Raw genomic sequence first — 144,179 nt, 5'->3', positions numbered from 1 at the left:
TTATTTCTTTAAGCCTTTATTTCCCTCTTTCCTTCCCATGTATCTTCTTTGCCCTTGAGAAAAACTCATAAATATGTCTTTCTTCTTTTTCTTTTTTATAAAACTTTCTCCTGGAGAAGTGCTTGGAAGAATCTGTTTATTTACTGTCAGTTCTTCCCCTCCTTTGCTTTGTTCCTTTGGCCCTGAAAGTGAAGCAGCACAGGGCTTTTTTATTTTGTTTCTTCTTTTAATTTCCTTTCCTCTGCTTTCCCTTTGTTATATTCTATATTCAATCTTCAGAGATATTCACTTAAAATTTTCATCATCACAGTGACCACTTGACTTTATTCTCTGTAACTTTCAATAAGAAAGAGAGTTTGCCATTTTAAATGTTGATGTTTGTTTGTTTGTTTTGATTTTTAATATGAAACTCAAAATAGCCATTCTTTTTATTATTTGCTGTTACAATAGAAGGAGTTAGTAGCCTTTAATTAGTTTGAGAAACAGTTTTCAGCCTGAAAGATTTCTTTGACCTTCATCTGAGAAGCCCTAAATCCTCCATTGTTTGTAACAGGCTACAAAATTTGTCAGGGGGAAAAACCCTGGGTCAGAAAAGTGGCTTTTCTTTATCCTTTACATTTCTTTAGATGAGATGAGCTATAAGCCATTTAGACTAAATACAGACAGTCAAAAAGCATGAGGCTAAATTGATTCAGTCTTTGCAGGTTAGTCTAAGCTGCACAGACTGAACTGATAAATAAGTGAACAGACATTCACTATTGGTTCCAGAAATGCAGCCACATCCCTGCAGTGGCCCAGGCCAGAAGCTGGGGGGTGCTAGAGCATGCCTCCCTTCTTAACTGAGACAAATAGCTTAGGTCAAGTCTAGCCTGCCCACGCTGGAAGGAGGGGTGGGGGGTGTTACAGGAGAGGTGCAAAGCATCCTGGGATACTGGGGGACTGAGAGTTAACTTGAACCTGGAAGGGATCTGGAGCAGAAGTTCAATAAGCCAACTTAACCTAAATCACTTAAGTCTGATACTACATCCATCTTTGTTTATATTAAACGAGTTTCGGCCATTTTGAAAGCAGTTTATGTACGCTGAACTTCTGTTGTGGTACAGATTTGAACCAGTTTCCGATCACTTGTACTGATTTCTGTGTAATTTCTGACTCTAGCCTTAAATTCATGATTCTCATTTGCATTCTACAGGAAAATTACAGCAACCAACCAAAATCATAACTAAATGTAGACATTTAATGCTACCCATCAAGGCAGTTACAGAAAATTTTGCAGAGGGAATCTTTGGGAGCTGCTGCCGGAAACGTTGTAGTGGGAGCAGAGAGGGACGACCTGTGATATGCTAATGTCCTTCCAGAGCATTCCTCAGAGCTGTAACCAGGCCCGGACCTACAACACTACATGGAGCTGGAGCTCTTTCAGTTCATAGGGAATGAGTGCAAGAGAGCTGGGCTTGGCTCCCAAGCTCTGAAGATAGCAGCTAGAGCAGAAGATCCCATTTACTCCTTGGGAGCAAGGAGAAACACATTATCTTGAGGTTTTCCTTAACCTTTAACAAAGCCTGTTCCTCCACCTGAGAACTGCTATTCCTGCTGCCAGCTAATATTTGGGGTGTGCGAAGTGGGCCCTATTCGATTCAGATTCAGCCCAAATCAGGGACAGTGATTCAGTTTGTTGATTTGGATCACTGTCCCTGATTCAATTTGGCCAAATCTGAATCTGAAGATTTGATGCTGATTCAGAGAATCAGCGATTCGGACATAGACACAGCTTTAAAAGTTTTTTTCTACATACCTTGAGGTATCAGCACAGCTTGTGAATGCTGCAATGCTGGGGTGCATGGAGCGTCCTACAGAAGTGCAGGGGAGTCCTTCACGTGCTCAGTGGTGAACCCAGAAATGGACTGGAAGTGCTTCTGGTCCGGGTCTGCTGCCAAGCACACCGGGGAGCCCCCCGTGCTCCTGTGGGATACTCCATGCGCCCCAGTATTGCAACATGCATGAACCACCTTCTACCTTGAGGTATGTAGAAAAAACATTTAAAGCTGTGTCTGTGTCCAAATCACCGAATCTTTCCAAATCTCTCTGAATCGATTCAGAGGGTTCTGATTTGATTCAGAGAGATTAAAAGTCCCTCTGATTCCATTTGGATTCGGAGATTCAGCCACCAATTCAGGCCAAATCTCCACCGAATTGAATCAGGGACCGAAGCTTCCCACAGCCCTAGCTAATATGGTTAGCCTGATGCCTCCATCTTATGGTATGGGGACACAGTGCTTTTAAAGCTGCCATGTGCTGAGTCTAGGCTTGCTTGAATCATTACATGAAGAAATTAGCTGCCTTACTCCCTTAACTCTACCATTATCTCCCTGTCAGGATTTAAATAAACTTTTTGGAAAGTTTCAAGTCATATACAGTTTTAACAGTTAAAGTGGCAACTTGCACTTTTCTCTTTTTTTGCAAAAATATGACCGTTTACCATACTTGTTATCATGAAGCAGTAGTATTATAGTACTGAGTTATCTAAACAAAGTGTGCGGTTACTATAAAGAAACAATTTACAAGTGCTCTTATTATATTAAGAAAATGGAAAATGCATTTTGGGCTTTTTCCAAAGGACATATATTTTTTACACAAAATAATATTGGACTAGTCCTGAGCCTTTAACAATCTGAACCACAAAATAGTCTCCCTCCTATCAGAGATAATATAATCAGACTTGATAATTGGGGGAAAAATGTATAGCTACAGTTCCTAAATGCTAAGTTTGGGAACCCTTCTGAATTAACAAAATTACCTTCTTTCAGATAAATAATTTAGCCTTCTGTCAGTGTCGTTTCAGAATAAATTCCTCTGACTTAATAGTCCTTTATTTTAGACTAAAGTCATATGAAAGACTCCCATGGATCAGGCTCTTTTATGTAGTATTACCAGATTTGCCCATCACTCTTGGGTGTGCTCATTTAGTAGGGGATGTTTCTGGGGTCTCTTTAATTCTGTCCATGTGCTGCTTGTGTTACTTGTGTTTCTATATGGAGCTGTATTTCTCCCTTCTGCAAATCCTCACCCCCAATGGAGCTACCTTGCAGGACTCAGTTCCAATGGGGCTGGGTTCCTCCGACCACTGAATCAGTCAAACATATATACACACGTACACACAGTTTAGCAGGTCACGCCTGAGCCAGGCCGAGTTGCTCAACATTGACAGGCTAACACCCTCGTGTCTTAAACTCAGTTCATCAGGGCAACAATAAAATGCAGTCAGACACAAGCACATGGGTTAACAGAGCACATCTGAGTCAGGCCAGGTTATTCAGTATTGACAGGCTGACACCCTCATGTGTCCTGAACATCCTTTATTTCAGCAGGACAGTAATAAATGCAGTTAGACACACACACACACACATGCACATGCTAACAGTACATCTGAGCAGGCCAGGTCCGACCAGCACTTTCAGCTGATACCCTCATGTGCCTCAAAACTCAGCACATCCCAATCGCTCATCACAATCAAATAGTAACTCCCTTGATGAGCAGACCCCACTGTAGTTTGGGGCATTACAGGGATCTTTGGCTTAGGTAAAAGAAGTGTTGCTGCAGAGCAAATGGGGAGGTCAAGGGGAAGGAATAGTAAGTGAGGTTCAGAGAGAGAGTATAGCAACCAGCTTGACCATAAAACTTATTTAGTGCCAAGTATATGAATTTATGATGATACCAGTAGTAATAGCCACAGAAGAGAGACAAATAAAACAATTACAATATTACATAGTTTCAGTTAGGTATTTGGAGAAGTCTTGTTTGATCAGCAAAAGTCAGGTTTAGAAAGCTGTGCCTGGAGTAAGAAAGGAAAAGTCAGGTTCCTGGAGTCAGAGAGAAAGAGTTGGGGTTTCACCAGTCAGCGAAGCTTGAACCAGTCGAGGTTCCCAGCTGCTTGGTGGAGCTTGCAGACAGGTGAGCCCTCAGCACGATCAATGAAGGGATTCCAGGCAGAAAAGGAGTGGGGCTGGTGCAGCTTTGGATCCAAGCACCAGGACAGAAACTTGAGCTTGGGTAGGGGATTTTGTACAGAACTAACCATGGCTCAAGGGAGAACATTAGGGTTTTTTTCTGTGTAAAGACTGGCTCATGCTGGATAATAGGAACTGATCACTCCTGGCTACGGGTGGTATTACTTTGAGGGAGCTCACAATACAGACAGGCAGATTCAGTGTTTGCGGTACCAATAAAGGAGTCATTACTAGAATTGGTCTGATAAATGCTGAGCTGGATGTGTGCAGCTGTGGGTTGATTACCATTTGGAGCAGATATCCCCCATTATGCAGTGCTCCCCTGCTTCTCTGGACCCAGAATTCAATGCGGTCCTTGTCTTGGAATCTCTGTTCTCCATCCTGAATGCTAAAGAAGGTGCTTTCCTGTCCCATCTCCCATGTCAATGAGTTGCCATCTGGTTCTATCTCCGATGTAAATGAGACCAGGGGACTTGCTATCACCTTTGTCTGGAGGGGTTTAGGTGCATATTCCACTGAATCTTCATTGTCTTTTGTAAGTCCTTTCAGCAGAGGTGGGGTCCTTTGTGAGCCAGGCAGGCTGCGCAGTGTGCCAGGGTTCCCCCAGAGCACGGAGCTGAGAGGTGACAGCAGCAAGCCCCTTGCCCAGAGGTAATAACCGCTTTTGTTTCCCTTTGCTGCATTCTGAAACAAAGTCTGGGATATGAAGCCAGCTCAAAGCAGTGGAGGATTTACAAGTTAAAGAATGATTCTACTCTGTGAAGTCCTCTGAGGAAGCTGTTCAGATGGCAACTAAGAGTTTGTTGGCAAGAAGAAGGGTGAGACATGTGTGTTTTTCATTGCTCTCAATGGCTACTTGGAGAACAATATTTGTTCCTTCTCTAGGCATCCCTTGGATATTTGGCAGTGCTCCCTGCTTCATCCTAGTCTTCTCTGTCAAACTCACATCTGTCAGTTCTTCATTGCATTTTAGCTAGAGTTCCTTGAATTCCCTACTTACGTGGCCTCTTCACCAGCCACATCCAATCATTTACTCTAGCCTGCAGTTATGCTTTTACAGAGAATCCCAAATTCCTCAAAATACTCTGGTATATGTATCCTGCATTGGGTCATGAATTCTTTTTCAGGGGGAAAAACATTCTAATCTAATCTAATCTAATCTAATCTAATCTAATCTAATGTTTGTAACACTATCTGATGTGATAGGTAGGTTTGAGTGTTCAGAGTTTGCGTTTTCCTTCTTCTAATTCTTTCTTACTAGTTTTCTACCCCTTTCCTTGGAGTTTTCTTGCTCAAGAGCCCAAACACAATATCTTCCTGCCTTGTGCACTATCTCAGGCTCTCCCTGCTCACTCTAGCCAATCACACAAACCTTCCAGAACTTCCCACAATAATTTCTTCATTATTTTATGGCACTATTTTCTATCTACACACCTTAAAGTGCATTAGATGATATTTTTTTTTGCTTTGTTTATTTTTTTTTTCCAATAGAGAATGTTACGATTGTTTTGTCCTTTAAAACCAATCCATCTTTTGACAATAAATGTCCAGCGTTAAAGAGAAGAGGGTAAATACGAGAACAAATATTTACATTTGTTCTTGGAGGAAAATGTTGAAAATGGCAGGAAATGAAATTTATTTAAATGAGATATGGTTGAAATAATTAGCTAAATGACTTTTTTCTTCCCCTTAAATTTGACACTGATGTGAGTTACTGTTCCAAACTATTTTTTGTTTTTTTCCAAATGGAGCTAGACACAGAAGCATGGTATTACATTGTTATATGCTATACATCTCTGATTTAGTTAGTCTCTAAAGGTGCAAATCTACCTTGGCTTCTGTCTCACTACATTGTTACGTAGAGTAGTCAATACATTCCTTGGCCTGTTGATTACATGGAAAGCTTAGCCCTACTTCTGAGCTGCAAGTTCAACAGCCTGAGGATATTACCAAGGAACCAGATGGAAGACAGTTTTCCATGGCTGGCCATCTGGGCCCTGCAATAATACACTCTATTTTAAGCATTACTAAGGGAATTAACTATATGGCAAGAAGAAGGAGAAAAAAATATTGCCAAGCAGGGAAAAGATAAGGCATTATGTCTCATATTATGATAAGTTAAGCCACAGAGCCATCATTATTGGCATAGTTAACTGAATTAACTTTATAATGTAATTTTGCATTTATAGCACATTAAAAAGGGAAAGAGAAAATGATAACTTAAATTCGCATAGGGTTGGACCCAAATGCTAAAGAAATCCATGAGAGTCTTTCCCTCAAGTCCTGCAGGAACTAAATGGTACCTTTACAGGTGAAGGCAGAAATGCGAAGAGTACACTCCCTGATTACAGTGGGTATTTTGAATTTGTTTTTAGACTGTGGCTGTGTGTTTAATTGCATATATAAAAAGGCTGCAAAGATAAATGAAAAATAGAGCAGCCTGAGGGTGAGCCAGACCTGAATTCCTCTTAACTGAGGAAACCAAGAGATAAACTTCATGATCTGAGGCTGTCTATAGTGGCTAAACAAGAACTGGGATGCCTGCAGTCCCATAGTCTGGATCCAGCCTGAGGATCCAAATGAGATGAACACTCCTGAACCAGAATAACAAATCTATACATCCCTGACCTCAGAGCTCAGACTATGTCTAATTTGCTATCGGTAGAGTGACTCTGTAGCCATGATGGTCCAGAAATTATGCGAGACAAGATCTGAGAAAGGATGGCTTGCATTCAGAAAATTGCCTAACTTTATCCCAATTCTGCAGTTAGTCCAATAAAAGATATCACCGTCCCCGTTTCCCCCCTCTCCACCCCCCATCATTGTCTCTTCCATACATTTATATTGTGCATGCAGGTTTTAAAAAAATTGAACAATAATTTTTAAAGTCAAGAGTCATCAGTGTGCCCTTGTTGCCAAGATGGCTAATGGCATCCTGGGCTGCATTGAATGTTGCCAGCAGATCATGGGAAGTGATTATTCCCCTCTGTTCTGCACCTGTGAGGCCACATCTGGAGTATTGTGTTGTGTTTTGTCCCCTCCACATCACCCCATAGAAAGGATGTGGACAAGGTGGAGAGAATCCAGTGGAGGGCAATGAAAATGGTTACAGGGCTGGGGCACATGACTTATGAGGAGAGACTTAAGGGGCAGGGCCTATTTAGTCTGCAGAAGAGAAGACTGAGGGGGGATTTGATAGCAACCTTTAACTAGCTGAAGGGTGGTTCCAAAGAGGATGGAGCAATGATCTCCATGGTGGCAGATGACAGGATAATGAGAAATAGTTTCAAGTTATACCAAGGAAGGTTTAAGTTGGACATTAGGAAAAAAAACCCTTTTTCACTAGGAGGGTGGTGAAGCACTAGGATGGGTAACCCAGAGAGGTGGTGGAAGCTCCACCCTTGGAGGTTTTTAAGGCAAAGGCCTCAACAAAGCCCTAGCTGGAATGCTCTAGTCTCCAAATAATTACTCTTTAGGCATTTCTGCTTTACAGGCCTTCTCAAAGCAGTCATTAGTACCACAAGGAAGCCACTACAGCACCTTTGCAACTTCTGGCAAGCTGTGTGTCTTTTTTAGAGCAGTTTCACTAGCAGGGTGAACACTGGGAGGTGCCAGCTGTGAAAGTGGCCAGGACATCTGGTAGAAAGTGATACATATTGTTTCCTTGTGATAGAGGAAATGTTTTATTTCTTGTTGAGCTGATGTTAGCCTGTGCAGGCAGGAACATCATGGGCGAGCCATGATGGTAGGCGCCCTCATTGTTTTATTAACAGAACCTAAATTCTGACAGCAAAATGACATGGTGCGGACCATGACCGTGACCGGATTCACCACCAAACAGTGGGATCCCATACAAAGCTTCCAACATGACCATCATGGCCTCCTTTGCCATGTGACAGTTTTTTGGGTGGGGGTTTGCTTGCTTGTTGCAGCTTGACAGGGAAATAGTGAGCATAAAACAGACAGTAAATTCAACACCTCTCTAAACTACATACTTAGGAATAAACAACTGGCTTTAAAATTTGAATTTCCCTATTTTTCAATCTAACTAGTACTGTAGTATACTCCTATCATGTGAATATGTCAGATGTTCCTCCTGGGGAGATAGATTTCCTTGCAATGCTTTCAAGTTGGCACTGTATCTTGTATTACAACAGGGGCTCCCTATGCTTCTTTTTAGTCTGGCACTGTATGTTGGGTTTTTTTTACTACAGCCAGATGTTCACTAGCAAATAACACAGGTGGAAATACACATCAGATGACCATTCATGCTAATACTGAGTGTTTTATAGAAACTGCTTTGCCAAAAAAGTTGCACTGTCTTCATTAGAAATAATGGCTTTGACCGCAGGTGGAATGTCATAAAAACGCTGAGTTATTATTCAATAATGGTTTCATTAATGTTTATCACTGTTGTAAAAGAGGTTATATTGTTTTATTTGATTTTGAGACTGGCTCCCTATTATAGGAGCATACTATGGGATCTCCAGCCATTTTCCAGTGACTACCTACTTATATTCATTCTTGTTTACCCATGACCAGTAAAACACAACCCCCCCCAAATCTGCTTCAGTTTGTTCCGATTTTGTTGTGTCATCCACTACAGACAACTTCCTTTCTCTACCTTTCTATTTCACAACAAGACTAAGTACAGGCAGTTAAAAAGCCCAAGGCTGAATAGATTCAATCTTTACAGAGTAGTCTATGCTGTGTAGATTGAACTGATAAGCAAGTGAACAGACATTAACTTTTGATTCTAGAAATGCAGCCAGAGCACGCCTCTTTGCTCAGCTGGAGCAGACAGCTTCGGCCGAGGGTAACCTGCGCACCCTGGAAGGGAAGCGGGTTGGTAGGGGAGGTGCAAAGCATGCTCGGGGACCATGAGTTAACCTGAATCTGGGGCAGATGTTCAATTAACCAATGTAACCAAAATCAGTTAAGTCTGATACAACATTCATCCAAGTTTATCTTAAATTTGTTTCAGTCACTTTGAAAGTGTTTTATATGCGCTGAACTTCTGTCGTGTTGCAGATTTGAACTCGTTTCTCATCACTTTGATTGATTTATGTGTCATTTCTATCCCTAGCCCAAGGGTTCAAGAGATATCTTTAATTCTAGCTTATAGACCAATGCTCCCTCATTATTAAAGTAGTATGTAGTTGTCAGGATTGAGGCCCTGTTGTTCTAACCACTTTTTAAAAAGACCTTGTAAGAAATAGTCCCAGTTTCCAAGAGTTTACTGTCTACCCAGTCTGAACAATGCGCATGAGAGTGAGAGCGTACAAATATCTTTATATGGTAGATGGAGAACCGAGGAACAAAGATTTGTCCAAGATCATGCTGAAAGTCTTCAGTGCTGTACAACCTGGAAGTTGGCCCAGATACTGAATTCCTGAGTCCTTTTTCTGTCTCTGCTAAAGAACTGGGATTGAGGGGAAAAACTGCCTGAAGCGCAGCAGGAGACACGTTTGTTGCTGTATAGGAGGGATGGCTTTCTGTAAAAGCCCACGTGTAAAGTGTAAGTGAAGTGAGTTATGGGATGGATGAGAGAAGATGGAGAACTCGTGTAACTGAGCACCCCACTGACTCCCAGAAACACTGCTGCTTCTGATTCTTAAGAAAGCATTTTCTCCTACTGGGAGCCAGGTACTTATTGGAAGTTCCTGTAACTAAAGATTTATGATGTTCATTCTTTGAACTCCCACAGAGGGAAGAAGGAGGAATAATCTCCCTGTTGTATGATATTTTCTCTGGCTAACATCTAGAACAAAATCTACATCAAGCTATGGTCTCTTTAACATGCCTCACTAAGCTGCTGGGGAAGACAATTGGTGAAATAATGAGTTTCTGTTCCCTAGTGGAGCGCACCTATGGGGACTGGAAACCACGGTAGATCACAAAGATAAAAGGAGACATGTCCCTGTAGGCAGAGGGAGAAATCTCCACAGCTGCATGCTGCAGCATTTGCTCAAAACTTCTGAGGTCTAAGAGCATGGAAGGTATTTGACCTCTGCAGAGCTCTCAAATATTAAAATATTAAAAATATTAATATATTAATATATTATATCAAATATTAAAATATGTGAAGTTTGTGTACAGGTAATCCATTACAAGTGTTTAAACTGTTGATTTAAAAACAAAAAACTCCATGAATAAATAAATCGGTTTGTGATTGTGTATACAGGTGCTCCTCATGTAACGTCATCCCGGTTAACATTGTTTCATTATGACATCGCTGATCTATTAGAGAACATATTTGTTTAAAGTCGTGCAACTTTTGGTTATAGCATTGTTTGGCTGCTGCCTGCTAGTAGGTAACTATTGTGACATAATTGGATTCGCTTAACGTCGTTTTGCTTAAAGTTGCATTTTTCAAGGACATTTTAACTTGGAGAGGGTCCAGAGAAGGGCAACTCGTATGGTCAAGGGCCTGCAGACCAAGCCCTATGAGGAGAGACTAGAGAAACTGGACCTTTTCAGCCTCCGCAAGAGAAGGTTGAGAGGCGACCTTGTGGCTGCCTTTAAATTCATCACGGGGGCACAGAAGGGAATTGGTGAGTATTTATTCACCAAGGCGCCCCCGGGGGTTACAAGAAACAATGGCCACAAGCTAGCAGAGAGCAGATTTAGATTGGACATTAGGAAGAACTTCTTCACAGTTCGAGTGGCCAAGGTCTGGAACGGGCTCCCAAGGGAGGTGGTGCTCTCCCCTACCCTGGGGGTCTTCAAGAGGAGGTTAGATGAGTATCTAGCTGGGGTCATCTAGACCCAGCACTCTTTCCTGCTTATGCAGGGGGTCAGACTCGATGATCTATTGAGGTCCCTTCCGACCCTAACATCTATGAATCTATGACATAACTATGAGATTAAGTGAGGAGTAGCTGTATCTCTGAATTAAAGGCACATGGAGCTAGGGTAGAGGCAGAAGGAATCAACTATTAAGAAACAGATACTTTAGGTTCTTTTGAGGAACTTTAACCCCTTGTTATAAACCCATTTAAACATGGAAGGAGGATCTGGATGTATGCCTGGATCAACTGCACTGAGCTGTCAAGCGGCACCAGGGATGGCATTTCCACTTCAAGTATTTGTTGGTCTTTATCATGTCTCATTACCATACCACAAATCATTAGGAGTTTAATTATTAAAAACAGGCTTCAGTACAGAGGCAAAAATGAGTACTAGATTAAAATGTCAGTAAAAGTCCCAACCAACATACATATTTTTTTAAAGAAAAGGTGGGCAATAAATATTTTTTTTGAGATAAGAGGGAACACAATTTGAGAAGAACAACAGATTGAATTGTAGAAATCTTATGAAAATATGGCCTCAATTCTGGGTGCTGGGTTCTTTGGTAATTCTAGTTGCTTAAGGCTTACTTTACTCTCTTATACAAGTATGTCTGTGCAAAGGGCTGCTCATAATTTCACTGCTTGGGCATTGTCACAGAAGGAATTTTAAGGATTATCTAACAAATTACCTTTCCACCCACTGACCAAGCTGCACTGGCCAAAATATTGTAGAGGGTGGAACTAACACTCAGTCTACTTCTTCTTACCTATCTACATCACAGTGAGAAGTACTGATTGAAAATCCCGCAGTGATGTAAAGAGCTGCATCAGGATACAAAGGTAGGTCTTTACTTTCTCTTTATGCGTCTCATTAGCCCTGATCATGCCCTAAATGATTCAGGTAAATTACAAGCTCGTTAATGGACCTTTCTTGAGCTTGAATGGGCAGTGTTTCTAGAGACGTGTGTGTGTATACAGACACGCATGCACACACATTACTTTCCAAGAATCTGGAGAAATGGCTGCTGAACACTTGACACTAAAGTGATATAAGCCCTGCATTAGATCAGCTTCAGCTGAGTATATAATATGCTGTATTTGGAAGGTGGCTGCTCAGCGAGGTAAACTCAATTTGTTCAGCTGGTCCTTTTTCAGCAGTAGGAAATGGCACGATATATTTAATCATCATTAAATGGTCGAAGATTTGAATCTGGTCATAAAGTTACATCTAGAGAAATTAAGTTGCTGACTGTATGGGTGCTTCTGATTGTCTTATCATAGTCCCACTCTGTCCGTGAAAGATGTGGAAAGCGATAGGCTTTAAAAAGCGGAAGGGTTTAAAAAACAGAATTTACAGTAATTTGAGTTTACAAGCTTAACGCCTACATAGATCTTTAGTTTGCTACATGGAGTGTAGATTTAGCGCTCTTCTGCTCAGTGAAAATGTATTGCCAATAAAGAAAAAAAAAATAAAAGCAGTAATGCTACATCAAAAGGTTGTCCAGATTTAACTTGACAATGTACATAATGTGATTATACATATTCAGTACCTAGAGAGAGGCTTGAAATATGGTACTGGCTCTGAAAATCCCTGAAAATTGTGGGTGGCTTAAAATCAGTGAAGTTATTCATGGCCTCAAAAGCTTGGAGTGGGCTACTTCCAGTTTTGTAGTGCTGCAACTTCAAATCATTATTCTAATCTATGCTTTGGTTTAGGCCCATCTATAACATTTAGGTTTATAATATGTCTTTCTTTCAATATAATATGAAATACTATGCTAATCTAACAATAATTCCATAGCTCTTTCTCATTGCAAGATATAACCAACTATTAGGGTCTTATGGTTTTAATCATTGTAACAATTTGAAAATTAAAACAGAAAACTGTACTTATTCAAATACTCAGGCTATTTTACTATAAATCTATCAGTGAATTATCTATACAGTTGACTCCCACTCAAAATTGCTAATATATTAAAGTGGGAAGTCTCCTTAATAGCTTTCAACTTGGTATTGTTGGGGGTATGTACCATAATTAGATGAAATTGTATATGAAGATATTGCTTGCATGTAAAATACAAGTATTTGGTGAGTTTATAAAACTTTTGTCTTTGAAGGAGATTATAGGGTAAATTACAGAGAGTTTATCTGGTTTAATATTTGGCGTCTTGGGATTTTATAGCTGGGTGGACATTGCGCAAAACAGCACCGTTTTGTTTCAACTTCCATTTCACCGTTTCAATGGGACAGTGTTTTGTTTTGAGTTTTGGTTCATTTTGAAAGCACTGTTCCGTTTCGTTTCATTGAAACTGTTTTGCTGTTTCAATGCTGTTTCGCCCGGGGGCTGTAATGGGGAAGCACAAAACTGTCTACAACGTTGTCATTTGTTGGCAGATTTGGATGAAAACAGCAGTAATGGTAGCCTCATCTGAGAGAATGAAGCCTGCTAAGTTTCAAGGAGATAGGTGCAGGGGTTCCTGGGAAACTGCACCTCAATATCCTGAAAACAAAATTCATGTCACTTGTAGGTGTGAAGGCACAGGGGGGTGAAAGCTGCAGGGATGGTAGCCCCTGATGAGGCTGCAAAGCCTGCCAGCTTTCAAGAAGATAGGTACAGGGGTTTCTGGGAAACTGCACCTCAAGCTGCTGACAAGCAAAACTCATGATGTGTAACTGTGTGTGTGTGTGTGTTAAGGCGTGCCCTCACTGGAGCTGGAGCCTCTACATGACACAGTAGTGTGCCCCAATAGGGTCTCCTCCTCACCTACAGCCTCAGTCTGGTCCACCACTTTAAATGACAACAGGTAATAAAATACCTTGGTGAGCACCACAGTAGCAGCAGCAGCAGCTCAGGCAGCCAAACTGTGACAGAGCCTTTCTTTCCTCTCCTGTGTGTGTTAAGGCATACCCTCACCATGTCCTTCCCTCTTCCCCCTCCCTCTCCTTACTTTCTGTTTCCCTGCAGACAAGCCCAACTTCAGCTTCGAAACTCAAAATGTTTTGAAACTTTCAAAATGTTTCGACTGCCCTCGTTCCATTGCAAGGCTGTTTCGAAGCCCTTCATTTTGTTTAGATTTCACTGTTTCAAGCTCAAAGTGAGCCAAAACAGCGTTGAAATGAAGCAGCCTGTGAAATTTTGCACAGCCCTACTGGACATCTGCCCTCACAAGCATTTTACTACATTTCAAATTAAATAGAAGTTAAAAAAGTAAAATGATATATGAATAAATGTGAAAGGTGTATTCCAAATGTTAACATGAATAACATAATTACAAGTCAAAGCAGCAAGTTGTGTTAAAGCAAAGAGTGCATTAAAACAATATATTAAATCTGGGCCAGAGTTTCTGGTTTGGGTCTGGACTGTAAGCCACAGTTGCATTTTCTTCCTCTTTTGGTTTGCTTGTCCACCAGAATAAACTAGAACTTCCTTAGGGTTATGCTTATATACAATACCCATATATTAGTCATATTGTAGTAATACATCACCAGAGTCCACAACACCCAGGGTAGCATACGGTAGGATAGTGTGCTGTGATGCTACAAAACCTAAGACGTCTTGTATGCTGAGTAACATTCACCATGTGTAGGCTCCACCCCCTTTAAAGGTCTCTTTATGTTGCTGAACCAGAGTCTGTCCCTTTGGCATCATTTTGTTCTTTTTGCCGTCTTTTTTCTGAATCTCCTATTTTATACCATTTTCTTCTCCTGTTTCTTTTCTCTTATGTCTCCTTTTTCACCTTTTGCCCCAGTGTGGATGATGAGATGCCTTGAACATGGATGCCTTTAAGAAAAATATAGAGCATATACTTACCATTTATACCTAGACAAATTGCTTAACGTAAGGTAGGACATACTATAAAATCGCTATACAGAAAACAGTGGCACTATTACTGTGTTTTGATGAGAATGGTTCACCTGCTGATGACATCAAAAACGTGGGCTGTTTCATGCATGCAATTTTAGCTAAATGAGATTTCAAAGATTCTTTTTAAGCATATATCATAAAATAGCCTTCTTTTAGCACATTTACTCTTTGTTCTTTTTTTCGTCTACCACCAAGTTTAAAATGCTGATGAGGTGGTAATGCCAATATATTGGACTCCTGGAGAAGCAGACTTTGAAGGAACGTGAAATGAGTAAAGAGAAAGTTGGCTGAAATTCAGTAATACATGGGAAATCAGGAGGGAAAAGAAGTAATATTTCAGAGATGGATGGAAAGGCCACAATGACATTTCGTGCCAGGAAGAAAAAGATTCAGGACCAGATTATGCATCCCTAATTATTATTGGTAAGCTTATATCACATATGCGAGTACTGTCATTCACTGTAGTGGGGGTGTTGAAATGTAGATTCCTTAATGATTAAGACAAGATTCTCTAGCTGCAGGTGTTGCAGACTCATATTCTCCATAATTTGGCACAGAGGTGGACCAATAACACAAATAGTGGGTTGCATTAAATTATACACTTTGTATATAGGAGTAAGAATTTACCAACAGAAATAAGAGCTCTGCAACTAGGTGGTAAAACCGTAGCATGTTTGAGACTGAAGACAAGACTGATATGTTTGGGACTAGAGGTAGCTGCTTTATATAAAGTAGAATGGCTTGTATATCACAGAATTGGCAACACAGAATATTTAAGACACAAAGATACCATTTAATCTACATCTCACAAAATAATCTTTTTAATGCAGGTTTTGCTTCTATTTCATTTGCTTGGGTCTTTAAAGCCCTAAGTGGTAAGAGTACTGCCATTTTCCTTTCAGATACTCATCCACAGCCTAATAGGACAAGTGAAACTGAAAAGAAAAATATAGCCAGGGTCCACTAGAATTTGAGTTAACTGCCTGCTTAGAGGGGTGAGAACAGACATCTTAAAATCTTTGGATCGGTGGGGAAAATTGACTTGTTGAGTGTGACTCTGATACCTGTGACTCTATTATGCATATTGTGTAAAGAGCAAAAGAGACAACACACCTTGCACCAGATGCAAGTATCTGGTACCTAGTGTCTTCCCATTGCTGTATTCTCTCCCCCACTCACCAGAGTAAAACTTCTGATGTGAGAATATGTTAGGAATCTCACATTGCCTTTGGATATCAACAGTGGGACTTACGCTACAGTAATAAATCACTTACAGGTTTCCTGATCAATCAATGTGTCCCTTCATGTAGGGTTGTTGTTCTACTTTGTCTCTAACATTTAGGGCTCAGGAAACTAATGCATGTGGAGGACATTTTAAAATAGAGAAGCACAAAGCATGGCACGCAACTAGGAAAGCTGTAAAAAAAAGTGATGGAAGTGAAAACAAACAATAAACGGATGATGAAGCATCTGGGTAAAGAATTTTCAAATTCATACATACACAGTAGAGGACAAAATGAACACAAGTTTATATTAAAAACTAAGGGTCTATATAGATATTACATTTATATCGCTAGAATTGGGTTCTGCCCAGTCGAAACACCAGAGGTGCAAGTGTTCATAGAGTTTGTCTGGTCTAAAAATGGTGCATGTGGTGGAAATTTAAACCTGATTTGACAAGGGTTAATTCTAGTCCCATAAGGGTTAAACTATTGTAACCAATTCTTGTATGGTTCCCCTATTGCTTGCTTAAAGTTCCCCTGCTGTCTTCTGGCAGACAAGGATCTTAGGATAGATATTATTAGACCCTGACTCCATGCGGTGCCCAACGACTAAGAAGATGATGATCCAATTGCTCATGGATCTTGTTACTTATTAGCCAGAGCAAGCAGGGAGTAAACGCTATTTGCACACATTGCTCACAACAGCTTTATTCAGAATGGAGACAGCTTCAGACAAGCTCCCTCACAGACACGCAGCCTGTGAAACTAGGGGAGCAGCAGTGAACATTAGTTCTTTTCACATTTTATACACCTTGGTTCATACTTATTAACATTCACTTCACCTCTGTCCCTCCTTCCATTCCACCCATTTCTCCTTCCATCTCAAGCTCTGCCTCTGTTTACTGTTTACTTCATTAGCATAGTATTGCCTATGCATTTCATTCATTTACATGCCTCTCTGCTAAGAGCAAATGTCTAAGACTTTGACCCTGTCTTCTCCTGATCAGTTGTGGTTTCTTGCTGGTTCTTTCTGGTTCTTTGCTGATTTCAGCACCATCTCCAAGGTCTTGCTTTTGCTTTATTTCCTGATGATAGCTGGTGGGCTGCATCTTGCTCTTCTTATACAGTAAACTTACAACTCTATGACCTTGTTAGAAAACTGCTTGCCTAAGCATTTGCAAAGTTACTTTTAATATATCATCCTGCCTTGTGACCAGCAGCTTTTGCTGAGACACACATAAAACCTTTATTCCGCTGCAAGTCTAGTGCCAACCAAGATCCAAATGTGGTCACCCTAACACTCCCTCAAACAATTAGTATAGGCAGCAAAAGAGAAACCTAGCTGATTCTCCAGAAGTCATCACTCTCTCTGCACAATACACCTCTTGGGCCTGGCAAGGTAAATGATGCTTTTGTGTTGCTTGGACAGAGGACTGACCTTTTTGCCTATTATTAGCAATGGGTGAGAGAGTGCTTAGGCTACTTGCTTTCTAGTCTGGGGCTGAGCCAGGCACTGGGACGATGATACCAGAGGGGTACTTTGTGCTTTTTCATTAACATGGATATGCAACTGAACATTAACTGGATGCTTGGTGCTATTGTAGCACTACTAGTGCTTCTCCATTCTGTACACGTTTGGATAAGTGTCAAGGGTTAGAATCTTTTTTTTTTTTTTTTAACTCGCCATGGAAACCAGGTTTGCTGTTTGCACACATACAGCCTGTTCTGGGCAACTTAGGGCCTCTATAGGACACACTAGGAAATCTGGTGGTCACACCAGATGTCAAAGCTAACTTATTTAACAACTTCTTTGCCTCCATTTTTCTGATCAGGGACCAGGTCATCCCCCACATCATGATCCCTGATGGTCCCAGGGGAGGCACAGTCAGGCCCAGGGTCGGAGTGGACCTAGTCAGGGACATCCTGCTGGGACTGAACGCATCTAAATCAGCAGGTCCTGACTATCTCCACTCCAGAGTGCTGAGAGAATTAGCAGAGGTCATTGCGGGTCCCTGGCACAGCTTTATGAGCACTCGTGGTGCTCTGGCGATGTGCCAGAGGACTGGAAGAGGGCCAATGTGGTCCCCATTTTCAAAAAAGGAAGGAAGGAGGACCCAGGAAACTATAGGCCTGTTAGTCTTACTGTTAGTCTTACTGTTAGTCGGTCCTGGGAAAGCTCTTCGAGAAAATTATCCAGGAGCACATTTGCGAGTGACCAGCAGGAAAGTGTATGCTTAGGGGTAGCCAACATGGGTTCATCAGAGGCAGGTCCTGTCAGACTAGCCCGGTGGCCTTCTGTGATCAGGTCACAAAATCCTTGGATGCAGGCGTCGTGGTGGATGTAGTCTTTGTGGCCTTTGACACTGTCTCTCACCCCATCCTCATTAAAAAATTAGGTGACTGTGGTGTCGATCTCTATACGGTCAGATGGGTCACCATTTGGCTGGAGGGCCATACCCAGAGAGTGGTGGTGGACGGGTCATTTTTGACCTGGAGGGATGTGGGCAATGGGGTTCGGCAGGGCTCAGTCCTCGGGCCTGCACTGTTCAACATCTTTATCAGTGACTTGGACGAGGGGGTGAATAGCACCCTGTTCAAATTCACAGATGACACTAAGATGTAGGGGGAGGTGGACATGTTAGAGGGGAGGGACAAGCTGCAATCAGATCTGGACAGGTTACAGAGGTGGGCAGCTGAGAATAGGATGGATTTCAACACTGACAAGTGCAAGGTACTGCATCTGGGGAGGAAGAACCAGCAGCATACCTACAGGCTGGGGAACTCCCCTCTCACCAGCACAGAGGCAGACAAGGATCTTGGGGTCATTATTGACGCAAAGATGAACATGGGCCGCTAATATGGGGACGCAGTCAGAAAGGCTAACCGCACCTTGTCATGCATCCACAGATGCATCACGAGCAGGTCCAAGGAGGTGATCCTCCCCCTCTATGCGACCTTGGTCAGGCCCCAGTTGGAGTACTGCATCCAGTTCTGTGCACTGTACTTCAGAAGGGATGTGGACAACATCGAGAGGGTCCAGAGGAAGGCCACTTGCATATTTAGGGGGCAGCAGGGCAGGTCCTATGAGGATAGGCGATTGGACCTGAACCTGTTCCACCTCCACAAGAGAAGGCCGAGAGGGGATCTTGTGGCCATCTATAAACTGGCCAAGGGAGACCAGCAGGCAATGAGAGAGTCCCTGTTTCCCCAAGCACTACCGGGAGTAACAAGGAACAACGGCCATACACTGACAGAGAGCAGATTCAGGTTAGATATCAGGAGGTACTACTTCACAGTCATGGCGGCTAAGATCTGGAGCCAACTTCCAAGGGAAGTGGTCCTCGCTCCTACCCTTGGGGTGTTTAAGAGGAGGCTGCATGGCCCCTGCGCAAGGATGACACGCAAATTCGTGAAGCGTTCCTGCCCATGGCAGGGGGTCAGACTTGATGATCTGTTCAGGTCCCTTCCGACCCTACCAACTATGAAACGATGAAGGTCCTAGTTTTCCTTAGGATGTTATCATTTTACTTTGTGTTTTTAATCTTTGCACACATTCTGGGAATTAATAAAATTTCATTACGTTACTATTTCCACTATACAAACTAAAATATATTAATTTTAATAATAGAACAAAAGCCAGGGAAAAAAAGGAAACAAAGGAATTACAATAAAACAAATAGTTCAGTAGCCTTTTTGAACTTTGGCATGGCTGAACTCTGCGAGTTTATCAAGAAGTTTTGCTTTACATTTTATAGTCCAGCATAGTTAACATCACAATCACTTATAATAATAGCATTTTAAAGACATAGTAAAACACAGTCATTACACTCAACGTAGTTAAGCTTGATTTTTTTCCTCTGTATTTAGAAAACTTCATGATGCTTCAGTGGTGGTTGTATCCTGTAAAACACAAGGACAAAAAGGGAGGGCCTTACCCCTCTAGGTTAATTTACTAATATACTGTGGCTGGCTTTGCTTGGCCTGTAGCCAGGCCGACACTTATTTAAAAATTTCCCCTCCTTGCATCTTGCACAGGCTGCTTTTACAGGAGTGGTCTTTTCTTGAAGCGGTGAGTGTTTATGCTACACATCTCTTTTCCTTGGCCTGCACCAAGGGTTTTTTCTGTCGGAATATGCTTCCCCTAGGTTTTTGTTAATGAAGGATAACTTACAAGGAGGTGGGAGCTAGTGTTTTAAGGCACTCTATTTGCCTCTGCCTATTCCCTAGGGTGGTTATCATGCAGTATTTTGCAGAGCCTACCCTACTACAGGTAGCTCTACTACCCTAACCACATCTAGGAGGGTGGCAGTTTCAGGTCATACCTAGGACTAAACTTTTTACTCTCTTGCTCTGGTTTTCTTTACTTTTTATGGGCACAGTCTCTGACTTCTGGGCTTCTTGCCCCCCCCCCCCCCCCTTTGGTTCAGTTGAGATTGCAGGTTCCCGGCTCTGGCAGCTCTAACAGTATTTTTTTCTTTTTGTGCCCCTTCTCTGGACTGCTAGATTACTTGGTCTTTTAGGGCTCTGCAGACTCTTATTAGATCTTTCTTTTTCTCTCTCTCTAGCAACTCTCTAGAATCTTAACACTTTTTCTAGGTTTTACTTAACTTGTAGTTTTCTTTTCTTTAACAGATCTTAACCATAACTTTTTCTGGGCTACAGGCTTCACAATCTGTTTTCATTAGCAGCTCCTTCTTGACTTACTGTCTGAAAACTCATTTATCTATTAAATCTCTCTTTTTTTACAGCTGTGCAGCTCAGCAAGCTTCACGTTAGGACTAAGAAAGTTCCCTTGAAAGACCGTGGGTGACAAATGACACACTACACACAATTCCTTTAAGAAAACTTTTCTCACCTTAAAAAGGAAACCTTCAAACTATGCCTCTGCAGAGAAAAACAAAGCATGCCTCTGACAAGCTCACTCCTCTTTCCTTGCTCAGAGTAACTTAAATTAATTCTGGGCACTGATTTCTCTTTACACAGTTATACCCCATTGTTTACTAAAACAAGCTGTTACATTCCTGTAACAATCTCTATCTCTTCTAGGCTCTTCACTGTTCCTGGAGAGGTGGGGTGGGAGGGAGAACCAAGTTTCCCTTCACTTCTAATCACAAATTCTCTGCCACTGCCTGAGCAGATGTCTAGTAACATACCTTGTCTCTTTCTGTGCTACCTCTGCTTCTATTTTCTGGTGCACACAGGATTCTAGGGTCTGTTTCACATTTATCTAACTGTCTTTGATCTCTCTGAAGCTGTACTACCTGTATAATACTTTGTCTTGCTATAACCTGCACTGTTAACTTACACTTTACAAACTTCACAGCAAACACATACTTGCTCTTGGCTTTTCTCTGCAGAAGACTATAACTCTTTTCCAAAGGACCTTAGAGTTAAAGGACCCTGCTCATTCACACAGCCTTTCTAGCAGAGAGATAACTTTCTTTGCTTTCTAGCTTCCTATTGGAAACATAACAGAAGGATCTTACTTAATTATAAGCGGACTACAGCATATACTCACATCCACTACTGTGTCTGACCTGGATAAACAAAGTTTTCTCATCAGCAGTAACAAACAACATCTCCTGCATAACACTTATAACTTCAGTTACTTCCTGTATAACTTTACCTTCTACAAGTTTTAGCTAACCCCTCTAAAACAGATTACTCTGAATCAACAAATTCTCTGATTGGTTAGGTTACTACTCTTGTGTCCTGGTGAAGTTGCCAGTTGTTGGATTGGATTTGAACCTAGCACTATACCTTTGTTCTGGATGGACACAACTCTCAGACTGGCTGCAACACTTGCCAGTTGATAATTGGTGAATGTATTGATACAGAGCAAGGACAAAAAAGCAACAATACAGATAATTAAACAATTTTATATCTACTAACTAAGCCCAGGGCTGTCATCAGAGTTAAGGTATATCTGACTAGAATTCAGACTTCACTCTGAGGCTCTCTCTCTTAGGTGTTACCAGTCTGAAGGTGAAATCTTGAACACGTCAAGCTAAAGCCTGGAGATCGGTTGCTTTACAGAAGGTCTGCTTCCATGTTTTCTCACTTAAAATTCCATCAACCCAACTCCGGGCTGTAGTCCAAGTCGGGCTAGACAGACTCTCCTGGGGTCCCAAACCCCAATTCTGTTTAACACAACTTAAAAAAACCCACTGAGGTCACCTTGACGCCACACACACAGGGGAAAAGCCTCTGAACCCACTGTCATGCTACTGGAGAAAGGTAAAAGATGGGGTATGATAGCTGAGGCAGCCTAGGAGAACTTAATACACCTCTAGGCCTTACCAAGGTATGATTGGGATGATCAGTCCCCTCCAAATCTGTGTCAAATCCTGCCAACTATGCCAAGATGTTAGACCCCAACTCCATGTGGCACCCAATGACTATGAAGACGATGATCCAATTGCTCATGGATCCTGTTACTCATTAGCCAGAGCAAGCAGGGAGCAAACGCTACTTGCACACATTGCTCACAACAGCTTTATTTAGAATGGAGACAGCTTTGGACGAGTTCCCTCACGGACACAAAGCCTGTGAAACCAGGAGAGCAGCAGTGAACAATAGTTCTTTTCACATTTTATACACCTTGATTTATACTCATTAATATTCGCTTCACCTCTGTCCTTCCTTCCACTCCACCCATTTTCCTCCCATCTCAAACTCTGCCTCTGTTTACTGTTTGTTTCATTCACATGGAATTGCCTATGCATTTCATTCATTTATATGCCTCTCTGATAAGAGCTCATGTCTAAGACTTTGACCCTGACTTCTCCCGGTCAGTTGTTGTTTCTTGCTGGTTATTTCTGGTTCTTTGCTGATTTCAGCATCATCTCCAAGGTCTTGCTTCTGCTTTATCTCCTGACGATAGCTGGTGGGATGCATCTTGTTCTCCTTACACGGTAAACTTACAACATTATGACATTGTTACAAAAATGTCTTGCCTAAGCATTTGCAAAGTTACTTTTAATATAACATCCTGCCTTGTGACCAGCAGCTTTTGCTGAGATACAGATAAAGCCTTTATTCACCTGCAAGTCCAGTGCCTCCCAAGATCCAAATGTGGTCACGCTAACATATATAATATGCTTTATTAGACCAACTAAATAGTTGAAAAAATATTCTTTGCAAACTTTTGGGCACAAGCCCTCTTCTTCAGGCATAGGGAAAGTATGTTGGTGTTTGTGTGCTTTCCTGGGTAGAACAGAAGGTAAAATGCAAAATGCAGGTCTGTGAAAATGCTAATGCTTGGCAGTAAGGTTCCAAGGGAATGGGAGACAATAGGTGAGAAAAGGTAATTGGTGGGGGGGAGGGATAGAAGGTGATAAAATGTAGCTGGTAAAATACAAATGGGCTACCTGGGGTTATCAGATGGCAGGCAGGTTATAATGTGCCATGAATCCAATGTCTATATTTAGTTCATGATTGTTTGTATCCAGTAGATTTGTAAAGTAAAGTTTATAGGCTCATCAACAAAATGTGTTTTGTAAATTCCCTTTGAGGATTAGAAATGAGAGATTGGAGAGAGAGCGGTTATCTTATGAGAACAGTACACCTACAGGTAACTGGGTATTGTTATCTTTGATAGATTTTTGGTGTGTGTTCATTCTGGTACACAGTTGTTTGGTTTCTTCTATGTATTTTCCATAAGGGCATTTAATGCACTGGGTGAGATGTATTACATTTCTGGAGGTGACAGGTTTTACGTTTTGTGTACTGGCAGGGTCTGGATCCAGTTGCTCATAGGAAGTTTGCTTTTGGTGATCAGGTTGGTGAGGTTTTGTGCTTGCTTAAACACTAGGATGGGTGGTTTTGGAAAGATCTCTTTAAGAGTTGGGTCTTCTTCTAGTATGGATTATAATTGTTTGAGGATTTTCTGTATAGGTTTCAGGAAAAGATGGTATGTCATAACTAATGGTGTGTGATTCATGAGGATTTTATTTTCATATTGCATGCAATTCTTCATGTGCTATCTGGGTAGCTCTTTCAAAAGTGCGATCTATCTCTTTGGAGGACCGTTCCTGTTCGGGGAGAAGAATATCTGTGATCATCACCTCACAAATCTCAAAAAGGCTTTCATCCAAGAACAACACCCCCAGGAGTGTGTGCAGCTGTGGGGAGCTGGCCCCACTCTCTGACTGAGCCCACAGCAGACAGCCTGTGCCCACCTCTCCATGGGCTCTGCTTCGGCCATACTGCCCACAGGGAGGGGGAGCTGGGTTCTGCACTCCGCTATGCTGCAGCAGCTGCCACCTCCCATGGGTAGTGGCTCAGGACTTTGTAGCTAGAGCTCAGGCACTGCTGTGGGGGACAGGGGACTCTAGACCCAGGTCCCTGGCCCATAGCAGGGCTGGGGGGGGCAGTGGATTATGGGTGGGGGGTGATGTGGGGAGGGGTGTGGGTGGGTACGGTGTTTGTGTGGTGTGTCATGTGTGAGGGAGGATGTGGTTGTGGGGTTTGTGGGTGCAGGGCTTGGTAGGGCTGTGAGGCAAGTGAGGGGCACCAGCATGGTTGGGGAGGCTGTGGGGTGGGGGAGTGAGGGGCTCCAGAAGTGCTGGGGGAGGTTGCAGGGAGTGGGAGAGTGAGATACTCCAGCAGGGCCAAAGGGATTGTGGTTGGAGAGTGAGGGGCACTGGCAGAGCCAAGGGGTTGTGGATGGGGAGTGAGGGGCACCACAAGAGTTGGGGGGGGGCTGTGGTTTGGGAATGAGGTGCTGTGGTTTGGGAGTGAGGGGCCTGTGAGCTCAGGGGCAGGGGGAGCTCTGATTTTCCATGGTAAAAATACCCCAAACCATATACCAAAATGTATAGGTATTTAGAATTTATTTTACGCTGTATTCAATTGATACCTGTATATAGAGTGGCGCTTCATTTTAATTGCAGATTTTGCATTTTTATCAGAAAATTTGTGGATTTTATCAGAGAATTTGCAATTGCAATTTTCTATCAGAGAAAACTAGGACCCCTGATTATAACTGGAGGTAGCAACTACCTAGCAGAAAATCACAGTAGGATAACACAATTAGATACAGATGTGAAGAAAAAAGAACAGTATTTAATTGAAAATATAAAGGAACGTTTAAGGAGAAACTATGTATTGGCCAGGTTAATGTCATTATTGGTATACATGGCACTAGAGCATATAACTTCTATTGACTTTTAACTCTATTATGAAAGTCTTAGGCACCTTCAGATATGTGCAAATGAGCTAGTTATTGTAAGTAAGCTATGGTGTGAACATACAGTGTGTCACCTACTCCGTGGTAATTACCCATGTGCATACTTTTATCCTGCATTAAGTGAGAAGTAGTTTGTCTCAGACCCTAGATTACCTTTCTGCAACTTGTTTGCGAGCCCATGGGCTCAGCTGCCTTTCATTTTGAAAATGAGACTTAGCACCTTTTTTAAAAAAAATGCCCAATGTACTCTGTTAAAGCGTAATGCTTGTGTGTGTTTGAATTGCTTGAAACTTCATTGAGTAGTGACTGACAGAAGTTCAGGACTATTTTAACTATGCAGCAATTTTGACAACGTTCATTAGTTTTCATTTTATGTAGTGAGCATCACTCCAGGTGTTTTGGGGAAAATTGCTAGAAAATAAAGGACACGTTATGGCATATAACCATGTGTTGTTATCGTATAGATTGTGTTACCTTGAGGACATGGAAATAAAAGATTTTTTTTATGGTGACTGTGGCAGAGCACAGGGTGTCTCTGCCACTTTAAGGGCCTGGAGCTGGCAGCCTCCAGGTGCCTGATTAGGGCAGCCATTTTGAGGCTTAGGCTGCTTATATAAACCAGGCAGTTTGGCTGCAGGAGGTCAGGCAACAACATTGCCTGGCCATAGGGCTGCTGTGAATGACCTGGAGGTAAGGGGGAGTTGCAAGGGGTTGGTAAGGAGGCTTCTGGTCCTGGGCATGACCTGAAACTGCACCCTGCCGGGAGTGGGTGGCCTGGTGGGGCTCTCAGTGGCGTGGGAGCCCCCAGGAAATGCCAGGCCAGTTATCACCCCAGTGAAAGGTGGGTTGGGGCGCCTTAACCCCTAGCTCCCAGCACCACTGGGTGGGTTATCCATGTGTTTGTTGGAGGGCCTAGAGGGCCAGTGTTGTGAGGGGCCCAGAGAGGGCGGACCCCGAGAGTGGGAGCGATATGGGCGTGGTGCTGCGGTTGCCCCCGGGAGGATGGGGAGCAGTGGCACGGTGAGGCCCAGTGACAGAGTGAGCGGCTAGAGAGACCCAGCCCAAAGGGGAGAGTACCCTCGACTGGCCCAAGCTGGGGCCAGGACTACGGTAGTCAAAAGGGCCGGGGGCCCACCGTGAGGGACGCCCAAGAGCCGGGGGCCTGGGGTCCTGACCGGCCTTGAGGTGGGCCAGGGCCGGAGGCCGAAGGTTCTGGGGGAACCACACCCGAGAGGGGAAGATAGCTTCGAGGGGGCGAGGTAGCCCGGATGAAGGCAGAGTGGCTGCTGGATCAGAAGGATCATAGAGGGGTCCTGTTAGGACAGTTCTGGAGCCCAGTATGGGGCCGGTGATTATAGTAACATCATGATGCCATCTGTGAGGCTTGAGCTGCAGTATTAGGGGAGGCTGGAGCTGCAGAGTGCCCCCTGGCATCGGGGCACTACAATGGGCAGCCTCCCGCTTAATTGACATCAATATATGAATCAATTATCATCAAAGGCATGGCGGGAGAGATAAGTGGGCGGTTGCCCAGAGACAGGTGGGCGGGCCACGAAGAGCTCGGCCCTGAGTAGGCCTGCTGTCACGGTGACAGGCGGGCGGGCCACAGAGTTCGGCCCCAGGAGGCCCCCCTGTCACAGTGACCTGGCAGTATGAAACATTTTTCTATCTTTAAAACATTTCTTAGAAAGGCTGTGTATCCCCAGTATTACTGAGATGGTAGGGTGAGGTTAGATGAAGGATGACCAGTAGGCGATATGGGATATCTACTCTGGGCTATTCTGGGACATGGAATATTTGTTCAGTCACAAACTTTATATTTCAACACATCATGTATATCCAGTTCCCTATTTAGTTATTAGCTAATACCTAAGAGTTAATACCTAATAGCTTTGTGGATATGGACTTTGTTATCATGGTGCTTCAGTTCCTCATCTGCAAGGTGGGATAACAGTACTCCCCTACCTTCCAGAGGTGTGGGGAGGATAAACACAGTAGTTATTGTGGAACATAGGTAGCTCAATATTGGATGCCATGTAAGTGCCTAGGGAGTTAGGAGGAAAGGAGGTCATGTTTGCTCTGTTACCATAAACATGCATGCTCAGAAGAGATTGTGGCCCTTGCCCAAAGGACTAAGATGTAAAAACTGTGTACCGTTATGGTAAATGATGCAGGAGATAAAAACAAATTTAGAATTACCTTAAGCTTATGGGTAAAATCTGGCCCCACTGATGTAAATCTTCCTAACTTCACAGGAGTTCACCCTTTGGTTCAGGAATGGAAATACTGACTTTAGATGATCGTTCTGATAATCATTTTGCCTAAGGCTGTTTGCTGCTGCACAGGGTATGCAGCTGTGTGTGTAGGTGTCTTTCTTCATGGAAATAATTATTTTTTTCTTATATAAGCACTAAGTCACTGACTTGGCTTTAAACTGCCACCTATATCTCATACTCTTGGTAGCCTTGGATAATTTGCTGTACTATTTACTGTGCTCAGAATATTGCTTACAATGCTGTTGGGTTTTACTGTGATTTATATAGTAGCAATTTAAAATACCAATGCAACAATAAAGTTAAACAAACATGAGAAACTTATCGGTATTGTACAAGTTCACCTTTAGAAAGTATAGATTTCTCTTTCTTTCTAGAAATAAGCTGCCTATAATTAATGAGGCAGGTGCCTCATATACAGATGATATCCTAGGAATAAGTACAGTAGGGAACTGTTGGGACTTCTTTTTTTTTTTTTTAAATGTCTGTAAGCCAAACCGTATCTTTCCTAGGAGCCCAGACAAGGGGGAGTGCAAACCAGGAAATGGACTGTGACAGTTGGTCTTGTCCTTTCAGCCCCAATTCCCATTCATGGGGGAAGGAAAGTCAGAGGCACACCTGACACTGTACATTCCCTCCAGTATGCAAAAGCAGAGATGATGTCAGGGGACCCTCTGGGAACATCATACTCAAAGGTCTATCCATTCTCCACCTTTTCTGGAGCACTTCTACCACAAGGGGTGCAAACGAGTGCTTGCTGCACCCGGTTTAGGTGACTTAAAATAAGCTGCCTAAACCTAGACTAGGTAGAGTGCTGCTTAGGTCAATCTAAATGTAACTCTTGTATGTGTCCAAGGGGTAGAATAGAGTAGTTCTGCGTAAGCTGTTCTCCAGGGTTCAAATTACACTTTGGTACTTGGCAGGGGTCTACAAAAAAAAATTGGGCAGCCCATAATTCAAACCCTGCTGTTCTTTCACCCTAACTAACTACCTACAGCAGTTACAAAGCCTCTTACATCATACTGTTCCTACACAAGGCCGTGGCAGGAAGCTACAATTCATCTCCATGATTCTTGGACAGGTCAGGGTACATACCATATAATTTAGCAACGATGAGAAACAGCCTTCAAGTCCTTAAGAGAAAATAATGTTTTTTGAACAATGATTTCTCACAGACTAGCATCTCGACAAAGCACTTTTCACAAACACAGTGAAACATGACGGTTCAGCAGTAGCTTGTTAAGAGGCACAGTACTCATCCAAAGAGTCTGTTAAGTGCACTTTACTGCAGTGAAATGAGCTGTTTTTACTTTTCTATATACTATCTGCATTTTTCTTCTTACAAGTATTTGTTGCCTTTTTATATTTACCTATTTAGATCAACCATCAAACTACATTATCTTCTATGGTTTGCACTACAAATTTACTTGCTGAATGGCTCTCATTAGTCTGAACTAAAATTTTCAGGCTTTCAGAAAAAGGGCTCACATAAACTATAACTATTTTTTTTTTTTTTTTTTTTTTTTTTTTTTTTTTTTTACATCTTATTATTCTGTATTGACAAGTTTTTGTACAAGTGGACTTTTCTGTGGGTTTTTTTTTTTTCAGAGATATTTAGGGACCCATTTTTCTTCCTGTAAATACTTTGTGTACATATAAATGCTATATTTGCTCAATGGAAATCCCACCCGTCTTGTGTATTTTTCATTGTCATCAGTCATATCCTTTAGTGATAAGAAACTAGATCACGTTCCTTAGGTACATACAGATTCACACCCTGATAGTGGTGAAGCTTCTACCACTAAAGGCTACAGGCTTGGCTTGGCTAAGGGCTTGGCCCAACAAAGGCTGAGGGCAGCTTACAGTAAAGAACAGAACAACTTAAAAGGGCAACTAGAGTATCAAAATAAAGCAGGTAAAGCAGAGACCCAGTAAACAAAATCTCATCCTAGTTTGGTGTACTAAATTCCTGCCCAAATAGGAAGGTCTTGCAGTGCTTCCCAAAGATGTCCAGGCTTGGGCTCTGGTAGGTCTCAAGCCTGCAAGAGACATCCATAGCTGAAGAGCAACTGCCAAGAATGACTTCCCACATGTTTTTTTTTATCCAAGCAGACTTGATGTACTGATGGTACTTGTCAGAGGTTGCTCTTATTGGACCTCAAAGATTGCAGTGGGTCATGAGCGAGAAGGTGGTCTTTCAGATGTGTAGCGCCCAGGCTGTTTAGGGCCTTATGGATCAAAATAAGTACCTTGAATTGTGTCCTGAAGACTACTGGGAACCAGTGTATGTGCAGAAAGACTGGAATTATGTGCTTCTGACTGCCCACTCCTGCCAGAAAGTGGGCTGCTGCATTCAGTACTAGTTGCAGCTTCCAGATGGTTTTCAAGGGTGCCCTATGTAGAGTGCTTTGCAGTAGTCTAGCCTTGAGGTTACGAAGATATAGATGATGGTGGCCAGATCTGAATTAGAAGGAAAGGGTTGCAGCCTTCTCACCAGATGGAGTTGGTGTTGCTATTATCTATGATATAGCAGAGGATCCAGGAGCCCCACAAGGCTGCAAACCAGAATGACAAGAGGAGGCTGAACCCCATCAATGATTGCTGTCACCACCTTCTAGGACCATCCTGATAGGGAAGAACAGACCCCGTTTAGAGCAGTCCCACTAATGCCAACTCCAAATAACTGATGAACCTGCCATTGTCTAAATTTTGGATTAAATATTGAGAAACATAAGTTCACAGAAATCGCAACCAGTTCACAAACAATTTGCAAATTAAAAATGGGCATATTAATATTATTTATTTGGAAAAAAAATGAAGGAACCATCTTTGTTATTAACTTACAGTAACATTAAATAATAGGAACATTTCTCAATAAACATTTCTCTGATAGTCTAAGGGTGTACCTACATGTCACCATACAACAACATTGGTACAGTACCATGCTTTAGTACTTCTTTCTGGTATTAAAGCATGGTACAGTAACTGCCTCTAACATATGTACTAAGGCATGGTGCAGTAACTGCCTCTATTGCGCTGTGCATGCAGCACATGGTTAGATTTTGCTGCTATTTCACTGTAGCAGCATGCTACTATGGGGGAACGTGCTCCTACAGCGACATAGATGCTGATCAGGTATAGATCCACATGATCGCTACATCACCGTAGCGCACCATACAGCAGTGTAGCACATCACTATGTCACCATAGGGCAGTGTGTAGATGCTCCTTAAGGAACTCAATAGTAGTGCTATGAACTGCGCCCTATACGAGCCAATAAAATGGTTCAATGTGATTTCAAACTGATTTAAGACCAGACTTACACAGTATTTAAGTACCTAAAGATACATCTAGGGATCTTGTAGAATTTTCACAGGCGCCTTTCTCCCATTTATTTATATAGGTAACAAGATTCTGATTTTCCAGTGCCTTATATATCTATTCCAATGGGAATGAAAAATTACATCAGGTCAGTATTTATTATACTTATTCAGCACATTGTTATTGAAAGCCCTATTGTGATAGGAATAGGGAAAATATATGTCTTCATTCAACAAATTAAACTTTGCAAAAAAGTTTGAACACACAAGGTGTGAGGAAATGGGGAATCAGACCCTTTCAATCTGACATCCAAGAAAACAGTGAAATTTGTGTCTTCCATAAATTCAATTTTATGCATAATCTGCTAAGATTCTGCAACGTTCACAGTAAACAGCTAATCTAATTTCACTTTCTCATTCAGCATTAAACTATAAATAAGGTGTGACAGTGCATCCCGCCGAATAACAAAAATGTGGTTGTAAGCATCAATTAACAGGTATGAACATCATTTTATTCCTTTGCCTTTTAGGTAACTAAGTTATCTGCAACATTCATTGGTAATGGCAGATGCCAATATCATTATTTACTCTCTTTCCCCGAGCAAGTGAAAATCTTATTAAAATGCTGCTGTATTCTTCAACTAATATAGTGTCATTAAACATAATACTATAGGGAAGCATTGAGGTTCTAGTATTATCATTAACATTCACCCTGTAACCCCTGCCAAGATATTTCATTCCTGTGAATGAGCATTAGTCAAACATTTTTAGTATTGAACTCTCAGCTCCTATTTGAGCTGTATTATTGCAATAAAGTTATTGCAGTATTTTTCAGCAGATAATAAAATAGAAATTAGAATAACTATGAATGCAACCTGGAAGCCATAGTGTGTTATTAATTTAATGTGTTCATGTATTTCTGCAACTAGGATGAACTACATATGCATTAAGCCCAAAATAAAATAGTTATGTTGAATCTTCACTCTGGAGAGAATAAACTTGTAAACTAGGGAATTCCTGTGTCCAAGTTTTCTGTAACCTTCAGATTCACCCAATGTGGAATAATATTTGTCATATACTAGAGACAGAAACTGCAATTCTAGTCAGATATGACTATTTTGTACACTGCCAATAACAAGATTTGGGATCCCACACAGTTGTTTCAATATGTCGAGCTAAATCTGTTTAATCTCCTTATAATCAGACTTCATCCTCCTGAGCAGATAGTTGAAGAAGATTGTGACTATCATAGATATTTGTTCCGTTTTTCCCCCCAGAGGCCAATGCTCTGAATCACAATTTATGTAGCATAAAATGAAGGAGTATTGACAAGGCTAGAGGTGGGAGATGATAGGGGTAGATTGAGTAGCTTGTCTGTATTTACACTGCACTGCTCTCTACCTGCTGCAGTGTCTCGTGGCTACTTTTTTCTGCTAGTTGTACCGACTGACTGAAATAATCAAATGGCTTCTTGATTTTAATATGCAGAGGCTTTGGGTTTTATACTTAAAGGTTATCAAGTCCTATACATGGTGAAGACTGGTTTGGGGTCTGGGTGAATACTAGTTGGCATTATTCCCACTTCTCAAGGTCAGGGAATGTCACTAGTTATGGTACCTCTTCGAACTAGAGTATCAAAGTAGTTCTAATTCTGTACTAAGAAGTAAAGAACTAGAAGCAAAAACTCTCCAAGACATCTCAGAATGACAGAAATAACAGAAAATCAGGCTGGAAGGAATCTTGAGAGATCCCTGCTTAAACCACTCTGAACAGACGGTCATCTGTCTTGGGGCCTTGTTAGAATTTAAACTGCAAACCGCACAAATGTTGATCATTGTTAGCAGTAGCTCGAGTTTGGAGCCATCACAGTTCAGACCAGCAATGGCCTGAAGGACTGAAGGGTAATCCCCTTGCCCCCTCCTCCATTCTGGGCTTTCCCTCTGCCCCCAGGGCTCTTGGTTTGCCTCCACCCCTGAGGCTTCCCAGCCTGTTTCCTGCCTCCCTGTGCCCCCAGGTCATTACTTACTTGCTGTTGCCTGTGCTCTCCGTCCCAGGAGAGCAGGCAGGGAATGGTTAATCCGTCTGCCCAGCCACCACTGCTGCTGGGCTGCTGCTTCTCTGGCCCAGGGAACAGAGGCAGTGGTGGTGGCTGGGCAAGTAGTTTAAGCCTTCCCTGCCTGCTTCCCTAGGGCAGACAACATGGGCAGCCACTAGTAATCTGGGGAGGAGGGCAGGGGCGGGGGGAGCAGTGAGCAAGGATTGGGGGTACTGAGGAAGGACAGGGGGAGGTGGCCTGATCCAGGCTAGCAGGGGAGGGGGCAGGTGTAGTTTACCTTTACACTAAGGTGCAGCCTAGAGCGACATCTTGACATGTGATGTTCATATATGTATGTATACGTGGTGCCAAAATATATATTCATGGTGTAATGCATATATTGTACCATAATCCTTTGCCCTCTCCTATCATACAGTTATCATGCTTCTAAAACCCTTTTTTAAGGTGCTAACAAACCGCCAAAAAAGGAAACCATAACTGCAGGGTTTTCTCTGTAATTCTTCACCGTGCTCTGAAGCACTTCCTGTGTAAACTAGATTTGTACAGCAAACTTCTTGGTGGACTTCATGAAGTCTTGTTCGTCTTCCCTTGGTTAAAGGAAGGTAGGATATATAAAAGGTATTAAAGGAACACTCTGGCAAAGAATAACTTTGCGCTACATCTGTAAAAGGGTCGGACTGGGTTAGTTAGATTTACGCGATGACCTCATATGTCTGCCAGATCCCTTTAACTGATCATGCTTTATCTCTGGCTTTCATGGGCTTTGTCCTGGGTTTTGGAAAACTGCATTGACTCAGACGAGCACAGTTCTTATTATATTATATTGTTTCTGTCGAACAATGAGGCTCAAGCAACAAACTGAAGAACCCTTGCCAGAACAGGGTAAGAACAACTGGCAAATGCCACAACCTTCATTGGACTATTTCAGCCCAAATTTTCTGATCCCAGAGTACTTGTGAGCAAATAGCAGTTTCTTCCAAAATATTTGTCACTTCTGTCACTTGAGTTTATTGCCTTACTATATTCTTTAATGGTTTTTGCCATGGGCAGAATGCAAGCTGCATTGCTTCGCTGTGCTTAGCCACCTCTGTCATTTGGTATATTTCCTATGCTCAGAGATGATGAACAGACATAGTCCTGTGTTTTCCCACGCAAATCTAAAATTAGCTCAGATGTTTGTTAGAAGTGAATAAAGGGTGGGTGTGCACCAGACCCAAATGAAGTGAAAAATTCAAAAGAATTCGGAAGGGACTTTTTCTAACGAGTCACCCAGTTGTAAATGGGACATTTCTCGTTAAGGTCGGTTACAGAAGCTGTTTTGTGTTATCTGTTGAACTACTTCACTTGTCAGTATAGGACACGTTTTAGAAAATGCAGAAAGTAATTCCCACAGGACATATGCTCCTCAGTCTCCTTTAACTCAGTGGATAGAGGCTGGTCCTATTATAGCAGAAAGATCTGAATTATAGCCCGACTGACACACTGACGTTCTAAATGGCCATGGTGTATATAGCTTAGTGACAACATAAAGAACCTGGATGATGTAGTGGGTTGTGTGTTTTGGTTTTTGTCTAGAGGCAAAAAACCCAGTTGCCAGAAAGGATGAGTTGTTCTTTAGTTTTGTTGTCATGCTACTTTTGGTGTTTCTCAGTCTCAAGTAGTCTCTAGGGCTAGAATATTCATCTCTGGAACTTATGAGATGAAGACATGGCCCACATTTGTTCCCTAAATTATATCCTAGTGCTAAATAACTGCAAAAGAAAGCAAAGAGTTCAGTCGTGTTCACACAATTCATATTCTTTTCTCTTCCCTTGTAAATTAAAATAAGCCATCTGTTGGAGCAACGGCAGACCTTGCGTTTCAAAAAGCATGCCTAGAAAGACAAATACGTGTCATGGAAAAATGTGGGTCTTAGAATTCACATATGCTTCCAAATCGCGCACACAAATATTAGCAATCAACTGTGTGGTAAGTGTATTTGCTTTTGTTTGCAAAATGAGGCAGAGTAGGCTGGTACCATTGTAAATCAATCAAAAAGTCTATTGCCTTGAAAGGAACACATTTGATTCAATGGGTCTCATTGTTCAAGCTATGTATTATTAAACTACTAATAAGGCATGGAAGTGTGGAACCTGATGTAAAAGATCTTTGCACCAGTTTAGATCAGTATTAAAGAACACATAAAAGACTTACAGAGCAGCTGTGCACTTGAAGTACACTATGGGTATGGACATATGAACAGTTAAAGAGCTTTACAATTAAAGCATTTTACAGCTGATCTGCTGTAACTGTTTTGTCTAGCTATTCTTCCATTCTATAAGGAACTGAAACCATTGTAATTTTAAATCTACTTAATACAGTTTTAAATTTACAGTAGGGTAGCACTGGGCTCTCATGAAGTAGTTGACAGCTGAAATGTGCTCCTGAACCAGAAGTCCCTCCTCACTTTTTAAAATAATTTAGTGTTATATCTGTCTACCACCTTAAAAATCAAAGCATAGTCTATCTATCTGTAATAAACAGCTAAACAGATTACTCAAGCCCAGGCTGCAACAAGATCACCGAGACCAACTTTAAACTCCTAGAGAGATCCATTGAAATCAAGGGTGTGGGAGGATGTCTTTTTGAGTTTCCTATCAATACCTATCAGTAGGGTGACCATATGTCCCAGTTTGGCGGGGAGAGTCTAGATTTCACAAGCCATCCTGACATGTTGGCCTGTGAATCCTTAGTGTATCCTCCACGTAAACAAGCATGTGAACACCATACATAGATATATTTGAAATAGCAGAGGATTGTTATGGCATATTCCTTAAAGCTTTTGGAAATATTCAAACGAACTGAAAGGGCAATTAGTGCATTTATGTTTCCCCTGAAATAAAAGCTATATATTATTACAAACACATCCATCATTACAGAAATTATTTTAAAGAAATAATTCTCTGCTGATACAAAACAGGTTAGCTCTACTGGAAAGCACTACAACAACTTATTGAATACACAGATCTCTAAACTTTTGCTGATAATTGTGATGGCTCTGTAAAATCAGGAAAAGGTGAACAAGAGACCTAGGGAAACTTAACACCCTGCAGCAATGTAAACATGTCTCCAGATGATAAATCAGGAGTCAGGCACAGTATTGAGGAAAAGGTCAAATGGAAGGCCTGGGCAGGCTGGAGGCAACTAAAAATTGAGGAGAACGTTAAGAGGGAGTGCTGGAGCAAAGAGGAGCACCAGGCTAGGAGCCCTACAAGCAAACGAAGGAAAGACTGGAGACTGGTGCATCTGACCAATATCAATTAAGCCAAGAGGCAGAGATGAGAAGGAACAAGAGTTGGCCAAGGTTATACGCTGCTGGAAGAATTAATTTCAGGGCCCCAGGCTGCAACTTTGAGCAGGAGGGTGCTCCTGAACCTGCAAGTCTAAGTCAAAAGATTTACGAGGCTTACCTATCAGATCTTAAATGGACTCACAGGGTACATCTACACACGACGCTACATCACTGTAGTGATGAGCTATGGCAATGTAGCATCCACTGGTGTCTATACATGACTAGCAGCTAGTTCGCCAGAGCAGTATGCTCCCCCATTATAGCGCACCGTTATGGCAAAGTAGCTGCTAAAAAATTACCGTGCGTCATGCTAAAGGAAGTACTAAAGCATGGTGCAGCAGCAACATCACTGTAGGGCAATGTGTGACGCACCCCTATGACTGTCCTTGCTCAGCAACTGATGAAGTGAGGTTGAGCTCACAAAAGCGTATGCTATATATATTTCTTGATTTAGTTAGCCTATAAGGTACAAATCTACCCCGACTCCTGCCTGCAAAAAGTCACAGTTGTGACAGCATGTAAGTCTCTTTCCTTTCAGAAGGAATTATATTCATCCCCCAACATAGATATGCATGCTTCTTCCCACACCAGATAGATATAAGATGGGAAGGATACCATAATAGCACTGTGCTATTATACTTCATTGTTAGGTACCACAATATTGAATTAGTCATGAATCTTGCTCTTGTTCAACTCCAGTAATAATATGCTATCTAAAATTCTTATTTTGGAGCCATAGGATTATTCTTCACCTTGTACTATTATCAGATGCCTGATTGTGGTTTTCTCTGTCATTCTGTACTCTTCTGTGATGGGGAAATAATGAGGGGGAACATAGGGGTTAATATGATTGTTTGCAAATCATAATACCATTTAGAGTGGTAAATGGGAAAAAGTGATTTGTGACATTTCTGAACTGAAAAGAAAATAGATGCTGTCTCAATTCTGATTTCCCAATTAAGACTCATCACATTTAGCATTTTACCTTTATGCACTTACATAATTTGAATGTCACATTTCATTTTAGGAAATGCATGCAATTAGCTTGGGTTTAGGGGGAACAGAAAGAATATTTGTTTAGAGCTCTCCTTGTAGGTACTGTGTTCACACAATGAATTAGACATGTAAAATCATCTCGTGTAGACATGTCCTTTATTTTATTTATTTATTTTTTTTTCAAAGCCATTCACTGCACTTGCACCACAGTGCACCAGCACACACATACGGGAAGTTCTAAGTTTTTGTAAAGTGTGGTGCAGATGATATGGAGTGTTATCACATACAACACATATAACACAATACATTATGTAAAGCTTATGTATATGTGTGTGTGTGTGTGTGTGTGTGTGTGTGTGTGTGTGTGTATATATATGTGTGTGTGTGTGTGTATAAACTATAAGACACTGCACAAAACTGTCACAGAACAAATACCTAGCACAGTAAAGGAAGGAAAGGCAAACAGTAAAACAGTGTTGACTTCACAATAATTTTCAGTCTGAAAAACAGTAAATAGCAACAAAACTTGAGTGAGATCTACAAGGCATTGGGCTGAAACAACCATTTCTCCACAGAGCGTAGTGAAGGGAACTGTGGAGAGTCATGGCCCTAGGACACCTTAAATTTCAAGCTGCTGCCTGTAAAGGCAAGCTGGGACTTTCACTGTTGCTGCTGTCTCTGCAGCCAGAGGCAGGTGTTGAGCCTGGCTGGCTGTGGATGGGGGAAGAGCTGTTCATGCAGCAAACTCCCTTTTTACCCCAAAGGAGCCTGTAGCAAACAGAGCTTTGCAGAGGGTGTATGATCTTAGTATTATAGGATCATAGGAAAGTAGGGCTGGAAGATGTTGGCAATGAAATTTTGACCCAGATACCTTGTGCTGGGCAGATTCAAAACCTCAGACTGACTGTGACTTCTTCCATTCCATAATAGGCAAATTTTATTTCTACACAGAGATAGCAGATGAGAAAAATGCAGGCAAAACCAGCAAAATAACTCCCCCAATTCTATATCTACCAGTCCTAGGATTCACAGGGGAAGGTATGTCTAGCCAGTAGACAGCCTGGATATAAGTGCCTCTAAATGGAATAGCAATGAAAGGGGGGTGTAACCACACCACTGCACATCCCCCGCCCCCCCCCCCCATGTAAAATTAAATATTACTCAGAGGCCTGGTTTTCAGAAAGATGTGTCCAAGTTCCTAGAATGATTTAAAGCTTCTCAGGTAAGTACCTAAAAATTAAGCTATCTAAATCATTAGCAGAGTTTGAAAGATTTGAAGATTAGGGCCCAATCTTCTAATGGCATAATTGGCATGAAGCTTATTTGATTATTCTCCAGACCTGAAAACTTTGTCCTTTGGATACGTTGTACCCAAAACCTTGTCTAGAATCTTTCTGACTATACACTCTGTCCAAAAAAAAAAAAAAAAAAAAAGCCATCACCAAAAGAAGTTGTTGTTTCTCATATATTTCCTGGACCATCACAGCTGCAGTAATGCTCCAATCCCACATCATACAGAAGTCAATTAGAATACTTTTTACCAACTAAGCATCTAGGTAGATCCCTATGTGTATGTATAATACTCTCATTATATTGTTTCTAGTGTTGGCAGTGCCTTGGAGGAAGGATTGTTTAAGAATATAAATACATGTGTGGTCTAATGATTTTAAAAACTAAATTAATTATTTAATTTTTATCATAATGGCTGAGTTAATAACGTAGAAGATTAAATATGAACATCTGATAATAATATCCCATAGTTCCTAATAACATCACATCCCCAGACAAATTAATGCTCTAATACAGTTAGCGTTCATCAGATCGTAACTGCAAACATGAAGACATGGCATCGTGATGTAAGTCATGTTGGAAGAGAGAAACTCTCAGAGCTGAAAGCATAGATTCTTCTTATCAGTTACCAGCACCAGGCAGAATGCAAAGAAGCACAGGTGAGAAAATCAATACTCATTTATGTCTTCTTGCTGTACTATCGAAGAGATAATTAACATTTCTGTCATATTAAAGTCCTGTGCTGGTACCATTTAATTTGAGATTTCAAATGGACAGAGCTCAGTTAGACAAATTTGATTCCATAGCTTTTAAAGAGATGAGATGAAGTCCACCAGTGTTCAGAGGCCACCAGAAGGTTTGATTGCTATATTTGATTTTTGCTGTCCTGCAAACAGTTGAATTTCACTTCCCTATGAATAACGGTTATGCACGCAAATTCTTTGCGGTTCTATTCACTTAATATTTCTAGTCAATACAAATGTGATTTAAATGCATAACCACCTTTTGAGATGTACTCTCATCTCTTTGGACCTTCATACTGCCCTAACTTCTTTTGCTGTCCTCCATTTTCCACTTGAAATTTGATAGCATCATCAAAAATATATGGTCCTCTGGGTAACCTCTTGCCAGTATCTCCTGCCCTTCATCACTCATGTGTTTCCCTGACTTCTACTGTTTCTTTGCTTTGGGGAATAGCCTGCCAATGGTGTTAGGGGTGTGGTGTTAGTGGTCCTATACTTCTCCCACTTTTCACATTGTGGCGGAAGGAGCTTGATAGGATAGAGCCTTGACAGGAAGAGGTCAATCAAGAATCCAGGACTTCAGGATGCTGAGCTGTAGCAATGTCTGAATGCAGCCTTGCGATGATTACCATAAAGTATGTTAACTTATAAGGGTTGCTTTAATATGTGGGAAAAGCCACTTCAGCACCTCCTAGCAGCATAGAATCTGAATGTCACAAAGGCCATCTTCTTCCTGCCATCTGCTCACCCTTGGGCTCTCAAGAGTTAAGGCACAGAATTCATTCTAATATATTTATGCTGGCCAAGCTGAGTCCCAAATCTAGAATACTACCAACAACTCGAGGATCTTCAGATCTTAGTAGCAACTACTATTAAGCCATGTTTCACTTTGGGTTGGCAGAAATCTTTCAGAGTTGGACTACTGACCAGAGGCATGCGCTGATTAAGGGAATTCAGTAAGCAAATACTGCATTTACCAGAATAAAGTTCATAGATTTCATAGACATTAAGGCTGGTCACACAATCATTGGGTCCAGCCCCCTGCCCAAGGGGAGGAAGTCAGCTAGGGTCAAATGATCCCAGCAAGATAGGCATCCAAGGTTTGTACCACCTATGGGGGGGGGGGTCTATTCCAGGCCATGGGGACTCAGACAGTAAAGAAGTTTTTCCTTATGTCCAGCCTAAAATGGTCTTCCAGGAGTTTATGACCATTGGACCTTGTCTTCCCTTGGAGTGCCCTGGTGAACAGTCATTCTCCCAGTTTCTGATGCACACCCCTTATGTACTTATAGGCTGCCACCAAGTCACCCCTGAGCCTGCGCTTTTCTAGGCTGAAGAGTCCCAGGGCTCTCAGACTCTCCTCATAAGGCCTGTTCTCTTGTCCTCTAATCATGTGCGTGGCTCTCCTCTGGATTCCTTTCTGAATTGTGGAGCCCAGAATTGGATGTCGTATTCCAGCTGTGGTCTCACCAAGACTGAGTAAAGCAGGAGGATGACTTCTTGCTTGGTGTGCATCGGTAGATGCAAACCAGAGGTTTGTTTACTTTGCTGGTTGTGGCATCGCATTGGTGGCTCAAGTTCATCTTGTGGTCAATCATGACCCCCAACTCTCTTTCAGTTATGGTGGTAGCAAGAGTAGCACTGCTGAGCTTATAAGTATGATGCAGGTTTTTTCTCCCGAGCACCTTGCATTTCTCTCTACTGAATGCCATCAGTTTTTGATCCACCTATCTTTTGAGCCACTTCCCCATAGTTTGGTGTCATCAGCGATCTTTGCCCATCTGCTTCTGACACCAGAGTCCAGATCATTTATAAATACATTAAAGAGTACAGGTCCAAGAACAGAGCCTTGGGGGCTGCCACTTGTCACCATGTGCCATGTTGATTTGGTTCCATCAACTATCATTCTCTGGGTTCAACAACAGAACCAGTTCCCCAGCCTTTGGACCGGAGGGATGTCAAGGCCACAGTTCCCCAATTTAACCATGAGGACATCATGGGATACCAGGTCAAAGACTTTTTAAAAGTCCAAATATATGATATCAACCTCTACTCCTTTGTCCAGGTGATGTGTCACCTGGTCATAGAAGAAAATTAGATTGGTCAGGCAAGACCTACCCATGACGAAGCCATGTTGGCTCTCTCTCAGAATGTTCTGTTAGCCTGTTGTTAATGGTTTCTTCCAATATCTTTCCAGGGATTGAGGTCAAACTGATTGGCCTGTAGTTCCCTGGATCTTTCTTCCTCCCCTTCTTGAAGATAGGCACCACATTGGCCCTCTTCCAATGTTCAGGTACCTCCCCAGAGTGCCAAGAATTCTCAGATATCCTCACCATTGGTTGTGCTATGATGTCAGCCAGTTCCTTTAGCACTCTTGGGTGCATTCCATCTGGGCCAGCTGATTTGTGGATGTCCATCCTCTCAAGGTGTTCCCTCACAAGATCTACACCAATGATGGGTATATGCTACCTGTTCCCCCTCCTAGTGTCTTCCCCTTGGAACTTGTCCCCCTCTGTTGCCTTCCCTCCTGCCCACTGCTCACTGCATACTTTTGCAGCTGCTTTGGCTTTTTCTCATGTAGGCACGGCGCACCTGGCCAGGCCACACAGTAGTAGTGACTCTGGTTCCAACCTCCAGCTGGGGCTTGGGTCAGTGCCAGAGCTGCAGCACCTCCCCTCACCGTTCTGCACTCCCCTAACTTGTGCTTCCCCTTACTCATGCATCCCTTTCCCTTCACTCTCCCTGCTCTGCACATCTCTTTCTCCACACTATCCCCTGCCCATGTCCCTTCCCCTGCACTCCCCTACAACCTTTTCCCCCATATTGCACCCCGTTCCATAATCCCCATCCCTGCATTCTCCCGAACATCAAATGGCCCCTTCCTCTGTGCTCTACCCTTCACTGTGTACCTTTTTTCCTCATGCTCTTCACATACACCTTCTTCCCCTAAACTGCCCTCACTCCCAGTATCCTCTACTTCCCACATAAGCCACCTGCCCTCACTGGAGCTGCAGCAGCTGCTTGCCTGGCCCATACTCAAATTGAACATGGGGTTCTTTTCCCCCAAGCTGAATGGGGGGAACTTCATGTTAGATTTGAGTAAATACGGTAGCACATGCCAGCTTTTCAACAAAGGATTTGCAATGTTATGCTGTTTGATAAGAATCACCAAGCTGGGTAGGTTGAACAAGTAGTATTTGCCTGCCTCAGAAAAAAAAACAAAAAACTAAAGACAGTGCTTGCTGGCACACAACACTATTAGTATAGAATTATTTCCCTGGGTTTTATTCTCTAGTAAATTTATTCCGTAGTAAGAAATTGATGTATGACACCTGTATAGTAGGTGCTATTACAGCATCTGGCCATTAGATGGCAGAGAATCTCATCTGCATGATCAAATGACTACCCTGGGATGCAGTTGATGAGAGGAGAAGCCACACCTTGCATTCTACCCAGTAAAATCACTACACATTTTTCAAGGGGTAACTTTATCCTAGATATGAGCAATTTACTACACAGTGGCTCATGCATCTGCTTCATTTTGACTATAAAGTCCCCTTACTATGCATTATCTGTCTAAATAGTGTAGTAAGCAACTGTCGATCCTCTGGATCATAGTGTACATGTAACAGGTATGTCAGATGCCCGATTAATCGATTTGTGGCTGACAGGCCCAATTCAGGAGTGACCCAGCTTGTTACAAGTTTCACAGATCCATATGTTGTCTAAGTTGGAGTCCAAATTTACAGCATGCTGCTTTCTTCTTTCTTGCTTGGCTTCCATCCTTTGGATCAAAGCTGCTTCATGTGGCACTGCAACTAGTGCCAGATGTTCCCTCCAGATTGGATGGGATTCTGCACGCTACATCATATATAGTGTAGCATCTCTTTAATATGGCACCATTTAAAGTGAATCAAACTGTTGTTACAGCTTGGGAGCTCAGAGAAGGTAAACAGGGCTCCCTAAGAAAAAAACATATTTTTGTCGCTTCTTCTCAAGTCTGAATATGTCTTGGATTAGTAAATAGCAAAGAGCTGGTACTGACAGAATTAACATAGCTAACTTAGATCAGAATAAATATAGCTCAGGAGCTTGAGAAAAGTATCCAGGGCAAGCGAATTAATGGTATGTTCAGAAGCATTTCAAAAAGAGATTGGAAGGTGCATTAGACCTTAGCTGAAGTGGTTGCAGAATTTATCCATTGTAGTCTATTCCAAGGACACTGAAGCCATGAGAAGTTATGGAAAGAAAGAAAGGGAGAATGAGGCAAACATCAATAGAAGAAGGAAAGCACTTTGCACAATATAACACTCACTAGGGCCAGTCAGGCAAATAAAGATGATGCTATTGGGAACAATATTAGTAATGATAATAAACCCACAGATCATAAACCCCACAGGGGTCAGATAATAAAACTTCATTTCCATGCCATTCTGTATGTAAAACATGAATATATTGGTAAGTTTTCTTCCAGAGACTGACATTAAAAGATAACCAGTTGGACCAGATCCAAACAAAAATGTGTAAATGGGAATGAGTTAAAATCCTAGCCCTATTAAATTAGTTAATTTTGCAACTGATTTCAGTTGGGTTGAGAATTTCACTTGTATTTCCTATCAAGAAGCTTATATTTAAAATGTATTCCTGGTCAGTCTGAATCAATCTAGTATTAAAGCAGATCCTGCCCTGTCTCAGAAGATCAGAGTCACCCTATACTGGAAATGAAGCAAATGTCAGGAGTGTTAAAATAGTAACGTATCATTATCCACATACAAAGGCCATTAGCACCACTGGGATAGAACTACATAAGGATATTTAATCTAGAATTCAATATAATTGAAAAGTACCAGTCCTGGGGTCTAAATATTAGCTTTAATCTACTTTCTTCATAAATTTTTCTTTTCCCTTTAGTTCTGAATGTATAGTTTTGATTTGTAAATGCAATGAATTCTTCTCCAGTTGATTTTGAAGAATGCATATCAGTATACTTTTTGAGACTATTTGATTGCTCTGTAATAACTAATTGTGGTATATCTGTATTATTTTAACCGCAGTGTTGTACAATCTAGATCAGGCATTTAGTTTCTATATTGCTATACTCTATTAAGTTATTAAAGGAATGGGAGGTTAAATAGTTTTGTAGACAATTGCTAAATTATATTCAGTGATGGAGGGAAAAAAAAGTCTTGTCTAACCGCTTCCTTCCCAAATCAATTGTTCTAAGGGCTCACAAAGGCATTGTAAAGTTTAGTAAAAGCTAGTTTAGGTTTCCAAGCAGGAGAAATCTCTAAGTTGACCATGGACAAGGGGTAGGGGGAATAGGAAATGAGAAAGCAGCATATGAAAATATAATAGTACCATTCACTTAGCAAAACAAAAAGCATCCTTTAAAAACCAAAAAGTTAGTTACACATATACTTATTTCTGATTTGTACAAGAGACTATAGATTTAGATACGATCTAAGACCCTACACCAACACAAAGCCCCAGTGACTTCACAAAACTTCATCAGTAATTTCCTAATGTTCTATATGTTGCTTTTTCAGCTCCTAAGGTGACATTAAAGTACCAAAAAAGAGGTTGATTCAAATTTTCACAGATATTGAGTCCAAGTTTTTTATGTTTTTGCTCGCTCTTTAAACTGTCTGTAGTATGGCAGAATTTTTCTGTAGAAGCATTCTCGTGAATGATAGAAAAAAATCAACAATACATAAGTGGGCAGTTACTTGGGCCACTATCCATAAAGAATTCTTGGTGCTACCATGCGTAATTGTGGCTGTCTCAAAACAAATGCCACGACATCCACAATGTATCATTGTGCATGTGCATCTTTTCATGCTGTGTAAAATTTGTGACCTGCTGCTGAAAATACTTTCAGTTTTTCAGGACCGAGAAGGTTCATTCACACACAGTCATACGTCGGTTGTGTGTATGTAAGTCTGCAAAAGATCAAGATTCAATCCTTGCATGGGTAAATTCTTTACTTCCCCATTACTGCTTAGGGTTGAAAGGGTTTTTGAACAGTAGAAGGTGGCCAATTTCACCATAAGCAAAAAGCAGTTCTGTTAGAGAAACTCCTTTGTGCATAGAAAGCATGTCACAGTACCCAGTGGGGAACTATACATAGCACTCATAAATTCTATAGGCAGCATTGCTCAACCTGAGAGTAAATATCATCCATGTCATCAAGCAGTGCTCACCTGCACAATGGGGAGCATTTCTACAACAGGGGGTGGCATATAAAGCATAAAGAGAAAAACCTATCTATAAAAAAAAAAGAGGCATGTTATATTCAGCTTACATTCACTTTGCAGTGTGTAGCATTGTCAAAAGGAAAAAAAAAGGCACGTTGCCGTATTCTTTTCTAGTAGCCAAAAATAATGGGCTTTTCTGAGGCACAAAAGAAGTCTAAGGTAAAACAAACTCTAAACTAAATAGGACAGGGGCAATGATGACATTGTGGGAGAAAGGAAAATTGTGGAGATGATATTTTATCATTTAGCTGTAGTATGAATGATAACTATAACCTGAACAGTCCTATGAGAATAAGCCTAGGGCCTTTACATGGTAATTTTAGGTGGCTTCTGGAGCTCTTAACTGGCTGCATGTTAACACCTTTTAAGTGGCTTAAAGCACTCGTTATTCAGATTAACGTTACGCCACTCCAGGACAGGATTATCTCTAATCCACCTAATTTTCCCCCTGTTCCATTAACTTGTGGCCACTCTCCACAGTTTTTCCATCCAAGTTGAAGTATTTTCACGTCCCAGGATGCAGTGGGTGAGCAGGGATGCTGGGGTACAGCAGGGCCGGGGACAGCACTTCACTTCCCCAGTGTTGTCTGGCAGAGTGAACACCACAGCCCTAGAGCACCTGGTAGCTACGGTACCTCCTGCCACCACTCCCACCAGCTCCGTTCCTGCCAGGAGCAGAGCCACCCGATCCAAAACAGGGGGTACCACCTCCCCACAGCTGCACATCCACTGGGCAGCAGAGGAAGCCAGTCCGAGCGGGGCATGGGCAGTCTCTGCTGGGTACAGTATAATAGAGGGAATGACAAAGAAGCTGGTTATATCTTCCAATCTGTAAAGACGACTTCACACTGCACTTGTGTGTTCTCCATATGCTGGTTGCCACGTCTCCCATCTACTAGTTAAAAATTTATAGAAAGCAAATCACTGTGATAGGGACTCCAGGTAAAATGGTCATATCAGCTGGAGATTCCTTTTACATCAAGGGAATCCCATGCTGCTAATGTATGATGGCTGTAGGGTAGAGCAAAATGGCTGTAAATTGGGCTCTAATTTGAGCTTTAGCTCTGTCCAGCTTCCTTAAGAAGTTAATCACTTTTTAGTAACTTGGCATATAATAGTATTGCAATGTTTTCACCCCTTATTTCATTGGACCAAAAGAAAGTTATCCTCTGGGCCTCTCTTTCAAAGCTGGGATCTCTGTGAATTCATGTGGCCCCATAAAAATACTAAAATAAGTTCTCTAGTGGAACAGGACACAGGAAATTGTATCCCCTTGTGCTGCTGGAGCTGTGTGCTCTGTGGCATTTATTCTCAAGTTGTATGGTGGTATGGGCACTTCTGGCCTCAGAGGACATTTATACACATGCTCTTGGGGGGTGGGAGGGCTTTAATTAGAGCAGCTCCATGAGCCGTTGTAATTAAAGTGCCCAGATCGTCATGTGTATCATTGTCCCCATGCTGAAAAATAGCAGCAGGGCACTTTACAAAGCTTGTTGAATGAGCTTCAGTTAAAGCACCCCTGCCATCACTTTTCAGCATGGGGATGCTGATACATGTAATGCTGGAGTCAGCTGGAGCATGGTTAATTGCCACGTTCCAGCAGACTTGATTAACTGAGTCTGCTCCAACACACTGTAATTACAGCACATCAGAGCAGCCTCCCTGCATGTGTGTAGGTCCCAGATTTTTTTTCCTTTTGGGAAATTATTGAGTTTATGGATGCATCATTCCTTGCTGTCGTATTTAGGTTAGGCTGGGCCCATAAGCTTCATGACACATTTGAAGTAGTATTTTCTTTTTGTGGCTGCAGTCTTCTGATCAAAGAGAAGATGCCTCTGAGGGGTAAACAAGAAAAAGGCAGCTGACAACAGCATCATGTTCTCTAATCACGATCTCCAATTACACACTCACTTTTAATCATTTGTCATCTTCATCTTCCCTGGCTGCTTTATAAATTCTTCAGATAGCATACCTAATTTTTTTTTGACTTTGCACATTGTCTATTCTGAAATATTATGCATTGCACCACAGAATATTTGCTAGTTAGCAAGACTAATCATTTATCTTAGTGTAATTTCATGCCATTCCCCATTAGTTAGCAACAATGATTGGCAATGCAATTTTCTTTGAAATAGGACTAATTAATATTCAGATCCTTACCTGCTGTTCAAATACTTTTAAAGCAAAACTTACGCAGTGCATCCTTAGTATGCTATTAAAAAAAGACTATGCATACAGATTCAGATGGGTTAAAAATACTATTTGAACCATTGAAAAAATATGTGATTAATCTAGTTATCTATATTCTCTATTCAAATTAGGAAGCAAGGAAAGAGCTAGTTCCATCCATGTAGAAAACTGGATATTTTGTATATACTTTCTCTTGGGAATCAGATCAGATGTAAACCCTCTATTAAAGCATAGCAAATTAGCAAGGAAAGCTATTGAGTTTATGATTTCCCAAATACTATATGCTACGTGTAACAGGAACCCCAACACTGTTAATTGAAATCAGAGGGGGAGCAGGACATGTATAGCCCTCAGGGGCAGGCTGCTGCAACAGCCAGCCTCCAAAAGAACTCCAGCCTTGTGGCGTGGGCCTGCTAAGGACTTTTAGGAAGGCTGCAGGGCAAGAAGAGCCCAAGAACTGGTTAGGCTGAGTAGGAACTGCTGGACATATCTCCAGGGCCAGTGGTCAGCTGACTGGAAGGGGGCAGGGCTTGGCTGCATATAAGCTCATACTCTGAGCTGGGGTGAGGAGTCCAAGCCTATAGGCTGCAGGGGATGAAGCTGGAAAGCTGAGCTGACTGCTAGGGGAAAAGGAGGTACCCTCCTGGGCTGGGCAAATCAAGGCCACTCCTTATGAATGTCAATGGTGATGGCCCTCAGGGGTTTAGTTAGAGTTAGAACCAGTTGGTTAACCCTTGTGTTCTGACTTTTTTTCCTTTAATTTTGTCAGTGGAGCACCAGGTTATGGCTGTGGGGGAGGTCTGGAGGCCACAGATTCACAGACTCCATGAGATCATTTGGTCCATCCCCCTGTTTTGGGCAGGAAAGACTGCTGGGACCAAATAACCCTAGCAAGATGTGCGTCCAATCTCATTCTGAAGATCTCCAGGGTAGGTGCCTGTGCTACCCCTGCTGGGAGTCCATTCCAGAGTCTGGTCACACACACTGTGAAGAATTTTTTTCCTTATATGCAGTCTGAAACTTTCTTCTAGGAGTTTATGACCGATGCTCTTGATTTTCCCCTGAGACACTTTGGTGAATAGTTGTTCACCTAGACCCTGATGCTTACCCCTGATATATTTGTAAGCTGCCACCAGATCTCTCCAAAGTCTTCTCTTCTGTAGGCTGAACAGTCAGCCTTTCCTCATATGTCTTGCTCTTCAGGCCTCTAATCATATGTGTGGCTCTGCTCTGGACTCTCTCAAACTTCTCCACATCTTTCTTGTGGTGCCTGAACTGGATGCAATACTCCAGCTGCAGCCTTACCAATGCCAAATAGAGCAGGATAAAAACTTCCCTAGCTTGCCTGAGATGCATTGGTTGATACACTTCAGTGTATGGTTTCCTCTGCTAAATGTAGCATCACATTGGTGGTTCATAATCATTTTATGGTCAATTATGACCCCCAGGTCCCTTTCAGATGTGGTGGTAGGTAATGTAGCACCACCAAGCCTGTAAGTTTGTTGTGGATTTTTCCTCTTCAGGTGGAGCACCTTACACTTCTCAGTGTTGAACGGCATCCGGTTCTGGTCCGCCCATCTAACTAATCTGTCTCGGTCTGCCTGGATCATCAGCCTACCCTGATGCATGGCCACAGTTCTCCACAATGTAGTGTCATTGGTGAACATTGCCAGTGGGCTTTTCACTCCCACATCCAGATAATTGAGGAAGATATTCAAAAGCACTGGTCCAAGTACCCAACCCTAAAGGACCCCACTGAGTACCTTCCACCAGATTGACACAGATCCGGCTATTAGTACTCTCTGGGTCCAACCCCACAGCCAGTTTCTCACCCATATGACCATTGAATTGTTGAGCCCATAGCCCCCTAGTTTTACCTTGAGAGCCTCATGGAACACCAAGTCTAAGACCTTTCTAAAATCCAAGTAAATGACATTGACCTAATCTCCCTTATCCAGGTGGTGAGTAACCTGGTTGTGAAGGCAATGAGTTAGTCAGACATGACCTACCCACAACAGAACCGTGCTGACTGTTGTTCAGAATTTTGCCTTCCACTAGCTTATCACATATGGACTCCTTGAGAAAATTTCTGAGGTTTTTTTTTTTTTCCTGGGATTGAGGTCAGGCTGTTTGGCCTGTAGTTTCTTGGGTCCTCTCTCCTCCCCTTCTTGAAGAGGGGCACAATATTGGCTCTCATCCAGTCTTCTGGGACCTCTCTTGAGTGCCATGAGTTCTCAAAGAGGTTCACCAGAAGGATGCCAGTGGTGATCTATGTTTGCAAGCCCAGCTTTAGTCAAAGATGTGTGGAGCTGGGGCCCAAGAACCCAGAGTTCAAGACAGTAGACCTGGGCTGAGGGGACTGAGCCAGATAAAAAGGACAGAGGCTGAAAAGTCTTAAGCCTAGACAAGGGTTTGGGGCCTGATGGGTTCAAGAGATCCCCTACAAGGGGCAAAAATGAGAGTCATCTGCAAAGCATGGGCATGGCTATGGTGGCTGCTGGAGGTCACATTTCTAGCTCCTAACACCCTCTTAAAGAGAAACTACACCCATAGGGTGAGGGCAGAGAAGAAAAAGACACCAAGGGATAGGCCATTCAGGTCCTACTGGGAGGCTCCCCTTTATATATGTAACATCAAGTTGTGGCAGGTCAGAGATAGGAGGCAGAAGAGGCCCAGAAATGTTTGCAGACCAGTCTGGCCACTAGGGGAACCAGACTGTCCATTACACTAGCTTCCTTTTAAAATGGAACATAACATATTTTTGAACACTTGTTGTAGATCAGTGGTGCCTAATTTCATAGACTCATAGATTCATAGATGTTAGGGTCGGAAGGGACCTCAATAGATCATCAAGTCCGACCCCCTGCATAAGCAGGAAAGAGTGCTGGGTCTAGAAGACCCCAGCTAGATGCTCATCTAACCTCCTCTTGAAGACCCCCAGGGTAGGGGAGAGCACCACCTCCCTTGGGAGCCCGTTCCAGACCTTGGCCACTCGAACTGTGAAGAAGTTCTTCCTAATGTCCAGTCTAAATCTGCTCTCTGCTAGCTTGTGGCCATTATTTCTTGTAACCCCCTGGGGGCGCCTTGGTGAATAAATACTCACCAATTCCCTTCTGTGGCCCCGTGATGAACTTATAGGCAGCCACAAGGTCGCCTCTCAACCTTCTCTTGCGGAGGCTGAAAAGGTCCAGTTTCTCTAGTCTCTCCTTGTAGGGCTTGGTCTGCAGGCCCTTGACCATACGAGTTGCCCTTCTCTGGACCCTCTCCAGGTTATCCGCATCCTTCTTGAAGTGTGGTGCCCAGAATTGCACGCAGTACTCCAACTGCGGTCTGACCAGCGCCCGATAGAGGGGAAGTATTACCTCCTTGGACCTATTCGTCATGCATCTGCTGATGCACGATAAAATGCCATTGGCTTTTCTGATGGCTTCGTCACACTGCCGACTCATGTTCATCTTGGAGTCCACTAGGACTCCAAGATCCCCTTCCACCTCTGTGCCACCCAGCAGGTCATTCCCTAGGCTGTAGGTGTGCTGGACATTTTTCCTCCCTAGGTGCAGCACTTTGCATTTCTCCTTGTTGAACTGCATACTGTTGTTTTCTGCCCACTTGTCCAAAAATTTATGAGTGAGTGGCACAGAGCTGGTCTGCCCTGGGGCCTGACACTGCCCCTCCCTGCTCTGTATGCCTAGATTGGGTCCCAGTGGTCTGATACTGTCCTTTCCTGCCCCCTACACACTAGGAATGGGTCCCGAGGGCCTTGTACATGCCCTTCTGCCCCCCACACACCAGAATTCGGCCCTGGGGTCCAGTGCTGTCCTTGGTCAGTCTTGCAGACTGTGTTTGGGTGCCCCATCCTGCACACAGGGTCCAGGGCTCCCTATGGTGCCATTGCTCCCCTGCTGCCAAGTGTCTGGACCTATGAGATGAATCAGTGCTGTGAGCCAGATCTGACCCAGGGCCCATGGGTTGAGTACCCCTGGTGTAGATTCTTTATCCAGTGCGTTGGCAAAATGGATCTGGGCTGAGGAAGCATTTGAAAGATTTTATGTTTAGCTTCCTCCTGTTTATAAAACATCAGCTACACAGCAGTAGTGACTCACGTGCTCCACTTAGAATAATGTGACAAATTCTGTTTATTTTGTGCTTCTCACCTACTCCCTGTCAACTCTGTGTGTATGTAGACTATTTTCAGCAGTCCAAAACCCTGAGGAGCTGGAGAAAGCTTGAATAAAACAAAACAAGAGTACAAAAAAAGAAGTAATTTTTTACCCTCCCCAGTGTAGAATTTCTCCCCCTTCCCCAACTTGTGAAGTCTGGAACACAGGGTAAGGACTGATAACCTAGAAATAAAAGTGTACAACTGTTAACCAGTTCCCTCAGCTATCCAATCCCCCCCCCATTAATATATTTCACTTTAATGGAATCGTCAAAGGAACAATCTGAATTGGTAAGACTTGTTTAGTACCAAGGTTATTTAAGTATCCTGTTCAGATAGTTGCTGTATATCTACCAGAGGCTCTATGATGGTCCATTACTCGAGAGAAAAAAAATGACACTTGTGTCATGTCCAATAAGCATAATTCATAGCCTGGAGGGCTACTTTCTGCTCATATAATCATTATATATATTACAGGAAATTTTTCAATATGTTGAAGATTTGGGATCAGGCAAGGCTGAAATTGTCTTGGATATTTATTGGCTTTGAGGGAATTATGAAAATGTTCACGGATCTTTTGCCCAACAGCAATGATTCTAGATAATGAACTGTGGAGACTGTCACCCAGTGAGTTCTTTAATTATGAGTTTCAGATCATGTATGCAGTATCAAGTATCGCTCTCAAAGAACCTATTGCACACTATGGTCATTAAACATTTTATAATCATAGTATGGTAACTCAGAAATAAATATTTTCATTAAACTAGCTCTCAACAATTGTGTGTTACTTTGCAAATATAGTTCCAGTAACTTCAACAGCGATCAATAATTTTCACCAGCAGACAGTTTGGCCTAATGAACTTGTATGTGTTTAGGTATAGAGTAGAACCCAAACCCACTCTCCTGCTGCCCTGAAAAAATCAGAAATGTGACCGTTCCTTACTACTGTGAGGATTGCCAAAGTGCATAGCCCTAGTATCAGGTTGAACATTCATTATGAATATGTCCAGTTAGCCATTCCATGTTTTACATGAACCAAAGGTTTCTAGTGTGGTTAGTCTGGTTCTTTGAAAAATATTTTGAAGAGATTAATCTAATCCTAAAGGTGATTGGGCTGTTGTAGACTCTACTAGGAATTTTTCCCAGGTCTGAGGACTACTATTGAAGGTACTCCCAATGATTTCTTTGGACTTTTATAGCTGGACTCTACTAATTGTAATGCATTTGCTAACTGGAGTGTATTCTAATGGTTCCTATAAAGTTTGCCTTCTTTGAGATGGACCAAACATTCTTCCTATTAGAAGACGATGAGAAGAAGAAGAATTGTTAAGAGGTGTCATTATGTTGGCAGATCAAAATCTTTACCTAGTCTTCTTTGTCATATCAAAGCACAGATGGTATATTTTTTTAAACGTCTTAGAAAAGGAAATATTCCGTATGTATCTAACAGCTGCTAAGAGTAGATCAAAAACAGCTAACCTAATGCCCATTCGTGCTTGAAGACCCGAATATGCAACATTATTATGTTCATGTCAAGTTGCCAGTATTGAACACTTAATACTCCGTAAAATATGTAATGGCATCCTAGTGTTCAAATTAAAAAGACACAATCCAGGCAGTTTTTAGCACTGTTCGATTTGCTCCTCACTAACTTCCTGTATGGTCATTTAAATACTGAAAGTTATGCTCAAATAAGCTAAAATATAAGATTCTGCCAAGGCCAGAAAGCTCTCAAATGAATTGCAGTCACAAATTACTTGATTGCAGCTGCCTGAACTTGTAGGTTCTAACTCACTGAACTCTTCAATACATGGATATGTATGATTGTGGATATCTCACATACCATTTTATTTTGAGAAATTTAGATGCCGTAATCTCAGAGCAGAGCTAAACAATTCTGGCACTTAAGTTGCAAGCAATTCAGCATTGTTTTGTAAGATGTTACTCAAAAGCATGTATTAAATTAAATATTAATCCAAAGGACATGTTAATAACCGGTCAGTGGAGATTAGTTATTAACAAAGACACTGCACAGTATTTCTTTTTTTCATTTTTATTAGTGAAGTAACTCACATGAGTTGTTTTAACGGAAATGTTATGTTAACATGAATGCTACCCTGCCCATTTCAAGTGGAGCATTTTAGTGTTAAACACACAAATATAAGTCACTACCACAGATATACAATCCATTTACAGGTAATGTCTGTGTGTATCTTTATGTTCCACAACTATTTCATCGTTGCATTCTGAAGATAAGTTGATCCAAAGAATCAATCATCATCATCCAAAGAAAACCTACTATTTTCCTAAGCAAATATAAGAAAGTTTCTTTGGTTAGCTTGAGAGTTTTATTTTATTTTAGTTAATGTTATACCTAAAAGCACAGTTTGTCTTTATGTATATTATACTGCCTAGTAGCCTTATATGGAAATCCAGTTACAGTAATATTATTTCACATGCAGATCCAGCTAAATCTATGCCCCTGTAATGAGAGTAGGTTGAATTATTCATTGTGGATTAATTGTCCAGCAAATTTCATTTGGGAACCAATCCCAGTGTCTGCAAATCTAATATTTATTTGCAAATATTTGTAGATAGTCTAAATTCATAATTCATTTGGATTTTTTGCCAGCTGTTATTCACAGAGATCAATCACTTATGTCACGTGATGTTTCTTTCCCATATTGGGAAATAGGAAAATAACATCTAACAATAATAAATGGCAAATAACAAATAGCACTGGGCAGAAGGCAACTTAATTTGTTTGCAAATGCAGGGATGTGCACTCTACAGCTATTCCTCAAATAGTCTTGTAAACAAACAACAGGAAAGCATACATGCAAATGTGTATGAATAGATAATAAAAAGGGGCACAAGCATGGTCAAACTAAACAGCTGTTCAGAATTTGAACATATTTTTCAAACCTTGTTTTGCAATATTGAAGCAGCTTTACCTCTAAGTTTGCCACATCATAATCAGAAAGACACAGAGCCTTCTTTGACCTACATGCTTGTAAGGGTACTGACCCATGCTAGTCCTAGTGGCTTGCAAAGGATTTCAGAGACATGTCAACAGGAGGTTGACATATTTATAAAGTCTTTTTCTCAGTGCTTGATAGAATGAATGTGAAGCACCTGTCAGCAAGCTCTGAGTTGCTGAAGGAAGTTCATTTCTTTGCTATTCCGGGGATCCTATTTCAAAAGCCTGATTTGCTACAATGATTGTCATGCCCTGGCATACAGCAGCCTGGCTGAATCAACTAGGCGGAGTTTAAATTAAATTCCATGAAAATGTTTCAGTCATCCATTGACAAGAATCATCCAGTCTTTGTACTTTGGGGGAATATGCCCCTCCCAGTAGCCACTCAGTAACCATGTCTACTTTATTTTAGACTGAGTCTATCCCTATTTTAAACCATACTTTTCTGTTGTTAATGCAGTAGTACATACAGCGCACTCACAGGCAGGTCTCCCTTTCATTTTCTATCACTAGAGATTTTAGTCTATGCAATTTATTAAAACAAAGGTTTCCCAAATGTGGCTTTAGGGTCTAACAAAGGCTGCTCAGACTTAAAATGAAGCTGACATTCATTCTTTCCCCAGAACTGCAGGATAAGGACATTGTTGATCAATCATAGGTTTTTACTGCCAATAAATCCAAAGAGCCAGTTTCATTAAGGAAAACAGCAGGTACAAATAACTGTTGTGCTAACGTGCAGTTGATTCTGATTAAACATCCAGTCGATGAAAATGTTTATGTGCACCTGCATACATACAACAAACACATACATGCACCCCTGGAAAGTGTTAATGTGGCAAGCTCTATTTCAAAGCTTGGGTCACTTCCTATTGTGAAGTTCTGGAAAGAATAAGCAGATGGTACAATAGACAAAGCAGAAAGACATCCTTTGATCAGGACTGTGTACTGTGTTACCCACTGGGGCTAAGATTAAGTTGTTCTTTATAGCATAGGAAGCTATTAAATAATGTAGTTAAATCTCATGCTACTGAAGCTGGTCCAGAGTCCAACAGCATATTGGTGCCTTTGGACACTTGACTGTTTAGAATGCTTTGTTCACTGAAACTAGGAGAATTTTTCATTCTTTGTGTGCTCTGTGCATTATGTGAGATCTTTGTACTTTTGTAGACCTTAATATATAGCAGTAGATTGTCAATACTGGCTTTCAGGTTTTTATTGCCCACGGCAAATTGGAAACACTCCTTCCCAACCCCTGCTGTCACTTTCATACTAAGTGTTCAGATATTCTGTGAATTTCTAATCTTCTTGTGTGGGTAATGTAGCTACTATATCCAGTTCTAAGGTCCTTATGCATATTTGATTAATGCAAACGAAGGGAAACAATGCAGGTATTTGTTATTGTCTGCAATGCTGGTGGTAGAGGGCTAATGGCAGATTTTTGAGCAATTAACATAAATATCCAAAGATAAGTCCACGTAATCAAGGACATTAATACCCTTGGTATCTGTTGGAAAAGCAGTATGGCAGGACACATATAGCCCATCAAGTTCTTGCATTGTGTCAAGGGGACAAATCTTTATTTCAGAAGGTGGAAGAAGTTACCATGGGAGTGGCTGTTAACTAATAGGGAAGAACTAACTGAAAGGCTAAATGTAGAAGGTTATTTGAATGAAAATGATTTTGAAATAAACCCATTCACTATTCTAAGGAGAAGAAGGAATATGCGCAGAAGAATAAAGATAAAGGACTTCAGAAAAACTCAGGCAATTGGGAGGCCAAATCTCTTGGGAAAAGAAAGGAGTTCAGGAGAGCTGCCAGTTATTGAAAGAGACTATATTAAAGGCAGAAGTGCAAACTTTTCATGAGGAAAAAAGATAGGAAGCATGGAAAGAGCCAGTATGACTGTGTGAAGAGCACTTGGACTGGAAAATCAAAAGGGAATCATAAAAAGAAGTAAAAAGAACACATGACTAAGAATGTATATAAAGGAATTGCACATGCTTGTAAGGATGAATCAGAAAGGGTGTATCATAAAATGCAGGAAACTAGTAAAAAACATAAAAGACAACAAGAAAAGGTTCTATAAATACATTCAATGTAGGGGAAGACAATGGTCCATTTGGAAACATAGGTCTTTAAAATGAAAGAGAGAAAATCATTGATGAGACACAAAAGAATCTAGTGTATTTAATGCCATTTTTCTCGAGTCCTAACAAAAATGTTAGTTTTGACCAGATATTTAATAGCATTATTTTTAAAGGTGTAGAATCACAAACCAGAATAGGAAAATAGTATATTAAATAACATTTATGTGTTAGATATATTCAGTTCTGCAGCACCTGATGGAATGTTTACTTGAGTACTTTAGGAAAGAAACTCTGAATCATTAGAAATGCTCTTTGAGAATTATGGAAGACAGGAAAATATCATAAAATTGGTCTCTAACTTCCTGACACTATATCTGCCATTCTCCAATCATCCTAATTTTGATTCCCAGAAAGATTCTGCAACAAATCATTTAACAATCAGTTTATAGATATCTTGAGCATAATAAGGTGATAAAAATAGCCAACTTGAATTTGTCAAGGAAAAAAATGTGTCAAAACCAATCTTTCTTTCTTAGGATAACTGGCTTGGTAAATGAATGGCATAGAATCATAGAAAATTAGGGTTAGAAGAGTTCTCAGGACATCATCAATTCCAACCCCCTGCTCAAAGCAGGGCCATCCCAGCTGAGCATCCCAGCTAAGTCTTTGTCTACCCAGATCTTAAAAACATACGTATCTCAATTTTAGCAAGGCTTTTCACACTGTACTTTATGTCATTCTCATAACAAATTAATGAAATAGTCTTGATGAACTCACCATGACACAGAAGTGGTTAAGAACCGACATGCAGAGTAGCCATTAATGGTTCATTGCCAAATTTGGAAAGAATTTCAAGCAAGGGTGAACAGTGGTCTGTTCTGGGCCCAGTATTATTCAATATTATGACTTGGTTGAAGGAACAAAATATATTTGTAACATTTGCATATGACAGCAACATGATTGTTTGCAAGCATTTGAAGAATGGGATTCATATTTGAAATGATCTCACAAGCAATTCAAGAAATTGCCCAAAATCAAGAAGAAGAAATTCAGCAAGAACAGGTACAGAGTGCTACACTTACGAAAAAGGAATTAAATGCACAAGTATAAAATTGAATAACTGGCTGGACATCAGATCCACAGAACAATATTTGTCAGTGATAGTAAATGTATCACAAACGATATATAGGTAAGTGCTACAATGCTATCACATGAAGGCAAATCTTAATATGGAACTATTAATAGTAGTGTTGTATGTAAGACATGAGAGGTTATTATTTCCCTCTACCTAATGTTTGTAAGGCATCAGTTGAAATACTTGGTCTAATCTTGAACATTTTAAAAGAGATGTAAACAAAATGTACAGTGTCAAGAGAAAACAAGCATGTTAAGAGGCTTAAAAAATAAGAGCTTTGAGGAAATATGGAAGAAAAAAGGAGACAGAGATGATATGTTAATGGTCTCCTAATATGTAACAGGCTGTTTTTAGCACTTCTGTGATCATGTCCACCAGGGTAAGATAAAAGATTGGCTTAATTGAAGAAAAGAAGGTTTAGATTGGACATTAGGGGAAAAATATTCTAACTTTAAATAAAGTAAAGCACCAGAACAGGGTATCTGGAAATCATGGAATTATTGAAGCTTTTTAAAAACAGTTTGGACGCTTGTCTGTCAGGAGTGGTTTAAATCTATTTGATCCTGCCACAGTGCAGGGGTAGGACAAGATGTTCTCATGAGATTCTCTTCCAGCCCCACATGTCTACATTTCTGTAGTCTCTCTAAAGCAGGGGCAGGCAAAATACAGCCCAAGGACCGGATTTGGCCCACCAAGCATTTTCATCCAGCCCAGAGCATCCACCAACAAATTGTGCCCTACCCATGTGGGTGAAAGCAAGGCACCCATGTGTACACAAACCCTCAAACATAGCCTATTGTGCCTTGCTCCCAACCTCGTGGGTGGAAGGGCCTGGCCTAGCCAGCATATAGTTTCTGGAGGGGGCTGCTGCTACTAGTGCTGCAGACCATGAAAATCTGCTCTGCTTTCCCAGTTTCCTGCTGGCTCTAGGCAGCAGGTAAAGAAGCAGTGGGGGTGGAGCTGCAGCTGGGCAGGGGTGCGGAGCATGGGACTGGCGCTGGCGGTAGCGTGGAGCCTGCACCCAGGGGGGCGGTGGCAGTGCAGAGCTCGGGTGGCCAGTGTGTGGGTGTGAGGGAGGGTGTGGGGACCTGCCACCCCCCCCCCACTCCTCCCATGGTATGCAGGCCCAGCAGGCGGTGGCTGCAGCAGCAGATCAAAGCATTCAGGGTGCTCATGCTGGCTCCTGGTGGGGTGCAGCTCTAGCCAATGTTGCACATTGCAGTGAGGGGTGCAACCTCCACAAAGACATCTGGATTTCCAGTGCTCCCCATTGTGCACACACAGCTCTGCACTCACATGGCATGGGAGGGAAGTCCCATGCACTGGTGCTGGCTGCCTTCCCCGCTGGGGCTGTGCGGCAGGGGAGGGAAGCCCCAGGTTCCACCATATCAGGCTTCCCTCCCATGGGAACCAGCTGAGCAAATGGTTCCAGCATATCAGGCTTCCCTTTCATGACTGGTGATTGCAGGGGCTGTGTGTGCACAGTGAGGAGTGCCAGCAATACAGATGGTCCAACGGAGGCTGCACTCCACAGCGCTGACTGGAGCTGCGCCTGGCCTGGCACCAGTACAAATGCCCTGAGCACCCCTGCCTGCTGTACCATAGGGGGAGTGCGGAGGGGGAGGGCTCTCCACACCCTCCCTTACACTGCACACACCCACACTCTGCCCCTACAACCTCTCACATATAGACAACAACCCAAAATACTCTGTGCCCCCACACAAAGTCACACCCCTCACAACCCCCCTACACACCTCTGCCCACATCCTACCATACACATAAACCCACCCCACCCCACACCTCACTATACAACCTCCCACATACAGACATCTCCACAGCCCACCAGACACACACACACTCCACCTCAAAATACACCCCCGCACAGCCCACCATACATACACATACCCCCTTCACAATATAGAAGACTAAGAATTTATTTTGAGTTATTATGCAATCACCTCTATATACACTATGCAAACACAAATCATGACAAAAATATTTTTTTGTCATAAAGTTATACTGTTATAGTAGGTGTTTGGCTTTTAGTGTATGGTGGGTTTTTTTTTTCTGGTTCGAAGATGGCAACCCCCCCCCCCACCTCCCAAAAGAAGTATTTTTGGGGGTCAAAGGGAGGGACTTCCAGTGGCAAAGATCGGGGGTTAGGGGTGGGACTTGCAGTCCAAAGATAGCGACCAGAGGGCGGAGCATGTGATCACCAACAGCTCACCAAAACTCATTAAGTGGCCTTCCACCCAAAATAACTGCCTGCCCCTGCTCTAAAGTATGCTCTTACCTTGATCTCACCGGAGCCCATTTACCAACATGCTGTATGTCTGGAAGGGATGGTGTGTTAAGGGTGTCAGTTGAGTACCAAGTTGGCCACTCATTAGAGATTTGTTTCACCTTCATATCAATAGGGACTTCTTTGTTGAAAACTAATGTTATTTTAATCTTTCATGGATTATGCTGCCTATTTCAGAGCTCCAATGAACTGGGGAATTTGGACCCATAGGCAAAGGGGTATTATTTCAAGGGAGGAAGGATGCCTTTGGTACGTGTGGAAAGAAAAGGGACTCAAGTAAATGCAGTCAGCTTCCATGGAAGCTGCAAGTGTCCTAAAACTATATGATTTCTACTGGAAAATTTCAGCAGGAGTATACAGGTATGTGTGTGAATGGGGAAAAGTTGTATTTGCTTGTTTGTCTTGTTTCATTTTTTTCCCTCTGAGACTCTAAAGGAGGACCAAACCCAACCTACCTAAAGAAAGGACTGACAGTTAAAATTGTGAATTTTCTGACCGTTACGACATGCTTTCTTGAGAAAACAAGCAGTATAGCCTGAATTATGTAGCAGGTTACAATAATTTCGCCACTGGAGAAGATTTTAGGGATTCTTTGGTCACTTTCTCCATTACTCCATAGCTGGAAAGGGGTAAATGCTCTGAATGTGGGTCACCTGGGTTTGGTTGGCTGTCACATAGAACTGAACATAAGATGGTATGTGGTAGATCTCCTTGACCCTTCCTGAAGACAAGGTTAAAAATCTTTCTGACTTCAAGGAGTGCAGTATCAGTCCTTGTGCATTTGAAATCATCTCTCATAACTAATCATGATGGATACAATTGTAATGGAATCATTTTGAGTCCAGCTTTGCATTTGCCCTGATCTGAGTTGAGAGAACTTAGCATTTCCCAGATGTGGGAGAAGTGAGTTCACTGACTCTATATTTACTGTTAATGTATCATTCATAAATGTGTATACACACTTGTTCAGATGGTGTATTCCTAGGAAGAAGAATGCAGTGCAGCAGTTACTAATGATAGATTTCTGAAATGTTATTTTAGGCATTCATGCTGGCATTTACAGATTTCTCTTATTCAGTTCCATCGATTTTTGTTCCTTGGATCTTCCCTTCCTATACATCATTACGGGGATGATTCAAAGAGGTTTTAAAACATTATTTTTGTTGTCATTTTATTTTAAACAATGGTATAATCGATTGCCTTTCTATAATTTAAGTATCTTACTACAAGGGGTAGAATTCTATTATTTTTTGTATGCCTAAATGGCAGTTTCGTAGCCTTTTTGGCATTTCAGTGAAGTTTGTGTTTCTGTTACATGTTCAGTGTTGACATGTGTATATGTGAACACAGGTGATAATTTACACTCTGACAAGTTATGTATATATGGCGACATACACATATGCAATAAATATGCATAAATCACAAAATTATAGCTGGACAAAATTTGTGACTAGAGGAGACAGAATAGAGGAAGAGGGATGTTTCTATTTTTCTATTTCTATTTTTAAGCCCGAATAGATGATTTGTAACACACTTGTCCAGGAACCAGAAACCTAAATTCCAAGTCCCCTCATCCACATGGGGGTTGAATCTGAATGCTTTTGACTTTCTAGAACAGTGTTTTAGCTACCATGCCATAGGTTAGGTATTATCCAGTTCCTTCTCCAGAATTACTATTAAAGTCTGCTCCTTGGGCAGCTGGGAAAGAAAGGTATGTAGGAGTAGGAGGAAAAGAATAAGCTAGAATGTATGTGGATCAATAAGGAGAGCCTGGCCTAGAAAAGAGAGGTCCCTGAGTTTTAGCCTGTATCCTTTATTCTTGAGAAGACAGGACCTTCCCTACTTCTCTCTTTCAGTGAAGCTACAGTAGTTTCAATTAGAAGGCAATTTGGCTAAGAGTTGGTGCGTTTACATGAGACGCTTTGAGTGCAGTAGACTAATTCTACTGCACATTAGTACAGTGGGCAAGATGTAGTCTACAGCATTAATGTCACAAAAAGACCATTCATTTGTGCTAATGCTCAGTGTGACAGAGCACCTTTGGGTGCCTGTCACTTTAAGGGCCAAAGCAGGAAATAGGGTAGCTGGCAGGTGTGAGCTGAAGTAAAAAGCCAGTCATATGACCACTGGAGGGCACTGGGATTGGAGGAGGGGGCGGAACAGCCCCTATTTTAGATCGAGGCCCTCAGGGCTGAGGCAGCAGTCTGCTGCTGGCAGCTGGAATAACAACACCCAGCTGAGCTGCTGCTTCGAACATCTAGGATGTATGAGCAGAGCTATGGGGATGGCAGGAGATTCCTGGTCCTGGGTATGACTGAAAACTGCACCCTGCTGAGGAAGGATGGCCTGGGGGGGATGCCTGTGGCAGGGTAGCTTCCCCAGAAATGCCAGGCCAGTTGCATCCCCAGCGAAAGCCGGGCAGGGGCGCCTTATATCCCCAGCGCCCACTACCCAGTGGGTCACAGAGCAGACAATGGGGCCAGGCACACTTATTGAGAGGCACCTGAACCTGTGGGGTGTCAGACCCTGAAGGTAGTAGGGCCAGGCATGCCTATAGAGAGTCATCTGAGCCCAGGGGGTGTAAGACCCCATGGTCCCAGTGTAGGGGGTGGAGTATTGGCTGCAGCAAGGAAGTGGTGGTGCAGAGTATGGTTGCAGGGGGTGACCTGAAGGGCCGCACAAGAGTTAGTGAGAATCTCAGTGAGGGGGCAGAGGAGAGTTAGGGGCCAAAGGCAGAGCTGGGCTTTTGTGAGAGGGTGTGAAGTAGAGGACTGTGGATACTGGGGCAAGCACAGCCAAAGATCAAGGGCAACCCATAAGAGGACAGGGGAAGTGGTTGTGAGTAGATCTGTGTATAGTATAGTGTACTGTAATGGTGAACTCCAGGGGGGATTGAGAATCCTGGTGAGACGCTGGAGCATGGCTCACGGCAAGGCACTGTGCAATATGGATGCCATCTGCGAGGCATGGGACATGGTAAGGGGAGGTTGGAGCCATATGTAAACCGCTTGGCATTGGGGCATTAAAATGGGCAGCTTCCCGCTTATTATATCAGGTTATCCCAACAAGTCCTGGCAGGTGAGACAGGGCAGACTGCCCTGGGCAAAGTGATGGGCCAGTATGGTGACCAGCCACGAGTTTGCGCCTTCATCACATGCAGTAACGGTGATTACAGTGTATTAAGTCGGTACATCTCATTACAGGTACTAAACTTAATGTGCTGTAATTATGGCACATTAATGAACATGTACATGCACCCAGGGTCTTCTTTTATCTCTAAGAATTAGGATTATTTTTGAAGCACATTGATCTGGTCTATGATCACACATTATTGAACTGGTTTGCACAAAGTGATGTGTTAAGTTTTATGATTATCTGTATTTAAAATTATGCTATGAGAGAGAACTTACAGCATAATGACTAACCTGAATTATTTTGATGGGGAAGAATAAAAAAATATATAAACAAAAAGGATCTATCACCAGTGAAGCTCTAGGTACAAACATCTAGCATAAAGTTAACCAAGATGAATTAATTTTGAATAGATCTTTTGAATTGATATCTCATGGAATTAGAACTGGTTAGGAGGTTTCTCCTGATTAATTTGTTCTTAGTTTTGATAAATGGGTGCTTTTCAATATACCTTTTTTCCTATGAGTCAGGGATGAAATTTCTGGTCAAAGCCAAAGGAACACACTCTAGTCCATAATAGTCAATAACCCAGTGGTTAAAGTTTGCACCTGGAACATAAGAGACCAAGGCTCAAGTCCCTGTCTGCCTGCTTCCAGCTGGGGTTTGAACTTCATTCAGTTACAGCCTTAGCCACTGTGCAGAGGTACAAAGCCAAGCTGGCACATGAACATTTTTCCATAGCACCCATGAGCCCTTTTACCAGCTGGAGCTATTTCAGTTTGTGTTAATAACTAAATAGCCATGTAAGAAACTTGAATGTTGGTGTCCCTTGTCCTGAACGAGTACTCTAATGAGTTACAGTCATGACATAGGGGCATGTTTCGAGCTCAGTGAATATTTCTAACCCAGTGTTTCAAGCCTATACTAAATAAAGCATTTTTAACAGGTGAGATTGAGAGTACCCTGTAAAATACTCTGAAGATTAGGTAACAAATGAGGCATATGGGAAACTGAACTATGAATTGTATAGAATATGGTCTTGAAACATCACTGGTGAATGGTCTGACTATCAGCCTGTTGGCTATTTTGGGTTGAAGGAGTAATTTTTTTCTTCTAGTATCATACACAAAGTGAAAAGTGGAAAGGTCATATTTCATCCCTGTTCAGAACAGAAAAAGTCACCTCTTACTCAGCTCTACATAGACTGTTACAATACAAACTGTGATCTGCTTTTCGAATAAATGCATTTTCTGTCTCAATGAGCCAAAAGAGAAAAAAGTCCAACAGTATTTTTGATAACAATAAATAAATAATAATAATAATAAAAATTTTCTATCTCATGCCTTGGAAGCTATCCCTAAAGAATATTGAACATGGAATGCAGTGACAAAATAATAATGAAAAATCCTTGAAAAAAGTGTCTATGTCTTTTTTTTGTTTGTTTGGTTGGGTTTTTTTGGTTTTCCTAGTTTTCTCCTTTTTCTTTTTCCTTTTCCTACTTCTATCACATCCTCAAGATCAAGGAAGAGCCTGTATTTTTAAAATGGTCTGTGTTGGGATACTCCAGAAGGAAATCTGTGTGGTCATATCTGGGTTCTTCTACAAGCACATGATGCAATGGAAGTTCAGTCAATAAAGTTATACCAGAAATCTTAACTCTCCCTTTATTTGGCCCATAAACTTTAATTTGGGTGCCATTCAAAAATTATTTTCTTTTTTCTTTTTTTAAAATGGATGTGTCCAAGGCATTTCAGGCTAAAGAAGAAAGGACATCAAAATTTCATAGAGCTGTCTCCCAAACCCTTTCCCAACTCTGATACTCTGGTAAGCGCAATATTATATTAGTCATAAATAACCTTTTTTTTCTTTTTTTTTTTTAAAGGTAGTTTTACAAAATCATTCCTCCTGTAATGGAAACTTTTTTTTTTAGGCGGGGTGAACGGGGGATGGGACTTTCTTGCCAAAAGTAGATTCAGAGCTCCCACAATCACACAAAAAATGCTAAAAATATATTTTCAGTCACTACAGGAGATATGCTTTTAAAAACACAGAGCAAGGAAGGAGACTATTCAAAACTTCTGAATTGATTCCCATTAATATCTGTGGGAGTCTGGTGGCTGAATCCCAACATTTCTCTTGCAGAACAGTCATTTGTCTTAACACCCTGTGGCTTCATAAAAACAGAGTTCTGCCAATGACTGGCACAAGCATCAAGCAGCAATCAGAAAGTAAGCCGGTTCCTTTTTTTAATCGCTCAAGGGCACATCTTGTAGGCTGGATGACAACACAGAGGGAAGCAGATGGCAATACCATTTGCAGCCTGAGTGACAGCAGCAGAGCAGGCCATAAACCTAGATTAATGGCCTTGTCCCCTAACAAATTCTTATTACCTTGGCAAAACCTTTGTTGTATAGTATTATTTTGAAGCCTCCAAAAACACTCTTGGACCTCTTTTAACAAGTGAAGAGAAGAGGCCCTACCCAGAATAGTACAAACTGTATCCATTTATCCACAACGCGAGAGGGTCAAAACTCAAAAGTATAGCAAAAGGGGAGATGAGAAGTGACTGAAGTGATAATAGATGGTAAAATAACATAGTCACTTGAATCTAAGGGTAGTACACAACTTGAGAGCTGCTGAATAGGTTTTGCTTTCTTTCTTTGACATGGAGGCAGTTATAATTCCTTGAGTCTCGTTGCTGCCTTGCACAAGCTGTTTATGACAAGTGACTTTAAAGAGCCAATTCATCTCTTTTGTATGATGAGGATGCCTTTTCTTGTGTGCCTTTTTCATGGGCAGTGGATTTCATCCCTGCTCATATGGAAGATACACGTTGTGATGTCAATTTAAAATACAAGCCCATATCCTCAGGTGGTGTAAATCAGTACAGTTCCATTGATATCAATGGCACTTTTCTGATTTATATCAGCTCAGAGTTTTCAGGATATCCATGGAGTGATAAAAAAATAGAGAAATTCTCAGCTACTCTAATGAAGGGAGACCATCAGAAGACATGCAGTTTCATCTCAGATGTTTGTATATCCTTACTGCATGATTAGTCAAATGTATGCAAACCTCTTTGATTCTAAAATGAGACCAGATATCCCATGAGATAGAAATATAGAATTTGCCAAGCTAGATCAGAAAACTGGTCCATTAAATCTGATATTCAGCCTCAGGCAGCAGCCAATAACAGCTGTTTCAGAAGGAAAAAAAAAAGTGGAAAAAGAAAAAAATGTATAAAGCACATTAAGTTGTATTCCAGGGTGGGATGTTCTCCTTCCTTTTTCTGTCTCTTACAGGGAAGAAGACTTAAACTATGGCTATTTTACATATTTTAGTTTCTTATTTTACATTTTTTTTTTCCAATAAGGCTTATGTGACTTAGACACCTTTAAATAAAACATCCAACAGAACTATCCCGGTAAAAGGAGCCATGGTATGGTAATGTGACCTTAGATTAATACACCTGCAGATATCATCTCAGCCCCCATGCTAGGAGAAATTTCTTAGCCTCAAAAAATGTCTGTATGCATAAACACCCTTCTTCTTTACCATTTAAATCCCAGATGTTTAAGCACGATTGATTTTTTACCTCTCTAGTGTTAGGCAAAGAGTGGGCACTGCCAGTACCACCACGATGTTCAAGAGGGAATGGAGGGTGCTATACTTGACAATGAGCTCAGTACTGCTGAATGTACAAAAACTATAAATGATATAATGTTATTGCCCATTGTATTGTATTGTTTTGCAAAAGCTGTAAATAAACTGCTACTGCAACCGCTGCTGTTGTTAGTAGATGCTCTGATTCAGATAAACAGCTGACTTCTTGTTAGAGGACCCCAGTAGATGGTGGAGGTGCCTAAGGCACAGTTCTGAGTCACATCCCTGCTCAGCACCTACCATCCTGGATCACCCTAGGCATGCTCCTAGCCCTGTATATTTGGATCTGGATGTTTATCATTCAGGTTGACCCTTATCACCATTATTATCTGTTCATTTCATCTCCTGCTCTGGATTAACTCCTTCATCTCATCTCTGTCTAAAATTCTCACTCAGGCCTCACCCTGTATCTGCAGTCCAGGCTACTCATGATCTGCAGGCTATCATTTTGATGAATTGTTATCTATTCTTAACCCTCTTCTTTTCTCCTCTTCCATTAAATGGTTGCCCATCAGTCTACTCCACCTTTGACTCTTTTGCCCCCTTCACCCACCACCAACATCTGGACCTGATTTGCACCAACACTGGCTTCTTCTCATCCCTCTGACACTGAAGAGTACCTCTGGGAAAATCACATAGCTAGACTGCTTTCCTCCACTTCATACATGCCCCATCTTCCTTCAGTTTTGCCATCTTCCTAGCCAAACAATTCAACTTCTTGAACTTAATTCAATCTCAGGCACACAATCCCACATGCTTTAGCTCATTATGCAAATCTACCCTGCTTTTCCTTGTCTTTTCCCATTGTACAGGCACTCAATGAGCAATTCCATGGAAAAAAAAAGACAAATCCAATGAGGCAATTCTCCTCCTCCCTTTGGCTTCCTTTCCTTCCCCCATCACTGCTCACAATTGTTTCCTCCTTCTCTTTGGTCACAGACACAGGCATTTCTCCAATCTTCTTCGGTAGCCTCTTCCCTTGCTCGAGTGACACACCCAATTCATGTTTGGATCTGTACTTTTTTGCTTACTCTTCCCTTTAACATCTTACTTCTCCCCGTATCTTTCCCTCATAATACAAGCATGCATTAGTCTAACTCACTCTTGATTGTGCCTGCCTCTGCAAGTACAGCCCAATCTCCTTTTTCCCCTTTCACCTCCAAGATCTCTGATTTATTTTTTCCAATTACTATCTGGATTTTTGCATCTCGATTGCTACCACATATCTTCCCTTTCCTTTCTCATCAACTGCAGTCTTGTCCCTCTCATCCATAGAGACGGTAGTTGCAAAAAACATTTGCCTAGCCTGATGCATTAGTCCTGGTGGTCTTTTCTTTGAATCTTTCCACGTATGATTTTTTTTTTTCTCTGTTGCATCACACAAACTGTTTGTTATCTTTGTATAGGTCCTTCACAGACTCTGCTGTCTTTACTTCTCAAAACTGAATGAGCTATGACTTCAGGCTTCTGGCTCATGGTACCAGTCTACATCCCCTGCTTCTTAAATTGTCAAACCAATACCTTTATGCTTTCTCTCATCCTGCCCCTCATATAAAGGAGAATCCTTGTAAGAATCCATAAGCCTCTGCACGGTTTCTTTTAAAAACATTTCTTAAACTCTCATTTGCTACAATACCGACAAAAAATCATATATGCTATTGGCGTGCCAACATCACATTTTCTCCCAGTGATGAAAGCAGGACCATTGTTTTATTGTACACTCCTGCCTCCCTATTGCCATTTACTGTCTTTTGCTTATTAATACTCTGTGCTTATACAACTCACAGGGACCTGAGACCTGATGAAGAATGCCTTGCATTCAAAAGCTCATCTAACGTTACTGCAGCTACAGAGTTGGTCCAATAAAAGATATCACCCTAAGAAATACTTGTCTCACATAATGAGCAAATTCTTTTTAGGAATTTTTCTGGAAATCTATCTTTCTAGTTACGCCATGTTTCATGATCAAGGCTAGTGTAATTTTAGCACTTAAGTATGCCTCTATGGTCATCAGAGCAGCTTCCCAGATGAATATATTTCACAAAGGGATGAGTCCTTTTGGCAACTCTACAGCACTGTATAATCATTCTGACAGTCATCCATATTATGTTCTTTCCTGAAGCGGACTAAAACAGTAATTTGTTTGAAAGATGAAGACAGTTTGGTTATTTAAACATTTTCAGTTAAATAATGTAGTTATTTTTTTCTTCTTTCTGTGTTGTGCTTTTAACTGAACAAATTGCACTTACATCACTGCAGAAATATTTAGTGAGACATATAAAGTATCCTAAAAAGAAGGACAAATTATAGTTTAAACCCAAAAGAGACATACAGCTTTACTGTGTTCCTTTGTTTAAATGACCTCTCATCAAGAACCTCAAGGGCCATTATTGTGGAAACTTTCAAGCAAAACTGATGTCACCAGAAATCATTTTAATGGAGCCCCATCTTCACATCCTATTGATTTATCTGTTAAGTATGAAGGAAAATCAATAAGTAGAATCATTTTCAGGTCTTTTAAACATTTACACCAGCCAGGAAAACATTGTCAAGTGGAGACAGGAATCTTTGGCAGGAAAAAAATAATAGATATTACTAGGTATTAAAGCATTTTGTTTCTTTGTATTAAAAAGGGCCATATTCCTGTCTCTTTCTAGCTCCATTTACTTCAACAAGTTTCCAGTAGAGGTGAATTTGGCCCAGTGACTGTAATTGTATTGGAGGTAAAATGATAAAATATTAAGGATTTTCAGTTCAGAGGGCCTGATACCTAGTGGGGACTATTAGATACAGGACTATTGGAGCCAGTGGAACAATGCAGTTTACCTGAGCTGAGCAATGGGCCCAGGTTATAACATGATCTTGAAGTCAGAAAAGTATATGCCAGATGTCATTTTCTTCTCTGAAATGCACCCAAAAAGCCTTACTAACTCTAGTGGAGTTGCACCAGTGCCAGCAGACACAGACTCTTCAAAAAAAAAAAAAAATTAAAAAAAGGCTAATCAATTATCTTAGGAAACATTTTACCATAGAGATGTAAAAAAATTAATAAATAAAATAAAAATCACAATTCTTATGTGCATCAAATCAATAGGACCTGTTCCAAGTCATTTGGTCATATCTCTGTGACTTCTTGTGCTAGAGCTGGTAGGAATATCTCCTTATTGCTAACTTCAGAAGGGCAAGTAAAAATGTTGCTAATACAATAGGGGTGCTCAAACCATGGCCCATGGGCTGTATGTGGCTCACAGAGTTATGGTATTCAGCCTATGGAGATTCCCACGGGCTGGGACATTTGGCAGCCAGGGAGCAGTGGAAGCTCCATGTTACCAGATCCAGCCCTACCTGAGCCATTACCATGTAGCTGGATTGGGCTAGGCTGCTCCCTGCTCCCCCGATCCTACTCCCATCCATGCAGATCAGGGATAGTCGGCCCCTTTTCCCTGCCCCTACACCCTGCCCTGCAAATACAAATTGAGGCCAGGCTGTTCCACCTGCCCTCTTCCCTCCCTCCACCCCCCTCACATTTGCATGGCCGGATCATACCCCCACTGTTCCTCCATCACACCTGCCCCACGTGTTGTATTGAGCCCACCAGCTGGATCTGGCCTGCAGATGGACCTAGCACTATCCAGCAGCGCTGTAATACAATGAGTCTTGACTTTTGCATAATAGAATAACTATTTTGCAAAACAGGTTTTTCTCAGTCTCTCATACCCATAGATTATTTGATTTTGATTGTTAATATTACCAAGGCTAATAGAGGCTTGAATATGCTATAATAACTTAACTGTGGCCCAATATGGGCTTGTTGAAGCTAATGTTGATTCTTTTTACTGCTGCATTTGGCTTTGGATCGGGTTCCCACAGTATAGCCATAAGAACTCCCTCAAGTAAAAAAGTTTAAATTCAGCTTCTTATTTTACGTTTGGATATCCAACACAAGGCACCTGAAATGGTCCTGATTTTCTAAGGTTAGATGCTTTCACCTTTGTAAAATCAAGAGTTTTAAGGAATCTCAAGCCTACCACCTCAAACCACTAGTTACTGGAAAAACTATGTCAATGTATTTTAACTAAAATTTATTACCTAGCCCTGGACTGTCCAACTTCTGGGCAGTTGGGGGCTATACCCTATGCAGACCACCAGCCCCTGGGCCTCATGCCTCCTGGAGACTCCACACCCTGCCACTCCAACAGCATGGGCCTGCAGATGGACCTAGCACTATCCGGACCTAGCACTGTCCTAGCACCCAATATGTAGGCAGCGTGAGACTCCCCACCCCAACCTGCCTCATGTAGACTGTAGACTTCCTGGGTCCCTATGAGCCATGCCACACCTTCCACATGGATGGGGGCAGGAAACAGAAGCTGTAGGAGCAAGGGGACACCTGGAGACCCTGGCAGCAATAGGAGCAGTGGTCGGCGAAGCAGTGGCCAGACAGAAGCCAATGAGCCTGCAGGCCACCTGTTGGACAGCCATGATTTAGCCTATTTATGAATGGAACAAGTGATGTCAGGTTACATCCGTCAGTCCCATTATCGCACTTTTCTCAAGTAAAAACACCCTTCCTTTTTGTCCTGAAATCTGAACTAACACTTAGCTGTTGGAAATAAAAACGTGCCTTGTCCATCATAGGAGTTGAGGGCAAGTGTAACAGGGAGAGCAATTTTAGTTTGTTTTAGAAAATATTCCTTGGTTGATTTGTGATGCGAAATTCAGCAGGTTTGGTTCTGTGGTTGAAAGGATGTCTTAATTGTTCTTTATAGCTCATCTGAACTGTTTGAGTTTGTTTGATTTTGTACCAAAAGGGCTGAAAGGAGGAACTGTAATAACCAAATAATCTAACTGAGCGTATAATAGCAGGTTCCTTCTCCTTTTCTCTTGCCCTCCATTGTGTTTCCTGATAGATCCCTTCTGTCATTCTTTTAGCAAATACGCCACTCTAATTTGCCCATATTCCCTTTTCATGTATGCCTCTGTAAATGATGTGTGTTAGAAACGTTTTCTAAATTAGCACTAATTAGACGTTCACCTGTTTAAACTTGTGCTGGGGCCAGTTTACATCTATTACATACCCTGTTTAGCTCACTGATGAGAGACATCCCTGCTAACTTGCATTTTGCTGGTTCTAATTTTGAGCTTGGTCATCAGAATTCAGTTTTCCCCAGGGTCTGCAGAGCTTCTCACTTCATTTTTACTTATGATACCACGAGGAAAGCCTTACTTACTTTATAAATTGCTGCAACTTCCAGTCCTGGTTGACCCTTGTGGTGACGGAGATAAGGGAAGAAGAAAAAAAAATCAATGCCATAATGAAAAGCGTTATTTTACTCAGGTGCTACTAAGTATCAAAGTAATAAAATGGGCCGTGCATGGAAAAAAACAGGTAATGCTTCTATTTCTGTGTGTACAGAGCCTTACATTTCAATTATTCTCATCTGGCATATGAAGCATCTTGCAAATTTCAAAACAGAATTTAAACATGAAGGACATTGCTTCCTCAAGGCTTCCCAAGATATATTAGTATTCAAGTGAAATCTTCCTTCACCTTCTAATCTTTGAAAATCTAATCATGCATTTTTTCTAGTATTGTATTACCACATCAAAGGAGCCCTCATTGTTGATGCCTCTTACTGCTCCAAGTTTGCCAACTTTAAAGAGTGGTACTTTTCCAAACAAGTCTTGTTTTCTAGTGCCCACCAGATGCACATTCAAAATGTATCTAATACTGTAGAAATGATTAGTGTCGCAGGGCACCTCGGTACCCCTGCTCCTAGAAAGGAGGAACTGCCAGGGAGCGAGTGAGTGCGCCCTGGCCTGACATAATGAGCCCAGCTGAGGCTTGCTCAGGTAATGAGTGCAGCTGTGAGTTGCCGGGGCAACCAAGGGGAACCAGCTGCCTGTAGGAGGCAGGACCTGGACCTTATAAAGCCCAGGGCTGAGGCCAGGCTGGCAGTTCTCTGGAGAAGCAGGAGCTCATTCAGCCAAGCTAGGGGGAGAAGTCTGAGGGGCAAGTACAGCTCATGATAGTCCTGAGAGGATTGGGCACTAAAGGTTTAGCCAGAGGGCTTTATGTTTGTGTTACAGCCAGGAGGCTTGTGTTTGTTTGGCTCTGATATTACATCTGGAGGCTTGGGTGAGACTGTAGGGGTTGGAGGAGGCCTCAACTATAGGGACCCCAGAGACTGTGGGGTGCCCTAGCGCCAAGAGGGTGCATTATCTGCATAGCGCCAGGGAAGGCGCAGCTCGCATGCCAGGGTGTGAGCAGCTGGCGGTGAGGAGCGTGGCCAGTGGGTCGCGGGCGCAACCCGTAGGTTGCGGACGGGGACCTAGACCCCAGATTGCGTGTGGGGGAACATAGACCCCGGCCCCAGGAAAGGGGCAATGTTATTGAGTAGCCCAGTGTGGGCACGGCAAACCCCAAAGAGGGGGAGCACCATTGTATGTTATTGAGTAGCCCAGTGTGGGCACGGCGAGCCCCAAAGAGGGGGGAGTGCCATTACTGAGGAGCCCTAGAGGGGCCATATCAAGGAGCCCGAGATGGGCATAGTGAGCCCGGCCGCAGGCTAGTGCGGTAACACCCCTCAGACTGAGGCAGGGCGCTGCGGTTGCCCCGAGAAGACAGGGAGTAGCAGCGCGGTGAGCCAGGGTCAGAGAGGGTGCCCGTGCGGTTGGCCCATAGGACCGGAGGCCCGCTAGGGAGTCCCTGAGCGGGACCGTACCATCAGGGGAGGCCCAGCGGGAGGCTGGGCACGAGAGAGACAGACTCAACAACGTCTATTACGTCTGTGAGGCTTGGGGCATGGTATCAGGGGAGGTAGGAGCCACGCATAGCCCATAAGGCTGGGGTGCTTGGGTAGCGCCCATCACACAGGGAGACCCACGAGGGGTCCAGGAGCTTATGTGCCCGAGGAAACACAAGGCAGCCTCCCTATTATATATTCCATCAAGACGTGGCGGGCGAGAATGGAGGGTGCCCTCGGGCCGAAGTAGCACGGTGAAAGGGCCTCAAGGAGATCACGGCCCTCCGTGAGGACCCCGCCGTGACAATTAGAAATAGTTCTCTTAAAAATAAGAAAAAAGGAGCAAGTTATCATAGGCCCTTTGGCACCAGTGGACTCTTACGAATTATCATATTTCCACCTGAATTTGAAAATGCTTTTGACGTAGTGGGAGTTGCTTGAATTATTTTTGTGACTGTAACACGACTGTTTCTTTGGTGGTTACGTTGCTGACTGATCACTGCAGGAGCTCGTGCCAGCGTCATATAATAAACAGTTGTCAGAACTTAAATGAACAGCATAGATGTCAAAATGATGGAGATTTTCCTGACCTGTAACATCCACAGAACATGGAAGGAAGCCTTCAGATGAAGAATTTGGAACAAAAACAGGATAAAACCTCAGGCCCTGAGTTCTAGGATGAAGTAATGTCTGCAGGTAAGCAGATAGAGCCCCAATGCCTAGCCATTATAAATAGATTATTCAGATCCATGAATCATATTCTTTATGGATCAATGCCCATAAACTCCAGACCAGAATGGCAGGAGAATTCGAGTCAAGTCACAGGGGTCTGTCCTGGGTCCTATGCCTTTCAAGGTGTTTATTAATGATGTGGATACCAGAACAGAGAGCATCTTGAGGAAATGTGCAAATCACATGAAACTTGGAGGGGCTGCAAATACACTGCAGGACAGGAGTAGAATTCAGAGGGATCTCAAAAAATTGGAAACCTGGGCTAAGGGCACCAAGATAAAGTTAAATGCTGACAAATGCAAGGTGCTACACCTAGAGAAGAAGAATCAAAAGCACAAATATAAAATGTGCGACAGGTCCATGGTGAAGACTCTTGGGGGGTCCTAGTGGATAGCAGACTGAATATGAGCCTGCAGTATGATATAGCTGCAAAAAGGCAAATGCTGTTTCAAGCTTTATCAACAGGAGTTTTAAGTGTAAAACACAGGAGGTGATAGTGCGACTCTACTCGGCACTGATTAGCAGTATTGTGTACAGTTCCACATTTTGAAAAGGACATGGAGAAGTTAGAGAGGGTCCAAAGGCAGGCAACAAAAAGGATAAAGGGCTTGGAAGGACAGCCATACAGGGAGAAGATGAGAGAACTAATTATATTCAGCCTGGAGAAAAGGTGCTTAAGGGGCACGATAAGGATCTGCAAATATCTGAAGGTAGCCATAAAAAGTGGGAGAACACTGTTTCTCCCTCACCGCAGAGTTCGATGCATAGCAATAGCTTGAAATTGCAGCAAAGTAGGCTTAGTTTGGATATCAGGAAAACATCTTCACTGTTAGGAGAGTGTCAGAAGTGGACAGTTAGGCAGTCTGGTCCACTGTCTCACTGTTGTCAGGAAGCTGTAGAATCTCCTTCACTGGAGGTTTTCAAGGAAAGATTGGTTTAGCAGTAGTCAGGGATGGTCTAAGAGTAGCAATGTCTGAAGTGTGCTCTGAAGAGCAATAGCTGGAAGACTTCTCCTGCCTCTCCTGACACTTGGAGATCCTGAGAAGAGCTCTGCAGCCTGGAGCAGGTGGAAATTGAAGAATGAAGCACAGTTCTGCACCTGGCTTGGTTATAAAACAGGGTTGAAGAGCTAGGGCAAGTTTATGGAGGGGATGGGATAACAGAAAGGGGAATTCTCTCTCTCCAGTTAGGATGTGTGAAGTTGTGCTTCCAATTCCCAGGTTGCAGAGCAGAGTGCAGGAAGTTTGGTTTTCCTGTGTTACTGGGCTTTGCTGGTTGCAATGTGGGGCCAAGAATGAATCTTTGGCCTTTGCTGCTGTTTTTGGTTTTTTGTAATTTTTTTTTTTTCTCCTTCTCCAGAAACATTCAGTGTTGGTTACAGCTGGGGACCTTGACTTAAACCCAGAGATTCCTGGTTAGAAAGTGTTCACAGAATCTTAGAATCAAAGAAAATGAGGGCTGGAAGGGACCTCAGGAGGTCATCTATTCCATCCCCTGCTCGGAGCAGGACCATCCCCAACTAGATCATCCCAGCCAAAGCTTTGTCTACCTGAGTCTTGAAAACCTCCAAGGATGGAGTTTCCATCACCTCTCTGGGTCATCTGTTCTAGTGTTTCACTATTCTCCTAATGAGAAAGTTCTTCCTAATATGTAACTGTCACAACCCAAAGGTGTGATTTTTGTTTTTGTGTGCGCTTCGGCACTGCTGAATTATTTCCCGCTACTTGTAGCTCTCTTTGCAGGGTGCATTTCTTCGTTGCAACTCAGAAATGCACGTTGCAAGGAGTTCCCACCATTTGTATTTAAATTTGTGCCCCACTATTGGCCAGTTCTAAATTATCCCTATGTGGCAGCTAGCGATTGGCTTGCTAGCCGTATAAGAGGCTTGAGTGGTTTCCGCCCAAGTTGGAGGACTCCACGAACATCAGGAGGAGGAGACTTCACATCTCGTGAAGATCTCTAAGCGCTGTGGAGCCTATTGGAACCAGCATGAATATCAAGAAGGCAACAGGGGTCTGATCAGCCTCTCGCCTCTCCCCGTTGCCGAACGCAATCCTCGACATATCCCTCTTCCCTGCGCGCAAACAAGGATCCACGGAGCCTCGACAACTCCGTGAGAGTGAGAGTTTTGTCCGAGTCCTCAAACGGGGATTTAAGCAGAGCTTTACCTGGGAAACTTTCCAGCCTACACCGTGACCATCTACGGTGTAAGTAAACAATCTTGAATCAACCACTAAGTGTCTGTGCCTAATTCTAGCGTGTCACCTGCTTTCTCCGACCCAGCGTGTCTGGGCTGCTGGCCACAGCCCGCCGTGCGAAAAAAAAGGGCCTCGGACTGCTCCCGGCCCGCACAGTAACCTAAACTTCCCTTGCTGAAACTTAAGACTGTTTCTTCTGTTCTGTCATCTGCCACCATTGAGAATAGCCTAGCTCCATCCTTTTTTGAACTGCCCTCCAGGTAGTTGAAGGCTGCTATTAAATCCACCCCTCAGTCTTCCTTCTCTTCTCTAAACTAAATAAGCCCAGTTCCCTCAGCCTGTCCTCATAAGTCATGTGCTCCAGCCACCAATCCATATTTGTTGCCCTCTGCTGGACTGTCTCCAGTTTCTCCACATCCTTTCTGTAGTGGGGGACCCAAAACTGGACACAGTACTCCAGATGTGCCCTCACCAGTGCTGAATAGAGGGGAATAATCACTTCCCTTGACCTGCTGGCAACACACCTACCAATGCAGCCCAGTCTGCTGTTATCCTTCTTGGCAACAAGGACACACTGCTGGCTCATATTTAGTTTATTGTCCACTATAACCCCCAGGTCCTTTTCTGCAGAGCTGCTGCCCAGCCAGTCAGCCCCCAGCCTGTCCCGGTGCATGGGATTGTTCCATCCTAAATGCAGGACTTTGCACTTGTCCTTGTTGAACTTCATGAGATGCCTTTTGTCCCAATCCTTCAACTTGCCTACATCACTCTTAATCCTAGCCCTACCTTCCAGTGTATCCACTACTCCCCTCAGCTTAGCTGGACTCTTCTCTCTGTTTTTCTATGACTCTCTTATTATAAATGTAGATCCCTGGGACAATCTGGGTCTACGTTGTCTTGGAAAGGAGATGTCTTCTTAGGTAGAATAAGATATGTGCAGGATTCTTAGTTGTTTTGATGTTTTCTATTATATTTATGGATAAAGTAATGATACCTTCTTTTAAACAAATTGTTCTGACACACCACAGGTACCCATTGCTTACAGCTCTGAAGAAAGTCTCCTGTATGTGCCAAAGATGCATGGGTGTGCTGGTGAGACAGCTGGATGCCATAGCTCATGACCTAACAAGTGAGTGGAAGGACTACAGGATTGCACTCGGAAAGGGGTGACTGAGCATAGCCAGTCACATGAGAAGGTGAACAATAGAGAGGTTGAAAGGAAGTCAAAAGTGCAGCCCACTAAGTTACCATTACAATACCAAATGCATATTTTTTGTTCAATTAGATTTCTGCCTTTAAAGAAATCTTTTCAAGACAGCAAATCTGAAAACTAGATTCCATAATGACTGTCCTTTATTTTCATAAAAACTATACTTGACTGTGCTTAAGCTTGATAGACCAAAGCCTGTGCGTGATACCATAGAATATGTGTCTATCAGTAGCTGCCAGAATGGCTACAAGGAGTTTTAACAATATATTGAGGTGAAAGTTAAGCAGGCATTGAAACAAACTGATTAAAAAATTACTTGTTTGCTAAAAGTGTGTGAAACTTGCACAATTTCTACAATGTTCATTTCCATAAGGGCTTGATTCAGACCCATTTTTTGGCACCAGCAAGATTCCTGCTGCCTTTAGTGATTTTTAGATGAGGCCTTACCTGCTCAACGTAAATCCATCATAAACCCTTCTGACCATATGTTTAAAGATGTCCCTCCTGTTGTCTGCCTCTGGGAAAGAAAAGAAAGTCTGCTTATTGTCTACTTTCTGTACCAAAAACTGGAAACATAGAGGTCACCAATAAAAAGTCATCTGTTACAATATGGTATTTCAGTTCCCAAAGCAGTTTCCTTTATTAATAACAAGATTTTGGTGCAATACTGGCCAGGGGATAAGAGCAAATGTGCTCTCTGTGACAGCAGTCCCTGTAGAGCTGATTGTCATCTGTCTGTTGATGGCACTGCAGGCCAAAGTGCTTTTTGTTCCTCAGAAGGATGTGCCTGCACTTCTTTAAGTCTTTTTAGAGTTTGCTAAAAGTTAGTAGCTAGGCTGTTATGAATTCCTTTGCTAAGAATAATATCCTCCAGGGGCTGGGAAGCGATTTTATTCCCTCGGACGTGGAGAAACTTCTGATCTTAAAGTAGAAGAACAACAGGAAAACTTGCAACTAGTATCTTAGTTTAAAAGCATTGAAAAAATAAACAGAGCTCCCCGAGACAGCTGTTTGAAGTGTATCAGATTACCTGTTTCCATTATTTCTCAATCTGTGCATCTCAGCAGAGTGTTCAGTACAACCACCCTAAGTGGAAAAGAAAAGCAAGATTATTGGATGCATACCTACTTTTGTCTGTTTGGGACTGGATATAAATTACTCTCTTCACAACTGTGTAGCTGTATGTTTTTTTTTATGTGGTGATATGTTATCCAGAAAGAAGGGCCTGGGGAGGAGAGATCTGTAAGCTTCATCCTCAAGGGGCCATTTTGGACCACTCAAATGCATCGGTTAAAAATACCCAGCAGAAAAATGTCCCCATCAGTGAGGATCTCTTTGTTAGTGCACCTGTGTCTGAGTTGAGCTCAACACCTTCCCTCCACCCCCTGCTTGGATACAATACAGGTGTATCGAAGAACCTGCCCTTAAGTCTGCCAAAGAACTTGCATGTCTACTACATTATATGCATTTCCCACATACCAAATGCCATCCTTGAGGATATTCATGGCACTCGCCCAAGGTCAGTGAGAACTGCTGGTGTGTTGCTGATGGCAGGTTGTGGCCCTTACCTTCTTGAAACATAAGAACTGCTTTTCCTATGCTTGTAGTAGCATTGGGATGATATTGTAGTTGTGATGGTCCAGGAAGAAGTGAGAAGTAAAGATTTTTGTGAGTGATATCGTTTATTGGACCAATTGTCTAGTTGGGAGAGACAGAAATGAGCTTTTAAACACCATTGTATACTTCTGTGAGGTACCCAAGAGCTCATCTATGTCCCTGCCAACTATGCAGTTGGTCCAATATAAGATATCTTACTCACAAATATTTGCCCCTTACATTTTTCCAGTGATTATTTTTCAATCTAGATCTTGCTACTATGAATATTTCCATTGAAGCCCATAAGACTTTCCAGTATCAGACACTCAAACTATATTTGTTCTCTCTCCCTCCTAAAATATAGGGATTTTGTTTCTCACGTGAGCTGGCCCAGTGGCTAGAGGTCTTTGCTTGGCTTGGGGAAACCTGGATGCCCATTCTGTTCTCCACTGCCGACTTCCTGCATGACTTTGGACATGTCCCTTCACCCCCATGTTGCCTTTTTCTCCACCCATTCTTTTCAGGTCTTGTCTATTTAGACCGCACACTTTGGGGGTGGTTTCACATATTCAAACAGTGCCTAGCACAATTAAACCTGGATCTCGAGCTATTGTCATATATAGTCTAAAAAACCATCTGCATCTGAAAGGTGGAAAGTAGAGCCTAGACATTTTAACTCCAAGCAAACAAGCTGGTGTTGCCACCGTGCCAGCTGCACAATTGATCCTACAGAGCTGGATTCATATAATCTACCAGAATTGGACTTTGCAGTGTTCTTTCAGCCCCCAAATAACAGACTTGAAAATCAACATTATCATAGTAGCTTAGAAATACAAAATCCCCTCGACCTGAAGCCTCGGGACAAGAAAACTGATTTCAAACTCCATGAGCTAGGATTTCCCTGTTGCACACAGGTTCAAATTACTCTCTAAATATTTTTTTCTTCTTCCAGATTTGCTACAAAGCTTTATTAGTGTGCCTGTAAAAAAAGAGTAGAGTTATTCAGGTTTCTTTGAACCCTCGGCATCTTTTCTTTATTTATGAAACCTCCCCTAAACATATCAGGCAGGTATAAACCATCTCAGTCCTTCACCAGGGACTACATCAATACCATGCCTACTCCAAGAGTGTGTCCTCAAAAGAGAAGTCATTTAATCTCATGCCAATACACTAAGCCAGCTGCATGCAGGTGGCTACATTACTTCAGAGGGAGTGCATGCAGAGCAGGTGTGGCATAGCTCACCATTGTGCCTTATAGCACGGTACTGAGATGGTTTAGACATGCCAGTAATGTATTCATTGCCCCCTAACAAGATAGTAATATTCCTTTGTTATACTGAAAGGTAATCTAGGGACATATTCTGAAAACTTGACAAAGGCTGCAGAGAAGATTCACATCATGTGTCTCATTACAATTGATACATTTTTTATAATAAATTACCATATATGCTTAAGTGATAGTGATACATTGTGTTTAATAAGATCAAATTATAGTTGAATTCTTTTTCTTTTCTTTTTTTTGCAGCTAGCTCACATATAAGAGGATAATAACTAGAACATGCCTTTTATATTATGCTGTCACATTTATCACTTCATTTTCCTTGAATTTTAAAAGATAATAGTTAACTAAATCTACATGGAAACCTTTTTTTCCAGATTGGGGTTGAAAGAGAGCTGGAATGTTTTGTCTTAAAAATATATGGGAAACACTAGTTCATACATCTCTGTTATGTATTTCAATAATTGAAACTAAGACGCAAGGTTAATATTAGTGTAACTGTGTGTAATATTAGTCCACTGTGAGCTGAAAAGGAAGTTGAGCTTCAGATAAGTAACTTTGTTTCTATTATAGTAGGATTAGGTAATACTACTTCTCCTTCATCATCCAAAGCAACCTTTCAGATTTTGGGAAAAATTCTTTTAACAATTTTAAGTCCATGACCAAAAAAATAAGCTGTCCCAAACTAATTCTACTCTTACCCCCTTGATTTCAGTAGAAATGTAACAAAGGTGAATTTGGCTCCCTGTATCAGATTTGTTTTCATGAAAATATAAAAGCCTTTCAGGGTACCTATGCTTTGGAGAGACTCTTGCAAACCTGCTCGAATGTGTACGTTGCAATATTATTGGCCTCAAGTTAAAGGATCCCATTGAAACCACTAGGAAAGTTGCCCCGGATCTTAGCAGAATCAGGACTTCATCCTTACTTTTTAAGCACAGTCTGAGCAAATGGATCAGAAGGAAGGACATTTTTATGAGAGCTCTGGATTGGTTAGAATTCATTCTCATTTTCCCTCTGCACAGATAAGGGCTCATACGAGTTATATCCATGGGGTCTATCTACATTAAGTGTTTGGTGTCGTGTTATCAATACAGATCTATTGACAACCTGCCCCTGCAGAGATGTAGTTTATAACAACAACAGTGCTTTTGTCAGCATATTTTAAACTTATGCCCCATATGGAGTAAGCTATATAACCTTTTCTTTTTACCAGTGTAACTGTGTTAACATTATGAATTTGTCAGAATAACTATGTGGCTAGGAGCTTCTCCTTCATAATCGTAACCAACACAATCATTTGGGGAATACTTTTTAGTATAGGTCAACCTTGTAACTAGTATACGATTATAGCAGAATTAATTCTTATTGTAGTTCTTCCCCCAAAATCTGTTCCAGACACTGGCTTTTTTGTTCATATTAGTCATCACTCTTCTAACTTCTAACATTGTCATGTTTTGTCTTATTCTTTACTAAAGCATTTTGTCTCAGGAGTAGCTTATGGTAATGAGTTTCACAAACTAATTTTACATTGGATGAAAAAATATATATATTTCCTTGACTATTTTAAATGTACCACCTTTCATTTTCATGGAATGTGACTGCTTTTTTGTAGTCTGAAAATGGATGAATAGTCAGAGGTGATCCACTTCATCTGTATTATTCATTATTGTGTATGCTTGTGCTTTGGCCTCATCCATTTTTGAATACAGGCAGTCCTTGACTTACAACATTTTGAGTTACGTTTTGCTCTTACAACATTTATAAATTGACACCCTGTTTCAACTTTATGGCGTCAGTTTTGACTTACAAGTTCACTGCGTCGTTCATCTCCCTGGAGAACATCTGTCCAAACTTCCTTGGACACTTTCTTTAAAAAAGCAGGCAAGACTCCAGAAAACCTGCAGCCGAGACTCCTGAGAAGACTCCAGCCAAATGCCCTTCAAAAAGTCCAGCAAAGTCACCTCAAACAAGTCCTTCCAAATCAATATGATTGCCATTTACAATACAAATACATTAATGTAGCTATATTACTCATCTATAATTGATTGAGTACAAAAGCCTGGGGTATTTTTGGTGAAAATAGGGTATTGGCCCTTGGTTCAGGAAGCAATCCGCCATTTATAACCTTGTTTCCTGTGAGAAAATTGGTTCCAAGTTGCAACGTTCTGACTTAAGATGCAGTTTTCAGGAACCGATTGTGTCCTGAGTCGGAAGACTGCCAGGAGTTCCATTTTTTTGTTTTCAATTCCTAGTCATATGGCCCTAAGTACTCTCACCTCTCATTTCTGAACCACTATGGCTAATTCTTTTATAGTCTTTAAGTGATGAAATAACTTCGACTGTATACTCCAGCATTCCACGTTATGGTGCACCATTGACTTAAAACTCAAAATAATATTTTCCATATAATATTCTACCTTTTTTGTTGTTTATCCTAATATTTGATTGCTCTTTTGTTGGTGGAAGCCTGCTGAACAGAGAGATCCTAACTGAGATGTCTGCAGTGATGTCTAGGTCCTTTGCTTGTGTTGCTTTAGTTTAATTTAGAACCCAGTAGGTACCAGACTAATTCAGTTCCTCCCAATGTGCACTCCTTTGCATATCCTGCCAAGTTCATCCACCGTGATCTTGTCCAGATGTCCAGCGTTGTCAAGGTCCTCTGACGTTCCTCACAGTTTTCTACAGCCTTGACCAACCTGTTATTTCTTCTGTAGTTCATGGCTGACAGTCTTTTCCAAGTAATTTTGAAACATAAAAAGTCCTAACTGTTTTTGGCACTCTGCAGTTAAACTTTTGCTACAATAAAAGTTTACTACTCATTCCCACTTTTTGTTTTTTCATTCTTAATCAGTTTTTGATCCATGACAGTATTTTGCCTCCCACCAAACAGCTGCTTAGTTTCCTTATTTGCCTCTTGATGCCACTAGTATAATCCCACAAGCAACAAAATATGTCTAAAAATGGGAAAGAAGCATAGGAGGAAAGAAAAGGGCTAACTTGGAACTTGGAAACCTTCCAGTCTTCAACCAGCTCCACTGCCAAGAAGCCACAGGTGTTCATCACAAGAGCAGATGAAAATGTCATTATGAGGTGCTTGTTTGCTACTTTGGAGCCTTACTAATGGATATTCTCCCCAGCTTTACTTTTGTATTTCTTATATAGCTAGAGTTCTTTGTCTAAACAGAAGTAGAAATGAAAAAGCAGGAATGAAACAAGTGAAGTTCCAACTGTAACAGTAGAAAAGAGAAACCTGTTATAAAAGGGCTATTGAAACAAGAAAAGAGGCAATCGAGCGGAAATCTTTTCAAATTGGTCTCTTCCTCTCTCCTCCACCTCCAACCACCAGAATACCCAAATAGTCCACAGGCATCTAGGATCCCACAGTAGTCAGTATTCTGTCCATCATGGCCCCTGACTGTAACAAGGCGGCAACAATGATTTATACAAGGATAGTTAGGAGAGTGATGTTTTGGCCTGACTCTTAGGCTAAAGAGAAAATCTTTAGCAGTTGTATATAACTCTTCTCATTAGATGACAGTGATACATATCCAAGTTGATTACCATACAATACATTTCATCAACTCTATATAACATTTTTTTTCTCAAGGGGTTTAGCAAGAGGATAGTATTGTAAAATACCTGATTAATAAGAAAAAGATCCCAATTTTTCAGCAGAGTTGACATGTTGAGGGCCATCCTTATGTTTTAGGCCATGCAGTATGCATCTTTGGGTTATTCAAGTGCTTTCTGATTCCCTGAGGAATGCACTACTTCATACCAGCCAACCCAATAGGGCCATGAATACCTAAGGAGACTTTGCTGACCAGATCCCTCTTCCAGTTGATCGTGCATTTTTATGATGGTGAGGAAGAGGAATGAGGAGGGGAAAGGGTTGATATAGAGCTCATTAGAGTGGATCTTTGCCACCAGACAGTCTTCTGATATAGGGAGTTGCCAGCTAAATCAAACATATGCTGACTTCGTGCTGCTGGAAAACTAAATGGATCCAGTGGCCATGCTGAGAGTTTCTGCTTAGCCCTTTCAAAAGCTTTTTGAGGTTTCTGTCAATTAGAATACCGGTGATCGAAGACCTTATTTCAAGCTCATCCCTTTTAGCTCACCCTCACGGCTAAGGAGTACATCCTTTTCATTAACTACCCGAGGTATTCTTTTATAAATCATAATTATTAGGAGGAGTATGAGAAATGGTTACTGGAAAGAAGAGAGTGTTAAAAATGTTCTAATATTCTGAGTCCTGCTTTGAACTGTTAGAAGAATTCATTACATTTCTCACTGGAATAACTTGCTTCAGGATGCTGGGGGACACACCATATCTTTACGGTGGAGAATTTCATCACTGTAGCAAACAATGGTCTAAAGTTAACAGGTCTTGGTCATGCCACGGATCTAACACATTATCAAAGTGTCCTCACACCCTGCCTGTTACCAAAATATGCCCCCATGCTATATAACAGTGGGTTTCAAACTGTGCTCTGTGGAGCTGTGAGGTTCTGCAGTAGGTCATCAGGGGTCCACAAAGATATTGGGGGTATTGGCAGGGCAGGCTAGGAGGGAGTACGCCACCATTGCCGGGCCAGGTTGCCTGGCTCCGTGTCAGCTCACATGGCCCACTGATCTGTCATAACCCAGTGATTTTGGTGCCTCGGCACTATGGAGTTTTCTTGACACATGAGAGCCTCTTGCACAGCGAGGGTTTTTGCTGCAAGAACCCGCGTGCAGGAGAGAGTTCTCGCCACTTTGCATCTGTCTTTGCAGGATGCATTCTCTTTGCAGCACAGAAATGCACGGTGCAAAGAGTTCCCGCCATTCGGATGCAAATTCGTGCCCCGCAATTGGCTAGTGCTAAATTATTCACACATGGCGGCCGGTAATTGGCTTGCTGGCCGTTTAAAAACTAGCATGACTTCCGCCCAAGTTGAAGAGCTTTGAGCATGCTGCAGAGTGCCTCGAAAGAGATCCGACTTGCGGCTAGCTGATCGATAGACTGATCACCTATCGATCCTTCTTCCCGTCGCCGAACACAGTCCCAGACGTACCCTTTTCCCGCCGGCTTGAATTACGGACGGATTTACTGGCATTGGCCTCGCCAGCTGGAGCAACTCACATTGTTGTCCAGACGACTGAACCGTTTCCGTCGCAGCCACCCGCGATGTAAGTAAAGTTTTTTGCAACCATTAAGCCTTGTCAGCCTCTCCATTCACCAGCCCGCCCTGACGAACGAGTAATTTCTGAATCACCTCGAGTCGGCTCAGCCCGGCCGAGACATGGCGATGAGGATGGGATTAAAGGGCACGGTGATGGAGAACAACTTAATTGGGTGCTGCCCCTGGCGCACTGGGAACCACCACGTAGAGAATGCTAACGATCTATGGGCGCATATCGCTTACCACCAGGCGGTAGAAGGGGAGGAAAGAAGTATTGATGGTTACTTCTCTGTAAAAAGAGAAGAGGCCGTAGTGAAAGAATGGAGAACAAAGCTATATCTAGGGGAGTTCGGATGCATAATGGGGAGCGACCGGGTTTACTATCAGCCCCCGGAGGAAACATCAACAATATCCCTAGCCGGGGTGAGGGCGCGGAAGGCAGAAAAGCTGACCCCCGCTCAGGAGTTCGCCCAATGCACCCAATACTTGAAGGAGGGGGGGAACCCACCCCCGCGGACTGGTTCAACTGTCCAGATTTGGTGCCTGAGTTGCGGGGCCATGAGCTCCTCGTTCAGCTACGGGAGGATTTGGAAACTAAGGGCTGTCACAAGCTGAAGTGGGGTCTAATTAAATGGAAAAAGGGAAAGATGATAAATGTGCTGTTCCGTGCAGTAACGGGCCTACTGAGGGAATACGCGAATCTGGAGGCTTAGATGCATACTGCGGGTAAGGAGTCGCTGGAGCGGACAGCAAAGGGCTCCGGAGCAGCGTTTGTTAACAGTGCCAGCCGCATGATGCTGCTAGCAGAAAATGGCGCCGAAAGAAGCGCGAGCTACCCGGGGAACCTGGAAAGGAGGGGCGGAGTTTTGGAAGACCCGGCGGGGATTCCCCTGGTGACTCCACCTCCTGAGGTGATGTTATTCCCTGCAACCACGCCTCTTTACCACGGGGAGGGGGCAATGGGAGGAGGGATATACCCAACGCTCCCAGAAACAGAATTTAACCCTCTCTCTGCCGCAGCTTACCCGATAGCTGTGACAAAGCATGTCGAGGATGAAGAAGGTACCACGCGTACCACTGTTATCTCTCGCACACGCACCAGACCAGAGATTCAAGAGCTTTGCAAAGAATCCAAAATAAGGCCAGAAGAAACCTTGGCCATGTGGTTAGGAAGACTGATAGTGGAATTTGGATCCGACACTCTGGATAAAGAAGAAGCGAGTGCCCTGACACGACAAGCAGCGTGGAGCGGAGGGCGCGCTACTGATTTGAATGTGGTCACGGACAGTGCCCGCTGGCCCATCCCGCTCCCGGCGCTTGTGGTAGGACAGGTAACCCACAAATTTCACACCTGGCATGAGGGTTGCCCGAAGAAGGCTACAGCAGAACAACTTCTCCTGGCAATAGTTGGAGTGTCGTATCTCTCATGGAGCCCAAGAACAAATCCAATGGGACTAACAGCAGTCCAGCGTAAAGAGAGATGGGCTCATCGTCACCTATCGGACCCCGGGGCAATTCCAACGCCCTTGGAAGCCATAGATGCCTGCGTGGAGGTGTACGGAGGAGCGAATGCTGTTACACTCCGACTCTTCTTGAACCCGATGGCAGGTCAACCATTGGGAAATCTTTTAGGCCATCTCCCACGGTTGCAGGCACTTATGAAGCAAGGTGAGGAAGCTTCTAATGACACAAGGGATCGACCTTCAGCGTACCTGGCTGCAACATTGAGGCCTAGGCGTCAAGGGTATACCCCTCGGCAAGAGCCATGGGGGTCACCTCCAAGGACCCCAAAGGAAAGAACTCTGAAGGAAAGAACTATGTTTGGATTTCTTCTCGCTCACTCCGGACTAACAAAGGCTCAATTGAGACTTTTGGGAGACAAAGCTCAGGCCAGTATGGCTGAAGCATTGGGATTTAATTTTGAGGATCCGTCAAAAAACAAGTAATGGCCGTCCGCTCCGCCGGCAGCCTTCCTCAACTCAAACCTGATCCTACTGATTCTCGACCATACGCTGAACTCACTGTTAACAACCCTTTCGATCCGGACGACCAACAACAGGTATTCTTTCTTCTTGATACTGGAGCTCAGACCAATGTGATCACCTCAATGATACCTCATCAAAAGACCACCAAGACGATCAAGGTACAAGGGATTAACGCTATTGCCGTCACAACGAAGGCCAAGTTTTGGGTTCAGGACCACCGATATCCCCTAGAGGCCATTCTAGGGGGCATCAACATTTTAGGAATCCCGGGGATAAAAACGATTGACCTCAAGGAACAAGTGCTACAGGCATTACCCGTAATTATCCCAGAGCAGGACTGGCATCGACCAACGCTTCGTGACACTTCCACCTGGCAATATCGGCCAATCCCAACTAAGGATTCTCTGAAACAGTCCTTTACTAACCTTCTGCAGCGACTCAAGCGACGAGGCTGTATTAAGACTGTAGCAGCCAGCACCTACGTATCATCAGGATGGGGAGTTGTGAAACTTGGGAAGCCTAATGAAGCCCGGTTGGTTGTGGACTATAGAGAAGTCAATAAAAGGTGTCAGGTACTTCAACAACCTAATCCGTCTACTCTGCCACAGTGTATGTTTGAGATGGCACAGTTCCAGGAAAGTCCGTGGGTTGGAGTTACATTAGATCTGAAAAATATGTTATTTTCTATCCCAATAACTGACCCGGAAGGAATACTGAACATGTGTATTGATGGCATCATGTATAGGTGAACAGTTTGTCTGCAAGGATATCGCAACGCTCCATCATTAGCCACTGGTGCCATGAATAAAACCCTGAAGAATTTTCGAGCCTTGCACTCTCTTCCCCCAGAAAAGGAATTAAAAATTTGGAGTTATGTTGATGATATTGCCATCATGGGTCACGATAGCTCTGTAGTTGCCAGTGTAGTAAACCAACTAGTTGCTCACCTTCAAAGTGAGGGATGGACCATCAACGAGGAAAAGTCAAGCCTACATCCTGTAGATGACATTACGTTCCTTGGCACTCGATACACCGGTTCCATCCGCCACGGAGTATCGCATGAGGGTCCTAACATCAATCTGCTAAAAACATTCCACCCTGTCACTAAGAGGCATTTTCAACAGCTTTTGGGTCATTTAAATTGGTATCGACATTATGTTGAACCCAGCGATTTGGCACTCCTCGCTAAATTACAGCGACAGATTTGTGACAAGTCCCGAAAGTCCACGCCTTGGACAGAAAAGGATCAGCAGAATCTGCTTTGCCTGCTAACCATGGTTAAAGGTACACAACTCCATGCCATCAATCTGGGTGAGTCACTAACCATAACCTTTGGATTCACCACCAATCACATGTGGGCTGTCGTGCATAACCCCCGCGATGAGTTGGTATATACGGCCCATAAGACGCTTCAAGCGGCGCAACATCGATATGGAGCTATAGTAAAGATTCTCCTAGCCGAACAACTGGTGGAGCCGTTAGCAAGGGGGCATGGGACGTTACACGCTCCTGGTGCCACATTGTTACCCTTGCTGGACGTGGGAAGAATCGACCCACATTTTCAAGGGGAGTCAAAGACCTGGAATATGCTAGTGCTAACCCACCATTATAATTGGCATTGTTGGAAGTTGGAAGACACGGTACCTGATCCAAGCCCAGAAGATGAGGAAAAGGTTCCTACACTGTATGGAACTTCAGCCCCAGTGTGGATGGCCTCGGACAGAACCTCTCGACATGAAGGAGCCTATGGGTATTACTGTAAAGCTTGTAACGATAAGGAAATTTTCCAAGCCGACCCAGATGATAATTCGTCCCAAAAATGTGAATTATTAGGATTCCTGAAGGTGCTAGAACATTGTTTGATGTATCATAACGATACATTCCCAGTTCCAATCATCGCAATTGATTCGCAGTATATCTATAAAATCCTTACGGGCACAGCTTTTTCCTCCGAAAATTTGAATGATTGGCGAGACATCTGGAGGATGTTAACTAGATTTGTACGCCTTCCGTTGATTAGGCATACTACGTCCCATCGTCCAGATACTGATCCAGTGCATGAGGTAATTGATAAGCTCTTGGAGGATCCACTCCAGACTGACATAGCCTTGCCTTTCACATCTACCACTGATCCTGAAGCAAATCCATTCCTCACGTGGCTTCACGAAAATTGGGGTCACCCAGGACCACGGGCTTGTCATCAACGTTGGTGCCGAACCATTACAGAGCCGGTCTCATATGGAGCCAGGCGGGATTGGGAAAAGGTAGCTCAGGCCTGTGAAATGTATGCTAAAGAAAAGTGTCATAAAACCAAGCATCAGATTGGAGCTTTCGATTCTTCACAGTTTCAGGCAGGAATTTGGCAGGTGGAACTGCTGGGACCCCTCCCAGGGTCTAAACCACCAAATAAAGGACTAGTTGTGGTTGATTTGGGGACCAGACAGTTACAGGTTATTCCCTTACGAAAAAGGAATGCCACTGCTGTTATTGCTGCCTTAACTGCTGTGTTTGCCACCTGGCAACCCCCTCATGAAATCCAGTCTGATGGAGGACCTCCGTTTAACTCTAATGCTCTGGATAAATTTGCTCGTCTTCACAATGTAGCATGGCATCTTCATCTGCCATACCATCCGCAGTCCAATGGCGTTGTGGAGAGACACATAGGTCTATACAAGGAGCAGCTTCGCCTTAGAGGAGGAGGGACGTTTAAAAATTGGACTAAATTTAATCACGATGTCCTTATTTCACTAAACACTGCTAAACCATTATGGGATGAAGCTAATGTCCAGAAACCCCCACCTTGGGAGCCCAAGTTCCAACCTGACGAGTTAGTGTAGATTTCAATACCTCACCCTCATCAGTCTCACCCACAAGTTCACAAAGGGACAGTTCAAAGGCCGGGACAATATCCCAATACCTATTCTGTCCAACTGGAAGAGAAGCCGGATTGTCCCCCTATTATTGTTCATCACAACTGGATGACTCGCTGTTCCGACGTTCACCCAGTATCCTTACAGTGAAGCCAGTTATGATTCTTTCTCATTGTGTTTTGTCTAGTTGTTCTGTTTTCTTCACAGGTTTGACCCCAGCAAAAGCGGTAATCCACGACCACCTGATTATGAGACCAGACTGCAGTCCATTTGAAGCCAGAAAGTGATAGTTGCGAGGGAGGCACTGAGACGGCAAAGAACCCATCTGCTCAGGACTTGTTATGACACTATTTTCATTTGTTGGGTGTTTACTGACATTGTCTTTTATAGGAGAAGACAGACCGAAGCCGAATGTTCTCCAATCAGATGATGATCAACAGTTGTTGTTATGTGTTCAAAGTTATCTGTTTATGTATATATATATATATATATATATATATATTGGTTGTGAAGGCTTTGCCAAGTCAGTGAATCCTCTAACAAAGATGCCATATAATGTGCTCATATGTCGAAAGTTCCAGTTGTGCCGTCGGCAAGGGGGCATGTCATAACCCAGTGATTTTGGTGCCTCGGCACTATGGAGTTTTCTTGACACCTGAGAGCCTCTTGCACAGCGAGGGTTTTTGCTGCAAGAACCCGCGTGCAGGAGAGAGTTCCCACCACTTTGCAGCTGTCTTTGCAGGATGCATTCTCTTTGCAGCACAGAAATGCACGGTGCAAAGAGTTCCCGCCATTTGGATGCAAATTCGTGCCCCGCAATTGGCTAGTGCTAAATTATTCACACGTGATGGCCGGTAATTGGCTTGCTGGCCGTTTGAAAACTAGCGCGACTTCTGCCCAAGTCGAAGAGCGTTGAGTACGCTGCAGAGTGCCTCGAAAGAGATCTGACTTGCGGCTAGCTGATTGATAGACTGATCACCTATCGATCCCTCTTCCCGTCGCTGAACGCAGTCCCAGATGTACCCTTTTCCCGCCGGCTTGAATTACGGACGGATTTACTGGCATTGGTCTCGCCAGCTGGAGCAACTCACATTGTTGTCCAGACGACCGAACCGTTTCCGTCACAGCCACCCGCGACGTAAGTAAAGTTTTTTGCAACCATTAAGCCTTGTCAGCCTCTCCATTCACCAGCCCGCCCTGACGAACGAGTAATTTCTGAATCACCTCGAGTCGGCTCAGCCCGGCTGAGACATGATCCAGGTTCTGCAACAAAAGAAGTGATATGAAAAGGTTCCTTGATTTCACAAAGTTTGAAAACCACAGTTACATAAAATGCCTGCACTCCAAACACCCTCTATGTTCCAGTATTATAACAAAAGCCGTCATTTGCCTGAGATAATAACTACACCAAAAGTCCTCCACTTAAAACTAAATGTATTCAATTAATCAGAAAGGAGTCTAACAAATCAAGAATATTAGACAAAACTGATTGTATAAAAATACCAGTACCTCAAGTGATGTAGAGAGCATACTCTCCAGAGATGAATTACAGAATGGCTTGACGGAGCTTGCCTGGGGTTATGGTCTTTAATGGATACGAGTGAATTTATGCAGCCTGTAGTTAATGGCAACTGCAAATTTAAACACAAATGAAATTACAAAAATGGCCAGAGATCTGCTACTGACAGTCCAATAAGAGATATGCCATAAAAAATCACCATCTTGAATATGAAGCTGCTATTATGGTTTGGCTCAGAAACATTTTGGGACATATCAAAGGTTTTCCAATAAATCTGAAAAACTGGAAGCCATTAGAAATAGAGTTGGAATCCACATACATATTAAAATCCCCCAGAAGCAAAATGTTGCCATATTCTATTAAGAATGAAAATGAAATTGATTTTTTTCTCTCTCTCTCTTTTTTTTCATAAGGTAACTGCTAAATCTTAGAGTGTCAGACAGCCACTGAAATAAATCCTCTGGACCTGATCCTGATCCTGTGCCACATGCACATTAAAATCAGCTGAGGATCTGGCCCTGAAAAAAATCTTTCTTGTTTCATGGGCACAAGGCAAAGGGCTTGTTCAGACTTATCCAGTGCGTTGCTTCATGAATGATCAAAGTATAGACTCCTTGCAAGCTGTTAAGAGGGAATAGCTCAGATTCCATGTAGAAAACTACTCAGTGGGTTCTGGAAATATATATATCCAGGTCTACCTGAACACAACATGGTTTGTTGTTACCTGGGCACCTCTGAGGTTAGTAAGTAAAGTGAGGGGCATTTCTGGGGCTTTAACTGTGGAAAAAGAAATCTAGTGGCTAGTGTTTTGGGCTAAGATGTGAGTTTTACTCCCGGCTCTCAGTGACCAGAGGAATGATTTGAAGTATCTTCAGCTTTCTGTTTGTAAAATTATTATTAATGGCATGTTTTCATTCTGTTAAACGTACCCTGCCCAGTTACAAAAGAAAAAAAAAACCAACTAGAACATTAAAAGCCAGCTAGTGTTTTGATTTGAATAAGCTGAGTGGGAAAATAATACTCACTCCTCATTTGTACCAAACATTGGGTTGATACAGACCTCAGCCCCTGGTCTCCAAATATTTCTCTCAGCTGAGCTGCTGGGATCTAATAGTCCCCCAATGCATTAACATGGGCTTGGGGTAAGTTGTTACCCCATATGGAAATCATATTCATGCCTGGGGTAACATGTTACCTTGGGCAGTTTTTCATCCATAAAGAGCAAACCATTCATGTAAGCCGGCTGTTCTTTGGGGATAGTGTGCACTGCAGTGCTAGTGACAATGTCTTAAAAATATTTTTTTTTAGAATTAATTAACTTTAAGATACTGCACAAAATATGCATCTGGGGTAGAAAATTCCCCCATGGAATGTATGCAGGTTAAAACTAAATCGTCTATCCAATTGTCAGTGTAGGAATAATCTCAACAGGATGTCTATACATCCTGTTGAGATCATTCTTTCACTGGCAATAGGATAGATTAGATATGAGCCCAATAAATGTACTTTAATGATTATATATTTTATCTTACTTACTTAGCAAAAAATAAATAAGAATATAACTATGCCTGCTTGTCACTTGGGGTTTTCTACAATGTAACCATGTGCTCCTTGAAATTTTCAGTTGGGTTTTCAGCCATAGCTGTAAACGAGGTAAGGAATACGACTGGCACATCTGCTACATAGATAGCTATCAGAATCTTAATCTGCTTCTTGCTTTTCTGCACATTTCCAAGCAGTTCTGGCTTTGACATAAAGTACACTTGCAAGCTGTTTGAAGATTCTAGAGTGAATGATTTCATATGGCAAGAAATTTACTATTAAAATGTATTTGTTTTTAGTATATATTCTGCATCTTATGTATAACCAACTAATACAAGCATTAATGTGTCATAGATATAGGTTGGTTCATCCATAGGCAATATCATCCACTATTCATTCATAACAAGAGCATGTATTTGTCTCAATGGGACAGGAAATATAGGCTTAAAAGAGGAAAGTGCTTGTGCCTTGGTAAAAAGCATCTGTGGCCCTCAGGATCAGGAGGAAAAGTGATAAAATGAGCCTCAATGCACAGGTCTCTAAAATTCATGGAGATAGTCACAAAGCTATGTCTGGGCCCATAGTCCATGCATGGTACCCTTTCCTTATGACAAGGACTGTGCTTTCCTTCATGTTCATAAGGCACTGGCATCTTTGGGGCAGCTCTGAAAACAAAAATAAAATGGAAACTTAGGGAAGAATAACCAGTGGAGAAGGGATGATCTAGCCCTAACTTAGCTATTGAAAAATATGAGAGTCACATGTTCAGCATGGGTACAGAAACAACATTCACCTTAAATGATACACGTGCATAATTTACTAACTTAGGAAACAGAAGCACACAAGAAGTTGGAAATCTGAATCCTCCAATTTATTTGCATAAGATGATAATGAGCAAATGCAATGCATCTATCTGCAGTTCTCCCTTCAGAGGCTTGACTGTGCCTCTGCTACATCATGGCTGTCATAGATATTTGATGGTTACGGTTACAGAAAACCATGTTACAGACTTGCACTCTGTCTCAATAGAATGAGAAGGAATTATCATTAGTGAAGGACAGGGGTGCTTGGTGGCCCCTGAGTCTGGGGAAGGGCACAATTTGTGGGTGAGCCCAGAGGCAGGCCTGGGGGCGGGTCAAAAGTCCCATATCCACTCCTATACTTCTGTGCCGTGGCTTAGTAGTCTTTCTGGACTTTAGGAAGGCCTTCAACACTGTCTCTCACCCCATTCTCATTAAAAAATTAGGCAACTGTGACGTCAATGATTACGCAGTCAGATGGGTCACAAATTGGCTGGAGGGCCGCACCCAGAGAGTGGTGGTGGATGGGTCTTTTTTGACCTGGAGGGATGTGGGCAGTGGGGTCCCCCAGGGCTCGGTCCTTGGGCCCACACCATTCAACATCTTCATCAGCAACTTAGATGAGGGGGTAAAGAGCACCTTGTTCAAATTCTCAGATGACACTAAGATATGGGGAGAAGTGGGCATGCTAGAAGGGAGGAATATGCTGCAAGTAGACCTAGGCAGGTTACAGGGGTGGGCGGATGAGAACAAGATGGGTTTCAACATTGAAAAGTGCAAGGTGCTGCACCTGGGGAGGAGGAACCAGCAGTATGCCTAGAGGCTGGGGAACTCCCTTCTTGTCAGTGCAGAGGCAGAAAAGGATCTTGGAGTCATTATTGATTCCAATATGAACATGGGCCAGCAGTGTGGGGACGCAGTCAGGAAGGCCAGCCGCACCTTGTCATGCATCCACGGATGCATCTCAAGCAGGTCCAAGGAGGTGATCCTCCCCCTCTGTGCGGCATTGATCAGACTGCAGTTGGAGTATTGCATCCAGTTCTGGGCACTGCACTTCAGGAGGGATGTGGACAGCATTGAGAGGGTCGAGAGGAGGGCCACTCACATGGTCAGGGGGCAGCAGGGCAGGCTCTATGAGGAGAGGCTAAGGGACTAAGAGAAGAGAAGGCTGAGGGGGGATCTAGTGGCTGTTTACAAGCTAGTCAGAGGGGACCAGCAGGCATTGGGGGAGTCCCTGTTCCCCTGAACACTACCAGGAGTGACTAGAAATAACGGTCACAAGCTGGCAGAAGGTAGATTCAGACTAGACATCAGGAGGTGCTACTTCACTGTCAGGGCAGCTAGGATCTGGAAACAGCTTCCAAGAGAAGTGGTGCTGGCTCCTACCCAGGGGATCTTTAAGAGGAGGCTAGATGAACACCTAGCCGGGGTCATTTGACCCCAGCATTCTCTCCTGCCATGGCAGGGGGTCAGACTTGATGATCTGCTCAGGTCCCTTCCAACCCTACCATCTATGAAACTATTAGTGCTTACCCCTGCCATGGTGCCAGCCTGCATGGCAAAAAAAAGGCCCCATCTTGAGTGGTGCCGAGTTGGGGACCAATCTCAGTGTCCCCCCTACCTATCTCATCCCCCCCCTACCAGTCGCCTGTGGAGAAGGAAGGAGTATTCATGTATGCAGTAGTGGAGTGGCTCTGGAAACCCTTACAAAATCTTAGAAAGTTTGTTCTCTATCTCATGCATAAATGTCCTACTTATTATCTGGAAACGGATTCAGGAATGCAGAAATACTATTCCCAGTACGTTAGATCATATTGAGAAAGGAAGCATATTAGATTAGGGATGAGACGGGGTTTGGTACAAAGTGACAAGTGGTGCAAGGCTTAGATATTTTGTCACTTGGAACTTCTGAGATCAGTCTTTGTGCTCATAAATGTGCTGCATTTATCACTACTAACACAGTTTCAAAAACTCAATATAGATCACATCATTTTGTTTTCCAAGCAGACTACTTAACAATGCACATTTTATCATATAAAGCGAAGTCTAATACCTCAGATCTGTACACATGTCTAACAAATAACAGTTTGAGAAAGAGACTGAAAAAACTTTATGCATAAAACATTACCAATGTAGGCTGTGGTATTCAAAGACCATATTTATGTATTTTGAATATTTGCATCTAACAGTTTACTGTGAAATACTCTTTTTTCAGCTCATACTTGGGGTAGACAGCTGACGAAGCCACAGGTGTAAGATATTTTTTTTTCCATGTAAGTGGTCTACGCTGCCTGTATTTTGAGAGAGGGGGGAATCAACTATAACAAATACAAGTCTGACTATTCACTCTCAGAATACAGTCAGTTAAAAAAAACCTTGCTAAAGTGTCTGTTAAAACATTACAGATCATTTTTATAAATGATTGTATTCATAATACTGTGTTAGGGAAGTAAATATTATTAATCCTATTTCATATATGAAGAAACTGGGACACAGGGACACAATCCAAAAATGGATATAAATTGTTATAAACCATTGAAATCAGTGGAGTTACAGTAATTCGAAATGTGGTTTATTCAGGCAAAACGTGCCCGTGCCCAATAATTTTTTGTTGCTCCAGTATTCACGAAGGCTGGCAGGTCCTACCAGTTGTACATTCACTGGTAGCTAAGCAGTGCTCGCTCCTTCAAAACCATCAGGGCTTTTGCAGGGCTAAAGCTGAGCACCCAGAATTGGAAGTTTTTATTGGAAATTTGAGCCTTATTAACTTGCTCAAGGCTGCTTGCATGTTTACCAGATATACATCCTCACTGACTTTACACAGAGTAGTTTGCATAAGGTACTCATCATTTGGCTGATTGCTGCAAAACCAAGTTTGAAATTCAAGTCATCCTATATCCCTTTTCAATATTCACTCATCAAATCATGCTGTATTATAAGACATGTTTATAAAGCCACGCTTAGCAGGATTATTTTTTTTAAAACAATATATTAGTACCATTCATGCTTCCAGTTAATTGTTGGGTTTAGTATCTAAGCCCAGATTTTCATGGATTTATTCTTCTGTCATAAAAAATCTGTTGCATTTGGGATTGGGAAAGACCTTTTTTGTGCAGAAACCTACCATGTTCAAAAAAAAAAAAAGTTTAAAAATATATTTAGCGAGGGATTTCTTTTTTGTTCAGTAGTGAGTGCAAAACCGTCTAAAGCATGTTAAAGCTCAGACGGCCTGTGGTTGTTTTGAAATCAAGTTATTTTTAAAGCAGTTTAAATTAATGTAAATCAGTTATGCCATAATTATTCCATGGGAGAAGGATTAGACCCTCTGACTCTTTTATGCAAATAAATTTTGTGGTATTATTAGACCTGTCACTCAGTTTACATAAACTTGATGTAATTAAAATAACAAATACTTTCTGGAAGGCTTGCTGTCCTGATCTTACTCAGCTGCCTGGAAAAGTGAGGGGCTACATCTGTGGATGCAAGTGTAGGTGATACTGTGTGCTCTAGTCTTTCCTCCTTCCTTCTTCACTTCCACCTAAGGAACTGGAGTGGGAGGACAGAGACCAGGTGTGACTTTGGCTTTCTGCCTACCTTATACCAGCTCTTATCTGTAATTGGAGTGATGGGGAACAGGTGGCAAATTGTTCCTCCCACTACAGCACTTGGTATTAGAGAAAGAATTGTGACTGTGCTACTATGTCTCTCCAGTACTCCTCTTCTCTGAGTGCCATAGCTAGGCCTTTTTCAGAGGACTCAGCTTACAGACTCAATATAACTATTTTATAATTCAGGTGGCTCAGTTTCCTACAGAAGCAGCAAGCATTTTTTGTGATATCTTTTATTGGATCAGTTGTTGGTCCAATAAAAGATATCACAGAAAAATCCTGGCCTTTCACATATTTCCTGGACCATGGCTACAATGCTGAACATGGGAATTAGGGGTACAGCTTCTGAATCAAAACTTTCTAGAGCTTAAATGTTGGCGGGTGCAAGGGGGAGAGGAACAGGGTCAAACCCCTGGCCATACCCTGTCACTCTTCCTTTCAGCAGCCACTTGCTACCATCAACCAGGTAATCAAGTCTTAAGTTGTGACCCAGCTACACATTCAACCAATTGAAAATGAAAGCAAGCATCCAAAGCAAGCAGGTAAGCCTCCAAGTTTTCAGTAGGGAGCAGATTCCTACTGTTAGCACATGTAAGCTGGAGATAAAGGTACAAAATGGTCATGAAAAAATTCAGTTTGTGGTTGGGCCAGAAAAGCATGTAGGGCTAAAGACCTGTCAGGCAGCAGGTTTTATTTAGATAATATATAGCAAAGAGGGGCACAGTAACACAAGGTAATTTTCAGGGTGTGTTTGAGGGGCTTAGGAAGCTGAACAAAGAATATAAGTGTAACACCCACAACACATGTGGGGTTGTGTATGGTAATGTGGTTGTTGTATCTTGTGTTTTTATGTGGGCAAGGTGGCTCCTGCTGTTCTGGCCATGTGCTCAGCACATGGCAAGCTGGGGCCTGTATCTGGGCTAAGTATGTAAAACCCTCTGGACTCATTGGCCAGAAGAAGCAGAAGATCCTGCAGGCAGATTGGTTGAGTGAAAGATTAACTGGACAAGCCTGGGGTGATGTCACATGAGGAGATATACAGTGAGCTGGGCTGGTTTGGGGAGGAGAAACTATAGGGCCTGCTGAAGAGGGAAGACTCTTCAAGGGGAGAAGGGATTTGCAGATAGCAAAAAGGGAAACTTGGGTGGAGGATAGCGAGAGCGGGAGGATCGTCCCCGTGCCTGGGAACTTCTTTCTCCTCCTTTTCTTCCCTTTTTTTTTTGTGGTTTTACAGGATTAATACTGGGGAAGAGCGTACTGGCTCCGTGAGTTGGTTGGCCAGGAGTTAGGCCTGGCAGCTGAAGGGTTGAAACCTGAGAGTTTCTGATCCTGCCACTTCTAGGTTGGCATAGAGGTTTTCAACTTTTTTGCCCTGAGTGGAGCTGTATGACCCAAACTACCTGCAGCCCAGGCCTAGAGGGTAGGCCTGGCATTTCCCCTTTGTTTCTTTTGATGGTCCTTTGCTCCAATCAAACTGTGCGGTTGGGCCTGTTGTAGCCATTAATCAACGTGGCTTCTTTCTGGAGTTTGTCCTGCAGTTTCATTTCAGAGCCATATAATCCAATCTAGAAGGGAACACTTTCCCCATTCCCATGAGGGAAGAAATCTCTGGAGAGATGGCACAAGCATCATATTTCTGTACATGAGATGCATCCACTGGGTTTTTGCAAGTTCCATTAGAGGAAAATACCGGACATCTGTACATGTTCAACAGCCCATAAGGAAGATTCTGCTTTTGCATATTGTATTTTGGGATAGTTCAGCACCAGAAGTGTTTCATAAATATATCCAAAAAACATTTGATGACATTGAAAGAGTTAAAGTGCATATAGATGATATTTTAATATGGGGATTTACACTGGAGGAACATGATCAGAGGCTTCAAAGGCCTTTGGAAATGGTTCAGTCAGCAGGGTCCAGAGACAAAAGTGCAAATTTAGAGTCGGGGAAAAAAACATATTTCAGTGAAAAATTAACAGATCAAGGAATACAGATAATTCCCAGCAGGGTATAATCAGTTACTAGTTGATTATACCTCCCCCAGATAAGGAAGGAGTAAAAAAGTTTTGGGGCCTAGCAAACTTTGTGGGGAAGTTTGTACATAATTTGGTGCAAAAATGCAGCAACCTAAGAGTTTTATTGCAGAAAAGTAAACAATGGACATGGAAACACATTACAATGGGAAGTTTAGGAAGATAAAACAGTTATTACAAACGACTGCAGTGCTGGGATTTTATGACTGCAAATGTCAGACAAAACTATCTACAGATGCTTTAATATGGCTCCTGACTCGGACTAAGTACAGACATTATGGATAAACCAGTATAAGTGATCAGAAACCAGTCTAAACCTAGAACAGAACAGAAGTTCAGTGCATATAGACTATTTTAAAAATGGTGGAACCCAGTCTAAGACAGGCTTGGATGGATGTAGTATCAGATTTAATCAGGTTAAGTTAGACTGGTCTTTTGAACTTCTGCACCAGGTAAGCTCCTGACTCAATTTAGGATGTTCTCTGGCATCCCAGGCTCCTCTGTGAGTCCCCACTAAGCCCCCTTGCAGGGAGAGTAGGCTAGTTTTGGCCTATACTTAACTGCCCCAGCTGAGCACCAGACTGGCTGTGCCTCCAGGCTGTCACAGAGTGGAGGCAGCAAAGCCTGTGCCACCAGCCCTGCATCCGGTCAGTAAGGCCAGGCAGTGGTGGAGGGGAGATCCCCACCCAGCTAGCCCAGCACAGGGGGCTGCATGGTGTGGGCTTCCCCTCTCCCCACCACTTCCTGGCCTAGCACAGGGTTGGGGGTATGTGCTGGGCAGTAAATCAGGAGTGACCAGCCACTTGGCTGCCTCTGGCAGTCTCTGGCATGCTAGGAGGCATGGGAGAGCACTCCCAGCCTGCTAGCCTCAGACATGGCAGGCATCTGTATTCCCACTGCCCGCCCCCGGGGTGAACGTGTGCTCTGTTCACTCCTGATCCAACCTGTGCAGCTTCGGGAAACCCGCAAAGGTTTGATCAATTCTACCTCAGTCTTTTTGAATGTCTGTACCTAGCCTCAGTGAGCTGAATTTACAACATGACACTCTGGTCCTTAGAAATATTTTATATAGCTAATGACTGCATGGTTAAATCAAAGTGTATCATCACTATGAAAATCCCTGCATTTGGATTAGTTGAGAACAATCAGTAGCCAATCAGAACTCTGCTACATAATAACTGGGGTGTGATTCTGTCGACTTACAGCATAGAGCCATGTTGTCCGTCTGCCTGAAACAGCTGGATACAAATTTGAGAAAATATCACGGTGCCTCAGCATTTGATTCTTACATGGGTGAAACCATCATTAAAGCAAACTGAGTTGTATTGTCAAAGTATAGAAAAATCAATTTTATTGGTAGTATGTTGTGTATTGTATAATATACTGTAGATATAACAACATTTGCTTAGGCATGTCAGGATTTAACTGTCTCTTCTGTGCTCACTGGTGAAAAATAGCCAGGATACTCACAAGTCCCTCGTGGACATTTCTTTGATTTAATCAGATGCTCGTGAGAAAATGAAAACCACTTGTTATGTCTTGCTGTTATACTTTGTGTATAAGGCCGTGCCTAAATATGAGGTCCTTAGAGAACAGGGTGCTGCATTAAGGATGGATTTTTAATGTTATCTCCCAATTTCTCTGCTTTTGTAAGTTTAAATTGGATCCTCAATGTAATCTTAAAAAGTTTCTTTTTTTTTATGACCTAATTATGCAAAGCCAATAGTGAAAGTCATATTACATGCTAGCTTTTTACATGAGTCAGAAAAAAAGAAATTCAGGCAAGTTGAAATGAAACAGTTGGGAATAAAAGAATGAAAATGATTATGTGCAAAGTGAATATAATGGTCCTCTTTTAGAAGAAATCAAATAATATAACAAGGTTCCTGCTGGCAATCTAACTTAAATGTTGCACATTTTAAGTACCAGCTTATTAATTATCAAATTACAGGAAATAATGCATTGCAGTATAACAAGGAGTTCAATCCACTGTTAAAATGTATTGGTAATTCTCAGTCATGACTTAATAGGGTTGTCCATCTTCATCAAACCTAGCTATTCTGTATGTAGAAGTACCTGCAACTGAGTCAAGATAACTTCACGAATGTTAAAGAAATCTGAAAGCTGTCATCTGAAAATTCACACTTAGTCTGAACCCTTTCTACCTACTATTTCTTCGAGGAGTTTCTGTAAGAGACATATGGTCTCTGGGGCAGGGGGCTAGACTTGGTGATCTTCAAGGTGCCTTCCAGCCCAAACATCTATGAATCTATGAATACATTGATGGGGAAGATACTATTTTTCCATGTTTCGTTAATGTGTTCATTTTGTCAGAACTTTTTGTAAATTTGCTTTAATATTTGCTAATATATTTGCTTTCAGTGATTTCCCTTTATGGTCAGGAACCATCCTGCGATCAGTTCTACTTAGGCAATGGGATTGGCCAGGATAGAGCTCATTGTAGAATGATCCGTTTCTGAGGAGTTTGTGTGGCTTTTTCATATAGCGACAAGGAAGAGAAGGTCTAAAAGAACCAAGACCATGAAGTTGTAAAATCGTAGAGGCAGTCAGTGGGAAATTGGGAGCAGACCCCCCAGATTAATTTAAATGAATGTTTTGGTGGCAAGAAGCATTCAAGCTGATGGTAACTCTTCAACTCACACTTTCCCATTTAAATCTCGAAACTGGAGATTTACCCACTGTGCTGAGTAATTATGATGTTTGCCCTCAAAAAAGGCCTAGGAATTAAAGACCTGGTTCAACTCTTTTTGAAATCATTGTGAGGCTTTCCATTGAAAGATTCCAGATTCCAGTGCATGGCGGTGAGCTCCAAGTAATTGCTCAGGATGGGTGTAGTGAAATGTCTTGTGCAATTCACACTTCTATCTTGGTTGGAACTTCTAAGCTCTACTCCTCTATTATGTGTAAAAGATGATAACCCTGACTTCAGCAGTCTTGCAGCATATGGCCATTTTCAGTGTTTTTCTTCTTCAGTCATTTAGTATTGCTTTAGGCAGGAGAAACTACTGTGTATTTATTTTTTGATCAACAGTTTATTGAAGTTAACCAGGAGTTTTTCCATTCCTCCTTCTAAGCTCACTCTAGTCAATGAAAAATCTTACTGTTTGTTTCTGGAGAGTTTACATCATTTCTTAACAGCAAAAAACATTCAAGTCATGGGAAATTGTTTTTTTTTTTCTTTGTTTTTGTTTATTTTTTTCAAAAGCTGTATAGCACTGACAGCATTCATTTACGGGTTTCCTAAAGTTTATAGGACCCAGCACTAATCTTCGACCATCAAAATTTACCAGACTCAGTCATAACCCCATCTTTAAAAGCCCTAGTGGGGCCCTGAAGTAAACCCAGGGTTAATCCCACCCCTAGCCTTGATAAACGCCGCCTAGCCTGAAAGGAGGCCTGGCAAAGTCTCCACATTAATGAAAGCAGAGGGTTGCTAAACCTCTTTTAATCTGACAGCCTGTTTATTTTTACTGGCCAAAAAGGGGCTCCTCTCCAGGCACTGGCTGGCAGCCTAGCCCCACCTGGAGAGCAAATATACCAATAAGCACATGACTCAAGAACAAAGTGAATCAACATGTGTATTAAAACAAGTGTGACAACGTTAGCAGTGGTAACAACAAATGAATATCACAAAACAAGCTAGTATGTACAATATTTACAGAGAAGAATCTAACGCCACCACCATGGCGAGCCAGATCATCAAGGCCTAGTGGAAGGAGAGTCTGTTCTTGCCACCTTTGTCACATGCTGAGGATTTTATGCTTTTCCCCTCCACGCTGGGTCACTGCAGTCACAGGGATGGGTGACACCTTACCCTTCCTATGAAGCAGAGCAGGCGGACCAAGCAGGCGCGCTTCCGAATGGCAAGATCCCACAGGTAAGTAGTTCTTGGCTCACACAAGTATCCTATACTTTCAGGCAGACACTGCTCACTCTCACAATCACCTACACTACTCATGCACAATCCAGTCTCTCACAACTGGGTCCTGCGCACAATCTCAGTCACAGTCAAAATCCAAGTGCACAATCACATACGGTCCAATCGCGCTTGCGCAGTCCCAGTCACACACAGGCGATGACTTGCACAGGTTTTATGCTGATCCTATCACACCACCTGTCAATCACATTTTTCAACCAACTGTCAATCAAATCAACCTGTCAGCCACTTGTCCATCCTATCTGGACCACTCATAATGGCTCTCACTACATACTTCATTAGCATAACTCTCCCGCCACTGTGATTACATTGCTGTGGGGGTCTGCGCATGCCCCAAGCATTTTAATGTATGTAACAGGGTCATGATGTCATTGAGGGTAGAAGTTCAGGCTTTGTGGAAACTTCAGGCCCTTTAGTCATGCCCACATGTGCATGAGCTGTTATGATGGAGATTATTCAGCAGTGGCCAGTGTCTGGGGTGTACAAGCCCAAGGTGACCCTGAGCTGCAGGAGCCACACCAGTGCAAACTGACCCCAAGCTGCAGGACTAACCCCACCATTCAGAAACCCTACAGGGCCCAAGCTTGAATATAGTCCTGAACGACCATCCTTTACTCAGGCCTGGCACCCTGTGCTCTACCTTCATTTAGCACTTGGAGACCCACCAAGCCCACCCCTAAACCTAACCCTCTACAGAGTCCCTACTGGATCCAATTCCTACCTGGAAAGCCCTATCAGAACCCCAGCCTAACTCTAGCTACCTGGTTAAATGGCTTGTGTAATCCAATATTAATGGGAATTTTTCTGTTTGTCACCAGTGTGCATTTTCTGATTTTTCATACTCTGTTTTCATTAAGTTTTCTTTCTGATACAAGTGCTCTACTCAGTTTTATCTCTGTAGGAATTAACACAAGACAGCTGTATGGAAAGGGGGGGGGGGGGAAGTAGGCTGCTTCAACGCTCCCTGACTGACATGTATATGGGCGTGTCTACATGTCACCCTAGGGAGATGTAGTAGCGTGCTACATTATTAAATGGCACGCTACAGTGATGTAGTGATCACACAGGTCTACATGTGTTTGCCAGCTATGTTGCTGCAGTAGCATGCTTCCCTGGTATAGCGCGCCACACGCACAGCACAGTAACTACCCGTACTGCTCTGTGTTTTAGTACTTCCGAAAGGAAAGTACTAAAGCATGACACCATAGCAATGTCACCACATGGCAATGTGCTGATGTGCCATATACGTATTAAATATAAAGAGAAGAAATTCAATTTTGGCAAAAAAAACAGGAGCAAAATACTTTATGAAGATTTCCTGTTACCATGGTAAATTTAAATAATATACTTCCAGTTTCCTAAAACCTATTTAAGTATTTTTCCTTAATAACTGGGCTTTAATACTTGAAAGAATGAGAAGCATTATCATATTAATGGAAACTGGAGACAAAAATCTTACTAGATAATACAACCAGAGCTGATATTTCAATCTGTTCTCCTGTGAAACGAAACTCATTCAGGAGTAAAGCACTTTGCTTTTCCTTCAAGAGCACAAAAGGTCATAAAAGTAACTACAAAGACAATCTCATGGGCTGCCATACTTACATTTTCTTAATAAACCCAAGTAAAATCTCTTCAGGTCATAATGCAAAGGGGTGTGCTAGTATTGTTTTTGGTTAACTGCCACATCTGTAAGCAACATTTGGGATCTGAACATCAAGCTTTCCTCTTCCCTCTATTCTTTCTTTAGTTTAGACTATTGCTGTTGGCTTAAGACATTAGAGATTTCAGGTCCAAAGTGCTAACAGTAAGGCTTGTCTCTTTACTGCTGGGAATCTGACACAGGACTTCTCTTTTTTAAAAGCTCTTACTATATTTATACGATAGTTTGATCTCTCTCCCTGTACGAAAGTCAGTTTGTTGCAACTGAGAAAGGTTTCTATTGCTAGCTCCTTATATTCTTTAAGTGGTAGTGGCTTTAAAAGGAAAGGTTTTCTTACCCTGTTTTAATGGGCACTACTGTAAACTGGCTCTGAGTGTGTTTTTACAAGTTTGTTTTATCTACCTGCTTTCCAAATATCACAAGCCTTTGTTGTCCCTGGGCTTGATTTCTTTATTGGAACTCCCTTTTAATTTTATCATTAGACCCATGTCTCAGCATTTACATATCCAGAGTTTTCCTTGTCCGTGTGTCATTTCAGAAGTGATTCTATTGAAATCAGTGGGACTATTTACAGAATAAGTCGCTACTCAGAATGAGTAAGGATAGCAGAGTTTGATCGAAGTCCATTTGCAATTATAGGTCAATCAGTTCTACTTGCACGGTCATTACAAGAATTCTCAGACCTGATACATTCCCTTCTTTTGGTCTGGCACTGGCTATATGGCTTCCCACTCTAGTTTCCCCTGTTTTTCTGTCACCGTTAAAGAAACCCTACAATGGCTCAGATCTGACCATGCAGCAATATAAAAAAATATCAAATGCATCATGTTGGATTGGAAGGTTTAGTCAGGGAAGATCTGTCTTTAAGTAGGTGGCTGGCAAGGCTGTGTGAAGCTTCGGGTGCTGATTTGATTTGGAGGAGATTTAGCCTGGTTTGGTGGCCAAATGTCTGAACCTGAGTCAAATCAGGAGACCAATAAAAAAGCCCAAATTGATTTGAAGGTTTCTGAATCAATTCAGAAAGGATTCATAGATTCTTAGATTCTAGGGTAGGAAGGGACCTCAGTGGGCCATTTAGTCTGACCACCTGTCCCTGGCAGGCAAGAAAAGGGTCACCAAACCTGGGGTCATGTGATCCCAGCCAGGTGCCTGTCCAGTCTCCTCCTGAAGACCCCCAAGGACAAGGCAAGCACCCCCTCCCTTGGAAGCCCATACCAGATCTTGGCAACCCGGACTGTGAAGAACTTTTTTCTAATGTCCAGTCTAAACCTACTGTCCAGTATCTTATGGCCATTATTCCTTGTTGCTCCAGGGGGTGCCCTGGTGGACAGATCATCGCCTACTTTGTATTGCTCTCCCCTTATGAATTTGTATGCCGCCACAAGGTCCCCTCTAAGCCTTCTCTTGGAGAGGCTGAAGAGGTTAAGGTCCCTTAGCCTTTCCTCCTAAAGCTTACTCTGTAGGCCTCCAGTCAGATGAGCAGCTCTTTGGACCCTCTCCAAGTTGTCCACATCCTGCTTGAACTGCAGTGTCCAGACCTGGACACAGTAGTCCAGCTGTGGCCTGACCAGTGCTGTGTAGAGAAGGAGAATCGCCTCCCTGGACCTGTTTGTGACATACCTATGGATGCACAAAAAGGTGCGATTGGCTCTGCTGACTACTTCATCACATTGAGTCAACAGTGACTCCAAGATCTCTTTCTGCCTCAGTGATGCTGAGAAGGTTGCCCCCCCAGCCTATAGGTATGATTGCAGTTTTTTCTCCCTAGATGCAGCACCTTGCACTTATCCTTATTGAATTGCATCCTGTTGCTCTCTGCCCACTTCCCCAACCTGTTGAGGTCAGCCTGGATCTGGTTTCTTCTCTCCAGCATGTTAACTTCACCCCGTATTTTTGTGTCATCCATGAATTTGGACAGGGTGCCTCCCACCCCCTTGTCCAGATCACTGATGAAGATGTTGAACAGCACCAGCCCCAGAACTGAGCCCTGAGGGACTCCACTGCACACATCTTTCCAGGTTCACACTGACCCATCCACCACCAGCCTCGGAGTGTGACCCCGAGCCAGTTTGCTACCCATTCTACTGTATAATCATCCAAGGCAAATCCCCTCAGTTTATTAATAAGGATGGTATGGGATACCGTGTCAAAGGCCTTCTTGAAGTCCAGATAGATAACATCCACCTCAACTCCTGCACCTAAACATTTGGTGGCCTTGTGGTAAAAAGAAACTAGGTTAGTCAGGCAGGACCTGCCCGCTATAAACCCATGTTGGTTATCCCTCCATATCACATTAGCCAGCGGGCTCCCACAGATGTGTTCCTTGATCATTTTTTCAAGGATTTTCCCTGGGATAGAGGTAAGGCTGACCAGTCTATAGTTCCCTGGATCCTCCTTCCTCCCCTTCTTAAAGATTGGGATGACATTGGCCCTATTCCAATCCTCTGGAACCTGATCCGAGCACCATGAGCGCTCATATATCCTTGCTAGTGGTTCAGCTATAACACTCGCTAATTCCTTCAATACCTGTGGGTGGAGTCCCTCCAGTCCCAGTGATTTGAACACTTCCAGTCCCTCCAAGTGTCCTTTTACCGTGTTGGCACTGACCATTGTTTGCTGATGATCCCCTTGTTGATGTCCATGATGCATATTGAGGGTTCATCTAAATTCCTATTTAAGAAGACAGAGGCAAAAAAAACTCACTGAAGAGCTCTGCCTTGTCCCTGCTATCTGTCACTAAGCCCCCCTGCGTGTCCTGTAGAGGTCCTATGCTACCCTGCACCCTCTTTTTGCTCCCAATATACCTAAAGAAGGACTTTTATTGTCCTTAATCCCTGCCACTAGCCTGAGTTCTAGAGCTGCCTTGACCTTCCTGACTGACTCCCTGCAGGTGTGAGCCAAGGAAGTATACTCCTCCTTGCTAGCTACCCCCTGCTTCCACTTCCTGTATGTTACATTTTTTTGCCCTTAAGGTATCCTGGATGACCCTGGTTAGCCAAAGGGGCTTCCTGGCCCCTTTCACCCCTTTCCTCTGCCATGGGATTGTCTTGATCTGAGCCCAAAAAATGGTATCCTTGAGGAATGACCACCCCTCCTAGGGCCTCAAAGCATCTAGGCTCCTGGTTCCTAGTACCCTGCTAACCAATCCCCTGAGCCTATTAAAGTCAGCCGTTTTAAAGTTTAGCACCTGTGTCCTGCTAGGTATAGTGCCCACCCTTCTCTGGATAGTGAATTTTATCATTTGGTGATCGCTGTCCAAGTTGCCTTGAATCTGCAGGTCCGCCACCAGGTTATCCTCTGCGGTCAACACCAAGGTGAGCAAGACATTACCCCTAGTTCAGAATTGGAAAGCTTTGGAGATTCAGGCTGTCCCTGCTCACCACCGCAGGGAACTGGACCCAGACTCCATGCTGGTAAGTAGGGGGTGAAGGAGGGGGTGCTGGAGGAGTGGAGAGGGGACCATAGGGAGACCCTCACAAGGCCCCATCCCTTGCCTGCTCCCCCAGCCATCCTGAGTGCCCCCCAAGCCCCGCCCACTCTCCCAACACCCCCCCCCATGACAGCCCCGCACAGCCCCAGCTTCCGGTTCTTTAAAAAAAACCAAACAAACAGCACCATACTCACCGGATGCTGCAGTGGCTGTCATGGCCTCTTGGGGCTTGTGGCAGAGCCCCCCACACAATGTGGTGCAGTGGGGGTAGTGAGGGGCAGTGGGGATTGACCATCCCCCACCTGGCAGGAGCCAGTAAGTCTGGGGATTTAAATTTTTTTTTTTAAAGACCTAGGACCTGGGTTGGGTGGGGCAGTGTGAGCAAGCAGGGGATGGGGCCCATCCAATTTAGAGATTTGGCCACTTCAACAGTGGCTGAATCTCCGAATCAGATTTGGCCAAATCAATTCAGGACAGTGCTTCGAATCACCGGATTGAGTCACTGTCTCCCGAATCAGCCTAATCCAAAGCAAAAACTAGCCACTTCGCACAGGCCTTGTGGCTGGACAAGGTGATTTTCTTATGATCCTATGACCCTTTGTTGCCAATGTTCCTAAATTCATCTGTTAACCCAAATGTCAGCCAAAGTTATTTTCTATATTCCTCTGTAAAAGTTCTGCATATAGATTTCAAGAATTAAACTACATAGAAAAAGAATTAGGACTTGTCTAACTAAGAGGAGAGCAGTTCTGTAAAATGTATGAAGTGATTTTATCACAGTTTTAAAATATTAATAATTTTATATTTTAGTCACATTCTACTAAAAAAAAATACATCACTTCATCTTCCTTTTTTTTTTCTGCCATAGCTCAATGAATAAGCTATATGTTTTAAATATTCCAGGATGCATAGCTGCAAAGTTTAAGACATAACAAATGGCATTAAAGAAACACCTAGGAAAAAACTGATATAATTACTAAATACTTTTGTAATATATTTCCAATAATTCTTTCAGTTAGCAGGAATATAAAGGATTTTTTTTCATGTGGATAATGTCTACCCTATCCATAGCCAAAACATGCATTCCTTGCCTGGACAAATATCCGTTTACTTCTATGACAAAAGAAAGGTGTTCAGGAAGGGTTACTGATTGGTGTCCCAAAATGTAGATTATGTATTGGATTTCTAAAAGTGTGAACTATACAAAAAATTCTGTTCTCTCCCTTTGGTAGATAAATCTAATGAGACTGGTGATTAAAAACCATTAAAGTTGAATGGTCTAACTGATTGAACAACAGAACTACCACCACAGGGGCTGTCTCTTATGTGACCTAGCCAGCCAATTTGGAAAAAAAAAAAACTGTCTGAGACAGAACACCCTGAACCCAAAGACTATTGGGCATTATAGTAATTGGAATAGACACAAAAGAGAAGGCAAAATCTTCCTGAGGATGGGAAGAGACTTTAGAAAACAAATTGGGACTAATTCAAGGTGCAAGCCTTTTTTGTGACATCTTGTACTAGACCAACTGAATAGGTGAGAGGGATGTTGAACAAGATTTAGAGTACAATGTGCCCTTCTTCAGGTAGAAGGGTGCTTTGTGCCCAACAGTTTATCTAACATCTTTCCCACTTATACAATTGGTCCAGTAAAAGATATCAGAACTCCCCACCCCTTGCCTCTTGTACATTTTCTGCACCATCATGACTATAATAGCACTACAACTCTAGTACTAATTCAAGTATTTAAGGCCTATTTAAAAAAATGTTATTTTTGTTTTGCTTCTGTAAAACTTTAATCTTACATATCACAAGAGAGACCTGCATAGGATATGTGTTTTAAAATCCTTGTTTCTCTAATGCTTGTCTCAACAGCTAAATAAAAATAGTTTAAGACTGTTGGCCAGTCTCACTGGCCACAGGTTCCCAAGTATCAACAGAACTCCAGGAGGATGCATTTGGTATGCATGTAACCAGATCCATGGGGACAAGTCTAAGAGTGAATCATAGAATTATAGAATCATAGACGTAGGGTCAGAAGGGACCTTGTAGATCTTCAAGTCTGACCCCCTCCCTGGGCAGGAGGAAAACTGGGCTCAAATGACCCCAGCCAGGTAAGCATCAAGCCTCTTCTTAAAGACCCCCAGGGTAGGAGCCAGCACCACTTCCCTTGGAAGTTGGTTCCAGATCCTAGCCACCCTGACTGTGAAGTAGTTCCTACAGATGTCTAATCTAAACTTACTCTCCAACAACTTGTGGCTGTTATTCCTTGTTATCCCGGGGGGGCGCTAGAGGAAACAAGGTCTCCCCCAAACCCTTCTGGTCCCTCCTAGTGAGTTTATAGATGGTCACCAGGTCCTGCCTCAGCCCTCTCTTGTGAAGGCTGAACAGGTTCAGGTCCCGTAGCCTCTCATTGTAGGGTCTGCCCTGCAGTCCCCAGATCATGTGGGTGGCCTTCCTCTGGACCCTCTCAATGTTGTCCACATCCCTCTTGAAGTGGGGTGCCCAGAACTGGACACAGTACTCCAGCTGCAGCCTGACCAGTGTCACATAGAGGGGGAGGATCACCTCCTTGGCCCTACTTGAGATGCACTTGTGGATGCACTATTGGGTCCGGTTGGCCCTGCCGACCGTGACCTCGCATTGTCGGCCCATGTTCGTCTTGGAGTCAATGATGACTCCAAGATCCCTTTCTGCCTCCGTGCTCTCAAGAAGGGAGTTTCCCATCTTATAAGTGTGCTGCTGGTTACTACTGCCCAAGTGCAGCACCCTGCACTTGTCAGTATTGAAATGCATCCTGTTTTTGTTAGCCCATCCCTGCAACCTATCCGGGTCTTGCTGAAGTCTTTCCCTCCCTACTAGCATGCCCACATCACCCCAAATTTTGTTATCATCAGCAAGTTTAAACAGGTTGCTTTTCATCCCGTCATCCAAATCACTGATAAAGAAATTGAACAGTGCGGGCCCAAGGACCGAGCCCTGGGAGACTTCGCTGCCCACTTCCCCCCAGATTGAATATGACCCGTCCACCACCACCTTCTGAGTATGACCCTTCAGCCAATTTGCAATCAATCTGACTGTGTAGGCATCAATGCCACAGTTACCCAGTTTTTTTAATGAGGATGGGGTGGTCAACAGTGTTAAAGGCCTTGCTGAAGTCCAGAAAGACTACATCCACGGTGGAAGAATTGGGTGACTCAATCTGAGACAGGTAAGGACAGATGCAGAGCAGTTGATGCAAAAGGGAGATGCACTTGAAGACCAGAAAGAGATCAGAAGTGTAGCTATCCCAGGATGCAGGACAACATCAATGCACTGAACAGTAGTCAATTAATTACATACTAACAGCAACTGCGCACCAGAATGAACGCACGCCAGAAATCTATCAAAGACAGAAATACCCAATTACCTGCGGGGGCACATTTCTCACAAGAAAACCACTCTCTCTCCAGTCTCTCAGTCCTGATCCTCAAAGGGAACTTACAAAACACTTCCCAGAGACGAGCCTATGAACTCCACTTCATCAACCTCCTGGATACCAAAAATCATGGACTAAATATAGACATTGGATTTATGACACATTACAACCTGCCTGACATTTGACTCCCCAGGTACTTCTCCACTCTTCATCCCCCTTCTCTCTTTCCCCCCACACCCAGCCTGTCTCTCACCCTTTGACTCCTCAATCTATATCTTCACTGACTGCCTGTCTTCTATGCATACCAGCCCAGCCTCTGGCTTCTTTACTTTTAATTCCATACAAGAAGAGCACACACCAACTGCTGAAATTTCCTTAGCCTGAAAAAGGGGTTTTGAACCTGAAAGCTTGCTTAAAAATTTTTTTCCAACTATTTAAGTTGGTCTAATAAAAGGTATCAGATTCACCCAAAGAACCTTGTCTGCCTATGGCCTTAGATCAACACAGCTACACTTTACACCCCTGTTACATACTAACAGAGCATTTTTTCTGTATGATCCTTTATATTTTTTGTAAACTTCATTGAACAGGCCAAATGTCAAAAAGCAGCCTATGCAGCTGAAGGTATGGTCTTTCACTTAGTTGGTTATATGTGCCATTTTCTTTGGCCAAGATGTGCTAGCAGAAAACTGAAAGCTATGCCTACAAACTACATCTGTGTGGGGAAGCTGAGTAGATCCTGCTAATAAGAACCTGCTAATTCACTTCTGGGAGCCTTAACCTACCATTGTCTTTAAAAGGTTAGGATTCTTACCAGCTCTTCTTAATAGGTCAGAACCTTATACAACTGAGCCTGTTTGTTTGCTTCAGTAAATCCAAGCAACTCCTTATGCAAGACCCTGGCCATATTAATTGTGTACAGAATGATTTATATACAGAAATGGCATCACTGGTGAGAATTTGTCTCAGTAGGTCCAATTACTATGTACTTATACAGTAACATTTGCAATGTAACTAGTATGCCAGTACCCATTACCAGCCATCATTTATCCAACAGAATTTATTGATTTCCCAGCTCTAAAAACAGATTATTCAGTCTCGGTCATCTATATGTTTTACTTCATGCTATAGAATTTCTAAAAATCAAGCACACTTTAAAAAACTTGCAGTAGACTGTGTCCCATTTTGAATTATTCATATTTCATTTTTACTGCTTGATTACTGAAGATGTTAAGGGAAAATGGAGCCCATATTTCCATTTTTTTGCCAGGTCCTGCCAGTTTTACCATGAGTCATCTCTTCTCATAGTGTAGTTCCACTGCAGAATTATTCACATCTGGTAGCATCTGAAGGATGGGACTTCTGCCTGTTTTCATTTTTTCTATGGTGTCATGTGTCCCAACTTCTAATTTCCATAGTGAAAAAGAGACACAACTAAGCTGTTATCTACAAATATGACATTGTGATCAGCCAATACGAGATACATGGACATGTCTTTGATAGTATTATCACTGATCTCTTTTGGGGTTTTTTGGCCTGCTGGCCAGTTCCAGGAACATTAGGTTGATTATTCCCCCAAGCAGTAGTGCTATCATCTAAAAACCTGTAGAGCACTTTCTGATAGAAAAGTCAACTGTTCTCATTGTCAAAACTGGAAAGATTGAAATATATAGCTTCTGCACTGAAAGGCAGATAATAAATCTTGTAAGCTCATAATAGCCTGCATTTTGCAGTGCTATGACTAAAAGGAGTATTATGAATTGCCATTTTAATCTGCTAAAGATGTCATAATGTTATTTTTGTATTCACATATAATTAGATACTAGGGCATACAGATAACAAGTGTTTTAAAGGGACACTATCAATTTCAAATTATGCTTTTGCCTGGAAACATGTTACCTATTAATGTTACAAATAAGAACTGAGTAATAATTTATCTTGGGTTTTTTTCTTTTTTGTTTTCTCATGAGTTTGTTTGCCCTGTGTATTTGGCAGTAAATTGGCTGATTTCATTTTTGCCAGCTTCTCTTGTTATTTACATGGGTCTTCTATGGCATAAAAAGGATATAGAATAGAATTAACAAATTTTTACTATGAGGACTCAGGACCATCTGTGGCATTTGCAACTTCTGTCAACTCTTAACATTTAAAAAATGACTAGGTTCTAAGATATAAAGGCTGCTTTGAAAATAAATGGGCCCCAGGTTTTTTCTGATAGCCACAATTTTTTTTTAAATGATGCCTGGAATTAAATCTCTAAATCCTAAAACCTACATATATACGTTGTCAAAAAGTTGTATGTGGGTGGCCATTAGGGCTGTATGAAGTTTCAGTCACCGATTTGATTTGGAGGAGATTTGGCCTGATTCGGTGGCCAAATCTCTGAATCAAAATCGAATCAGGAGACCCATTAAAATATTCAGAGAGATTCAGAGATTTGGATCAGCTGGGGAGAGGCAGGCACAGCTGGGTGGCTGCAGGTTCTCCTATGGCTCCTCCAGCTGGGCTTGTCTCTCCCCGGCAGGGGGAGCCATGGGAGAAGCCCCCATGGCTGCCATGCCCGCCTGGCCCCATGCCACTCCTGGCCCCAGCATCCTGGTCTCACACTCACTGGCTGCAGTAGCAGTGATCAGAGCCTCTGGGGGCTTGTGACAGAGCTCCCCCTTCCCCCACCCCATGCAGTGCAGGGCAGCAGGCATCACCCCCCACCTGGCACCCATGCAGCAGCTGCCTCACAGCACGGGAGTAGTATGGCTCGGCAGGGCACCACACATGGTCTGGGAGCTGGGGCCACTGGGGCTGAGTGCTGCCAAACTCTGGGTGACAGGTGGAGCCACCCCAGTTCCCAAACAATGCATGATGCCCTGCCGACCCATGCTGGACCCACATCACAGGGCAGCTGCCGCATGGGTGCCAGATGCGGGGGGGGGGGCAGTCCCCACTGACCCCCCCTGTCCTTTGCTGCATGAGGAAGCTCTTCCATGAGCTATCAGAGTCCCTAATCCCTGCTGCAGCTGATGAGTGCAGGGCTTTTTTTTTTTTTTTTTTTTTTTTAAGTGCTGGGAGGCTGAAGCCAGACGGGGGATGGAGCTGGGCAGGGAAGCCATGGGGCCTGAGAACTTGTAGCCACCCAGCTGTGCCTGCCTGTCCCCAACCAATCTGAATCAGTGCCAAATCTCTGATTCTGATTGGGCAGAATCAAATAGGGACAGTGATTTCAATCACCGAATCAAATCACTGTCCTCCGAATCGGCCGAATTCAAATCTGCATTGAATACTCCCCTGTTCACACCGGCCTGGTGGCCATTTGTTCAAAGCTGACTTACAGAGCTTGTGAGAGGATGTTCTTCTTAAATCTCCCTCTTCTTTCTTATGTTGTATCATTTTAAATGCATGCAAGTCTTCACATTGACTGCAGTAGGCATTGGATCAGGCCCCTCACTCTTGTGGTGTTACAGGTAGTCTAACCTTTTTTACCAAATACATTTTTTTTTTCAAAAAATGGTTTATCTGCCCAGGCACTAGTAATTAAAATAATTGTGCTTAAATTTAAAATGTATACAAGATCTTAACTTTATTCACACCTTTTACTACATCAAGCCATGGATCATTTTTAATGCTATCCAGCTACAGGTAGAAGGTAGGGCAGGGTAGCACCTTAAAGACTATCTGGTTCAGACAGATATGAGCTTTATCTTTCTTCAGCTCTATCCATCTACAATGCTATGCATCTGTTGAAATTAATAATGTGTTTTAATTTCCAAATCTGTTAAAAAATAATACTGGCAGTGCTTTGCATCTGGAAATTCTTTTGATTGGATTATGTAAAAGAAACAAACTGATCTGGCTGTCCTCTGCCTTCTGAAACAATATGCTTTGATGTTCCATGAAAATTACATTCATAGAGACACATCACTTAATGCAAATATTGCTGCTTATACTGTTGAGTGCATTTTTAAAGAAACATATATCAAAATGAAACTTGAATTTGCATAGCTATTACATTGCATTATCTTACAGAAAATGATACAGTGAAATGATATATTTTTCCCACAACTTTTAATGTTCAGTTCATTTTAAAACCAGTCTTCCTGGCTTCTACCCCAAAACTTTTCATCTGCTTCATTTGTCTTTAAAATGAGTAATCAGATTTTTAAAAAATCAGGAAATCTGGTTGTGAACTAATATTTGTCTACATACATTAGAGTTTTCTGTAGCATTCATCACCATAATATCTAAGCACATATATTTTATTATTCATGTGAATCTGAATACTTAAGACTTCAACTGTTAATCAATCAACCTGTATTCAAGGATGCTTAGTTTCACAGCCTGAGCCTACACAGTTCTACATTCTGCCCACATATCAGCAAAAACACTAGTAAGAAAGATTTTTAGTTTGTACGATACTGAGAAAAACTACGAACTTTGCTCCAATTAACTTAATGCTGTTCTAGTGTACATCAAAGCTTGATATATACAAAAGATTTTTCCCATTCCCTATCTCTACTCTTAAAAGTATGGCAATGAAGTGGTAAAAGATGGTATATCAATATTAAAAACCTTTATTTTATACAAATAGTTGAATACATGTACATGTGTAAAATACATTGCATTTTCCAAAAAAGCAACATAAATGTTGCCCCTGCAGCTCTGTATAGTCACTGTCTACACAAATTATGGCCAAATATTCCAACATTTCTTTTAGTTTTTAATCAATCATAACTTTCAAATGTTTTGGCTTATTGCTTTTAACTGTTATATAAGTTTTCGCTTTATCCTGCAAATATTTTGTTTTTTAATATAAATACAGTTTTACTGTGTAAAATTATTGCAAAATTATTATAATCATAACAATAGCTTGGAAAAAATAATGTGACTGTGATTGCTCACTTTTTTAATCTGCGTGTTTATTAACTGCTAATAATGTAGAAGCAGTGAGAATGTTTTTTTTCAAATTTTGATAAAAAATACAACATCTCTGCCAGTCCAAACAAATTTTTGTAGGTGAAGTTAAAAGGAACTAAAAGAAACTATTATAGATAAGAAAGGATTGAAATGGATCCACAATAAAAGACACTAAGATAGTCTAAACATGTCTTCTCTTCTTTCTAGCCAGCTAAAGGAGGAGTTTAGAAAGCTTGCAACTGAAGAGGCTAATTAAATTGTGGAGCAGTTACAGTTGCTCATTAGGAAGCCATTGCAAGGAGTGCCATAGTACAAGGAGCTTCTTTACAAGAGAGGGGAGGCTCTTCTAGGATGGAAAAGAAATGTCCTTGTTCATCCTAACCTAGAAAACAAGAGGTACCTAGTACTTTGGGATACTGTTTCCTTTACTATTTGGGGACTTGGGACTAATTACTTTCAAGATTAGGCAAAACTAAAACTGTTCTCTCCACTCAACAGTAAAGACTGAAACCTGGTTATATTCTCAACCCCAACCCTGAGAAAGCACTCAGCCCTCATGAAGAAGGCTAAAATGGAAGATATTGCTGATATAGTTAGGAAAAAAATATCAGATGGAGGTACTCTCTAGGTCCATGACAGATAAATGTACTGGGAGTGGGAGGATCTATTAAATTCTATTTTCAAATGGTTAGATTCACAATTGCTAAGGAATAATACTAACAGGGTTTTTCCTTAACTGAGGATGCCAGTACATCTTAGAAATTTTAATGAAACTTCACAACACCCCCAAAACCCAGAGGTCTCAGATACTCTGATTTGCTGATATTTATAGATTCGGTATCTAAAGAATCTTTTTCCAGGAGTAAGTGTTGAGAATGGTTATCTGTTCAGACCCATCAGGTAGGGACAGACATTACACACAAACTGGTTTATGTGATTGGAAATTGGTTCAAATCTGTAACATAACAGAAGTTCAATGCGCATAAACTTATTTTAAAATGGCTGAAACTAGCTTAAGATAAACTTGGATGGATGTAGTATCAGACTTAACTAATTTAGGTTAAATTGGTTTAGTGAATTTCTGTCCCAGATGCCCTCCAGATTCAAGTTAACTCACAGTCCTCCAGGATGCTTTGCAAACCTCCCTCACAGGGTGAGCAGGCGAGCCTTGGCCCATGGTGTCTGCTCCAGCCAAGCAGGGAGGCATGCTCTAGCACCCCCCAGCTTCTGGCCTGGGCAACTGCAAGCATGTGTCTGCATTTCCTGAATCAAAAGTGAATGTCTGGTCACTTGCTAATTGGTTCAATCTACCCAGTTTAAACTAACCTGCAAAGATTGAATCAATTCAGCCTCTGGCTTTTTGACTGCCTATACTTGGCCATCAGCATTCAATTCTAGGTTATTTGAAGTGGGACAACAACAGAATCATGAAAAGCAATAAGTTCGGAGTAGCGAGACAAGCAAAATGCTATTTAATTTGGACTTTGTTTTGCTTTCTTCTAAATCCCTATTTGACTTATTCAGAGCAAAACAACTGTCGGTGTTGCAGATGTATTCTCCAAGGGATTTATATACTGTATCCGGCATTTGTCTCAACTGATATTTTTGAGCCATCAGCTAGACATTTTGAGGGCATTTCTTCCACATGGCTTTAACGTTCTAAATATCAAAGTGGTCCACTCTGCATTATAGCCTCATTATTTTAAAAGTCAAAGTAAGGTGCTCAACCTTATTTATACTGAGAAAGCACATGCTGTGTTTAACATTACCAACAGTGATGTATGTTCTGACACTACGCACAAAGGTTTGGAACAGTGCATGCACATTCCTCCTAATAAAGTTTCTAGCTCAGGTGAAGGTTACTAGCTCGTTTATATTTAGCTTGCATGGGGAAGAGAGGAATTTTCAGTATAAATGGCTCATTTTAGGGAAAATAAAAGAATATATAAAACCTCTGTGAGGGAGAAAGTATAGCATCTGTCTTTGGCCCTGTAAGATCATGATTTCCCTCACGGCCCTAGTAGATGGGTAGATAAATATTTGACATTTAAGTGCCCAGAGTGGAATAGTGGAATACAGGATCTTAGCCATATGAACCACAATCACACAATCTTTCTATTATGAATCTGTGCTTTCACTTACCAGTGCAATTTTGAAACCATAGTAAGATACATCGATGAGCCCAAACTTTGTAAATAACACATATAACCATTTCTCACTTCCCACTTATTTCATATTAAAGATATGACCTACCTTGAGGGGCTCTCTAGACCCAATACAGGCCTGTGCAACTAAGAACTTGGATAAGAAGTCTCCAGTACCACCACAATATCCAAACCTTTGTGATAGAATCACCTGGTAGTGACAAGACTATGGTAGTCCCTTCAACTACTGCACTCTGTCTCCCTGGACAGGAAATGCAGGTAGTAGCAAATCCACCTCTAAGTATACTTGCTGTATAGCAGTCCTTGAATTGGAGGCCAGCATTGAAAGAGCCCATGTGGAGCAGAGCTTTCCACAGATCCTCTAATTCTGCTCTATCAGAACCTCCATCTGACAGGCAGGAGGAGGCACAAATTAGCTGATTGTGAATAATGTGCTAACACAGCATGGTGCAATCATTCTGTATTGTGTAGTCAAGCAAACACAAAATACGTGAAATTATACAGAGCTAGAAAACAGAACAAAGCCAATAATCTTCAACTCCAGAGACAGAATCACTTCCTAAAAATGCGACCTTGTTTCATTTTTAATAGCTTTATCAAAGTGATGTATCTGGAGGCTGAATTGAGCAGAAAAATATCTTCTTTTATATTTGCATATAATATGGGTCATATGTAAAACCACGTCTGCCTTCCTTTATCCAGCTATCATAACAGGGGCAACCCCCAGGCAGCTCACCAGCAATGCAGGGGAGAATCAAAATAGCAGCACCTAAAACACCAACATCATTAACACAATGCCCCCAGTCTCAGTCAGAAATAACTGTACTTTTTAGAAGCCAGAGAAACAGCATGACAAGGTACTAATATATGGAGACATTTTGTGCAAACTTCACCTGAAAGAATACTTCTACAAACAGAACAGAATCACCTCTGACAACCTGTCTGCCACAACTGATAAGACAAAAAAGCATAAAACATTGGACTGGACCCCGCCCAGCAGGCATAATCACACATTGGACTACCACAATGGCTGTTTTAAGAAGAAAGCAAACTGTGAAATTCTCAACAAAAGCCAGGACCATGACAACCTCTTTCCCTCACAGAGAAACATCATGCAGTCCCTAAAATCTAATAATGAAATAGGGATCAAACCAGTGGTTGAAGGTGGAGCTATAATCATCCTTAACCATCAAGACTACATCAATGAGGCCAACAGACAATGCCCCTACACCAAATACTGTAAAGACCTGGGGAAGCACCACACATCAGTCTTGACTCTGGGACTGGAAATATCACCAAATACTTCCCACACTAACTGGAAGAAAAGCTACTTATATTATTTCCCTGACTCTCCCACCCCATGAACGTTCTACATACTTCCAAAGATTCACAAACCAGGTAACTCTGGAAGACCCAGCATATCCAACTGTGGCCCCCTCCCTGACAAGCTATCAGGATTCATAGTAACTGTCATAAAACCACTCGTCACTCAAAGGGCAAGTTTTCTGCAAGGCCCCCCGAAGACATTACATTAATTATTCAATAAGCTGGTTAATTGTGCATAAATTGGGATCAGCTACATGTGCAAATTAATTATTGCATGATACAAATGGCCATTCAACATTAAAAACAACTAACCAGCTACAAAGATGTTGCTTGAAAAATATAGACTTTTTTTTAGCCAGTTTCTATCAAGCTTCTCCAGCACAGAGCACAGACTGGGTGTCCTCCCCCACTCCTTCCTGTGCTGACCAAAGCACATGGTAAGGGAGGAATTACCCCTCAGCATGGAGCCAGGTGCCTGGGGAGACCCCTGCCACAGAGGGGAGCATAGATCAGGGCTTCCTTCTCTCTTTATCTGCTGAATAGAGCTCAAGGTTAGGGGAGGGTGAGGAGTGAATCCCCTTGTCTACCCCCATCAATGCCTCCAATTGGCACAAAGCCCGGCATGCAGGGAAATCCTTGCCCTATGTAGACAAAGGGCTGTGGATTTCCACCCTCTTCCCCAGGCCATGTAAAGCACAGAGTATATGGGGTGGGACCAGGCATTCCCTCCCTCTCCCCACATTGAGAAGAACAGGGAGAGGGAGGGAATATACAGCCCTTTGTCTGAGTCTGCACTACACAGATGGTATTTTCATCATCTCAACCAAATGGAGACCCAAACCCTGAGGTACGTGAGGAAGCAGGTGATATAGAGGGGCAACAAGCAGAAGGGGGCAACACAGGAGTCGTTCTCATTCTTCCTGAGAAAGAAGGGCAATCAGGTAGTTATTTCAGGTGTCTGTATATGAAGGCACAGTGTTTGTGAAACAGGTGGGAAAAACTGAAAGTTCTCACACAGTCACAGAACTATGACATAACTGGAATAATAGAGACATGGTGGGATAGCACACATGACTGGAGCACTGTAATGGATGGGTACAAATTGTTCAGGAAGGACAGGCCGGGGGGAGACTAAGAGGAGCTGCACTTTATGGAAAAGAGCCATATGATTGCTCAGTGCTTCAGTATGAAACTGGAAGTATCTGGGTACGTTGAAAGCATCTGGGTTAAGGTCAGAGTGATAAGGGTGATGTTGTGGAGGGTGTCTGCTATAGACCACCAGACCAGGAGGTTGAGGTGAACAAGGCTTTCTTCAAATAGTTAGCAGAAATTTCCCAATCACAGGCCCTCATTCTCATTGGGGACTTCAATTAGGGAGGGCAATACAGCAGTGCACAGGCAATCCCAGAAATTTTTGGAGCATGCTGGAGACAACTTCCTGGTGCAAGCATTGGAGAAACCAACTAGGGACCATGCTTTTCTTGACCTGCTGCTCACAAACAGGGAGGAATTGGTGGGGAACGTAGAAGTGGACAGCACCTTGGCCACCAACAACCATGACATGATTGAGTTCAAGATCCTGAGAAAGGGAAGGAAGGAAAGCAGCAGAGTAAGGACTCTGGACTTCAGAAAGGCAGATTTCAACTGACTCAGGGAACTGATGGGCAGAATCTGCTGGGAAGTCAATCTGAAGGAGAAAGGAGACATGGGGAGATGGTTGTATTTTAAAGAAAACTTATTGAGGGTGCTCAGGAAGGCTAGCAAGTATAGGCAGAAAAAGAATTTGGCTTAGCAGGGAGCTCTTCAGTCAGCTAAAACACAAAAAGGAAGTTTATAAGAAGTGTAAATTTGGACAAACATCTAGGGAGAAATATAAAAGTATTGTTTGGGCATGCAGGGATGAAATCAGGAAGGCCAAAGCACGATTGGACTTGCAGCTAGGAAGGAATGTGAATGGTAACAAGAAGGGTTTCTACAAGTATTTGAGCAACAAGAGGAAGATCAAGGAAAGTGTAGATCCCTTACTGAACAAGGGAGGCATCCTAGTGGCAGATGATGTGGAAAAGGCTAAATTACTCTATGCCTTTTTTACTTCTGCCTTCACAGGCAAGGTCAGCTTCCAGACTACTGCACCTGACAGCACAGGCTGGGGAGAAGGTGAGTAGCCAACAGTGGCAAAATAACAGGTTAGGGATTATTTAGAAAAGCTGGATGTTTGAAAATCATGAGGCCAGACATGATGCACTTGAGGGTGCTTAGAGAGTTGGCCTATGTTACTGCAGAGCTGCTGGCCATTATTTATGAAAACTCATGGTGATGAGGTCCCAGATGGCTGGAAAACAGCAAATACAATGTCCATGTTTAAGGAAAGGAAGAAGGAGGATCCAGGGAATGACAGATCTGGGAATCCAGAATCAGCCTTAGCTCAGTCCCTAGAAAAATCATGGAGCGGGTCCTCAAGGAATCCATTTCTAAGTTCTTGGAAAGATGAAGGAACAGTCAGCATAGATTGACCAAGGGGAAGTCATGTCTGACCAACTAATTAGCTTTTATGATGATATGACTGGTTCGGTGGATGTAGGCAAAGCAGTGGATGTGATATACCTTGACTTTAGCACGACTTCTGCTACAGTCTCCCACAACATTCTTGCAGGCAGTCTAAGGAAGTATGAGTTGTGTGAATGGGCTGCATGGTGGATAGAAAACTGGCTGGATCATTGGGCTAAAGGAGTAGTAATCAATGGCTCATTGACAGCCGGTATCAAGTGGAGTGACCCAGGGGTTGGTCCTGGAGGTGGTTTCATTCATTATCTTCATCAATGACCTGGAAGATGGGATGGAGTTCACACTCAAGTTTTGGAAGGAGCAGAAGATACACTGGAGGGTAGGGCTAGGATTCAGAGAGACCTAGACAAATTGTAGGGTCAGACAAAAAGAAATCTCATGAGGTTTAGTAAGGACAAGTGCAAAGTCCTGCAGTTAGTTGGAAGAATCCCATGCACCAATACAGCCTGGGGGCTGACTAGCTAAGCAGCAGCTCTATAGAAAAGGGCCTGAGGCTTATAGTGTACAATAAACTGAATATGAGCCAGCAGTGTGCCCTTGTTGTCAAGATGGCTAATGGCATACTGGGCTGCATTTAAAAGGAGCGTTTATCAGCACATCAAGGGAAATGATTATTCCCTTCTATTCAGCACTGGTGAGGCCATATTTAGAGTACCATGTCCAGTTTGGGCCCCCCACTACAGCAAGCATGTGAACAAATTGGAGAGAGTCCAGCAGAGGACAATGAGAATGGAAAGGAGCTGGGGCACATGACTTGTGAGGAGAGCCTGAGGGACCTGGGTTTATTTAGTCTGGAGAAGAGAAGACTGAGGGAAGATTCAATAGCAGCCTTCAACTTCTTGAAGCAGGGTTGTGAAGAGGATGGAACTCGACTGTTCTTAGTGGTGGCAGATGACAGAACAAGGAGTAATGGGCTCAAGTTGTGGCAAGGGAAGCTTAGGTTAGATTTTAATAATAAAACACTGGAACAGGTTATCCAAAGAGGCTGTGGAATCTCTATCCTTGGAGGTTTTTAAGACCTGAGTAGACAAAGCCTTGGCTGGGGTGATATACCTGGGGATGGTTCAGCTTTGAGCAGGGGGCTGGACTAAATGACTCTAATTTTTTTATGATTCTATGATTATATGAATACTTAGATTTATTACATGACTTCCATCAGGTTTAACAAAGATTACCCCTCAATCAAACCTTCTCTAGACCAACAGCATCTTTCTAGACTCAGTGATCTTCATTCAGCATGGCACCTTCCAACACCACCCAAAACAAGCCCATTCGAATCTATGGATCCTTTACATTCCTTTCCCAAAATACGGTATCTCTGATCCAATGTATCAAATGCTCTCATGGTAAATATGTGCTTGAAACTAAACAGCAGCTATGCACCAGAATGAACTCTCGTAGAAAAAAATATGAAGGACAGAAATACACAAATATCAATAGAAGCACATTTTTCAATTATGTAACTTTATCCCAACCATGCATTTGCTCTAATAAAAGATATCAAGCCCTCAAAAATGATTGCTTCTTGCATAATTCCCACCACTGCTACATCATTTCCTTTACGATGGCATTTCACCATACTATGCACCATTTCCATGCATCAAGACTCCAAACAGAGAAAATAGGCAAGTCCACAAATTGCAACCTTGAATGTTTAGTTATTGAGGCAACACTGAAATCAATTGGTTTAACCTCGGTACAACTAACATTTTGTATACAAACAATTGCCAGACATCGCATCATTAGTGTATATATTGGGTGACAGAGGACATTAAGAAAATCCTGCATAATTTACCAGCTAGAATTCTTACTTTGATTTTTAAAAGTAATAATTTGTTCTAGAAACACCAGCCGCAAACCTTTCTGGGGAGCATTTGTTTTACAATTAACGAGTTGTACTTCACATGAAATCTATATTTCAGCTACAAGAGGAGCCACCAGCATTTGATAGTGCCTCTTATGTGCTAATTACTGAAATGTTATCTTCCAGATGATCTTCACAGACTTTCTCCTACTTGTTTCCTCATACAATGTGCCCACTCAATGACTTGTTGTACATGCTCTGCACATTGTTCACTTTCATCAGAATAATGTGGATGTAAAAAGATATGCAGAGAAAACAAAAGCTTGCTCTCCTGTTCACTAAAGAGGGTTATTAGTGTATTTATAGCTTTGACAAAATGACAGATTGTTCTACTCTATTATTGAAGGCCATTAAAACCATGCAGTGTCTGTTCTTAGTGATAGTCAAAGGCTGGACAAGTCAATATCTTTGGTTAATAATATAAGAACATAAAAACAGCCATCTCCAGCTCCTTCACAAGACATATAATTTACCACATACTCACAAGCTACATGACAAGAAAATCATTATGGCCTCCTACAGTTAAACTGTTATATGTATAGAGCACACCGCTAGTCCACTGTCTGTCTACAGCCAAGCTGTATGTTACAACCGTATCTGCTCTGATCCTGCTGACCAGGATGCACATCTGAAGGACCTGGAGCTGTGGTTCCTACCATTACAATACAGTCCTAGAATTGTAGCTACTCAAATCAACAGAGCCAGACTCAGACCCCTCCCTAACCTGCTACAGTATCAACTTGAAGACAAAGACAGCACAACCCCTTTGGTTGCCACCTACCCTGAACACTGCAAACCCTAGCCTGAACACCTAAGACACATCATGAATGATCTCCAAGCCCTCCTGGAAGAAGACGACTGTCTCAGTGTAGCTGTGGAAGACAAACCTATCTTGGTTTATAGGCAGCTCCCCCACCCTCAGCAACCTCTTTCCAGCAACAGACTAACTCCTTTTCTCCGTAAGGCATCAGGCTTTGCTCCAAACCCAGCTACGCCCGCCTCATCAGCACAGACTACATCGTCCTTGAACTAGATAACACAGATTAAACGTCTGAAGTTTATTTACCTGTACCTCTACTAATGCAATAGATGCCATCACCTACTCACAGTGCAGCTCTGCTGTCTACATTGGTCAGATAGGGCAGTCCCTATGCGTAAGAATGAAAGAACACCGATCTGACGGTGAAACCAGAAAGATAGACAGTCCCGTGGCAGAGCACCTTAACCTCAGATCATTCAGTCACTGACCTCAGAGTGGCTGTTTTTCGACAGCAAAATTTAAACCACAAACTTGAAGGGGACATTGCGGAACAAGGAATCATCTGCAGACTGGATCGCCTTAAGTATGGTCTGAACTGAGACTACAGATTTTTATCCCATTGCCTGTATTAGCTTTGTAAACCCTATGTTCTTCAATGGGTTAACTGCTTTGTTTTTCTCTCTCCTATTCACCTTGCCTCTCTCAGCAGTACTTTTTCCTCCCTCCTTCCCTGCCCTTTGTATTCTAATCACTGCTTTCTATTTATCAGCTCTGCTTCCTGCAGGCCCTTCACGGCATCTGATGAAGTAAGCCCGCTGCTTAGGAAAGCTTATGCTTTATATCTCTAATTTAGTCTAAGAAGGTGCAAGTCTACCCTCCCTTCTATGGCTCATTTCTTCACTGGTATATAGTAAGTGGTGTGCCATAATATATTTCATTGTAAAAACCTTTTGGATTTATCATTCTAATTCTAATTCTTTAGGGATTTCTAATTGTAAGTGCCATATGTAGCTGAGGAAAGAAAATATTTTGCAATTAGGCAACTCTAGTGCAAAATTAGATGTGGCGCAGAGGCTGTATGCTATGAAATTAAATAAAATGAAACAAAACCTTTGGGAGTTGGAGTGTCTTCTTCAGTGAAAGTAAGGGTAGATAAAAACATCTTCAGCCTGGAAAAGCGCAGGCTCAGGGGTGATCTGATGGCCACCTACAAGTTTATCAGGGGTGCTCACCAGGATCTGGGGGAACATCTGTTCACCAGAGCGCCCCAAGGGACAAGGTCTAACAGTTATAAAATCCTGCAAGACCATTTCAGCCTGGACATAAGGAAGAACTTCTTTACTGTCTGAGCCCCCAAGGTTTGGAATAGCCTGCCACCAGAGGTGGTTCAAGCACCCACTTTGAATGCCTTCGAGACACGTTTGGATGCTTATCTTGCTGGGATCCTATGATCCCTGCTGACTTCCTGCCCCTGGGGCAGGGGGCTGAACTCAGTGATCTTCTGAGGTCCCTTCCAGCCCTAATGTCTATGTTTATGAATTACTTGTGTTCTCTAAATAGGCATAGAATGGATTTCCTTCAGAAGATGTTTTTCTAGAGGTGTTCCTATTTCTGCAAAATGGGTGTTTGTACACTTCTGGAAGCATTTAAATGCAATTAAAAGCGTGTGAACATGGAGTGTTCTGTAGACTGTAGATACAGAGAGTGAGAGTTAAAAATAGGTTTTATGGATGTGGGAATGAGACAGAAGGAAAGAACAGGAGGCAGAAAGAAGCCAAATATTCAGCAGGAAAACAGACATTTTTAAAAGAAAACCAAATTACATACAACTGAAAGGGAACCTGGCAAAAGGTTTTGGGATAACTCGTCCATAAAAAGTGCCAAATATCTAAGACTGACTTTACAAATAATGCCTAAACCACTGGTAGTCTTTATGGTGACTGACTTTTTTGAGGCTTCTGTGACATCTAAAGGAACTGAAGATAGCTCAGATAACAGACTAATCTGTTGATACTAGCTGCATGTATTCGGGACCAGAAGTAGCATTTGGATAATCCACAAAAGTGACTCCACTCATATAGGTCGACTAAAGAAGGATTGCATATGACAAGCATAGACTTTTGGGATATCAGTGAATCCTGACACAAGGGCAGAGACCCTAAATTCTGATCTTGCATCACATTTCACTAGCCCAGACCCTTGCATTCATACTGGAAAGCACAAAATGAGAGCTCTGCACAGAGCTCTGGTTGTGAGGACAGGAAATCTGTGCTAAAAGCTTTGGATCTGGGCCCTGGGAAAATAAATGGAAATGCCATGACAAAAAAAATGCAAAACATTTATGTTTTGTTCTGTAAATAAAAGCAATAGTGATAGTAGAAATGAACATCAGTTGTACTATTATTAGTTTTGACATGAAAGCAATGTTAGTTGTTTTCCTGAAAATCCAAGTAAAATATGTTTTCTTTTAAAAGTACTATAAGTAAGAGTGATGTAGCTGTGATGTTTCAGAAATTATGCAAGGCAAGGATTTCTTAAGGCATTAACTTTTATTGGACCAACTATGTAGCTGGGATAGAGTTAGACAAGCTTTCAAATGCAAGGCATTCTTCATAGGCAGACGAGGTTCTTTGGGTGAATCTCATATCTTTTATTACACCAACTTAAATAATTGGAAAACAATTATTAAGCAAGCTTTCAGGTTCAAAAACCCTTCTTCAGGCTAAGGAAGTTTCAGCAGTTGGTGCGCGCTCTTCCTGGATGGAATGAAAAATAAAGAAGCCAGAGGCTGGTCCGGTATGCATACAAATGTTCTTAGACCAACACGGCTACAACCGTCACCCCTGTAGGCGTTCTTCATAACATCTGATCAGAATGAGCCAGACACAGTATATTAAACAAATAATCATAGTTTTATCATGGAACTTTACATACACTCATTACTTTCTCTGTCTCAGCTGCTGCAATTCATGATGTTTTTCCTATGCATACAGCATGCAATCCAGTTGATAGGACTGACTGACTAGGATCCATGGTGAGCTACAAGTATTGGTTAGGATGAGTAAAAGTCCTGTGAATAATCTTGTCCTCATCTGATGCTAAAGATTCTGTTTTGCAAGGTGTATGCATGCTTACAATTAAGCACATTTAAGTACTTTACTGGAACTGCTTTTTTTTCTGTATCTGAACTATGTAAAACAGATGGTGGTTTTATCTCTACAACATATGACATATAATTGTTGTGGGCATCTCTGCATTCAGCCAAGACAAACTCCTGTGCAGCTTCAGACAATCCGATAGCATTTTAGAAGTAGGAGGAAAAGAAAGCAGTGAAACACTTAGAGCATTGTGAAGAAAAAAGATTAGAGAACCGATCATTCAGTCTCTGCAACAACAACAGGGAATCCTACTAATAAGACAACAACCTGAGGTTGTTGGCAGAGTAACAAAATGCAGAATCAGATACCTGTGTGTCAGATGTATGGAGGAGTGTGTCTATTATACAAAATCCTTCTACCAGGAAAACAAGCAACACATGATAGATCTGTACTTATCCTGGCTAAAAATGTGGATTGACACAGGACTAGAATTTTTTTTTTTAAATCAACTGCTATAACCCCTCCAAGGGTATGTTAATGTAATAGTGCCTGGCCTGCTCAGTTTCAGGATAGATTTAGTCCAGAGTGGGCATGTCCACATGTGCTGATTTAAGGTGCTTTAGCCCAATTTAAGGTGCATTAAGGGCACATGTCTACACGTGCATGCCCTTAATGTGCCTTAAAAATGGCAATTTTAGACTATCCATGCCTAAATTTGATATCTGCGTTTGCAGGTAGCTGAATAGCTAAAGCACCTTAATGCAACTGTAGAAGAGCTAAGGCACATTAATGCTATGTATGTCAACTGACTTGGGACTAATTTTAGTCCCAAGTCAGTCCGCACAGCACATTAATACGCCTCAGTGTGTGCACGTGTAGATGCATGCCTAAATAACCTTAATACACATTAGGTAAGTGCTCGTTATGTTTAGGCACATATAAAAGCACATGTAGACATGCCCAGTCTTACGTCGTTGAAAAAGAACAAAGGTTATGAATTGCAAGAGCAGAGATTTAGGTAATATGCTAGGAAGTACTGGAACAGATTACTTGGGAGGTTGTGTAATCACCGTCATTCAGCATTTTTCAATTCTGGTTAGAAAAAAAAAATTGGCTAGGATGCTTTGACAGGAATGGTCCTGCTCTGAGCAATGAGTTGGACTAGATGACCTCTTGAGGTCCCTTTATTGTTGCCTCTTCTTTTATATTATGGAAAACTGGATTAGAGTGTGCCTGCCTTTTCTTCATTAACATTCCTTTTATCTGATCTAGTCTTCATTGTATTGAACAGGTTAGTCTTCCCAAGACAATATAGTTCTCATATTTAATTCTGAAGTCTGTTTTCATTATCCTCTCACACTGAAGAACAGAAACATGAATGTAATACCCATTAAAAGTAATGTTTTGATCCAGTATATGATCACTAAATAACATTTTAAAATTGCATATCAGTGTAATCAGATCTAAGTATTTATGTTTATTTCAGCATCATGCTTTCCAGAACAGGCAGAGGGAAGTGTCTAATTACTTTGAAGACATTTGGACAGCTATAAGGTTTTTATAGTTACTAAATGTCATAGCTAAAAATACCAAATTTACCTATTGAGACAGTCAGAGGAGATGTACTTAATCATCCTATTTACTTATAAACTTTATCATAGAGTTACATTCTACATTTTCCTATCTACTGCAGAGTTTGGTGTTCTAGAAATGTATAATGGATAAATCAGAACAAGCTTATATTGTGCTCAATGTTGAAGACAAGACTATACTTTCAATGCTCCTGGGCTTACTTGCACAGAAATATTTCAGGGAAGAAAAGGCCCTTTGAATGATATATTCTGAAGAAATAAATATAGAAAAAAAGGCAAACATTTCAGTAAACGATAGTCAAGGTTGTAAGTTATTAACTATAATTAACATCCAAAAGGTATTTTCTAGTAGCACTACAGGAACTCCTCTTTCCCAAGCTCAGGTCGCAACCTAAATGAAGGCCACGGGTGCAATGCTGGCAGTGCCACACACAAAGGATGAGCCACTAGCTTGTCTCACCTTAATACACTGAAGTGAGTACTGGCAGTTTTCCATAAGAGAGAAAAACTGGGCATCCCATTGTACTGCTCAAGTGATTCTCTATGTGAACCCAGAAAGGATGGAATGGCACTATGTGTCTTTTGAGAATTAAAACCATCTAGCGATCAGGCACATCAGAAATGCTAAATATTATGTCTAGAAAACTGGCAGCTTTCTACTTTCCCTTTGCCAAGAACACTACAAGGTTTCACTTGAAATGCAAGACTGGCCGTTACTCTATATAACATTGATATGACTGTATGTAGTGAATCAAAAAATCATGCCAAGGGTTTCAATAAATATTGGCTATATAGGAAGATATCCAACCTGTCATTGACATTTTCTCACTGGAGTTTGAGGAACTGATTTTTTTTTTTCTTCAAAATGTGTTTCTTTTCCTCTTTCAGAATTTTTTTTCCTCCTCTCCCTTCCCACCTCTCCACTCCTCACCCTTTTTTCCCCTCCATTTTATTTTTGGAAAAGGGAAAGAAACGGGGAAATGACAAAAAACTTGGATCCTGCCCAGTCTGAAAGAACTGGTACTATTAACCTTTCTCTAATAATGAGAAAGTCTCATCATCCTAGTTCAGGTTTTGGACTTGACATTTATTACATTTATACCTGCAATCTGCAGATGCAATGTGCTTTCTAGAGAGCAGTGATCCACATCAGAATTGAACAGTACAAGCAACCGTAGAAAAACCTGCCCTAGAAAAACACAGTTAGATTATTGAATAGGGAAAATGTCAACTAGTAGGGTAAATTCTGACCTCTATGAATTACCCAGATTCCAAAAGGGGAAAAAAAACACCTCTTCAGAGCATAAAAGACTCTTCAACTTTTTATACAAGAAGTTTATATCTCAACTATTAATCACTTGGGTTTGTAAAAAAAAAATCTTCCAGCATATTACAGAATGTACAGGAATACAGGCCACAATTTTCAAACCTGGGAAAGTCTCTAAAGTTCATAATGAGGCACATCTCAAGTAAAGGGTCCCAATTTTTAGAGAACACGAGAATTGGAAGAGAGCTCTACAACTTCATAGGTTGAATATCTTCATTTATACAGAGGACATTGGAGCTCTTTGTTCTAGTTTTGCAGTAGCTCGGGTTTAGTCATTTTAAGCTCCAGATTTTCACTGATCTTAAATTGAACAGTGTCACTTTTGTGCAATTCTAAGTGTGCAGTTGATAAAATAGCCATTTAAAGGTACAAATTGTAGGAAAGAAGTATTTTAATGTCACTGTTTTTCCTTTTCTTTGGCTACAATTATGAGGTAGCCAATCCGTTTTTATATGAAAAATAAAAATATACCAATACTCAATTTAAACAAATAAACCATATTTAATAATACATTTCCTAATAAATAATAGCAAATAATAAATTTATTAATAAATTAATAATAGTATTGAATATAAATAAACACATATCAATTTTTTTACATCAAGAGTTGATATAATATCACTGGTAACTAAATATGACTACATTTAATAGCTAAGGAAACCTTTTGCAGTTGTACCAAAAATAATATGCTAAAGCACCCTTTTACTCCAGCCACTGAGCCAAAGGGAGCAGCCCTGGGCTGCTCTGACCCAGCTCAATGTGCCGTGCATGAATAAACTGCAGAGTTTATTGCTCCAGAGTTAATTGATTTTGGGTGCACATTCAAATGGCATGGCCAGGAGCAATGAACTGCGGAGCAATAAGCTCTGCAGTTCATTCATGCACAGTAATAGCATGTGTAGATGTACCCTATGAGCACTCATTGCTCTAAATGTAGAATACTGGCTTCTTCCTTTCTCGGCTACGTATTTTTGACTTATAAGCAGTTTTATTCATGGGGAGTCCTAGGATAAGAGATGTGATATTTCCTGGATCAAGCCTTCAAATTATACAATAAAATTCAAGGATTTTTTTCCCCCAAAATAATAACCCTGGCAAAATGTTCTACATGGAGCCTGACTTGCACAGTGCTAAATATTCCCAGTCCCCAGTGACTTAAATTAGAATGGCTGTTACTCAGTACCCCTGGAAATGAGATGTATAGTATTTTAATTATCAGTTTTACAAATTTGCACATTATCCCTTGTGGGAGGAGGTAAGAATTCTCCTTATCATTTATCAGGTGCAGAAACAGGGGCACAGAGGGAGTTGGTAATACAACTGGACATTCTCAAAAATGTTCCTAAGCAATTTTTTTCCGTTCAAAAAAATGCCATTATGTAGACACGTGTCTGTTGGGACTAGGTGGAAATTTCAGGTAAAATCCTGGAGAGAGAAAAAAAGAGAATATTCATCAGGCTTAATAAATATTTAGTTTTTTTATGCAACGTGGGGCAGTTCTAACAGGGATGTTGCAGGTTGGGAAGGCGAGGGAGAGAGAGAACGAGAGAGACTGTATAGGCTGATCATTAGGACGTTACCTGGCATAAGGGAAACTCAGGTGTCTATCTCCATCTACTTGATCTATTTTTTATGAAAAGAGCTGTAAAAGTCTTATTTTTAATTCTATTTTGAAACCAAAATAAATTTTGACACTCAAACAATGTACTATTTGGAGCTAGCCTTCTATTTTGGGGCTGTCTGGAGCCTACACCCATTCCTAGCTATCTCCTCTGAAGAAAGAGTGTGTTTTTGTTTTTCAGGAGGTCTGTTGTTGCTATTTATTTGTGTTCAGTACAGAAAAATATTCATATATGGCCAGAGGTGGATCCAAAGGAGGGTCAGTGGAGCGGTCGCACCTCAGACCACACTGTAGGAGCAGGAGGCATGGGCTTTGTTTAAGTCCTGAAGCAAGTAAGAATTGTCCCTAACTACTTGGCATCCCCTCCCTTCCCCTCCATGCCCAACCTTGCATCCTTTTCCCTTCCATCCTTCCCTCCCTTACCACTGCGGCCATTGTCCTTGCCAACTTCTGCTACCCAGAGGCAGAGGTTGCTCAAGAGCCAGGCTGCATGGGGAGTCAGGCTCATTTCAGGGCAGCAAGAGTGCTGGCAGCAGAGAGTACAGTTTCTCTCTGCCAATCCCCCCAGGTCTTCCTCATCAGCCCAAAGCTGATGCAGAGACAGGGAATCCCACTTGCCACCATCACTGTCCAGGACCAGACCAACTCCAGGTGCACCTGTTCCCTGCAAGCACAGGCAGAGCAGCACAAGAGCAATCAGGGGAGTGACAGCAGCAGGCAGGTCTCCCTTCACCCAGAGGTATGAATAGAGGGCAAGGAGGTTGGGGAGAGAGAGGGGTGGGGAGGTGCCACTGAGCATGAAAGGGAAGGAAGGGGTGCAAAAGTGAGGGGTGGAGGGACAAGCTTCTAACTTACTTCAGGGACTTAAAAAAAGTCCCCAGTTGCTGCTCCTGTACTGTGGTTTGCTTGCCCCAGCTGAGGGGACAGCTGAGAGTTAGTTTGCAGCCACCCTTGCAGTGCTGGTTGGTGGTCCTGCACCCCCTTTTTAAAACCCTGAATCCACCTCTCGTCATCTTGTGTCCTAATTACTGCAAGATCCTTTTCTCTTCTACTGACAAATGCAGTCCTGCCCAACTGCTGGCTATCCAGAAGACAGCTGCAAAGGTCACTTGCTGGGCCTGCTAAATGTTTTATGTTTCTCCTCTCTCTGCATTTCTACATTGGCTTTCTGTTCTCTGTGACATCAAACTCGTCTTTGTATTTAGAAATGATTCACAGCTTCTGTGTTTCCCTTTCCCCCTACTTGAACACCTGTCTTCTCTCATTTGGTATCAAAGGGTTGACTCCTACTCCCAGCGGTCGGTACCTGCATTGATCATTTGTTAAAGTTTTCTGCTCTGTCTCATGCTTGCCCTCCATGCCTGTAAGGAGCTACCTGTAAACATCTACAGGAAACTTCATTAGCCACCTTCAATTCTCTCCTTAAAACTCTCCTTCTCTGAGAAGCTGATAAAAAAACTTGGCAGTAGTTATGCTGCTGATGAACTCTTAAGTGTTGCCCACCCTGCTGATCAATATTGCCTCTTTGCTTCCTTTGTGCTCTGCTGTCTATCTCCCTCTGTCATCTTGCAGTGAGATTGCAACATGTCTGGAGTAGGGAGCAGCTTTTCAATCTGTTGGTACAACAAGGTACAATAGGCTCCCGACTTACAGTCCTAGAATGTGCAATAGTACAAATTATACCTAATATCTGTCTCTATTCATTTTATTATTATTACTTTTTTTCAGATGGGACGAGGAGGAAATTGGCAGAAAATATTTGCAGTTCATTCCAACCCCCGCTACCAGCCTGTACGAAAGCCCACCTATTGAGATAGCAAGTAATAGCCAGTCTCGTAATTCTGAATCCTACATTAAATCTAGCCAGCTATCAACAACTACTGCTGCACATACTTACAAGCAATGAAGTGCTGTTACAATAGTCTTACTTTCCCAAGCTGCTGTATGTGGGTATTAGAACGGCATTCTGCTGCTACCTTCCTGATTTCAAAGCTCCATTAGCAATTAGATGAGTCTAAACATGTGCCAATAAAGCCATGATTCTGTAGATAATGGAGGCTGTTTTTTTGACAAAAATTAGTTTTCTGCTGCCCAGTCACTCCTCCTTTTTATATATGCCTCATGGCTTCTGTCATCAAACTAATAAGGTTATTCAATGTTTCATTGCTTAATTGTAAATTTTTAAGAGACCGGTTATTTTTTTTTTATTACTGATCAATCATGTAAAATGTATAGCTTGTGTTTTGTTTCCCCCTGGGGATGAAATAATTTTAAAGGGGTATAAAAATTGAACCAAATCAATATGCTTTTTATTGTTACCTCTCTTTTTGCTGCTGTTCCACAATTAAAATTATAAAAGGGATATAATCTTGGAGGAATAAATCTCGTAGTTCTTACTCAGGCAAAACCCTCCTTGAAGTATGTATTATAAAAAACAAACAAACAAAAAATCACTTCTCTTTCAAAGAAAGAATGAAGAATTATTTTTCTTATTTTAACTTAATGAGAAGGTCCCAGTTCAGCATGGTATTTAGACAGATGTGTAAGTTGAAGCACATGCATAGAGTCATTGCCTTCAGAAGGACGACCCACATACATTATACATAGGATTCAATTCAGCCAGGAGCAGCCATGTATTATAATACTTATCGCCTTAGTACTGTATCTTGTACCCAGCCAATGACAAATGCTTCTATGCTGAAATTTCCCCTCGGGGGAAATACAAGAGCTCTGCAAACCTATAGCCCTTATAGCTCTCAGCAAAAGTTGCTGGACTCTACAACTATTGACTTCCAAAACAATTTTGATTGTCTTTCAAAGAAGATCAAACAAGATCAAAATTGTTTTGGAAGTCAATAGTTCTAGAGTTCAGACTTATTACATGACTCTGCCCTTTGTAATCCCTAAATTACATCTCCACCATAATCCTTTGAGGCCTTTAACAGAGCTTCGACCAGTAGGGCGAGCAACGTAAGCAACTGTAGATGTGTACTGTGATGGAGAACTCCAGGTCCCAAAACACAGTTTCCCACGTCAACCAAGTACTTTATCCTTTTCTCTCTTTGTCTTTGCTTGCAGAGGGTAAAATACCAAGAGAAATTATATGTAAGTATCAGGATTCTCTTGACTATCTGAGGGGCATCTATGCCCTGGTCGAGAGTGGGCACTGGGAACATTAACACTGGCACTTAAGGAGGTCCTGGGTAGGATCCCAGGATGACTAATTTGTGGAAAAGTCAACACAGTGTCAGGATTTATTGGGTGAGGTATTTACAGAAGATAAAGGGAAGTATTAATGCCACTGTACAAGATGAGGCCATGTCTGGGATATTATGCACAAATCCAATACTCCATCTTTAAAATGATTAATTTAAACATTGAAATGGGAACACAGGCAGAGAATGACTTTTAAAATTATCAGAAAAAAAGGATAGCCTGTCTAGTAAAACAGCAAAATGAAAACTGAGAAGAAATAAGACTGTACTCTCAAAACAAATGGAGGAGTGAAGGTAAGTGTGAATATGTGAAAAGTACTATTTAAGCTAAAGGGCAGTGAATTAGCACAAGAAGCAATTTTGATATGAATTAGCTATAAATATGTTTAGGCTGGAAATGATAATAAAATGTCAAACCAAGTTCCTAGCAGAAGTTTGGGAACAGCTTTCCAATTCTTTTTTAAGATGGAGCTGGATCAATTTACAAAAGAGAGAAGACCTGCAGTGGACAGGACCCAGTGAGTCAGAAGTTCCTGTATAGTCCTGGGTTCCTAGGAACTTTTCAATCCACAAATGGAAAGGACAGTGGAAATGCAGGTGTTTCTATGACATGCCTATTTACAAAGGTGAGTTTGGCTTATCATTTAATGACTGTATGTGGTTTAAAAGGATTGGCACAGCAGGCAGAGCAGCACAAGAAAGTGCAAGGAAACCAGACTATGGAAAATACCAACAATGATTTGTTTAATTATTTGATATGGTTGAACAGACCAGTTATAAAAACATTTTGTGTACGACATAGGAATTGTTGACTCATCTGCAAGCACAGACTAATAACAGCTTTGCTTATCTTACTGGGGGTTATTTTTCTTTTGCACCATAAAGGAAAATTTGGATCACAATTTTCCATATTCTTCTTGTTCTAGTAATGTTCTGTTAGATTAAATGCATCTATAATTTAGCTGGTAAAGCTCTTCATAAAAGCTCATTTTTTCTTTAAACTAAAGCGCTTCTGTTATAGTGGCAAAACATTTCATGTAATTGATGATATATCTTAGTAACTTAATATTATCCAGACATGCAATTGCTTCTTATTAATAATAAATACCATTAGAGGCATAAGTGTATGTTGTGCCTTATACAGAGGCAGATACGATACCTGCCTAAAGGCCTTAGACTCCAAAGCATGGACAGCAATGCAACTTTCCGCTTTAGTATGTGTGATCTTCAAAATAATAAAACGTTCTAAACTGAAGCTTTACTCCGTTGTGTAAGGGTACTTAGCAACACCAAACATATAACAATGCTTGTTTTAGGCACTATTCTAGTTTTGCATTTCTTGTTTTATCCTTGTACATTATCAACATTTACAGCTGTAGAGTTGGTTGTTTTTTTGTTTTTCTTACAAGATATGAGAAGATACTATCTTGTGGTTACAGGATCAGGGGTCATAAATACTCTATGTAACAAAGATGGCTTTTAACCCTAGTAGGCTGCTTCATCTTGCTTGCACACTTCCCTGTGAATCTTGTAATCTTGTCTAGTCTCTTCACAGGAAAGCTGAAAGGGCCTTATCTGGCTTATCCTTCACTTAAGGGCCCTTTCACCTAAGGATTAAGAACCATTCACTTAAGCTCCAGGGTGTAAGAAGAGTTCAGACATGCCCCTATACATTTGGCCAGCTGTAAATACCTCATTACTGAATGAGCATGCTGGTTCACCCTTTGTGAGACCTGTGTGAGGTCTCCCCAGCCATTCTGTATGGGAAGACTAGTTGCCTAACTTGTCATTTAGGATTGTCCTCCTGGGAAAAAGTGTGTACATTTTGGCATTGTGACATCTAAGTAGCAGCCTCTCCATAGCTCAGCTAGGTGTTAGCTGTTAATCCGTTTGTTTTCCAGTTTTCTTGTATGCAAAAGTGCAATACGGCATCTCAAACGGTGTGAGCAACTTGAGTTCCAGAGGCTGTGCACCTTTGATTCGCTTTCTCAGGTCTTAGGGCAGACAGGGCTAGAATCAGCTCCGCTGGGAAAACAGCTCATCCTCAAGCTAATAGAGCTTGTCAGTGCTATCTAGTCTGTGGGATCCTTTGTTTAAAAATGTCCACATAATGTACACGTTCACTCTACAGGAGAAGTTGTATTGTGCTGCAGAATGTAGCTGGAAGGAGGAGACAATTTAAAGGATTGCGGTCTCGACCAAATAACATTCGTTTCTTGGAAATGGACTAAAAGTAAACAAAATGCAATATGTGCATTGCATTTATCCTGTATTCAGGAGATATTTAAGTATAGAAGTTTTTAAACTTTTCCACTATCCAGAAGTCCTTCAAACCGGCAAGACAGTGTTCATGAAGAATAGATTTCAAAATAGTTGGTAAAAACCACTAGCTTGTAAAAAAAACATATAGCTAGCTAGCTAGCTAGATAGTGTGTTGTTAATAGAAAAAAAAGTATGAACTCTGGAAGCTCTGTTAATTCACTTTTGCCATTTGTGGTTTACATTTGAAATTTAAATATATTGAATGTTAAAGATGATATGGATTCAAAGGAAATGAAACCAGAAATGTCACTGAAAACTACAGAGCATAAGACTTAATGTGACTTCACTATTACATTTTCATTTTAATGAGTTTCTAATAGATCTCTGGGAAATTTAAAACCTCATGTGTGCGTTTTGTTTTGTTTTTAATTCCTGCTGAGATTTGTGGTGACAAATAGTTTGGAAGAAGATCATCACCTGTGGAGATCAAATAAGACTTCCACATACCACTTTTCTTTATTAACAGTTTTTCTGGATGATAAGAACAGGATTTCATTCATTTTATGGGATTAGTATTTTTAGCCTTCAGCTAATGGGCTTCTCACATTGAACAAAGTTGCCATTTTCTTTGTCTGCTTATCTGCTTACTGTGTTTTGAAAATCCCTTGGACAGATTTCACTCTACAGGATGATAAAGGACCTAATCAGATATTTATCTAGGAAGACTTAGTGGTTAATACATAAAAGGTAAAGGTCAACTAGTTTCCTTTGGAAAATGGCTTTTATTTTTGTGCCCAGTCTGTAAATGTCTAACTCTTTTTACACAGCCATATCTTTTGTATGGATTGCTACTTGTTAGCCACACCAGACCTTCAGGTGAACATGGCTGTCACCATTGTGGGGACTAGTAGGGTCCACTGGAGGAATGGGGGGGAGGGCTAGCAGGGGCCACAGAGGGCTTGTGGGGGCAATTAGAATATGTGGAGGGGATTGGAGCCATCGGGGGCAGGCAAAGTCTATGGGAGGGATTGGGGGGGCAATTGGGATCCACAGGGTGATTGGGGGAAAGGCAGACACTGCAAGAGGGATCAGGGAGGTTAGCAGGGTTTACAGGGGGAGGGAGGGGCTTTGAAGGATCAGGTGGCTCTTCCCCCTTCAAGATCAGGGGATATTTTTATCCCCTCCATGCCCCGGTGAACCTACCTCCCCAAATTCACCTGCCTCTCTTCTTACCCCACCTTACTTCCTTAACTTCCGGCACTGGCAAATACCAGTAAACCAGTATCAGGAGTGGCTTGTGGAATGGGGGCTTGAAGAAGGGCCTTCCTGGTCTGTGATGGGGGGAAGCTAAAAAATAACCTGTGCCAGGTTGTGGGGGAATAGGAAAAGTACAGTTCCAGGGCCTAGAGCCAGAGGCTTGGCTCTCCCAGACCCAGGGCTGCACTGGCAACTGTACAGAAGTTCAGTAAGATTGGTCTTACTGGACCAGATCTAAGTTAGACTGTCTTGAAGATACACTTACCTTAGATTGAGTGGGCCATTTTTAGACCAATCTAACTGCCCTGAACTTCTGTACAGTTCACACTTAGATCCACTTAACAAGGTATCTAAGTGTAAAGTCTGTATCTTGATAAACTAAGTTAGATCTGGTGGTCATTTTTAATATGATCTAACCTCTCCCTAACCTCCGTGAACGTGTGTAAGTATCCTTAATGTGGCATTTTTCTCTCTCTCTGTAAATTTCAGATCTTTAATGTTTAAGCATCATTTAGCTTCATTATTTTAACAGCAGAGAGTAGCTTTTAATCAATAAAGTATGCTTTTTTCTTAATCATTGATACTTTACTCATAAATGGGCATGTCTACATGTCCCCCTACAGTGCTGTTGTTACTACTCGTGGTGCAGTAACAGCTCATAGCATGCCATGCCGGCAGTGCACGGTTATTTTTAGCCACTACATTGTCATAGCAATATTTTATAGTGAGGGAGCACATTTCTACAGCAACGTAGCTACAGCATCACGTTTTGTCTCTGCTGGCACTATGTTGCCACAGTGCATTGCTACAGCAACCGTGCATTGCATTGCAGTGCATTGCAGTTTCATATTGCACTCAATATGAAACTTTTCAGCCTTGTTCTATCTTAGGTAAAAAAAATCAAAGGAGTGAAGTCTATTTAAAATGTGTTTCAGCAGAGCCCCTGAGCACATGCTTAAGTCCCATTCAGTCAGAGCTAAGTAGGTGTTTTTGCATTTTGCTGAACTGGGGCTTTAAGTATTTCATACTTTTGGATTAGCAGACAGACTAGATTCATATAAAAACATGTAACTACTGCCTTTCTACATGTCATACAAGTTCCACTCCATGTCAGCAGTGTTTGGTATGAAGTTCTTTATGCCTTTCCTGCCTAATAAAGGGCATAATTCAGGGGAAAACACATTTACTAAGCACGGAAATAATCAGATCTTTGTCCAGCAAAGCTGCTAAAGATGTCCTTGAATCCCAAAAACTTTATTTTTAGCATGTGCTTAAAGGTGTGTTATTGAACTGGAGATGGTTAGTATAATTGACTTTAAAAGGATCATTACTGTTTCCCCTTAGCAGAGGGTGAAGTTTTTTAGAGGGCACTTAACAAGGCATCTAAGTGTAAAGTTTGTATCTTGATGAACTCAGTTAGATCAGGTGGTTATTTTTAATATGATCTAACCTCTTGATAATAAGCTGGTAAGTCCTTTCCTCTCAGAACTGGGAGGAGGAGTTGGAAATGGGAGCCATCTGGGAAGACAGACGAGTGTGGTAGTAAACCTGTGTTCTGCAAAAAATTGATCAAAACTCAGGATTTTCATTCTGTGGAAAATGTTGACATTTCAAAATGTGCCTCTTTCCTTTTATGCTTAACACTTTGTTTAGGGGAAAAATCGAAAGACTTGTTCTTCCTTTTTTAAAAACTCATATCTTTAAATTACATTTACGTTTTGAAAGCAAAATTCATACTTATTTCTATTTTTATTAAATGTAATTATATTTCACTCTATTTCATGACACATCCTATGACATGCCACACTGTAAAAGAATGACAGGCAGGTGCTATTTAGCACAGCAGTTTTGACAGTGACAGAATATTCCATTACAATACAAAGAGGAGATATTTTCATTTCAGAAAACAAGGTCTGTACTAAGCAGAAAATGCTTTGGTGAAAAGACATTTCCGGATGGAAAACTTCTCCAAAAGAAGTTTTCTCACCAGATGCAGCTGTGCAGTTGCAAGGCAAGCTTCAGGATTGGGGTTGTGCAAAGAAAAACTTGAGCAAAGCGGTCCAACTTGGGAGAGGGGAAAGTCTGAGAAAGAAGGCCGTGACAGGGATAAGCATCAGCACTACAGACCTACTTTGGTTAATAGTATGTTTTTGCTCCAGAGAGAAAGAAGCATGTGGGAGTCTAGTTGATCTTTAACCAGAAGGTCTCATGATCACTGATGATTATTTGGATGTGCTAGTTGTATTCAGGGTTGTTGGTTGTTGCTCTGTTGGTCTAAGGACATAGGTGGGCAACAACAGCAGAATCTCCCAATGCTTGAAGAAGGGTAGCCGTGCCCAAAAGCTTGCAAAGAACTTTTTTCCAACTACTCAGTTGGTCTAATAGAAGATATCCTAGTTGTATACATCCATCTATTGCTTAATTGTATTTATTATTTTGTAGAATTTAACACTTTAACCCACAGACTGTAGAAATGGCCCTTGCTTATTGTGATCGATATCTGTGAGTGCCAGTTTTGGATGAGCACAAGGGCTTATTAGGGTTGTGCGAAGCTTCGGTCCCTGATTTGATTCAGCAGAGATTTGGCCTGATTCAGTGGCTGAATCTCCAAATCCAAATTGAATCAGGAGACCCTTTAATCTCTCCAAATCAAATTGGAACCCTCCGAATAGATTCAGAGAGATTCGGAAAGATTCAATGGTTTATATGTTTTTCCTGCATACCTCAAGGTAGCAGGCAGCTCCTGAATGCTGAGATGCTGCGGTGGATGGAGCATCCCACCGGAGCGCAGGGGGCTCCCCAGCGTGCTTGGCAGCAGACCCAGAACTGGATCCGAAGCACTTCCAGTCCATTTCTGGTTCCACTGGAGAGTGCACAGGGCCCCCCCCCCCTCCCCCAACCCCGGTGACTGGTGCCTTCAGAGTCTGGGGAGGCACCCAGGGTCCCCCCGCCCATGGTTGATCGCTGAACCAGGAGGGCACAGGAGGGTCCCCCATGCATTCAGTGGCATACCCAGAAGTGGACTGGAAGTTCTCCTGGCCCACTTCCAGGTTCACTGCCAAGCAGGTGCCGTGCCCACCACCTGCACTCCTGTGGGATGCTCCATCTGCCCTAGCATCTCAGCATTCATGAGCTGCACCTGGTACCTCAAGGTATGCAGAAAAAACATTTAAAGTTGTGTCTATGTCTGAATAGCTGATTCTCCAAATCATCATCGAATCTTCAGATTTGGATTCGAATCGGGGACAGTGATCCGAATCAATGAATCGATTCACTGTCCCTGATTTGGGCTGAATCCAAATCGAATATGGCCCATTTCACACACCCCTAGTGATTAGTTGCTCACATGGTTATAGTTCCTGAGATGCTTGCCTCTTGTGGTTGTGGGGTGGTTATTGTGGCTATTGGGACTAACTAGTTTCTTCATGGCACTTCTCATGTAAGCAGCTGTCTACTGTGGCTTATTTGTTTCATGGAA

At 42.1% G+C, this 144,179-nt stretch overlaps 1 long non-coding RNA gene across 1 annotated transcript; it reads left to right on the top strand.

The window, feature by feature from the left end:
* Positions 1 to 25,607: 25,607 nt before the first annotated feature.
* On the top strand, positions 25,608 to 79,067 carry LOC132249910 (uncharacterized). The gene is made up of 5 exons (XR_009461389.1): positions 25,608 to 25,766; positions 30,752 to 30,817; positions 31,091 to 31,165; positions 74,338 to 74,428; positions 77,691 to 79,067. It is a non-coding gene; the product is annotated as an uncharacterized LOC132249910 (long non-coding RNA).
* The last annotated feature ends 65,112 nt before the right edge of the window (positions 79,068 to 144,179 follow it).

The sequence above is a fragment of the Alligator mississippiensis genome, chromosome 4 (genome assembly GCF_030867095.1).
Source record: "Alligator mississippiensis isolate rAllMis1 chromosome 4, rAllMis1, whole genome shotgun sequence".
Lineage (NCBI taxonomy): Eukaryota > Metazoa > Chordata > Crocodylia > Alligatoridae > Alligator > Alligator mississippiensis.
Note: the sequence above shows the minus strand (reverse complement) of the source record. Positions and strands in the feature narration are given on the sequence as shown.